Source organism: Cryptomeria japonica, chromosome 3, assembly GCF_030272615.1.
Source record: "Cryptomeria japonica chromosome 3, Sugi_1.0, whole genome shotgun sequence".
Lineage (NCBI taxonomy): Eukaryota > Viridiplantae > Streptophyta > Pinopsida > Cupressales > Cupressaceae > Cryptomeria > Cryptomeria japonica.
The window spans coordinates 47,445,210-47,589,388 of record NC_081407.1 but is presented as its reverse complement, the minus strand read 5'-3'; the positions used below and the strand labels follow the sequence as shown (position 1 = coordinate 47,589,388).

At 36.5% G+C, this 144,179-nt stretch overlaps 1 protein-coding gene across 1 annotated transcript; it reads right to left on the bottom strand.

Annotated features, from left to right (window-relative positions):
• Positions 1-37,234: 37,234 nt before the first annotated feature.
• On the bottom strand, positions 37,235-91,505 carry LOC131033116 (choline-phosphate cytidylyltransferase 2). The gene is made up of 8 exons (XM_057964251.2): positions 90,999-91,505; positions 80,365-80,478; positions 56,558-56,653; positions 53,424-53,466; positions 53,158-53,313; positions 43,115-43,195; positions 42,877-42,987; positions 37,235-37,663 (listed from the first exon to the last, which is right to left on the bottom strand). The coding sequence occupies exons 1-8, from the start codon at positions 91,310-91,312 to the stop codon at positions 37,559-37,561; spliced, it is 1,020 nt and encodes a 339-aa protein (XP_057820234.1). The 5' UTR covers positions 91,313-91,505; the 3' UTR covers positions 37,235-37,558.
• Between the last annotated feature and the right edge of the window lie 52,674 nt (positions 91,506-144,179).

Genomic DNA, 144,179 nt, shown 5'->3' with positions numbered 1-144,179 from the left:
GGTAAAATTTTAGATTTATAATTAGTTTTAGAAAATTTATAAATTGTAAATTAAATTATACCTTCTTAAATCCACTTAGCAATTTATTCACGTCAATATGATTTGAAGCTAAATTCTATTTTTGGGACTAGTGACTTTATAGGCGATATTCTTGCATGTAACTTACACTACCTTTGCCTTATGCAAATTCCTGACATTGATTACATTTATTGGCGTCTCCATCTCCATGCAAGTTACGCGTTTAAATATTATTATGCAAGTTTCCTAATTGTTATTATTATGCAAAGTTATATTTCAAGTTTTGAATAATAAATAATGTTAGTTATGGTTTCTATTCCATGTAATTCATCAAGTAGTCATTTCAATTAATTGAGCTTGCAATGTCTAATTATACGCATTCAATTCATAATTATTTTCCAAGCATGATGTTTATCATAAGTTAAAAAATTAAATAAAGGAAGTTGGAAAACCAAAACCTAGTAGCGTTCGGTATATACAGTGCCTCTGGGTCACACTTACGGGTAATGTCGTTGTGTTGAACTACTACACTTAATGCCTAATAAAGCTACATCAACGACGTATGTGGCATCGTCCCTATAAATCGTCGGGGAGTAATAAGGGACACTTGGAAGTTAAAATCCAAGGGGCAGGTAATCCCCCTTGGATCGATAATTTAATAAGATAATTCTAAAACGATCTTTCATTCGCTGAGTTAAACTATAGTAAACCCCTATAGGGATGATGAGTGAAATGCTTTTATAAAATTGATTTAATCTCGAAGAATTGTTGTCGATTGACAATTGGTCAAGGGTGACGCTTATGATAAGAATTAGGATCTAATTGTTTTAGGCCACAAGCAATAGGCCATCTTGAGCCTTTGCTTAAGCGCTACCATCGTGGGTAGCAACCGCAGAGAAACTGTCTGGGACATTGACCCTAGAAAGGGTTGTGTACCCACTAATCAGTTTACATCAAACCATAGAGTAGAAAATAGAACTACATACTTTACGCCTTGATCCTGTGCCGAAGCGGGTATGTAAGCAGTCTTGGGACAGAGTTGTCCCTCGTACTCAGGCGTTTGTGGGTGGGGTCTAGGCTTGGTATAGAAGGATTGAATAGGATCATAATTTGAAAGGTATTTAAAATGGAAAAAGTAATTCAATGCATACTCGGAAGGAATCCTGTATGGATTCAATTGACTTCCCGAGGCTTTAAGCCAAATCCTGAGGCGGAATTCGAGCTTGTATTATGTTATTTAATTACTCCTAAGGACGGCAACCTCGGTGCACTTCTATTAGAAGAGTGTAGTACTTAGTGAGTGGCTCAGGCCCCGAATGGTCCTGATGAGTCTAAGTCTCTGGCCAGAGCACCTCCTATCCCGATTGGATAGATGCCTACCCCGTATGGGTAGATGCCTATCCCGTATTGGATAGATGAAATCTTATGTCCCGTATGGACAAATGCCTAACCCGTATGGTTAGATGCTCATCCCGGATGGATGAATGCCTAATCCAAATGGATGGATGCCCAGAGTATGCGATTGAATCAAACACAATGATTAAATTAAACAAAAAAAAAGAATGGTCAATTTTGTTGAGTTAATTATGGTGGGTTATTACATGTGGTATCAGAGCAAAGGTTCAAATCTAGGCCTTGTGCTCACTTCAATTTATACAACTAAGGGAATGTTTTGCAATGGTAGAAATTAAATTTTAAAATCCTAAACCAAGAAACTAACTACATAATTTAACTTTCAGGTAAAAACCTAGAATGGCTAGAGGAAGAGGAAGAGGAAGAGGAAGAGGAAGGGGTAATGGAAGACGTACTACCACTAGGAGTCAAAGGGAAGAAAACCATGAGGAAAAACATGAAGAAAACCATGAGGAAGACCATGAAGGGGATCAACATAACCTAGGAAATAATGAAGATGGGGTCGAGGCTATAATCAACCTTCTAACCGAGTAAAGAGATAAAATCAACTTCTTGGAACAATCAATGCAAGACCTTAGGGCAAGGCAGAATGAATTTGAAAATCGAAGTGGTACTGAAAATGGAAACCCTGGTAGCAATCAAGGGAATATGATGAGTAATAGAAAAGAAAATAACATATTGGAACTCTCCAAGGATCTAAAGAAAATCACCCCTCCTAAGTTCGATGGGAGACAAATTGGTGAAGGAGCTGAGAATTGGTTAAATGAAGTGGAAAAGTATTTTGAACTAAGAGATTTTAGCGAAACAACCAAAGCCTTATGGGGTTCCTATCAACTCACAGGGGAGGCAGCTAGTTGGTGGACCAACACCAAGGAACAAAATGGGTATAGCAGAGAAAAGGTCACATGGGATCAATTTGTTCACCACTTCCGAGAGAGGTGGCTCCCTCAATTGTTCTTTGATGAGAAGGTGACAGAATTCCATAATCTATGTCAAGGGCCCCTATCCGTTCAACAATATTGGGATAAGTTCGCCAAGTTGCTTAAATATGTACCTATGTACCATAAAGATGAAGAAGGCCAAGCAAGGAAGTTCATTTTGGGGCTAAATACCAACATAGGGGCAGAGGTTGACATGCATGGACAAAAAAACATGAACGAAGTACTTGAAAAGTCCCTAAGGCAAGAGAGGAAGATTCAAACAATAGCAGGGCGGAACTATAATGGGAACCACTCATTTAAAAGGAAGCAGGAATTCAATGGGAACACTAACTTCAACAAAGGTCAAAGGACTAATTCTTCTGAAAGAAGGCCACCTCCTAATCAATATCAGAGGAATGGAAATAATAATAATAACCGGGGCAATAATAACAGAGGCAATTATAATAGGAATGACTAGCAAAATAGGATAACTTATCCACCCAGGGCCAATGAAACAAGGAATGATCCCCCTAGGAATCAAAGTAGGAGGGATCCTCCAGATGGATGCTTCATGTGTGGGGGAAACCATTTTGCTAGAGAGTGTCCCAGGATGCAAGGACAGATTAGGGCCAATCAACCCCAACAAGGGCCCCAGCAAAGGATTCGTGCAGCAGTTAGGAACCGAAGAGGAAGATACCAGAATGTTCCTATGGAAACTACAGGTACACTATTTGAACAACCAATTTCAATTCTAATTGACACTGGATCATCTGAATGTTTCATCTCACCTGAATTAGTAAGCAAATATACATTAAAATTTAATCAAATGGAGTCATCATGGACGGTTCAATACGGGGATAAGGCAACTAGGGAAGTAACTAAGTGTTTGCCGAGGGCAAGGGTACAATTTCCTGAGTTTGAAACAAGGGTGGATCTCTATGTGGCACCCCTAGGATTATATGATGTAATTATTGGAATGAGTTGGTTAACAGACCATCAAGCTAATGTAGATTGCTATAATAAAGTTGTTGAATGTTTGGATGATGGGGGGAAAAGGGTCAAAATCCAAGGAAAGTTTAAACCCATTAATATAGAAACCATATCAGCCATGCAATTAAAGAAGGAAAGAAGAAGAGGAGGCCTAATCTATATGGTTGAAATTGATGAAGGAAAAGAGGAAAATACCCCAACCTTTGAAAATACCCCCTTCTTAAAGGAATTCAAGGATGTATTTCCAGAAGAGTTACCCGGCTTACCTCCTAAAAGGAAGTTTGACTTTTCTATCGAAGTACTACCAGGAGCTGAACTAGTATCAAGGGCACCTTACCGAATGAACACAACTGAATTACAAGAGCTCAAAATGCAATTAGATGAACTCTTAGCTAAGGGATTAATAAGGCCAAGTGTATCACCATGGGGAGCGCCAATCTTATTTGTTAAGAAGAAGGATGGAACCTTAAGACTATGCATCGACTATAGGATGTTGAACAAGGTCATAATAAAGAATAGGTATCCCTTACCTCGCATAGAAGATCTTTTTGACCAAATGAAAGGAGCAGCAGTTTTCTCAAAGATAGACCTCCAGTCAGGGTACCATCAACTCAGAATTAAGGAGGAGGACATTCCGAAGACAGCTTTCAGGACTAGATATGGGCATTATGAGTTCACAGTAGTTCCTTTTGGTGTAACCAACGCCCCAGCTGCATTTATGAACCTAATGAATAGTGTACTCCATGACTACTTGGATAAATTTGTTTTGGTATTTCTGGATGACATATTGATTTACTCTAGGAATGAGGAGGAACATTTACTACACCTACAAATTGTTTTGCAAAGGTTGAGAGAACATAAGTTATATGGGAAATTTTCAAAATGTGCCTTCTTCGAGGAAAAGATTCACTACCTTGGGCATATAATATCAAAGGAAGGAATAGCAGTTGATCCAGATAAGACAAAGGCAATAGTAGAATGGTCGATCCCTAAAAACGTTTCAGAGGTAAGAAGCTTTGTGGGGCTAGCAGGTTACTATAGGAGGTTTGTGGAAGGATTCTCTAAAATAGCAAACCCCATCACCTCATTACAAAGGAAGGGTAAAAGGTTTGTGTGGATAGAACAAAGTGATAAGGCATTTCAAATCTTGAAGGGAAAACTAACTTCAGCACCCATTCTAAAAGTACCATATCCGAATGGACACTTCACAGTCGTAACTGATGCTTCTATTGAAGGTTTAGGAGGAGTACTTGTCCAAGATGAAGGGGTAGTGGCTTACAAATCCAGAAAGCTAAAGACTCATGAAATTAATTATGCACCCCACGACTTAGAGTTAGCAGCGATTGTGCATGCCCTACAAAAATGGAGACACTTCTTGCTAGGGAAGCCCTTTGAGTTAAAGTCAAATAACCAAGGACTAAAGTACATCTTTACCCAACCCCACTTAAATGCCAGACAAAGAAGGTGGTTAGAGTTTCTAAGTGAATATGATTTTGAAATTGAATATATTAAGGGGAAGGAAAATAGAGTGGCAGATGCCTTAAGTAGGAGGAGACACTTGATGACTATAGCAACATTCAAAACTTCTTTCAAAAGGCAAGTAATGGATGAGCAGGAGCATGACCCATGGTATGAGCAAGTCAAATTGACATTAGAACACGATCCAACTGATCCTAAGATTGAAGGGTATATGTTAGACGAAGATGAGTTGCTCTGATACAATAATAGAATCTATATTCCTAATTCAGGAGACTTAAGGGAAGTAGTCTTATCTGAGACTCACAATGCCCCTTATTCAATGCACCCAGGAGTTAACAAACTTTATGCAAATCTAAAGAAGTTATACTTTTGTCAAGGGATGAAGAAAGACATAGTCAAGTATGTGGCTAAATGTTTAGAGTGTCAAAGAGTAAGGGCAAAACATAGACATCCAGCTGGATTGTTACAATTACATGATGTACCTCAACACAAGTGGCAAGTTATTAGCATGGATTTTGTACAAGGGTTACCCACATCACCTTCTAGACATGATACAATAATGGTGGTAATTGACAAACTCACTAAGGTGGCACACTTTATACCAGGGAACCTGACGGATGATGCACCTACCTTGGCTAGGCGTTTTGTTAAGGAAATATTTAGGTTGCATGGAATACCAGAGAAAATCATATCAAATAGAGATGCTAGATTCACTTCAAGGTTTTGGACAACTCTCTAGTCAGCTCTGGGAACTCAACTAAATTTTAGCACTGCATACCATCCTGAAACCGATGGTCAGAGAGAAAGGACAAATCAGATTATGGAAGACCTACTTCGCATGTACTGCATGGACCAACAGAAGAAATGGGAAGAGTACCTACCTCTGGTAGAGTTTGCTTACAATAATACATATCAAACATCTTTGGGAATGGCACCTTTCGAAGCATTGTATGGTAGACCATGTCGAACACCTTTGAGTTGGGATAGTCTTGAAGATAGGGTAATTATTGGACCAGATATGTTGAAGGAGATGGAAAGAAAAACTAAGGAAATTAGACAGAGATTGAAAGAAGTCTCAGATAGGGAGAAAAGTTATGCCGACAACAACAGGACACCAAGGGAGTTTGAGGTGGGAGAGAAAGTCTTCCTAAGGGTTAGGCCACACAAGAGTTCCATAAGGTTTGGAAAAAAGACCAAGCTTGCACCTCGTTATGTTGGGCCTTTTGAAATATTGGGAAGGATTAATCCAGTTGCATACCGGTTGGCCTTACCTCCCCAGTTGAGCCGAATCCATGATGTCTTCCATGTATCTCTTCTTAAAAAGTATATACCTGATGAGAAACACATTTTGAATTGGGATGCTTTACAGGTCCAAGAAATGGGAGGAAAAATGATAGAGCCATTCAAAATCTTGGAGAGGCGCCAGTGCCAATTGCGCAATAGAGAGGTTGATCAATACAAAGTACAATGGAATCAATATGATGAAAGAAATGCCACATGGGAGGATACGAAAGAAATGCAACAGTTGTTTCTTTTTTTGTTTTAAGCTAATCATGAACTATAGACACTTTTGGATGCGTTCAATAAGTGCATCCAGACGATGCACAAGTTAAAGGGGGGAGGATGTCACAATCCTCCTCTATCACTTCTGATTTAAATACAATTCTATTATATTTTTGGTTAAATTACTTAAAATGATTGAATAAATATTATAAAAGAATAAAATGAATACACACACACACTTGGAGAATAAAATTCAAAAGGCATTATTTTTATTTTTCCACTCCCAATTATGGCACATGTTGTAAGAAGAATAAGAAGCTTCTAGATGAATCTTCACCACCTTGCATGTAACTCCCCCCACTAAGTTTAATCAATTTGCATGAGTCCAATATTGGAAAAGAATCTCTTTTTTTTAATTAAATTTTCTAGATAGTGGAATTAAGGGATTTTTCTTATAGATGATATGCAAGTTTTCAAAAATGGGAGTTGGTTATTCCTTGAAGAAATTATTTTCTCAAGTAATTGTTTTGGTAGTCATATTTCACATTTGAGAATAGCTAAGGTTGCTTTGGAGAAATTTTTCTAAGCTTGAAGGATCAAGGGAGGCTAATTGAAGGATTCATAAGGGATTCTACATCAAGTTGCAAGTATCCAGGTTCTTTTAATTTAGTTTATTTTATTTTACTTGAGTCATGCATCTTATTCTTGCTGTGAATTAGATTAGATCAATCTTGGTTCAATTCATTGCTGAAAATTAGATTAGATCAATCTTGGTTCGATTCATTGCTGAAAATTAGATTAGATCAATCTTGTTTCAACTCCTTGCTGTAAATTGGATCAATTTAATAAATCTTGTTTTAGATACATACTGTGAATTAGTTTTGATGAATAAAATCTCATTTTCAACTCCTTGTTGTGAATTCGATTAATTTATTAAAATCTTGTTTTCAACTCCTTGCTGTGAATTAGATTAATTTAATAAAACCTTGTTTGAAATGCACGTTGTGAAATAAATTCGAGGAATAAAATCTTGTTCATTTTTTTGCTGTGAATGAATCAAATTCTCCTGTATGAATAAGTTAACTTCTCTGTAAACAGAAGACGTCTGATAACAAAATATAAATCTCAGTATATCCATTATTCTTTGAGAAAGCGAAATATAAGTCTGTCTCTGTGAATTTTAGATTGAAAAAATAGAATATAAATCCCCCTGTGTGAGCTTTGTATTTCTTAGTATAATCATTTATCTTTCAATTATCTGTACATTGCTGGGAACGAATTAATCTCCCTGGGTTGTTTTATCTCTGTGATTAAATTCATATTCACATAAAATATTCCTTTTGTTATATTTATATCTCTCTTATATTGTAAATAGACAGGAAATAAAACAAAAATATTTAACCACACACACACACACACACACAGATATATATATATATATATATATAATTAAATTTATATCAATGAAAATGAACATATTAAACATTGCAAGCAATTTTAAATTTTGAAATCACGCCATTTATGAGTGTCGAGCGACGTGTAGACTAGTGGGGGCGGTTTAGTAACCGCCAGGGAAGTGGTACCCTCCACTTCCCCTGCGGTCACTGTCACGACAGTGGCCGCAGGGTAGTGGAGGGGACCACAGGGTCCCCTCACCACTGCGGGCCTGCTTCCGCAGTACCCGCAGTAGTGATGGGACCCGTGGGTCCCACTCCCACTCCCTCCATTTCATCCTTTTTTTTTAATGCCATTTCAATTAAATTCGTGGCAATTTGTATAATGTTAATATTTTATTTATATAAATTTTGGTTTAATAAAAAAATTTAAACTTAGGTAAATTTTTAGATTTATAATTAGTTTTAGAAAATTTATAAATTGTAAATTAAATTATACCTTCTTAAATCCACTTAGCAACTTATCCACATCAATATGATTTGAAGCTAAATTCTATTTTTGGTACTAGTGACTTTATAGGCGATATTCTTGCATGTAACTTACACTACCTTCACCTCATGCAAATTCATTACATTGATTACATTTATTGGCATCTCCATCTCCATGCAAGTTACGCGTTTAAATATTATTATGCAAGTTTCCTAATTGTTATTATTATGCAAAGTTATATTTCAAGTTTTGAATAATAAATAATGTTAGTTATGGTTTTTATTCCATGTAATTCATCAAGTAGTTATTTCAATTAATTGAGCTTGCAATGTCTAATTATACACGTTCAATTCATAATTATTTTCCAAGCATGATGTTTATCATAAGTTAGAAAATTAAATAAAGGAAATTGGAAAACCAAAACCTAGTAGCGTTCGGTATATACAGTGCCTCTGGGTCACGCTTACGGGTAATGTTGTCGTGTTGAACTACTGCACTTAACGCCTAATAAAGCTACATCAACGACGTATGTGGCATCGTCCCTATAAATCGTCGGGGAGTAATAAGGGACACTTGGAAGTTAAAATCCAAGGGGCGGGTAATCCCCCTTGGATCGATAATTTAATAAGATAATTCTAAAACGATATTTCATTCGCTGAGTTAAACTATAGTAAAACCCCTATAGGGATGATGAGTGAAATGCTTTTATAAAATTGATTTAATCTCGAAGAATTGTTGTCGATTGACAATTGGTCAAGGGTGACGCTTATGATAAGAATTAGGATCTAGTTGTTTTAGGCCACAAGCAATAGGCCATCTTGAGCCTTTGCTTAAGCGCTACCATCGTGGGTAGCAACCGCAGAGAAACTGTCTGGGACATTGACCCTAGAAAGGGTTGCGTACCCACTAATCAGTTTACATCAGACCATAGAGTAGAAAATAGAACTACATACTTTACGCCTTGATCTCGTGCCGAAGCGGGTATGTAGACAGTCTTGGGACGGAGTTGTCCCTCGTACTCAGGCGTTCGTAGGTGGGGTCTAGGCTTAGTATAGAAGGATTGAATAGGATCATAATTTGAAAGATAATTAAAATGGAAAAAGTAATTCAATGCATACTCGAAAGGAATCCCATATGGATTCGCTTGACTTCCCGAGGATTTAAGCCAAATCCCGAGGCAGAATTCGAGCTTGTATTATGTTATTTAATTACTCCTAAAGATGGCGACCTCGGTGCACTTCTATTAGAAGAGTGTAGTACTTAGTGAGTGGCTCAGGGCCCGAATGGTCTCGATGAGTCTAAGTCTCAGGCCAGAGCACCTCCTATCCCGATTGGATAGATTCCTACCCTGTATGGGTAGATGCCTATCCCGTATTGGATAGATGAAATCTTATGTCCCGTATGGACAAATGCCTAACCCGTATGGTTAGATGCTCATCCCGGATGGATGAGTGCCTAATCCAAATGGATGGATGTCCAGAGTATGTGATTGAATCAAACACAATGATTAAATTAAACAAAAAAAAAAAGAATGGTCAATTTTGTTGAGTTAATTATGGTGGGTTATTACATCTTGAATTGTGTAGGAGAGATTGATGAATAGTCCATAGATTTAGCATTACTTTATGTAGGAGAGTTTGATGAATAATCCATTTAAATTCATTACTATTTTTGTGTTATTTTTCATTAATTTCAACTTGAAAACCTATTGTAAACCAAAATATCAATTTAGCATAGTTGTCCAAAGAGTGCCAGAACGCAAACCTAGCTATAGGAGGAGGTTTCCCAACCATGGTTTCATGATTGTTTAGGCCTAAATAATGTCTTCATGTTTATGAAATAACAAATGTTCCTAAGAGTTAAGGATTAATCCCATGTAAAATGATATATGAGCTATTGCCTAATAGTAATGAGGGAATAATCCAAGGAATAACAAATCCTCTCAATATTTTAATGGTTAATTCTTCCATCGAGTTCAATGAAAAGGATTGGAGCATAGCAAGAGTCTAGTATGTATTTCACAACTAGATTACCGAAGGATAACATTGTTTTAACAATAGTTGGTGCTCCTCTAGGGAGAGACTACGTGCAATTGGAAGATTATGTTTTTTTTCTAGAACAAACAATGTTAAGATAGAAAGAAATTTCTCAAGCTATGGCGAGGACATTTCTCCCTCTGAAGTAGAATGGCTATCATTTGTTTTTATATGCCTATTTTTCATTTTCCACCATCTCCCTACTCTCCAAGGAGCATATCCAACAACCCAAGAGTTGCTCACCATTTTACTATTTTCAAAATAACAGTGCTAACTAGTATAACAAATTTTAGATTGTAACAAAGAGTGACAAGCATCAATCATCTAAGTGAGATGAACATCATCACTTTCCTATAAGTACAATGTGCATCCTTTGTGCAAAGGAATTAGAATATCTTTGAGGTGTAAGAGACATTTTTGAAGAAATAAAAAAGTATTATCAAAGTTAATTAAATATATTTACTATAAGATTTTCATATTTTCCTTTCGAGAAGTCAAATTAAGAAATTCTTGATTGGGGAATTTCAAATTATCTCGTGTTTTTCATTAATTACTTTAGAAAATGTGCATTTATAAGAATACATCTGCTATGCCATCGTTAATATTATATTAGCTGGTATTTTAGTAATACTGACAATTTTAAGTTATATAGATTTTATCTAAATGAGAAATATTACATATTAGTATATAGAGCAACTAATGTCACAAATGATGACTAAGTAGAGTTTGAATTATTCTAATCAAATAGCATTTGATAAACCTAACTCTTCCAAGATAAAACAAATTTTAGAATGCTCAAATATAATGGATGATGTCAAACTGTGGTATTTTGTTTATGTCTTAACATTTGACTATGTGCATAAGATAAGAACACATCTAAGGATTTGTCAATCACATGTCCCACCTTTTTAAATGAATATTATAATGGGAGGAAGTTATGTAAGTTATTCAATATATATATATATATATATATATATATATATATATATATATATATATATATATATATATATATATATATATATATATATATATATATATATATATATATATATATATATATATATACATAATGGTAAAGAAGTTTGTCATAGTTTGTCACATATATTTTATATTCTACCTCTAAACATGTGGATCTAATCTACATGTCTTCATTTGGAAATCCATCCATTTGTCATGCTAGTTGTCCACATGATTAAGATCAATAAGAACCGAATTTGGGCATGTAATCAAGATAAATGACCTTAGTTCAACTTATAGATAGTTTGAAAAGTATTGTGTCAAACTAGTTCCAAGCATCTTATTCTTTTGAAGAGAATTCGCAATTATTTTATCTTGTGGGGATCTAATAGGCTCAAGTCTAATTGAGCTCAAAGGAGAGATGATCCTCTTCTCATGGATTGGCCTTTTTTTAATTTTGTTTAATCATAGATTCTTGTGTTTGTTGCATTGAAATTTAGCATACCCTAGAGATTGCATTTGCAAGGAGTTTCCTATAGCAAATGAAAAAACTCCAACAATACTTTTGATGTGTTGTTCTAATTGTTTTTTATATTAAAGCAGCAAAACAAGGGTGTTTCTCCTAAATACAGCAATTCGGAGGGTGTAAACTCAATCAAATTACCAGTAGCAGCAAATCAACAGCACGTTAATCGCAAACTACGAAAATCAAAAACTAGTCAAAACGGTACTTCCACAACAAACTAACAAAGCTGACAGGTAAAAAGAAAAAACCTATCAAGCCAGCAACCCAAACCCAACTCAAAGAGGGGTAGAGGGACCCAAGCCTTGACAAGGAGGAGTTTGGGGTAGGGGAGAAGACTTCCCCGTCCGCCTGCGACAAACCACAGTCCAGGCAACAAACTTCCCTTGTTCTAATTGTTTTTTATTAGTAAAGAAGCATTGACCCTTAACATAGTCAAAAACTATCAACCGCATACAATCAACACCAAAAATCATGATGTTGGCAAAAAAAACAACCACCCGAAGGAAGTACGAAAAAAAACATAGTCGGATAGGCCAAAGAGAACCTTGTCAAACCGAAAAACACCCAAAACCCCAATCAAGGAATGGGAGAGACCCCCAAATCCGGACAAGGGGGGTTTGGGGGAGGGGAGAAGACTTCCCCTTCCGCCTGCGAGAAACCATAGTCCAGGCGACCATAGTCCAGGCGATGTTGTAATTGTTAACTAGATGTTCTCATGCATATTTAATGTATTAAAAGTTATCTCAATTAGGGTAATGTCTATTTGACATTTTTGTCACATTGTTTAGCTAATAATGATCATATTTTGTTAATAAGGAAATTGTTAAATTTGAATTTGCAAAATAGAAGGACAAGGCCAAGGCCACAATTCAATCCAGCGACAAAAATGGCATTGTCCAATCATTGTCCTGGATAGAATGGGTAATGCTCTAGGAACTAAATTAGGAACACTCTAAACTAATTGATGTGACCTAACAGAGAGCTAAATATAAGTGTTGCATTAGGCAGTGAATCAAAGGAGAGTAATAAGTGCGAAAACCATACATTAGTGATAATTGTAATGTATGCATTTTTCTACTTGCAAATGTGTACGAGTGATCAAAAAAATCAATGTGTTGTTTACCATAAATGCAAGTTTCACAAAAATATAATGAAATTTTAGTAACATTGGGTTCTTCAACAATCCTTTTGGTGTCCATATCTAGGATTATTATGTATTTAGATGTATAGTATACATCAACATGAGAGCAACATATTTTTATCTTGTTTTCCACCGCCATGAAGTATCAATGAATTTCTACTATTGCGGATTTGATTAACTTCTTAAATCTATATATGAATTTTATTCACATTCCTTTTGCTAAGTATCACTCCAAGGATCTAAATTAAAATGGGGAACCTATTGATTCTTTCATAACTATCAAAACCTTCATAATTTCATGAATTGAACCATATGGTATATCCTATCGAATCCAAAAACTATTAAACTCCTTTTCATTCTTATATTGATGAGGATTCATTGCTAACCAAGTTCCGTAGTCTATTATACACTTCTCATTATAATCATAGAAGCATGAAATTGTCAAGTCCATAATGCCTTCCTTTTCATGTGAGACAAATATAGCTACTAGTATATCTATATTTAAGAAATATAGGTAAATTATGCAGAGAGATGTCTTATGATAGAAGGGAATATGATGATTGCAACAATATTAGTAGTATACAAGGGTTTCAAAAATATGGATAATAATAGAGTTGCTTAAGTATGACACTCTTCCACTATCATTTTAATGTAACGGTTTCATATAGTTGGAGACAAGTGGCGAGGGTTCTATTTTATTTGGAGTAATAAAATAACACCTCCACAAAAACCCTAAAGCTGACATATTTCATGCATCTACCTGTCATTTGCATGTCAAATTGTTTCAAAATTGATTTTTTGTTTACGAACATTTTGATGTCATTGTAGATGCCTCTCGGCATAATAATTAGTTTCTAGTCGCTGGAAAAATGATTGGTATTGGAAATGAGGAAATGAAAGACAATACCTAAAGAAAAATCAAAAAATCAATTAAAAATAGAAAATCAAGCCTTCAACATCAAATAAAGCACAGGACCTTAACTTCAAAGCCTCCTACAAGAGGACATTGTTGTCAAAGAATGAAAGCATTGAACTCGACCCCTACAAATAAAGTTAAAAATAGATCATTAATGGATATAGATCAACAATGCTTCTTTTGCAACAGACTTTGATCATTAGGGAAGGATATGAAGCTTAATCCATGGCATTGATAGCCCTTTCAGAGAATATTGATATGTAGGCTCTATTTTACTCAACACTTTGCAACTGTCTTTGAATTTTTTGCCACTGATGTCAATCTTGTAGATCCCTAAAACCTTTGCATCATTTGAACCCCAGCTCTATTTTCCCTCCATCCACTGTCCACTCATCTAAGAGCCTTTCTTTGGAGTGTGATTATTGGAGCCCACAAGTTTCCTTTGTCCTTCAATGGGCAAATGGTTTTGCAGACCTCCACTCTCTGGCTTTTTAATATTCATATCCAGTCTTCTCTTTAGCTACAACTTCTCTTGATTTATGGGTTGGATGTTATTGGGTACCGTTGACGTTGAGTTGTTTATTCTGTATGAGTTCCAACTTAGCTTTTCCTCGTAGATTATTTCTTGTTTGAGGTTATTTCTAGCCACCAGCTTTGTCTACCTCTTCCTCCTTTACAAGTGTAGGGTCATAACAAGCTTGCGAAGTACTTCAGAAGAACCAAGGTTTACCATTAAGAGAGAGGCATACTAGTTTAATGGAGTGGATATGATTCGTAAAGCTAATCCTCGATGCAGAGTCGCCTATAGCCTATGACCACTGCAAACGTTCTTCAGGATAATAATTCCACCATAGAATATAGCACAATTTTAATTCAACTGTTCCCTCTATTCAATTACTATTTGATGTACTTTTGCCTCTCCTTTGAAATGGAACTTTCCAGAATCCAAAAGAGTTCAAACGTTTTAACAAAAAAATCATCATACATAGTAGAAGAGAAATAAGTTTATATAAGATTGACTTGTATTACATCCCAGAAAAAGGAAAAAAAATTGCTTGGAATGGTACCAGTTGGATAAGCCTCTTGCCATGAAAACTCTAAAAAGATACTTTATTACAGAGTCACAGATCAATTCCTCTATGTAGTTTCAGTAGTGGGATCCAAAAATATGTACCTGCACTTGGCCTATTTTAGGACTCAAAGCGTCAACAGATTCATATGATGTTCCACTTGAATTGAAAATGTGGAAGAATCATCAGAACTTATGAAAGAATGTTAACTGGCTCACAGAAAAAGAAAAAAAAACAAGATAGAATGTGCAAAAAAATGTTTTGGAAGGCTTAAAGCATTGTCAATTGCAGACATGAGATATCGAGATTCAGACATCAGAAAAGGTTTCATCTATTTATATATACACACACAGTGTATGGATTTGGTAGAGGTTATGAGCTTCAAGACAGAGATGTGACCCCCACACCTTGAACACAAGTTTCATGGTAAAAGTAATGTTTGAAAATGTCTATGAACAAAATGGAGGTCTAAAAATGACAAAGAACCATATTAGTTATGGTCAATTAAGGCAAATTTGACTACCCTATAAAAGGAGAATGAACAAACTGAAAGAAAACGAAATTGGTTGAAGGGTAAAATATTCATCAATAAACAAGAAAAACCCAAAGGGAGCTCATGTGTTTCATTTCCTCCTCGAAATTAGAAGGATATACTACAAACTTGAACAAAATAGCAACTTCGGATGTAATTAAATATTTATATTTCCACAGATGTACAATATGATACATTTATGATTTATCTGAAAATGCATCGCACCTGGAAATATCAAAGACTATAATAAAGATGTATCAAAAAAAATTATGTTGCAATACAATCTCCTATCTTAACAGAGCAGCTAGCAAGACATGTTTAATTTTTTACCCATTTTTTTCAAGTTGTTTGAACAGGGGTGAGAGCAAAGGATGCTCATAATGTCTGCCACCTTTTAGCCTTAAATTAAGGCCTTGATATGGGATAAAAATTCATTGAGAAGACCTGGCTAACATACCCATCATAATTCTTTCGATTTTGTCATCTAATTGGGAATATTTATTGAATAAAAATAAACATTGACAGCATTGTCAGCACTTAAGAGACCATAATCAAGCAGGCCATCCAATGTTTTATTTAAGGTAGATATGTGCAAAAAACATGACAAAGTGAACAGGAAACTCTAATCAATTTTAGAAACAAAAAAGGGTCTTGTGACCAATGGCAGATCTGGAAAAACGAATGACTCTTAGACTGATGAATGTGAATGCTCAAAATGATGAAGATGGATGTGACATCCATTCTCATAAAGCAGGGAAAGAGAGAAAAACCCAATGGGAAAAAAACCCTCTCCCAAAAAGAGAGATGAAAACTATATACAAAGAAACTCTCATAGAAGCATGTGAAGGACAAAACCCCACGTGAGGAAAAAGTCCCGCCATATGAGAGAAAAAGAAGAGAGACTAGGTAGCTCAGCCTCAATGTAGAATCTGCACCAATGGTAGAAGCTCGAAGCTAAATGAAGAAACTGCTCCTTGAACGTCGAACAGCGTTCCTCCCCTTAGGAAGAAACAAAACCAAAGGTGTATCCAAGAAGTCTCTTCAATCATGAAGGGAAGATGCAAGAAAAAAACTCATGATGAATGAAGTCTCTGAAAACTGCTCAAGTGTCCCCATGTCAATGCTAAAAGTTACGCCCTCCCAAAGGTGGTGAACTGCTCCACACTGCTGAAAAAAGCACTCCTAGATCTAGTGGAGATGAATGTGGAACAATATCCAAAGACTCGCATGTCTCCTCTAAAGATAAAGAGGCCTCCTCCAACTGTTGTACAAAAGAATCCACAATCATGTCAACCTCGAAAGAATGATCAAGTAGAGAATGCACAAGAGGGTCAGAGTGGTCCCTCGCAACAATCGAAGAAGGATCATCTCCATCAAGGAGAAAATGAATATCATCAATGATGTCTCCCAAATCTACAATGTAGGACACCACAAACAAACCTGCAATGTCTGTCAAGTAGTCATCCCAATCAACTGAAGCAGCAAGACAATGAATAAACTCTTACATTGAATCACAAGAAGGCAAAACCGTCACACTAGTTGCATCATCAGGTGCAATAGGTGATGTGATATCAATAGGAGGAGATGAAATGGAAAGCTCAAGAACGGGGTCACATGTGAGAATCCCCAAGGTCAAATACCCAAATTTCTCCTCAAAATCTGAATCATCAACATAGGAAGAATCAGCCTCATCAATAGGACCAAAATGTGAAAAGGAGTACAACCGAGATGCATGATCAACCACCCCAGTCGCAATGATAGCTCTAGTCTCCAAGTTTCTAATGATAACTGAATCAGGTGTGAACTCCACAGTTTTCCTAGTTGCCCCATGTGTGATTTAATAGATGGAAAGAAGATTGTTTGTCAAGTGGGGTACACACAACACATCATTGAAGGAGTTATCCACAATAGCAATAGATCCTTTCCCAATCACATCCATGTATGTATGATTGTCCATCAAAATTTGCGACATGTGGCAAGGCTCAAATGAAGAGAACATAGACTGTGAAGATGTCATATGAAGAGAGAAGCCCCTGAATCTTGAAGCCATCTCCCTGAATCATGACTTGTAGTAGCACAAAGAACTTGTCCCTTTCCTTTATTTGTCCCAAAAGACTGATCCTTTCCTTTATCTTTTTCCTTGGAAGAAGTCAATGTAGACATTCTAGAAGGCAAATTGATTTTGTTCTTCTCAAGAAGATATTTCAATTCATCAATATCCTTCTTGCAACAATGATGTTCATCACGTCCTGACTTCTTGAAATATGCACAAAAAAAATTGTCCTTAGATTTCATCTTGGATGAGGATGTAGAATCACCTTGTTGTGGAGAGGATGATTGTGCTCCATATTGTTGTGGTTTAGACTTAGGTTGCTTTTGGTTCTTGCCTTTTCCTTGATTGCTTTGATTCCCTTTATTAGCCACCAATGCTTGTGACTTTGAAGATTTGAGAATCCCCATCTTGGTCAACTTAAATTGCTCAAGTATCAACATCTCCGTGAATGCATCAAATGAGGGAGAAGCGTATGAGGAACCTTGAACTAACCTAAGGGTGTGAAAGCTAGATACAAAGGTTGCATGCTCTGAAAAAAGCCTGTCCAAAAAGTTATAAACCAATTGAGCATCTTTTTTGTCAATTCCACAATCTTTTAGTTTTGCTCTTAGCTCATTTGCTTTTGTGACATAATCTTGGATTGTATTAAAATCCTTGGAATCCAATGTTCTGAGTTCACTATCAAGCTTGGCCCTTAATCTCATCAACTTGGCCATACAATTTGTCATTAATATCCCAAGCCTCTTTAATTGTTGTACACTTCTCAATGTGAAAAATGAGGTCATCTGATACATACTTTCTAAGAGTTCCAAGTGTCATAGAGTTTTTACTGAGCCATTCAACTTGAGCATTAGGATCAACCTTAGGATCAGATGGTGTTGTTATAGTTCCATTTACATAATGAATGAGTCATTTTTCCATTAGTTCACTCCAAGCCTTAATCTTCCATGAAGCATAATTATGAGGAGTTAAAAGTGGAAATTTAGGAAAACCCATAGCACCAAAATGAAAAAACACAAGATAGAGAGAGGCACAATCACACCAAGCACCCCCCAAGATTACTCAATCAAAAAACCTCCTCCCCCCCCCCCCAAAAAAAAAAATGATGATGATGATTTGGCACTTTATACTTAGTGCGTGTACAATGTGCCACTTGCAAAACAAGGCAAGGTGAACTTCTCATTTCAACTTTACAACTTCTCAAAATGAGATATAAGAAACTTCAACAAATACTGCAAGTGATCTAACTGAGATCCAAGCAAAAATACAAGAAGCAATGTTAAGATATAGCCCTCATGAATCTAACTGATGGCAAATCGACTGTTGTGTGTGTGTGTGTGTGTGTGTGTGTGTGTGTGTGTGTGTGTGTGTGTGTGTGTGTGTGTGTGTGGTTATTAATTTGATGCCTGAAAGTCATTCTGGAGAGTGATATATTAACACAGTCCCGATATGCAGATGGACAGTAACATTGTATAGACTGCGATGATTATCACAGTGAGCACGATAACTATCGTGCCACTGTGATTACATTACAGCACTGTAATGTAATCACAATGGGCACAATACCATGTGATTATCGATCGCATTATACTAAACTAACGGAGCATGTAGTTCAGCAAATTAAACATTAACAAACATATTGTTATGAACGGTTGCCTCACGTGGCAACTGCCACGTATGGACATATCCCTACGTAGGCAACCTTTCCTCTTGTATATTTAAAAAAACCGGATTCAATGGTGAGGACGATCAATTACTTACAGCAATCCGTCTTCCAGAATCACTGTCATTATTCTTCGATCCACATTTTACAACATGGTATCAGAGCCAGGTTATTAGAGAATTAAATTAGACAGCCATATTACTCATAAGCAATTATCGGAAGTAAATAACATATAGACGCAAAGGCTATATACGCAGAGGCTATATCAGACTAAGAAAATATTCAAAATGTCAAGTAATATGAGAGTGGAAGATAGACTCGAAGGAGCCTCAAACTTCGTTTCCTGGAAGATACGAATCATTGCCATTCTTGAAGAACTAGAATTAGAGTATTCCATAGAAGAAAATCCAGACATGCCAAATGATGAACCAGAGAAATCTACCTGGAAAAGGCGTAATAATAAAGCAAAGAAAATAATTATTGACTCAATCAAAGATCATACTCTTCCATCTATAGCCAGACTGCCTAAAGCATATGAAGTATTTAAAACCATTAAAGATACATATGAAGTTAACAATGCAAGCAGAATGTTAACCTTGAAACAACAACTTTTAAACATAAAGATGAACAAAGATGACACAATATCTACATACTTTTCAAGGATATCTGAAGTAAAAGACCAATTACAAACTATTGGAAATGAGGTAGATGATCAAGAAATCTCTCTCATAGCCCTAAGAGGATTACCAATTTCATGGGAATCCTACATTCAATGTATTAGCAAAACACCTCCCTTACCCAAATTTGAACAACTTAAGAATGAGTGCATTCAAGAGGAATCTCGACTAATCTCAAGGGGATTAGGGCCAAATAAAGGAGGAGAAATCCAAGCACTCAATACATATTACCTTCAACAAAAAGAAAAAGTTCTCCAAACGGAAGAAAGGAAATAAAAACTATCAGAAAAGAGATATATCTAAAATTCAGTGTTACAAATGTGACAAGTAAGGGGCACACTCATAGGAATTGTCCAAAAAGGAAGAAAACACAAGCTACTCTAGCCGAAGTCAAAGGAGAAAACTCACTTTTCTTCTTAGCCCTATCATAGACAGTGGAGCATCAAGACATATAACTAGATTTAGAAATCAGTTTGAAACACTTAACAGGCATTCAAGTGAAGAAGTCACTATTGGAGATAACTCCACATATCCTGTGAAAGGAATTGGGACCTGTACTATCAAACTAAGAAATGGAGTATCTCTACAATTAAAAGATGTTTTGTTTGTACCTGGAATAAAAAGAAATCTAGTCTCAATCTCAGGCCTAGCTGATCAAGGATATCGAGTTACCTTCAATGAAGATAAAGTTCTACTCTGGCATAAAAACACAAATATCAAAAATGCCATAACAGTAGGTTCAAGAGATGGTAGCCTGTACAAACTATGCAGTGATCAAAAGGAAGCACGAAATCTTGAAGTTTCAAATAATAATGAATTATGGCACAAAAGATTAGGACACCTAAGATATAGTGCTCTATCCAACATAAAAAAGATTACTTCAGGACTACACCAACTAAAATCTGAACACACGGGCATTTGCAAAGGATGTGCCTTGGGAAAGAATGTGAAAGTTTCTTTTCCCTCAAGCGAGTACAAATCAAAAGTTATTTTAGAATTAATTCACTCAGACCTATGCGGTCCCATGTCAACACCATCCCTAACTGGATCTTTATACTACATAATCTTTGTTGATGACTACTCTCGAAAAACATGGATATATTTTCTAAAGTGCAAAGACTCAAATGAAGTACTATCTAAGTTCAAAGAATTCAAGGCACTAGTAGAAAACCAGACAAGGAAGAAAATTAAGGTGTTAAGATCCGACAATGGAAGAGAATATACATCTGACAGCTTCAAAGACTTTTGTAATTTTGTTGGGATTAAGAGGGAGTATATTGTACCATATAATCCACAACAGAATGGAGTAGCAGAAAGAAAGAACATAACCATAATTGAAGCAACAAAAGCCATGATGCATGACCAAAATTTACACACTTCATTCTGGGCAGAAGCTTCAAATACAGCAGTCTACATTCAAAACAGATGTCCACACTCAGTTCTAGAAAACATAACTCCAGAAGAAGCTTTTACAGGGAACAAACCAGACTTAAGTCATTTAAGGATATTTGGTTGTCCAGTATATATACATGTTCCTAAAGAAAAGAGGACGAAACTAGAATCATCCGGAAAAAGAGGTATCTTCATTGGCTATAGTGAAAATACTAAAGGATATCGCATTTACATTCCAGGGAAAAAATCTGTTGAGATAAGTAGAGATGTAAAGTTTGAAGAAAACACTACACTCAAAGAACCTGAGGATGATAACATTATTGAAAAAGAAGATCACATAACTAAGATTGAGAGGGAGAATATCATAGAAAATTCTGAACCTTCAGTCACTGAGAGGAATGACATCATAAGAGCTTCTGAACCTCTAGTTGATGAAAATATTGAAACACTCAATAACAAGAAAAAACCTCTATGGGCAAGGAAAATGATTGAAGAGAATAATGTAGAACCAAATGAATTTTCCAAAGAAAATAAGAGAACAAGAACTCTAAAATGTTATGTTGCACTTCTAACCGAACTTACAAATTCTGAACCAACAAATGTTAGAGAAGCTCTATCAAAACAGGCTTGGAAAGATGCTATGGTTGAAGAATATCAATCCATACTAAAGAATGATGTTTGGGATATAGTGCCTAGACCAAAAGACAAATCAGTTGTCTCATCCAAGTGGTTATTCAAGATCAAATATGCATCTGATGGCAGCATTGAAAAACATAAAGCTCGCTTTGTGGCCAGGGGTTTCTCTCATAAAGCAGGAGATGATTGTGAAGAGACATTTGCCCCAGTTGCCAGGTATACGTCAGTAAGAACAATCATTGCAATTGCAGCATCCAAAGGATGGAAAATTCACCAAATGGACGTAAAGACTACTTTCCTAAATGGTTCAATTGAAGAAGAAGTATATATAGAACAACCAGAAGGATTCACCATACGTGATAAAAATTTCTATGTTTGTAAACTGAAGAAAGCTCTCTATGGGCTAAAACAAGCACCTAGGGCTTGGTATGCAAGGATAGACAACTATCTCTCCAAACTAGGGTACTCCAAGAACCTAGCAGATCCCAACATCTACTTCAAGGTTTCAAATGGCAATATGATTATATTGGTCATTTATGTGGATGATCTTTTGATAATCTCATTATGAAATGTAAACAAAATCTGGTAGCAGAATTCGATATGAAGGATCTAGGGCATTAGAAGTATGGCAAAAGAAAAACTATATCTTCCTAAATCAAGAAAAGTACACCATAGATATCCTAACTAGATTTGGGATGATGGAATGTAAGCCATTACCTACACCAATGGAAACTAATTTGCACAAGCTAAAAATTGAGGCAGAAGATTCAGAACCTACAAATCCCACACTCTATAGACAAATTGTCGGTTCACTCATGTATTTGGTAAATACTCGTCTGGATATCTGCTATGCTACAAATGTATTAAGTCACTTCATGTGTGAACCTAAGAAGATATATCTAATGGCTACTAAACACATTCTAAGATATTTACGAGGCACAATCGGACTTGGCTTAAAGTATGAAAATGTTGAGATTCAACTTGAAGGATATTCTGATTCTGATTGGGTCGGAAGTACCACAGACCGTAAAAGTACTACAAGGTGTTGCTTCAGTCTTGGTTCTGCTATGATATCTTGGTTCAGCAGAAAACAGTCAGTAGTTGCACAAAGTTCCACTGAAGCAGAATATATGGCAGCCTCCATGGGAGCTCGTGAAGCAGTATGGCTAAGAAAGTTATTATTTGGATTATTTGAAAAAACTTTGAATTCTACCATAATTCATTGTGATAATCAGAATTGTATCAAGCTCTCAGTAAATCCAGTTTTTCACTATCGATCCAAACATATTGAGATCCCTTATCACTACATAAGAGACATGGTAGATCGAAACGTCATAAAACTAGTGTACATCAGTACTGAAGAACAAAATGCTGACATTTTCACCAAGCCACTTACAAGATTGAAGATAGAATACTTCAGAAGTAAACTTGGTATGACTAGATTATAATTAAGATTATTAGGATGAAATTCCTACCATGTGTAATTTGTTCATGAATAAATAAATAAAATGTATATTGCAATATTCTAACTGTGTTCAAAGAAGATGGTGATCTTCTTATGGTTGAGGTTACTATTTCAAGGTGACAATCTTGACAATAGTTGAACGAGTGTCAAGATTGACTACATTAAGTCGTTGTCCCAAACTGTGTTGGATATCTTGATCCTAAAGTATGTGATCATCTCATGATTGACTTCTTAAGTGATTGTCTCGGACTGAGCCGGATATCATGATATTGAGTTTATTGTCATGACAAGACTACATTAATTGTTGTCCCGAATTGTGTCGGAAGTCATGACAGAATATGCTCCCAAAAAAATTACTTAGATCCACTCTTGCTAAGAGGGAGTGTTAAGATATAGCCCTCGTGAATCTAACTGATGGCAAATCGACTGTTATATATATCTGTGTGTGTGTGTGTGTGGTTATTAATTCGATGCCTGAAAGTCATTCTGGAGAGTGATGTATTAACACACAGTCCGATATGCAGATGGACAGTAACATCGTATAAACTGCAATGATTATCACAGTGAGCACGATATCTATCGTGCCACTGTGATTACATTGCAGTATGCACTGTAATGTAATCATAGTGGGCACGATACCCATGTGATTATCGATCGCATTATACTAAACTAACGGAGCATGTAGTTCGGCAAATTAAACATTAACAAACATATTGTTATGAACGGTTGCCTCATGTGGCAACTGCTACGTATGGACATATCCCTACGTAGGCAGCCTTTCCTCTTGTATATAAAAAAAAAACCGAATTCAATGGTGAGGACGATCAATTACTTATGGCAATCAATCTTCCAGAATCGGTCATTATTCTTCGATCAACATTTTACAACAAGCAAATAGGCCAAAAATGACCAAATACTAAAAGTACAATTTCAACACAAAATCTAATGGCCGATTATGAAAGTAGACGAAATTATGCACTTTAAAAAAAAACCACACCTAAAAAGGAGACTGTATGACCCCAAACGAAGCCTCTGAAGTTGCAAAACCTGGGATTAGAAAGGTACAGTCATGAAAATCTGCAAATTTTGAAAAATTCGTCCATCAAAACTAGAAAAATTCCTCTACCACTGCGAAGAGCACAATAATTAGCCCATTTCAAAAAAAATTGCACCAAAAAAAGAGCAAAAATGAGCAAGATACGGCCTTCTGAAGTTGGACTGTGAAATCCAAAAAACCAAATGAAGGGGGTAAAAAAATTTCAAAATACTGATGATGTCAACAAATGACAGGCTTAAATTTGACGTCCGTCTGGCTGTCGTGAGAACTTCACACCCCCTGCGTGGTTGTTCGTACCATACGAACATGATGACATGGCACAAATCAAAATGTAACATGTGTATACAATCGTACGGTCTGGTGACGTGGCACCGTACAGAATGTTGAATATGCAGGTGACGTGGCACCGTACAAACGATGAATGGTGCTGACTGGACCTATGAGGTGGCAATGCACGAGGCAAGTGACGGAGGCAGGTCTGTAGGCTAACTGGGTTGCCAGTGGCGTTCCAGGTGTCACGCTAAAGTGGCTTCATTGTCAAGTTTGAGTGGCGGCCCGCGTGGAGACCGAAGCTCGCGTGGCGAGCCACGTGGGTGGCCGGAGTGAGTGCAACGAGGGACACATGGGTGGCCGTAGAGATGTGATTCGCAAGCGGGACACTGGAGTCGAAGGTGCGGAGACCGAACGGCAGGCAGGTACACAGCAGGAGGTGGCTGGGGCAGCAAAGAGAAAGTTCTCGATCGTTGGGGAGCAGGGCAACAACAGTTACGATAGCCAAAAAAACAACTGTCGACAGTGGAAGGCCAGTACGAAGGACGATTGTGGCATGAGGGTCGAAGCAACAACGGTGGCTGCCCTCAATCAAAGGGACAGAGTACAGTGGTCTGGGGGGGAATCCCCCAAAAAAATATAAAATATATTTTTGGTTTTAAAACAAAAAATTTACAAATCCCCCAACTTAAAAAAAAATTGCGATTAAAATAAAATTCACAGATTAAATATATATATATATATATATAATAAAATCCGTACCGTTAGCCTAATAGGCTAAATTTTTCCTCCAAATCTAATTTTCTCCAAAATAGGTTGAGTTTATACTGAATTTATGAAAACGGCATCCCGAACACAATGATGATGTCCAAATCGTAATGACGCCCCCAAAAATAGCAACACCCCAGATCAGAAAATGCAAACCTTCAACAACACTTCTCAAAGACAAATCAATGACGCTCTAATGGCACTGATACCATGTGACATTTGGTCAAGATCAAAAACTCAATGAAAAGTGTACAAAATAGAGAGAAAATTTAGGACAGGAATAAATTGTATTCTCATCAATAGATAGATCATCAAAAGTTACATACAATGAATATGAGCCTACTTATATAGGCAAGGCTATATGGATATGTGAGCACACAAACATGACGTGGCTCAATGAGAAACAAGGGTAGGTAGGAAATAAGTGGGGTAACTAGGAGAAACAATAGAATATTCCACATAAGGTGGATCACCCACCGAAGGTGGAATTATCATCCCACAAGAAGTGGATATGATAAAGTAATAACAAGATCACACCATAAAAGGTGGAAATCTCTCACAACACACTATCTCAATGTGACACAAACACCCAAGTGTCTCATATGCAAACTACTATGATTTGCATGTACCTAAGTAAAGTGTAATAATATCCAACAGTTATAAATAATTACACCAACACATTTATATGTCATAGCTTACCAATCACAATTTTTAAAAAAATTGGAGAAGCATATGAAAAGCTTCCTTAAGCCCAAAGATACAGTTTAGAATAAGATGACCCTACTAGAACGAATGAGAATAGTGCTAGACCAATCATATTCTTCATGAAAACCAAAGTTGTTGAATCGGGTACGGGCACAAGTTCGGGTAAATGGGTATGAAATGTTAGTACGGCAGAAATTTTTTGGGGGGTTGGTGCATTTCGGTATGTTCATACAAAAATAAAATAAAATATATATGTATTAATATATAGACATATATATGCATGTATGTATGTATGTATGTATGTATGTATACACACATATATGCATGTATGTATATACTGATACATATGCTAAACAAAACCATTACAAATTTCAAATTTTGAAACATAACATACTAATTTAAATTCTGTTTTCAATATCAAAAAGGTCAAACTAGAATCTCATTTAAGAATACGAAAAAGATCACTGTAGGTCTTAAGAATATCAAAAAGATCAAAACTAGAATCACTAAACATTTCAGCATCCAAAAACACAAACCCCAGATGAACCCAGAGGAGACAAATTTCAGAATCCGATTCTGGTAGATTTCATATACCCGGAATAGTCCAATAAATCCCTCGATTCAGCAACTTAGATGAAAACACTAAATGCGAAGCTTGTACCGTGAATGCACAATGAGCAAAATACCTCAACGTTAACTTAGTTTCAGTATTGTAGGGGAATGCTTCTCCAGACGAGCTTTAAAAAAAACAATTATTAAAACCTCAAGGAATCACATTTGGAAGAAAAGACATTTTGATTAAGATTTGAATGCAAATCTCCTGAAATCCGTTGTCAATGATCAGAGCCCAGAGGACATCTGAATAGAATTCTATAATGCTTTCCCTGTCATTCTAATACAAATCATCAAGGATTCAAGAAAAGATAAATTATAGAAAATCTCCAAATTTGGGATCATTTTCAGCAAACAGGTAGAAGAGAAGGATCTCCGGTTCTGGGATACAGGATGCTATAGGAATTACAAGAGGGGTGTATAAAATAAATCTCTTGAAGGAGAAGGGTCAACTAGTGGGGAGTATATTTGTAGGAGGACCTGCACCCAAAGTACTTTGCCCAAACTTTTTTACATTTATGATGTTTACTGGTAGAAAAGGAAACACAAACCAAAGAAAATCACTCAAACAGAAGATGGCACAAGCCCAAATAGATGCTACATGTGCAATGTCAAGGAAATAACAATATATCCCAACTGTTTCATTGGATATTGCTTTGCAAAACAAATGGAGACAATATATTGTGGACAAAAGGTAAACTATCAATCATACTGGTCATAACAGTGATTACTAAGGAGATGAAAGTGTAATGGAATGCAAAAATAGATATCATTTACGCTTTTAAGGCCATGGTCTTGTTGTGACCATTTCACACATCGCCCCATTTGAAATGGGGACCCCCTCTTTTTGCTCGTTTTTCGCTTGCCTTTCGCTTCGTTTTTTAGGGTTTTGTTAGTCAGTCAATTGTCTGGATTTAGGGTCAAGCCTTAGGGTTTTAATTGCCGTCTTTTCAGGCCAGAATCCAGTTAGTTTTGAGAGCTTTTTGAGCCTCCTTTCGTAGGATGCAATTTTGAATGCAATGAATTCGCCAAAATGGTCTATTTTCAATTGGAAATTTTGAGTGCAGAGCTTAAATTTGTCTAAGTGTTATATGAATTTTGTCCAATTGACTAATTTTGACCTTTTTGATTTTTGATCCTAGGCATTTGGAATGATTTGTTTTTGCCTTGTGAAGTGATTAAATGTGTGAAATCTTGATATTTTGGCTTGTAGGAGCAAGTTCGCTCCTGTCCCTCAGTGAAGGATCGGAGCTCGTTTTCAAATATCTTACTGTCTCTGCAGGATCAAGATGAAATTCGAATTGGAAGTAATAAAGAAAGGCGTGACCTTTCCGTTGAATATAAATTGAAGAATTTCATGAACATGGAAATGCCTCAAGGAGCAAAATCGCTCCTGTCCCTCAGTGAAGGACCGGAGCTACAAATCAAATATTGCTTTGTCCTTGCAAGACTTTTACGACTTGATGATTTGAAGAGGTCCAAGGAGATGTGTTTTGCCAAATGAATATAATTTGAAATGCCGTCGTGAAGGAGAATGACCCAAGATGCCAAAATCGCTCCTGTCCCTCAGTCAGGGACCAGGGCGAAATTCTTTGTAGCTCCCGTCCCTCTCCCAGGGACCAGAGCGAAATTCTTCATAAGGCAAAATTCGGGCAAAAATCAAGCAAGTTATAAGTTTGAAGGCAAGAAAGGAGGTGAGTTGAACCCGTTGAAGATAAATTGAAGATTATGAAACGTCAACAAGGGACTTAAATGCCCAAGTTCGCTCTTGTCCCTCAGGCAGGGACCAGAGCGATTTTTGTTTTAGACAAATTTCTTGCTAAGTTACAATCAATCCCAAGGCATGGATGAATGAAAGGAGGTACAACGGATCCGTTGAAGATAATTTTCGAAGATGATAAAGTGAGATGAAGCCCACAAGAGCAAGATCGCTCTTGTCCCTCTCCAAGGGACCAGGGCGATATGATGATTATATTGCCGTTCCTCCAAATTTAAGACACTCCAAGGCGAAGAACAAGGTGGCAAGGACGTTTCAAAGCATCTTCATCAAGCACAAAACATCAAAGGTCGCCAACATTGAAAGATTTGCACTATAATATCCCAGTTCGCTCCTGTCCCTCAGGAAGGGACCAGAGCGAAATTTGCATAAAGGCTCTAAATTTTGAAAATTGATCACGTTCCAAATGTCCAAGGGAATCAAAAGGACTTTATTTTATGCGATGAAGGCGATGGCAAGTTGAACAAAGTAAACACGAGCTCAAAATACCTAAGTTCGCTCCTGTCCCTCAGGAAGGGACCAGAGCGATATTAGTCATATTGGCTAAATCTCTCAAAAATCACGTGAGGTCAAGGTTTTTGCAGATCACACAAGGTCTAAGGCATCATAACAAGGTGATATGCAAAAGGGTTAAACGTTAAATGATCATCAAATTGAACAAAGAGGCTATATCGCTCCTGTCCCTCTCCAAGGGACCAGAGCGATTTGCATAGGATCCTTCATTTTCCTTCAAATGCATGTCAAGGCAAGTTTATACAAGATCAAGGACGTCCTTTAAGAGGCAATGAACGAGGAACCAAGGATGAAAGATGACGCATTTTGGCTAGAACACATGGATCGCTCCTGTCCCTCTCCAAGGGACAAGGGCGATGATCCTTCCAAACTCCTAAATGCCTTATAGAATTCAAGAAAAACAAGCGTGGGGTAAAGAAACAATGTTGTTTTTCGCCTTACAATGAAGAATAAAGATCAAAAGTTTGCAAATTTGAGCCAGGACACAGGGATCGCTCCTGTCCCTCTCCAAGGGACCAGGGCGATATTTGCTCAAGCACTCGTTATCCTTCGAAGATCATGACAAAATAAGTTGCAAAAGGTTTGAAACGTCTTTTGAAAGGTAATGAACAAGGAATCAAAACCAAGAACGAAGAATCTCACGTAAAGAATAGGGATCGCTCCTGTCCCTCTCTAAGGGACCAGGGCGATAATGGTCATGAGATGCATTCATTCGCACAAGCAAGACATTCAAGTTCGAAGGACCTAGCGAAAATGACAAAATCAACGTGGAGATCAAGACTTTGAACGTTAAAAGTGCAAGTATCGAGACAAGGTTGATGGATCACTCCTGTCCCTCAGTCAGGGACCAGGGCGATGAGGTACGTAATTTTCATCTTCAAAATTTGGCGCTCAAACACATTTCTTTAAATTTATTTTAAATGCTAAAATCAATGGATTGAAAATTTAATTTAAAATGGCATTTAATATTTGCGCTTGGTATTAATTAATTGTTTTGCCTTGTAAAAATCGAAATTGTTATATTAAAAAATGAAGGCATTTAATAATTAATTATTAATTTAATAAAAAATCAAAAGGAGCGCTTGGGTTGTGAGAGTCGGCCTTGTTATTTATTAAAAATCATTTAAATTGCCTTATTTAATTACCAAGTCGGCCTCAAGGAGAATATGAGGTGAGCGCTATAAAAGGGAGGTGAGAATCGTCATTTTCACATTATCATTTTCATCTCTTACATGCGATTTGAGGAAGACAAAGGGAGAAGTGCGAAATTGTGTTCAAGTGCGAATTTCATTTCAAGTTAGGAGGTGCGAATTTATATCCAAAGGAAGGCGCAAATATTATCCAAGGTGGTGCGAATCTAAAGTTTCATATTGTGCGAACTTGAAGAAGATATTAGAGACTACGTCAAGGACATATCAAAGGTGGCGATATTGATAAGAAAGACATTTATTTGAAGATCACGTTGAAACGTCAATTTTGCCTAGGCGATTTTCATTTGCGTTCTAGAGTTAGATCTCTCGTGAGGTATGGCGATTTGGTTTTATTGTTTTAAGTTTTAGATCGTCATAGCTTAAATTTTGAATTTTGAATTTTGAATTCCTAGCTCAATCGTTTTTTAGGAAATGATAACTCAAAGACTTATCATGAAGTTTCCTAAAATATTCTCTAATCTATGATTACATATTGTAAGATCTAGTTTTTCATTATGAAATGTTGTGTAGGTATGGCAACCCCAAAGGCGGGAGCATCCACCAGTCGTTCAGCTCTCATGAAAGAAGATCAGAGGACCGAAGAAGTGGAGACCAAGATCGTGTCTAAGTGGAGCAACATTGGAGATACCAACTTGGGTAACTTTAGCACGAAAAAATTTCGAGAGGTCCCTTACATTGGCAAGCCATCACCTGTCGCCCGGAGAATAATCGAGAGTGGCATCATTAAGGCGGCCGGCTTTCCTCCAGCTATTCAGTGCCATGAGTTGATGATCGAGTGTGCTCGTCACTATGATCCACAGTTCAGAACGATCGTGTCCAATGAGGGAAACACTTTGGCGTACCTTTCAGAGGAAGCTATAAGTGAAGCTTTCCATCTTCCAGAGCACAGGGACATGATATACAAGAGCATAGAAGGAGCCAGGTCAATGTACAAAGATGATCCAGATGCTTGTCTAAGCATAATTAATAAGAACTGGTTACTCAAGAGCCGTCCCCGTCTAAGCAAGATCCCGAACACACCGCACAGGATTGATTTCCAGGAGGAGTACAGAGATTTGATCACAATGCTCAACCGAGTTACAGGAGCCCCTCACGCCTTCTACTTTGAGAAGTGGATGTTTTACTTCATCCAGGTGATTGTTCAGGGAAAAGGTACGATACATTGGGCTAGGATGATTAGCCATTGCTTGGACGTACAGTTGAGGAGACTCAAGGCTACTAAGTCCTTCCACATGAGTTCATACGTCATCTATGCCTTGATCAGGAGTTTTGAGTACGCAGGACTACCTCACAGAGGAGTGATTGGAAGAGGACCCGGCGAGGTCAGAGCTTGTGATTCCTATGCCTACTTGCATCATCCGCCAGGAAGCAACTACAAGTTAGTTAATGATACCTTCACGATGAACATCACAAGGACGTTGCAAGGTGGAATTCACAACAGATTATCTCAAGATGCACAGGAATTGGTGAAGAGGTACGGTGCTTGGTTTATTCAGTTTCCGAAGTTCACTTATATTAGAGTGCATGGATGTCCTTTACCTCCATTCATGTTGCCAAGATATCCGACAGACAGAATTGTGTTACTTGAAGTAACAAGGCAGTTGGCAGAATATGCGAAGGCATTCAGACACAGACATGGGAATGGAATTCCAGTACCTATCATTTTGGGCAATTCAGTTGAGGTATGTCCTAATGCTTTAGCCATGGATGACGCAGAGAAGGAGTTAGCCTTGTATTCTTTTTCATCTTTTGCTTTAAGAGAAAGCTTTGATCCACATGGACATTTAGAGGAGACAGTCGGTAGGAAGTTTAAGCATAAGTGCCAAATCGAAGATTTTATGATGAATCTCTTAGATGATCTTGAAGTGAAACGAAAAATGCATTCTAGATTGCCTTTGGATTTCATCAGGAGATGCAGGATTTACAGAGTGGCCGACCAAGCACAGGACAGTGGCAGACATATCCAGTCATCCTATGATCGAGAAAGTAAAACAATAAGGTTGGATTGGAATGAGCCCGAGGTCGTGGATTTAGATGCTTTAATGGCTCCAGTTTTGTCTTGTACTCGCAGATGGGTTGACGTACAACATCAGAAGTTGAGAGAGCAAGGCATAGCTATGACTTTCACTTTGGAAGAGAGACCAGCCGAAGGTGGAGCTAGTGTGAGTGAAGGCAATCCTAATCCTAGAAATTCAGGTGAAGGTAACCTTCATGTGCTAGTGAGGGCAATCTCCATCCAAGAGGTTCGAAGAGGAAAGAGAGACCTGGACAGAGAGAATCTTCCAAGAAGAAACAAGAGGCCAACCGAGATCGTTCATCCGGTACATCTTCTAGACCAGAGAAGAGGACACTTCAAGTGGAAGAATCCCTGGAGTCGATGGTACAGAATGACGGGCAGGAAGAAGGACAGGCACAGCAAGGGTCACCAGATGGATCTCTCCAAGATTATGAGTTAGATGAAGATAAAGAAGACAATGAAATAACATCTCCTCCCAGACAAGAAGAAATAGTGCATAAAGAAATACAAGTTCAAGAGACAAGATCAGCTATCCCAGATTGGTTGAAGGAAAGATTAACCAAGGTGATCGTAGTGGAGGACGAGGACAATGCAATTGATTTAGAGAGCCTTGTTGGACGTTCACACGAAGTAACAGAAAAGAGGAAGGCTACCAAGATGTCCAAGATGATTCGAGATGAGACTGGATCCAGAAAACTGCAGATAGCTACACCGGCAGTAAACAAATATGAAGGTGAGATCTTAGCAGAGGAATATGATATACAGACATTTGAGCTAGGACCATCCACAGCAGAGCAGACATTGGATGATGCCACCGATTCATTTGAAGCATTGAAAGACAAGCTTAGAGAAGAAATGGAGAAGAATAGAAAGCTTGAGAGAGAGGTCGGTGCATGGAGGACATATTTCAGTCACATCAATGAACCTTTGGGACGTCAGGATCCAGCTAGATCACCAGTGCAGGCACTTCCACTTCAATCAATCAATGAGGCAGAAAGATTCAGGAATATGGTCCAGCGTACAAGTACTTGGATGGATAAATCTCATACAGTGGCCATAGAGTTTGTAACAACGATGATGAAGATTATTCATCAAGCTATCCAGGTTCTTGAGATAATCCACAATTTGATGATAACAGTAGCCGCATTTGCCCATACCAAAGATGTCATCATTCATGTCTTGAAAGTAATTAGACACACATCAAGGAAGGTCTTAGCGCAAGAAAAGATCATGGATGGAGGACCTCACAGTTTGCTTCAGTGGTCAACCTTACTCCATATGAAGAGTGTTCTCTTCGAGGACATCAATACTAAATGTAGCCAAGTTGAGGAGGTGATCAATCCTATCCAGGACAGAGTATTTGAGGTACTTCGTACCATTCTTGGCAGAAGGATCGAGGTCGAGACAGATGTGGATATGCAGGAATTAGAGGATAGAATCAAGGTCATCTTTTGCAAGGACGCTAATGTTACAGATGAGCAATATGATCAAATGTTTGCCACCATGCTCCTGATTGAAAGAACGAAGGAACTTGAACCTACTTGGGACACAGCTCTTCTAGATGCATTCGATCAGGTCATCCACTTGGAAGAGAGTATGAAGAATCTTCCCGAGATTCCAATTGCAGAAATCGAAGGAATCGTATCCAGATTCATTGCATATGCTAAAAAAGAACATTGGAAAGGGAATAAGATTCTAGATGAGAGGTTGTTATAGATGACATGGCATCTTATTTGTCATTGGTTTATGTCTCCTAGGTTTTTGTGCCAAATTTAATATTTGGCTATGCATTTAATATTGTTCAGTAAAAAGGAGGCCATTTGTAACAAACCCTAATTAGAGTTTAGGTGTCATGATCTTGACCGTTGATCTACTTTCAATCTAGACCTTTCATTGTACTTGAGGATGCTATTTATACCCTCATTTTTCATTTCATTTGTAATAGTTAGATATCAAAGAGTTTGTTGTATTAGAGAGATTAGAGCTAGAAGCAATTTTATTTTGTAGCAAGATTGAGTTTTGAGGAAAGGAATTCAAGCAATTGTTGTATATGATGACTTGAAAATCAATGAAATATTGAAGTTATGGTGTTTTGTTGCAACTTTCTTGGTTATCTTCATGGTTGTTCAATTCAATTGAATCATACTCAATCAAAGTAGTGTGTTAGTTTGAAGGACATAGTGTGAAACTTGATCTTTGGTAGGATTCGTAATCCAAACCACTAGCTTCTTGCTAATTGTAGGAACGCCTTGCGTGGTCGACTGGAGAATACCTTGAGTCCCTTAATCTTCAATCATTATGGTACCTTAGATATGTACCTTTGTGGTAGTATCTTTGATCTTTGATGTATTGAATATCATCTTGTTACCTTAGAAGATCGCATCAATTTCAATTGAGTTGTTATCTTATGGCAAAATTGAAGTTGGTTAAATCTTGCCAAGTCATGTCTACACGAAGTCATTCTTAGGGTTAGACTAGATTATACCCCTTGAAAACCTTACTCTTTTGTTATTTTTTGAAAGTTTCTTTAGTTTAGTAAAATCTTGAACTTTCGGAAGCGTAAGACCCCTTGAAGGATACAGCAAATCACATCATACCGCTGGAAGCTTGTCCACACGTAGAGACCCTACTAACCAAAACCTTGGAGTCTTCCTAACTGATCCTTTATGCGAATCTTCAGCAGTTAGAGACTTTATTCAAGAGAGGATAAGATGCCTAATGGTATTTTATTCTGTGTATGATGGTGTATAAAATACACGTCAACAGGTCTCAAGTTACATATTTTTGCCACTTTAGCTGTTAGGTCACTACCAAGTTAAAGACTATGTACTGTATGAGAGCACAAGCAGACTTTTCAATTTACCTTGAGGCATGCATACCCTACCCTCCTCCAATTTGGAACCTGTGCATCCTGTATGAAGCTCACAAGTCTTCACAGGCCTCCTCTATGAATAGCTTGGTTACCACATATGAAAGTGTCAATTTGTTCAAATGATCAAAAAAAAAAACTGGAAATCAAGAATGTTCAAAAAGGATTTAAAAGTATTCCTCTAGTGAGTGAAAAAAACAGACCAAAACAGGCAATTCTGTTTGGTGCAAAAAATCCAGGCCAAACACAATTTGAACCAGATTAAACCAGAGTTGGTAACTAAGATAAGTAAAGACTTCAACAGGGTTTATGTTGCAGTGAAAGAGCCATTACAGATATGAATCATAAGCTATCTCCACTCACGAGTAGGAAAAAATTAAGAGTGGGATTTTATTGAAAACTGTAAAAAATCAGAGAGATATGCCAGATGGACAACAAATAAGTTGAATTTTATCATTTGCAAGGAGATTAGAGATTGATGGTTTCTTATAAATTTTGGAATAGTAAAGAAAGTCAAGGAGTTAAAATCTTACCTACATTCCTCCTTATAATATTGAATTTCATATGCTTATTTATGGATTGACAATGAGTGAGTTATTCAAAATTTCTCTCTTGCAAAAATATTATAATTGGAAACTTGGATGGTTTCAAAAAGTTTTCAAAAGATATGTTAGTAAAGCAAAAACCCTTAGCCTTTCCTCCACACCTCCAAAGAATCTAAAAGGTTGAGCCCTTATTTGGGGCTAGTCTACAAGTAGGTCAAAGGTTCACTTGCAAAGGGGGCATATATGGATGTTTTCTTCTACATTTTGACAAGCTTTGAAAAAAAGTGATAAATCAAAAGCTAAGAAACTAATCTTTCCTGGAGCTTCCAAATAATGGTGAAGTTCAAACCCTTTTCTGTGACTGGACAATGAATAAGACAGTTTCTGGCTTCTAAAAGGATTATCAATGGATGGTTTCTTTGAAAGTTAGATGAGGTTTCAAATTGAAGACATGTAAGGCAAGCCAAATGATGTTAAATTTCAAGCCCTACAGCCCCGAAATATGCCAATCTCCAGATGTCAGTAAGCCTTTGTAGAAAGGCAGTTGGCTTCTAATTGTCGATAATGTTTCTAATAAGTAGATCAACAAGTATTGATTCTTATCAGACTGCATTAAGGAGCCCCAATCTTTTTTGAGGGATTATATATATATTCAAACAGCCATGTTACTGGTGGAACAATAAGGTGGCTAACACCAACAAGGGACGGAGATAAGTATTTAAGGAGTTTTATCTTAAGGAACATAAAGATGGTACTTAAGAGAAAAAAAAAAATTAAATGATGAGATCATGAGAACATGAAAGTCCTTTAGACTGTTGGGATATCCTTAAAGGGTGCCCTTCCATCTATTTTGTATCTACTGTGGATTTAATAAAATAGTCTTGTTTCAAGTTATTCTCGAAGAATTAGGGGGAGTTATTAAACTCTTATTAGGCACTACATTTGTTTCTCTCAATCTGTGGTTAACTCCCTCCCAAGCATTTGTTTCTTCTCTTTGCAGGATCTGGGGTGTTCGAGCCCCCTATGTGCCAGTAGTCACTACTCTCATTACCTTCTCCACTACTCTCTTTTGGTAGATTTCTGGTCATAATGAACACTTGTCAGCATTTAAGTATGAGTGGCAGAGACTAACCTACCCTTCTAAACTGCTTCATTTTCTTTATCTAAACTGTAATCGTTCCCTTCTACCCATAAAACAATTGCATGCACCCCATAAGCCAGATCCATCATATAGTGATACTGTATTAAGATGTGAAGAAGCTTTTGAAGCAAAACAATGACCCTATGCTTTCTTGACTATCACAAATTAATAAAGTGTGTTATTCCCATTACTGAAATGCACATAAATTTTGGTATTCTGTAAACTTAAACAAAGAGGAGATTCCAGACACTCCTGCAAATTTTTGTAAATTTAGAAACCAAAAATGATATTTCTCAATCTTATCAATCAATGAAATGTTTTTCTTTCCCTTAACAAGAAAGAATACAAAGCTGGTTCTTATATAGTTGATTCCGGTTCAACTTTCTAGACTTAAGAAACCAAAGTTTATCCAGTGCATAGGGCAATTTAACTACAGAAAATAATAAAATATCAATAAATTCAATGTTCAATGCAATGCAAGCAAATGATTTTGACAAATATATTATACATTGCCTTTGTACACTGAAATTCACTACAGCATTTTGTGTTCAACAGGAGAAAGCTTTGATATAAGGGAAGAGTAACTAAATAAATCAGGTTGGAAACCTTCAAAAGCCGCAAGGATAAAACAAATACACAAAAACTAAATTGCATCTATTGGACTGACCTATGGAAATTTAAAAATTTTCATAGATCCATATTTCAGCCCATCATACTGAGAGTTATGCTATATAAACTTTCAAGCCTGAATAAAGTGTCCATAGTTACAAGTGTTATAGTCCCTTAACAACAAGTTAATTTACGATACTTGTTGCAATGAGCTAGCAAGCATTTTTGAAGATGCTCGTTTTTTCAACTGCTCCGTCATCAAACCCCTTTTAATCCGAGACTTGATTGCTGTTTCCTGAACAAGATATACAAATGGATCAAGTATTGCCAGCCTTCCAATTTAGTACAAAAAATTTAATAAACACTTGGGAAAGCATTAGTCACCATGGTGTTCACACAGTTGAGAACTGGACTGAATAAAATAGTTGTTTGCAATAAATTAAAACAAAAAGATTTACGCTCAACTAAGATTTTCACTGAACTTGTCACACTTAAATTATCACAACTGGAGCTCACAACCATGTGTTAGTAAAATAAAAGTTGAGACGTTCATCTCATGTCCTATTAAGATGGGGTTAATAAAATTGTGTAACAAGATAACTCAAAACTTTGTTCCATCATCTATGATATAAGATAAATGTAATTTCTAAGAGTAAAAGCACAAAAACATTTATCATGTGTTTAAGTTCCACATAACTAATCAAAGGAGACTTTAAGTTTACAACATTGTTAAAAATAATGATCGTTTAATATGAAAGAGAAGAAATCTTATTTTGTGTAAACGTGCTGTGAGGTACACCGTACAGCCCAGATTGTTTTGGGAAAGTGGTAGGGGATTATAAGTTTCAAATTGTAATCCCAGGTTTTATACCTATTGGCTATAGGGTACCCTTAGTAGTCATGGGAACACTGGGAGATAGGGTTAGACACTGGCTATGCGGTACCCTTAATAGTCATGGATATAACTAATTTTGCCCAAAAAATAGCAATTCCAACAAATGAAATTTATTTACAAATAGAATTCTATAATAAAATTGCATAATTGCAATTCAATTGAGAGAAAATCTTAATTAATCAACATCAAAACATTAATATCAAGGGTCTATGATCATATGCAAATAATCTTTGTTGAAATAAAAATATCCTAAATTCATCTTTATATGTTTCATAGCTTATTTCCAATAGCCAAACCATATAAGGAATCCGATGGAAAAGTTCGATAGGATGCCAGGAGAGTGTCCTCAACCAAGCCCAAGGGCACGGAATGAGCCTCCAAGCCATTTGGCCCCTTGGCTCACAAGTATGGCAGGACCTCCAGTCTATCCATCTTGGGGTTGACATACTTGAGGGAACCGGTACTGCTGCATCTTCCTATCAAACATTTCACACTGATTCCAAAGATGATTGCTGATCGAAATCAAGTAAAAAATTACTAATCCTATATTTCTTGATGGATTGGCAATTTAATTAAATAAGTAAACTTAAAGCTTCCTAACAGATTTATGTTGAGATAAATAAATACAATAATATTGCAACAATCACTTTCCTTGATATTATAGATTGCTGTAGTTTTTTGAGTGACTTTTTCTGAATTCTATTCCAAATCAGACTTGATCATTCGATGACTCTTGCCAATGAATACATCCACCTTATCTAATCCCATGAAAGGATGAAGAATCACAACTTTCACAAGGTACACAACTCATAAATGAAGTGTCCCTCCCTTGCTAATCGCTGCCCTTTCAAAACCAATAAATGCTTTCTTAATATTGTTTGATAAGAAATGTATGCCTTGGAGGAATCGCTGCCCATGACTGTCGCTCCTCTGTGTTTCCTTTGCTGGACTTAATGATTTGTTAAATGCTGTGATCTGAGTTTCTATGGTGGAGGCATGACATTAAAATGCTAAACCTACCTCAAAATGAGTTACTGTATCTAATGTAAATTGGCCGACAAAGAAAATCAATGATGAGTGCAGTGTCTAATGGAATCTATGGTTGAGAATATAAGTTAGAATCTCAACACCATGGACAAACTGACCCAACTTATAATGAAGACATTAAATGAGCTTGGCAAACACGGAGGAAAACATGGGCAGACGACAGCTTAGCATTAGCTGGCATAATGACCTGGTTAAGTTACTGACAAATGCCTTGCTGAAAAATCTCCAGATAAACCAAATGGGGTTGTCATACCTAATTGAAGCATGCACAACAAATCATCCAAAGATGGGTCCCTTCGTCTCTATGTCCTGGATTTAATATATGTAGTTAGAATTCATGCAAACAGGAGACACCCAACACTACTACCAGTTGCACGGCAGAGGAGTAACCAATTTGTTACACAAGGTGGTGCAGACAGAAAGGAAAAGCTCCGAAGCAATTAGATAGACCAGAAGTTCAATGACAATGCTGAACTAATAAGATCATGATTAGAAAAAAAAAATCAACAAAAGCCTCAATAAATTTCAGTTGAAAGGCTTGGCAAAACTTAGAAAATTATTAAGTATATAAAATAAATTATTAAGTACATAAAATTGATAAAATAATTTTGTAATTTAAGATGCAGTGGGCATGGCTGACAAAGTTGATTCTATCATGCTGGTACATAGTACCCTACTCTCTAGTGGAAATATACAGTGGTTACTGCTCTAAGAGCAACCTGGGTATAGCAGGTGCTAGAAGTATAAATCACAATTATGGAAGTAAACCAACATTATGGTTGGGTGTTGAATTGCACAGATGAACCAGGTGCTGGAGGTATGAATCACAACTATGTAAGTAAATCAACATTCTGGTTCAGAGTTGAGATGCACAACCGAAGCGTCTGCAATCAGGAAAGGTTCACGATTGGCCAATTCAAGTGCAATTGATTCTATTATAGTTGAAAGTTTGAAACCAACTCCAAAATCATGAAGTCCCATTTGGCAAAATACAATCAAACACTTGATATTATTGAAAGTCAGGCACCCTTCTCAAAAAAATTGGGAGAATGCCTGGAGAATCAAGTTAACCATATCCTTAGTATCACAAAAGTGTGGCAAATTTCATCCCACCAAGCACAAAACAACCTCTCCAGCCAGATCCTATGAAATGTCAATTGATTTAGAGGCATCAAATGAAGAGATCATCAACCACCTTGCCCATGCTGACCTCCAATAAGATAGCCATCTAAAAATCGATTCTTGCCCCTTTGATTCCTTGAAACAATTTCATCTGGAGAATGCAAGGCTAGATTCAAGCATTCGACAATGCAATGCTGGTAATTATAACCCCTAGAACCTCTTATATACTGGGGATCTTAAGCATGCACCTTTCTCCTTGCAATATCACTTTTCATCATCCCCTTACCACATTACTATTACTAATGACAATTATTAATTTCAATTCTTTTATATATCTGTGACATCGCTGAGTCAGTTCCTTCCTTAATCACTTGCCTCTTGCTTCCACATTTCATCACCATTGTCTGAAAGACTTGCACATGTGGAACTGGGGTGGGGCTTTCCAGGGCAAGCACTGGAACAATGAGACATTTCTTGTATCTGCTGAGGATTTTATTACCACCTTCCTATCATACTTCATTCTATCTCCATTATGGAGTGCATTCCAACAAGAATTCAAAGATCTGGATGGGAGAAATAACCATAAATACCTTATCAAAGATTAGCCAAAACTCAACGCTATGGTCATCCCCATTTGTAATGAAATTACCAAAGAAGATCACATTAGGGACAATTCAATCAATCAACTGAAAACTCTCCTTTCTAATTCAAAAATACATTGAGTCTTAAGACCTCAACCACTGGATGGATTTCACCATCCTGGATATCTTCAATACTTGACAAATTTTGGAAGAGCAGCAAGGCAATGGAGAGAATAAGCTGAAGAAGAGAAATATGAAAGCCAGATGATGGCTTTCAATGGAAGATTGAATAATGATACAGCCAGTTACACAAAAACTCAGACTGTTCAGGCCAACTTATGCTTTTTGGTGGGCTTATGAAAAAATCGGCTATAAATCGCTTAGATCGCGATTTATCGGGAGTGAAATGCCCAGCCGATTTAATCGGCAAAAAAATCGCCTACGATTTTCCCTTAAAAATCGCATTTTTCGAGAGGAAAAAATCGCGCAAAAAATACAGAATATCGCGTGTTTTGATTTGACAGGAATCGGAACCCTAAAATAAGAAAATGCAGGAAGTTTTAACGGACGCGAAATCAAAAAATGTGTTTTCGGCTTCTTCATTCCACGCGACTGAGCTCCCTGATGCCCGAAGCCTCCGACCAATTTCTTCTCGTGGATTCATCTGTTTTTAGTTATTGTGTTTTTTAATGTTTATGTTATAAATTTAATATGTTATTAAGTGTGTTTTTTTATGTTAATAAATTTAATGTTAATGTTATAAATTATGTTAAATTGTTAATAACTTAATATTATAATTTAATGTTAATGTTATAAATTATGTTAATATGTTATCATGTTCTATAAATTTAATGTATATGTGTGTTTTTTTAGAATATTTTAAGAAATTATATATTTTCAAATGTTCGATAAATTTGCCGATTTTTTCCCCCGATTTTTTCCCGATTTTTCGCCAATTCCCGATTTTTTTTAAAATTTCAGTCAAAAGATTTATTGCCGATTAAGATATTTACATCTTTGAGAAGAACCAATATCTTGTGTGTTCCAACCTCTTTGACATTAAATCCTTACTTTGGTTTATGTTAATGAAAACTCCATTATGTATTTAGAAATTTTAGAGCTTGAGGATATTTATTATTAAGCATATCCAGAAGCAAACACTTTTAAAGGAAAAATCATAAAGATGTTGTCATTTGGCATGTATGCTTTCTTGCAGTTCTAGAGTAATTTTAAAATGTGGCCAATTTATACTCTGGCAAGAAATCTTATGTAGTTAGTGTTGTGAAAAATTTTGCAACTTATGCACTTTCACCCACATTTAAAATCTTCACCGAACACACTGGGAACTTTGTTAGTAAATCAGTTGGATATATTTTCATTTGTAAACATTACAAGATCAAAGACTGAAACCAAACTAGCTAATAACTTTAAAAAGAACCATTAACATTTTTATATGCATAAGGGTACAGCTATAGTACATTCAAGTATAGTCATCAAGGATTCAGGACAATTTGGTCAATCAAAAAGGCAGACATTTCCTTCCAAAGCCCTTTGTAAAACACAAAAATTTGATTTTAGATCCCTCAACGAAGCAGACCAAGGGCAAAAGTATGGTAAGTTATTAATCAACTTGTTGAATGAGATTGTCAAACCTTGTGCAAGGATGCTCAGACTTACCGACATCTCTTCTGTTTTGATAGAAATGTCAATTTACTCTAGACAATATAATGATATATTGTAAAAATGGCTATTCACCTAAAAGAAATATGAAAACTAGAGAAGCAAAGCACTCAAACAAATTAATTTTATAATTTATGACAAAAAAGATACATAAAAATACCAGTTAATATTGGTCATACTAACCATTAAATAACAGCCCTCCTCGAACTTTTCTAAAAATCCAGCAACCCATCGATCTGCATTTTCAACCCACTCACTATGATGCATTCCAGCTGTTTTGGCAACAGTGTGTAACTGCACAGCAAATTTATTTGTATCCTAAACAGGCTGACTGGCAAAATATGGAATTCAACCAAAAAAAAAATGTACTTGAAGTTACATGCAAACTTCAAAAGGAAATATAATCAATTGAACAACATACCTTTTGCCCTACCCGTTCTTGGTGCTCCTTAACTTTTTGGCGTAATTTAGTTATGCCCATGTTGACCCTCAATTGCTTTTCCTGAACAAAACATTAACGAACAATTTAAACAACCCATCCTTTCAAATAAGAGTATGAAGTAGATTATGGTTTACCAGTAAGCTCCATATTTATTATCTACTGAATAATATCCCATCCTTTGGGATAATCAAGCCACTAATTCTTGCACTTATTTGAAATAATAATAGCCTATGAGAACTCTAGAGATGATATCCATAGACTCAAAATATCAATGTTATTCGAAATGTTAAACACTTAATATCAGAGCATGCAGCTGGGATTGATTAATGGTCAATAATAAACAAATTGCAGTGGCATCAAACTTATTCATTAATCAGCATGAATAACATTGTTATATTAACATGATTATCATGTAAATTTTGTAAATCTTGCAATTAATATTTTTGCATTACATCTTCAAAAGAAAGCCTTACAGGATAGCTTTTGATTTGCAAGACAAAAAACTGCGCAAAAAAGACTCGAGCAAAAAAAATTATCTAAAGCATAAACAGAAACAACGGAAATGGATCAATCAGTAACAAGAAAGTGAAAGAAATCCACTAACAGATCTTTCATTGCAAATGCATTTGAGTATCAAAAATTGGCTGGAAAGTCCACTAGATGAACATGAAGAGTGCAATTCTAAAGAAAGATTTCTAGAAGACATCTGTATGGCAGCCAAAAATGGTTGAAGTTAGAAGTAATTAAGATCTTATGTACAAGTTTCTCAAGGCTCTTTACTGTTTAAAACAGGATCCCTGAACCTGGTATATCAAAATTGATTTCCATTTCACTAGATAGTAAATATTGATTCAAATAAAGTCTTTGTCAAAAGGTATATGTCAAGAGTTCTGATGATGACATAATTATTCGTTATCTATGTGGATGACTTAATCATCAAAATAAACACAACCAGTAGAATTCAACGAGTGTCTGCTTCTATGTAGGCTGGTTTGAAGTTAGCAGCCAATAGTTACTCACAAAATGGCATTCACTTTTTAAGATGGTCAGGGGCACCTTGATTTTTCCTAGTCAGCCATATTTCAATTTCATGAGTTTACACAAAGATGGATTATTGAAAAAAAACAAAATGAATTCTGAAATACGGACAAGATGCTAGTAGATCTTATAGCCAGGATACGGTTTTGCCCTACAAAAAAGAGTTGTTATTGGGCTACCCAGAAACGGCAGGGAAGAGCTCTTTCCTCAACTAATGTGAAGTATTAAAATGCTGCCGTTCAAACTTGTGAAGCCTTGGTTGATAAGGTTCCTTGCCGATCCGTAAGATATTCAAAGGAAGCAACAATCTAGTTTATTATGCATGCACAAAGCATGCTTTGGTATATTTTCATTATATTCAAAAATGATAAGACACAATCAAGATAGATTTTGCAATATTGTGTGACACAAGAGCAGACAGCAGACACATTAACAAAACCAATTGCACCAGAAAAGTTTGATAACGTTAGAAATAAGCTTTATGCCATACCATCTGTGATTATTAAAAGAGAGTCCTAGATGTAATGTCTCACCCATTTGCTCTTCTGTTTTGCATATTCTTGAGCTGAATTTGGCATTGTGGCTATAATTGTACCTTTCTGCATTTTGGGTGATGTGGATATTTTGTGATCTTATGACCATATTTATGGATGCTTTATTGCTACATGTTGATATTGGGTTCTTATTTGATGCCTTGCTTTTAAATATGTTATGTTCTCGTGTGGCCAAGTGATGTGTTAGACTGCTTCATGATGATCATGATTATGTTGATTGCATTGAGATGTGTGTTTATCTTCTTGTGCCTGGGTGTGAGAACTTATGTGCTGTGTCTGATTATGCTCTGAGAGTGATGTGAGGTGACAACTGTCCTGATTTGGATACTAGACATGTTGAGGTTGTTGCTATGGGTTAACATGGACTAATTGTGCTTTCGGTACCAAATGATTGTTGAGTTAGATTGATGTCATTATTCATAATTAGCATTTGAAGATGTTGATATGAATGTTAGAATGAAAAGTTGATTTTATCAGTTATTAAAATGTGGCAAGTGATACCTTATGTTGTTTTATTCAGTTAAGATATTAAATGCTCATTGTTGCAATTGATAGGATACATGTTAGATTTTGCAGTTTCTCATATTCAGTTTGACATGATTATATGATGATGTACTAACCACATTATTATGTTGACCTCGATTGGAGAATACTTATCTATTTGTTACATGTGCTTCAGCTATGATGTACACGGCATCGACTCCACCTATCTCCACAGGTTTGAGCATGCCCATTTCCCCAACAGTGATTAATAGGAGATAGCACACTGGCCAAAATAACCCCAAGCCAAAACCTGTCATTTCTTGATAAGGACAATTTTTTTGTATTTTTATATTTTTTAATATTATGTGGCAATTTAATATTTAAACATTTTATTATGCCTTGTATATATTAAAAATGAAGGCAATTGCCTAATTTGAGTATTTGGATTATTTGGGGATTTTAATATTGGTTTTAAGTAATGGTTTAAATTATTATTACTTTATTTCTTTTAAAAACTGGGCCTTTATATTGTGGAAAGAGAGTATTTTGACACTTAAATCATTTTACTGTAATTTTCCTCTTCAAGCCACACTACACTTGGATTTTGAATTGCTTGTTGGGTGAGATTGGATGGGGAAGAATTTTTTAGGGGATGGCTTGTTGGATTTGTCTTGAGAAGATCTTCCTGCTGTCCAAAGGACTCAATCAACCATTGAATATGTGCCCTTTGATTCAAGTCTCAAATTTGCTCATGTTGAGGTAGGATTTTATTGATTTCTCCAAGTTTACTCCTCTTTTTTATTCAAATCAGTTTTGTTTGATTAATAATTAATTTTAGAACAATTTCCATGTTTATACCAAATGGATTCATGCCTAGTATCATTTGCATTGATTGAAAACCCAAAATGATGCCCTGGGGGTTATGCCATCAAATTTGTGTAAAATGTTGGGAATGGTAATTTTATGATTAGAACATGTTGTTCATGTTTGAACCAATGGGTATTAATTAGATTTTGGATTCTTGAACTTTGATTTTTGAAGCTTTCTTGAGGCCTTCAATGGTGGCAAGGCCATGGGCCTGGTTTTATGCCAATTTTGTGATAAGATTTAATAGAGAAATTTGATGGTTTTTATGTGTTATTATAATGTGGAACAATGGTTTATATTTATGGAATTTCATTTGTGGATCAATTCAGATCCGTCATCATAAGATTTTTGGACAATTATTAGTATATGTGAATAGTGATGAGATAATGAGCTATTATGCCTTGGTTTGGCAATAGTAATCCATGTGAAAATCATTGTGGATTGGATTGATTTGTTTCCTCATTCGTTGGAATGGGATGAGCCCTAGGATTACGTATCAAAGTGGGTTCATAAGTGGCACACGGGCAATCACCTTGAGGAGTCTCTTAATCAAGTGAAATGGGGTGGGATAAAACATTAATTAAGATAATTGGTGCCCTAAACATGCCTTGAGCACTAGTATGAGGCCAAGGATGTATTGGGAAGGCATGCACGCACATGCAACATTGAAACTTGCCAGCCCATGTAGCACTGGGACTTGCATGATCCTCATTCTCGTTCATATGAGAGTATGCTCGCTTCTGTGTGGGGCATCTTCAGAAGCACACACGATGACACTCCCTACACTTGCACTCTAGTATCTTAAGTCCTAGTAGATTAAGTAGCACACGAAAGATTTACTGTTGTTACTCATTTTGGTTATTGCATTTTAATATTGTGCCTTATGAAAAATTTGGTGTTGCTCCTTAATGGTGCCCTGCCTCCTAATCTTTAGTGTTTATTGAGGATGCATCCTCTTTTCTTGATTTTGGCTTATTGGTGATTTGGCACCTTTCTTAATTGATGTTGCTCCATGATGATGGAAATGTATTGTTGTCGGCATCTCTTATTCAATGTTGCATCATGATTCATGTTTGCTATGTGTTGTTCATGTTTAGTTTTTACTCCATGTTGGCATTTGTGTATACCTTATCCCTTGCGCCTTCTTTTGCTTGAGTGTTTGGGTTTCGTAACTATCTTCACAAGCAAGGGGGGTCGACCTCAGGGTTCCACATGGTTGGGTGGTGTTGCAAACTGTCGTTGGGGACTAGAGGACTTGGCTTAGAGGATCAGCATCGAGAGTCAATCATCTCTCCCTATCATTCCCCTTCTTTTTCTTCAATTCTTGCTATTGTAAACTATGTATTGGATTCGAGCATTGTAATTATGTAACTGAACACTCCTCATGGAGTTGGATGTAATCTATTGATGCTGAATATGAATTCGAGAAGTTTACATGTGTCGGTGTTCGTATCAGGCATGATTGATAATTTGATATGCTATCTTTATCTTGTGCTCGTTGTTTCATTTTAACTATCTGTTTAGGAAAATTTCAATTTGGTGTTTAATATGAACCTAGAATGTGTCATGTGGTGTCTTGAGGGTGCCCTAGCCCCCTCCCATTATTGTCTTGCAAATTCGGTTGAATTTGAGTGAATCCATGTAGGATTCAAGTAGTGCGTCAGTGACATTTTATGTTCGTTTTAGACAATCTGAATGACCTTGTAACGTGTCCCATGTGGTTTTTAGGTATTTGGGACTTGTTTGAGAGTGTTGGCAGTGAATTAGGAAAGTTTAGGGTGAATCGAATGCATTAAGGGTCCACTTGATTCTCGTCTAGCCTTGTAGGTGCCACCTAGTGACCCGGAGACACTTTCCATGCCTTGTCTTCGCGCCTTTTCATCCAATACTCAATTCGAGTGTTATATTGGTACTTTCTCTTCATCTAGGGGTTTATGTTGTCTAAGGGTCCCATCTATCTGGTCGAGAAGCTCATAGGTCAAGACGAATGCACATCCAAGAGGTCGTCAGCGCAGATCTACCAATCCAGAGGACAATAGCAAGAGTTTGGGACACTAACGCGAGTTGAGGACATTGGCACGACGCACTAGTGTCCTCCATGCACTCAAGTGTCTTTTTTGGTCACCTATGTCCAGTTTAGGCGCCTATGTCCTTCAGTTGAGTCGGTTAGGGTTCTGAGGTCCCCAAGTGCTCAGTTTAATTCCCTTTAAATTGTGTTGCGAAGGCAATGACGTCTGAGAACTCTTAGAGGTGTCTTGAGTTGGTTTAGGTTGAGTTCAAATGGTGTCGAGGACATCTAAGTGTGAGTAGGCACTTGTTAGAGCCCATCGATGACACTTAAGACTTAGCAAAAGGTCTCATTCTCCAAATCAAGTCTTGTAGCCTTGGGAAGGGTCTTGTATGACTCTAATCACCTCATTAACCTTGTCCTAGGGTTTTGAAGACCTTTCCCACATTCAGTTGGTGTTTCATGGAGTTAAGTCTAACGCTTGTGTAGTGTCGTGTTGACCAGTTGACCTAGTCTTGAGGTTGGATTTTAAGAACTTGTGTATGATGCGCGTGTTGCACTTAATTACTTCAAAAATAATAATTCCATGTATTCTTATGTGTATTAGCTCTTACCCTTGAGGGTTCCTTGGCAAGGCATTAAACTAGAACTATGAATATAATTAATGTCCATATGAGAACTCAACATAAATTTGCCTATGCTTTTGTTCAAGATGAGTTATTCCTTCATGAGAAGGATACTAAGGACTTTGGTCCGCGATGAGTATCCATAGACAAGAATACTAAAGTCATGGCCTATGAGAGACACCTCCAATTGGGGGAATCTCAAAGACTCTAAATTCTCATCAAGCTCCCTCGCTTCCGCTACTCTAGTAGGTTCACCTATCTTCACCATGGTGGTGTGTGTTGTAGACTACCTTCTCACAAGTAGACCCCTCATCCAACCATATCTGTGATTTTCTTATTTCCCCTCACCTCCCACTTGTTGACCATTCTACCTTGATGTTCACACTCCTTGCTAATCTTAACACACACCCCATTACTAGACACAGCACAATCCACTTTTATGTTAATTACACCATTGAATATGTTCTCGTTCTTCCTTCCTTTTATCTAAGTTCCACTCCATCCCTCTTCCCACCATCAACTGCTTGTATAAGTTCTTACATCAAACCCTTTAGGATGCCACTTTGGACTCATGTTCCCACACTATACATCACTTCAACTAACCTAACCCCCATGGATCCTACCCAATTAACAAGTGTAACAATGAGAGAGGAAATCCCTTCATTATAGTCAATAGTTTTCCAAACCATGACCCTCCCTCCATACCATCCATTTGGGGGAGAATCATTGTTTGTTCCAATGCAAGAAACGGGGGTTTCTTGCATCTATATAGCCTTCCTAGTCTCCAACACTACCCTAAGATCTTTCACTGCACTCTTCTATCAATAAAAAATCACCACCTTAAAAATCAATTTTGAGGCATGGATTTCCTATGCTAGCTCTCTATGATGCACTTGACCAACCTATTGTCGTCATCCACACTCCACTCCCATCCTCTATTGTTTTTTCCACTTGTACCACAAGAGGGTTATTTTGAAGTTGTGTACCAACAAAGCATCATATTGCAAATGTCTCCAAGTTGAGTTCATTAAATTTAGTGTGGATTCCCTTTGGAAAAACTTTTTAGTGAGGTCATTTATCTAGGTTTTGACTTAATTCTTCTTATTCATAAATCTAGAGCTCTTCAACCTTGGTAACTACATGACCATTATGAGTTGGACATGCAGTACATGCAACTATCAAAGCGCTTTGAGATAAATAATCTCAAAGGTAGGGAGCAAACCAACTTCAAGAGAGAATAACAGAATATTGAACACATCTCTACACTCTAGGCTATTATTGAGGGCACTCGTCACCTATCTTCCAAAGTCTATTGTTGGCTTATGGGCACAAGATGGCCTTTGAATCAATTTTCAGACACATACTTTTCCAAAAGCTATGCAGTTTGGCTTTCTAGATCCTCTCATCACCACAACTTGTAGGCTTTATGAGAGTTGTCAGGCAATTATGTACTTCTAACAATCTGCCCATCTTTGTGAAGAGTATCATTAGTGTCAAGCAAGGATGTCCTCTCTCATTGGCCCTCTTCAACAATTACATTGATGAGTTCAAGGAATGTTTCCATCAACATACCCACGTTGATGATGGTTGTCTTTTGAATGGAGTGGTTATAGCCATACTACTTTTTTGCCAATGGCGTTGTTCTCCTCTCTTATTCTACCAAGGGAATACAATGATAATTTGATGTTCTTGCTTGTTTATGTGAGCTTTGCCCACTTTTAGTCAACCTTAGTAAACCTAAGGTCGTAATTTTCAAATTCTCCAAACTTTTTCTTTCCAAATTCCAATTCTTCTACTAAGGGAAACCTTTGGAGATCACATTGGCGTACACTTAGGGATCCCATTTATAAGCCCATCCTTTAGCATAAAGCTTGCCTCTCAATAACACCTTTGCGAGAGATATGCCTCTCTTTCAATTTGGAAGTGTCAATATCCCTAGATCCACTTCCAAGATATCCCATCAAAGTCACTTTTTTGTTGCGATCACCAAACCTACAATTTTATATGATCTAAGGTTTAGGGACCTAGTTTGGAGCCCATCAATTAGGCCCGTATTGAGAGGGTCCACACTCATGTTGTAGCACATGATCCTTGAGACTATCTCAAGCTTATTTTCTACATCAACGGTAAATTAAGTTTTAAGTTGCGAGAGGTATCCATACTTTGCTCTATGTTCTTTAGAGAGGATTCAATCGTTGACTCCACTTGAAGCTAACATTATTGATATTTAAGACAAGCTTTCTCCTATCTACCAACATCTCTATATTCCTTTAGTGTGCTCCTTGGATGCTTCTCATCGACTCCTCCCTTGAAGGAGATCATGACTAGAGTTGCTAGAGGACATCTTGGACTCTCTTCTTGAGCCACTCAGCTTCAAAGCATTTCTTAGAAGTGGTGGATGGTATCGTTTGTTGTCCTCACTATCTCCAATTCCATTGATCCCATGGGTTGAGGTTTTGCATTGACCAACTAAGGGTGTGCTCTCACCAACTACAAGTTGAGACTAATCATCATATTCTCCACCAAGACCAATATGTCATCTTTTCTCCTTCCAAGAGATAAAGACTAAGGAACACTTCATTTCCAAATGCCCCATTTACAATGAGATCCAAGGGAGATAACTTTGGACCTATAGACACACTTAAACAACACTTTATCTACTTTCTTTAGATATCTAGACCAACAATACCTAGCCATTTATCTTTGGGATTTGCACAAATCCTTATAGTGAGTGGATACCTACATGCCTATTGACGTGTATTTTGTACACTATCAAACATAGAATAAAATACCTTTGTGTGAAATGGTCACAACAATGCCCTAGAGCCCCCATGTTGATCACCTTTTTCTTCTAGCCCATTCAAGAGATCAACGACACTAAACACCTTTTGGATACTACTACTTCTTATGTAGAGGTAGATAGACCTATATGGCAATGTGTCTCCCAACGTACCACTACCACTCAGATGCCCATGCACGTACTCCCTTGACAAATTGTTTTGCTTGTTGGTGTTGGAAATAAGCCATTCCCAGACCGACGATGAACTGATCCAAGAGGGGCCAGTAGCTCAGTGATAGAGCACTCCAACAGCGTATGGAAGGTCCTAGGGTTTGAGTCCTAGCTGGTCTTTCTCAACATGGTATCAGAGCTAGGTCCAGGCTAGGAGCCCCAAGCACACGAGAGGTGTGGCTTAAGGGGGGGTGTTGGTGTTGGAATAAGCCACACCCGGACCGACGATGGACTGGTCCAAGAGGGGCCAATCGCTCAGTGGTAGAGCACTCCAGCAGCATATGGAAGGTCCTAGGTTCGAGTCCTAGCTGGTCCATGTCTCAACATTGCTGCTACACGAAAACATGGATCTACTTCAACCTGACCCCCATAGGCTACAAGAGAAAACACCCATTACAAGTTTATTCACCATGAATGGAGTTACATCAGCCTTGGACATTAGGAGATATTTCTAAATAGAGAGATTTGTTTTCTCCTTGCATCATCATGCTTGCCCTCTACACTCCATAATGAGCATTATCAAGTCATGTATCAATCCTTTCACAACAACCGACAATGGCACTAATTATTCCTCCCTTCTAGGCCCTCATAGAGGTATTTGCTGAAATTTCTTTTAATCTTCATCGGCCCTTGCTCTTTGTAGATTTTGCTCTCCCAACATGACTATTTGTATTGGTATTTTAACCACTCAGTGTTGCATTGCTTCATTTTATTTTTAATGCTTTTGTTCCTTTATTTTGCTTGCCTAGGATGCTCTCTTCTTATGACTTGCGATTGTACACTAAAGTATTTGTAAGTGTGAAAATTAATATTATTATGTTTTTTTTGCTATAGGAGGAATTGGCAGCCCAATGACCCGGACCAGCCTATCCACAGCCAAAAATCTCACAGGCTGATCTGATAACAAGGCCCCCTATAAACTGCTGGCTGCACCTATGAGGACCCCACTCCCAACATGGCTTTTAAGTCAAGTCAAACCTGGGTGGGCAGCCAACCACTGCACAGAGGATGAACATCACCACTCTAGCTAACTCAAGGATCTATTAATATATTATTATTCTTCATATTGTTCTTGCATTTTATTTTGTTCTTCCTTTACCACTCCAAACAAGACATATAAAAATTTGGTTCAGATTCTCATTCATCTTTCCAAACAAGCAACAACTACAACTATTTCTATTGGTTAACTAAAAACTAAACTAAATTCTTTTGTTTTGAAGACTAGAAGAGAACTGGCTTTGAAGAAATGGCAATACCTAGAAGTTCTTGAACTAAGCTGTGACTGCATAAATGAAGTAACTATTCAGACTTCTAAATTGTTATCAGGTGTGAAAGCTTGTTGGTAAATGTGCATGCAAATAATCATGACAGCTTGATAGAAAATTGTCCCAACTTATAAATTCCAATAAGAATAGCTTACAGAAAACCTTTCTGACCTTTACGTAGCTAACTCCAAGCTCCTTCCGTGTGTACCCACGAGCCAAGTTCCGCATCACATATTCATTGTAATCTTTTAGCATGCGCATTATGATGTCGGATGTTGAGATACCCTCAGTGCGCTTTGTTTCTTTGAACTTTCCAATTGATTTTATCTGACCAAGCAATGTTTCATGTTTTCCTTTTAGATAGATATAACTAACATGACAAACCAGTACAAGAAACATAAAATAGAAGTTAAACCAAAATGGCAATTACTACTAACGTATTCATAAACATCCTTGCCAGCACCACTTGCGTCAGCATATCTGCAGAATGTTAGCAAATAAACCATATCAAAAGCATGTCCTGCTTTCAATATGAGAAACAGTGGAGCATCGGTTCTCTATATTGCAAGGAATATAAGGCAGAAATCAAGACACAAAAATAATTTACGAACAGGTTAGCCAGTTCAAACTCTATCTCCAGTAATCTGAAAGATTTAAAAAGCCTGCACTTCAGTCAGATCAAACTAAGCACCCTAATATACTGCTCTAATCTAGGCAGTTCATAAATAGCAAAAATCAAATAGTCTATCCACTCTATGTAAATGTCATGGAAAAATAATGGAATCCATCATTAATGAAATGAAATCTTACAGGATATAGCTTAATATGTTCTTATGTTGTATATACCAAATCCCCCAGTTTGAACTTTCGCAAAATAGCTAAAATTACCATTTTGGGCATTAACCAAAATTCAACAAACTTTAGAAGGATTACTAACTTGTACACCAAAGACTATTGGTCCAACCAAGAATTCATATAAATAGAGCAGAATATTTTCTTCAACTTATCATAGCAGGCATTAAAATTGAGATCAAAATTCACTTAGTACTTCATAAACCAGCAGTTCTTTCATTCAGCTCTCTGAAAGAGACTAATACTTGAATCGAGAGTAGTATTCTTATTTTGTAAGCATTTGATATTGGACCTTACTCTTTCATCCATAGGCATATTTTTACAGGAGAGAATTTGAAAACCCTAATGCACTATCAACAGAATGACATGAGGAAAATACACAAATCCTTCAACACAGAACCACAAACTCTTTAGTTCACAAAGTGATACAACTTATAATTTATCCTGGGATGAATATTAAAAAAAGAAGATGCTATGGCCCAGTAAATTAATAAATTTGTAAGTAATGCAAATCCTTCTGATGGAGGACTCATGGAAGATCTTCATAACCAAAGTCAAGCCTAAAACACAATAAAAGATTGTCCAACAGTCAAATAAATTTTGGAAAATATAGGCAGCCCAGGAAAGCAATTAAAGCTAGTTAGAGAGGAATTCGTAGAAGAAGCCATTCAGATGCAAGATCAACAAAGGAATTGAGAAAATAGTGATTGGATGTTCAGAAAACCTCCCCTTCTTGACTCAGGAAAAGGAGAGTTTGCAACTCAACAGAGGATAAAAACAAGGAACCAGCACTCAGAAGGAAATCTCAAAGGAATTTAGTCAAAATTATCACAGCTGCTGCCAAGTCACAACCTGATACTGGTACTTGTAACACCAGGTGAAGGAAACTAGGAGATCCAAAGCTGCAGAAAGAAGAAAAATAATCCCTTGGGAATGTGCAGCAGAGTCCCATCTGGTCATCCAACATGTCAAATAGCTGGAGTGAAGTTGTTATTTACTAAGATGACCTTGCAAAATCCATCCAAACAATAAGCCACTTTAAGAAGGTTAACTCACTCGTCAAAACCTAATCTTAGAAGTATTTTCTGGATTTGTCCATGTGTATTATTTTTTTTTGCTAGCAACATTTCCGATCAAACTCCATGATCCATAATCAGGGTAAGATAGCAAGAGAAGAAAGAAAATCCGACCCTGATGTGATCCATCATCAGGGTAGGATACACGCAGTCAAATCCAGAAAATACTTGCAACAATCAATATGGACTATGGAAATTTCATGTTTTTAACTAATCTTAGTAGTTCAAAAGAATAAATATTCAAATGGTAAATGTGAAAAGATATCAAAACCAGATAAAAAATTAGCAACCAATAACATAGGGAAAAATTGAAAAATTGACCTTCAACTCAGTTAGCTAGTTGCAAATGGTATAAAGGCTTGTTGAAAAAACGGTTTAAATGATCATATAAAAATATCAGTAAATATCACTTCTAAGATGAAAACAAAGCAAACCCAATTCATGCATTGCAACGCAAAATAGTTCTAGCTCTTGAATACTAGCTATGTTACCTAAACTTGCCAAAGATAATTAAAAATTGATGAAACATTCATTTTTTTGATATATCCAACTAGCCTTAATGTAGTCCTTGCTTTATTGAAATGGCATAAGTCAATTACTGATTTTATAAGCATTAAATCTAAGATTTTAGGCTTCATGATATCTCATCACTGAGTCAACATGACTTTATGTCATAAGTAAACTACTAGTTGTAAGTTACAATCCTCTGATTTTTTTATAATGGTTAGAAATGATTCAGTTTTTCAGTTTTATAACCTTTAGCTGCCATACAAGTTCCTAGTCCAACCTTTTTATTTCTCATTACAACTACTATCAGTGGGAATTGCTATAGCAAAAACATCGATATTGAGAAGCTGTTATAAGGTCCCCTCTAAACACAATGTCTTCAAGGGTAATAAACATGGAACTAAAAAGAGATAAATGTGAAATGAATAGATATTACATGGCATGTTGGAAAGCAAAGGCATTCATATCATAGTTGAGCGATCATTCTCAAGTACATTGGGAAAGTAACACTAAAAGCCTAAATTGCTCCCAATAAGCCCTCATTGGGATCACATCCTTCACAAAAAATAGCATTCGACAGATCCTATAGGTCATCTCAAAAACAATTGGCAGAGCTTTAGCAGTTTAGCAAGCATGTCATTGATTCCATCAAGGAAGAGAAAACAAATTTCTGGTGAAAGAACAAATAAAACCAACAAAAAGCGATGAAACAAAGCTCAACTGCAACCTTTCTTTTCTGCACTGCTATCACTGGCCCATCATGAACTCCCTGCATGGTTTGTGGTTCAATTTCTTTGTAATGGTCATAACACTGACAAGCTCAGAAGAATGTTGATAAAGAACAAAGTTAATATTTCACCCAAGTCCAAAGTAATCCCTAGCAAAGCACTAATTTCTAATTATACATTATGTGCATGTAGAATTTAAGAAATTCTTTTCAGAACCTCAAATGTGAGGGTAATCAAGGTCAACCAATAACTAATTATGATAATAAGATTTTAATCAGAACACCAATCATATGCAGTTGTAAAAATTATTAGATGATGAGTGACAACAATAAAATGTTTTCATTTCTGCATTTCATATTTTCAAGATAGATGTAAGCTTTCTCAAGTTCCAAGGGTGAAATCTCATACGGAAGAGCATCATGAGCAACATAATCAATTTGGTACTTGTCCAAGAACTCATTTGTAATCACCCAGGGAGCATCTGGCACAACTTCATCAACCCATCTACACATATAAAAGAGGAGACACTTTAGTAATAACCAACAAAGCATTTAACAAAGTTCAACATATTATTGGCATACATCATGCACTTTCTAAAAAGAAGGTAAACACTAACTTTTCTTTCATAGTAGCATAATAAAAGCTTATTAAACAAAACAACTACAAAGGTAACTACGATACAAAATGGTTATTAACAAATTGCTCTCTGTGTTCACATGGACACGTGGTGTGATGGTTTGTCTCATGGATATTTCATTGAAGATCCCATGTTCAAGTTCCATTGTAGACCAGCAACCAAGTAAAGCAGAGTGTAAAACTAATAAACTCCATGTAAACAAAACAATAATGAGCACAAACAGTTTATGAATGACTACAACTAGCAACACCTGTCTTGTGGTTTTGAAAAGGCTCTGCATTGTTCACTTGATTAAGTTGCTCTCTAGTTTTATTGAATTAATGATCAATGACATTTAATGTATGCACAAAATCCATACACATGATCAAACATCACTGTGTAAAGTTGTAAACCATGGACATAACTGCAATTCAGACACACAAGAAAACATGAACTGAATTTCATTATTCCAGTAAAAAAACAGCAGAAATGGAAAACTCAAGCAGAAACCCAGAAAACACTATGTAACCTGTCAAAAGATAAAATCCCCATAATGGAAGCGGCAACGTATGAAGGTGTGGCATGCACAAGCAGCTCTCTGATGGAATCGTGTTCAACAATAAAATGGGAATAGTGTAGGACAATGAATATGGGGTTCTCATTATAAGGCATGAAGATCTACCTTCTAAAAAACTGAATAAGAAAAGGGGATTCAATGTTCATAGTTAGCTTGACTAAAAGCTTTTATAAGAACACCAATCCGGTTATTGAAGTGTTACAGCTTACCTAGGAAAAGTTCATAAGTGGATAGAACTAAACCAATATATCTTTACACATGTTCCTATGCATCTTTTAACTATTTGATATTTTTATTCTTATCAAGGGCCCATTGATCTGCATGACCAAACGGTAGAGGCTTAAATGACCCAATTTGTCAATGCATTGTTCAAGTATGTTATTAGCATAGTTACCAGACTAGAACTCAGCACCTAGACTTGGCTCAGACTTGGCAGATTGAAAAATCCAAGAAACAGAGATAGTTTTTAAGGAATTAAAGGTTTTTCTAGGAACTTTTCTCATAATCAACTTTAAAGAAATAAAAAACTAAGAAATTACAAGCTACTTCAATCATATAATCAAGAATAAATCAAATAATTGACTAGAAAAGTGATTTGAGCTTAAGGAGACGATTTTTAAATATATAAATATTCTCAAAGATTATTGGTGTACAAAATTCATGGATTATGATATTCATCACATCAAAGAACAAAAATAACAGGCAATTGTGAACTAGGGTAGAGAGACGCCTGTATAACTCGTGCAGCATCACTTGATCTATGATGGACAGTCCTGCACTCATGTCTTAGATAGGTCATCAATGCTGCTGCAGCTAGAGTAGCATCATTAAACGAGATGAAGATTGACTTAGCAAACATAATATATAACTGGAATTCAATTAATCAGGATCAAATTGGGAATATTTTGGTAAGTAAAAAATATTTCTTTGCTTTCCATCCAGCACAGCCCAAAATTATTTTTATCATTTGCTTTTTAAAAATATAGTAGGTGTCTAGGGGCCACCAAGCCTAAATTAAAGACTTTAAGACCATAAGGATCCTCATAGTGCATGCCATTTTTCATAATTTTAAAGCTATTGATCAAAGCTCCAAACAGCCAAAGTTACGAGGAGATGCAATGGTACTGATAGTAGTACAATTACAGAGACAGGATACCGATCAAATTATGATACAAGAGTAAATGAGCAAGGAGATGGCCATGTTCTATATAAATGGAGTCGCTAGCAATTGTGAATATTGGGACAGGTACACAATCCACATTCCTGGAATGGAGTTTCCTAGCAACTACGGGTCACCAAACCCTTCAAACAAAACGGGCATTATATCCATCATGTAAAATCCTAATTAAATGAGAATGAAATGGATGTCCATTTGAGTATAAGTGCCCTGGAGTGCTCCCTAATCAATCCAAAGTTTAGTAACTTCATTTAAATCCAAATCTGCTCTAGTATAATTCAAATCCAGTCACCTTTTTTTGCAATTTCATTTTTTAGTGTTATTCACTGTCTGACCCACAAGACCTGCATGTCTTGGCAAGTCTGAAGGCCTCATATGGCCTACCTGTTGACATGTATTTTGTACACAACCAAACACAGAATAAAATACCCAAATGGTACCCTTATCCTCTCTTGAGTAAAGTCTCTGAATGCTGAAGATATCGCAAAAAGGATCAATCAGGGTGACTTCAAGGTTCTTCGTTGTAGGATCTCTACGTGTGGATAAGCACCAGTGGTCGTTGTAAATGTTGTTTCTTCAAGGGGTCTTACGCACTTTCTAAGAAAGTTTGTCCATGTCACGCTCTTTAGATCTGCAGGAACAGGTTTTCCTAATACTCACAGATTCTCAAAAAAAGATCAAAAGATAAGGGTTTCAAGAGATGAATACTAATCTAATCCTAAGAATGACTTAATATAAGCTAGACTTGGTAAGATTCTACCAATTTCAGTATTGCCAAGGAATTACAACTCTACTGGAATTGATGCGATCTTCTAAGGTGATTAATGATTTTCAAATCATCAAGAATATAGATACTATCATAAAGATACATATCAATATTTCAACAATGATCGAATGTTCAAGCAATCTCAATATCTCCAGTTGACCACACAAGGCGTCCTTAGAATCAGTAAGAAGCTAGTGGTTTGGACATGAATCTCACCAAAGATCAAGCACAACACTTAGTCCTTCCAACTTAAATACTACTTCGACTGAGAATGATTCAAGAAGATAAACAACCATGAAGATAGCCACAAGTATTGCAATAAAACACCAAAACTTCAATATTTTATTGATCTCAAAGCCAAATGGACAACAATTGCTCAAAATTCTTTCTTCACCACTCGATCTTGCTACACAATAACTTTCTCTCTAAGCTCTTCTAATCTTTCTCTCTATCTTCTAATTTCTAATGATCTAATGACAAAATGAAAATGAGTGATGGTATTGTTGTGACCATTTCACACATCGCCCCATTGCAAATGGGGACCCCTACTTTTTGCTTTTTAGGGTTTGTTTTCTAGGTCTTTTAGGGTTTTGTCTGTTAGCCTTTGCATTTTGAGTGTCGCCAAGGGGATCACCTGGATAGCAGGTTCTGCTTGAGTTAGGTCAAGTTGATAAGTGATGAAGTCTGAATGTCCTGATCCTGAAATTTGGCTAAGTCTGAAAGTCCTGATCCTGAAATTTGGCTAAGTCTAAAAGTCCTGATCCTGAAATTTGACTAAGTCTGGAAACTGAAAAACCTTCAAAAACTAGATTTTGCAATATAACTCCTGGAGGTCTAAAACCACTCTCAAACATCCTGAAAGTATATATGGAATATAACTTAAAGTATAAGAAAGAAGAAGGATAGAAGGAAATGTCACTTATACTTTAATGTTATATTCCATAAAATTATCCTGACAGAGAGTTCAAAAAGTCAAATTTCGCTCCTGACCCTCTCAGGAGGTCCAAAGCGAACCTCGCCCTTGACCCTTCCAGAGGGTCCAAGGCGAAAATCAACCTAGGACTCATTCCTGGCCTTATTTGACCAAATTTTGATTTGCAAAGCATTTTGTTTGGACTTTGGAATTGATTGAACACCTTGAAGAAAATGATGAATTTTGGCCAAAAGTGGGAATTTCGCTCCTGACCCTTGCTAAGGGTCCAGAGCGAAATTCATCGTAGATTTCGTTTGCCAACTCGCTTGAATTTGAAACCTTGTTCCTGGCCTTGAAAATGATCTTACCTTGCCCTGTGAAGTGATTTGAAACTAAAAGATTGGGCAATTTAGCCTAGATTGTAAATTTCGCTCCTGACCCTTGCTGAAGGTCCAAGGCGAAAATGTGGTTCAAGTTTATTTCTCGCTAATTTTGGCTAACTTGTTTTGTGCAGGGTTTCCCGGAGAGAAGATTGGACGTTACTGGATGCATTTGAAAGTTTGAAAGTTTGAAAATTGTTGAATTTTGGGGCAACAAAGATTTTTTGGGGCAACAAAGATAATTTTGCCCCTGACCCTTACTGAAGGCCCAGGGCGAAATTCTCCATGAAGGTCATTTTTAGCATTGTTGTGGTCAAGATGAGGTATTAAAGGCAAGAAGAGCGGTGGAATGAGCATGATGAAGCCCCAAAACCGTTTGAAGACCAAAGGATGAAGGAGTTTTGCCTAGAGAAGGCAAATTCACTCCTAACCCTCTCTGAGGGTCCAGGGCGAATTTCTTGTGGACACACTATTTTGTCCCTTGTTGGATATAAAAACCTATTCATAGCATGAAACAAGATAACATCTTCCTTAGCCAAGGAATTTCGAGATGAAAAGTGAAACAATTTGATCATGATGGCAAAAAGCACTCCTGACCCTCACTGAAGGTCCGGAGCTTGATTTTCAAATTTGCACTATTCTTGCAGGATCAAAGTGATTTTATGATTGGAAGAGATCAAGGAAAGCATGTTCTATCCGTTGAATATAATTTGAGTGGTCAATAAAGGAGGAAATCAACCCAAAAAACAAAGGGCGCTCCTGACCCTTACTGAAGGCCCACGGCAATTTTTCAAGATTCTCCTCTTTGTTTGAAATTTTGAGGCAAAACCTGACTTGGATAGGAGGAAGAGATGATGTTTTATACCTTAGAAGCGATTGGGAGTCTAAAGAATAAGGAAATATACCAAGAAGCAAAAAAGGCGCTTCTGACCCTCACTGAAGGTCCAGAGCGATTTTTCTGAAAGACACATTATTTTATCACTTGTTGGGCTTAAAGATTTATTCATAGCATGAAAAAGGAAAGTTCTTCCTTATCAAGGTGATTTCAAAGGGAAAGGTGAGAGAAAATAGCTTAAATTTGCAAAAGCGCTCCTAACCCTCACTGAAGGCCCAGAGCGATTTTTGCAAAAAACTACAACTTTTCTTCAAAATTGTGCTAAGGCAAGGATGAAATAAGGCAAAAGGACCCCAAGAAACTTGATGAATATTATATTGCCTTTGAAAATTGAGGATTTTAGTCACAAAATAGAAAATCGCTTCTGGCCTTCACCAAGGGCCCAGGGCGAAATTTGTGGTATCCTTCATTTTCTACATTGCTTGAGCGTTGAAATTCTTAATGAATTCACCAAATTTGCTAATTTTGAGCCCTTTGGAGATTTTGAATCAAATTCACATTAAATTAAGGCATTTTGAATTTAATAAATTAATTTTTTAAGCCTTGAAATTAATAAAAATTCCCTTGGAGGCATCTAAAATTAATTTTGGATTTAAAAAAAATTAAAAGTTGAGCGCACAAGGCATTATTTTGCCTTTATTTGACAAGTCGGCCTACTCCTTTTGAGGTTTTATTTATTATTTCACCTTTTATTTGCTAGGTCGGCCTCATGGGTAAGTGGAAGGTGAGCGCTCTATATATTGGAGGTGTTTTTTCACAATTCAAATCATTCAATCATCCTTTCAAGTGCGAATTTGGAGAGCTAATTGAAGGTGCGAAATCTAGCTGGAGTGGAGCGAATTTCTACTAAGTGTGGAGACTAAGGAGGGCGAAATTCATCTTGAAGGCTATTGGAGAGGCGAATTTCTTGCTAGATTGGAGGATAATTTCCAGATTTTTTGAAGGTATTTGAAGGCGAATTTCCAGATTTTTGAAGAGGCTAGTGGAGTTTAATCTTTTCCAAGCTAGAGGAGGCGCAATTTGTTCAAGAGAAGGCTTTGATCTACACTTTGCCTAGCGAAATCTATTTTTTTTACATCGTTTCTTAGAGTTTAAAACTCAAGAGGACGTATGGCGAAATCATCTTGACACCCTTGTTTAAGGTTTGATTTTGGGACATTTGTTTTGGAAAATCTAAGTATTGCATGGTTAATTAGGAAATGATAACTCAAGATTTATCATGAAGTTTCCTAATTAAAATCTTAAATCTTCCTTTTAAGTTTAATTTCTACACTTCAAGATATATTACTAATTGTGAAATGTTGTGTAGGTATCAAGATGGCGATTCCAAAGCCCGGAGGATCTACAAGTCGGCAGGTTCCCATCAAAGACGATCAAGCAAGGATAAGGGCGACCTCCTCCAGTCTAGCATTGACAAAGACGGCCTTCTTCGGACTAACATCATCAGGAATGACTTCTTCCAATCCAGCATTCCAAGGCGAGGTACATCAATCATCCTCCACATCAAAGACAAGAGAAGTCAAAGCAAGGGTTCGTTGAAGAAGCAGATAGTTCCAGAAGAGTTAATTAAAGCTAGCTTCTCAGCAACATCAAATTGGCATCAACCAAGTGTCAGATGAGTTGGCATCCCAATCATCACTCCTCCATTCGGATTGATCCACCTCAGCATGTCCAGATTCAATGTACCTAACTCATGGGAGATGGCACAAACTTCGATGTACCTACCCCGGCTATTCATTGGTGGAATTTTCCAGAGAGGACATGTGTCCAAGCAATACAATTTTATCATTGGTCAAGCATTAAATGTTATGTAATGGTTGTAACAAACCCTAATTAGGGTTTTCATTGTAAAATCTTGGCCATTGATCTCAAATTGATCTAAGCCATCGAATTGTATTGAGGGCACTATATAAGCCCTGGCATTTCATTTGTAAAGAGCAATAGAATAGAGTTAGTGAATAGAGAGTAGTTAGAAGGTGATTAGCAGTTGATAGAATAGCAATTAGAGTAGAGTAGAGAGAGAAGGCAAAGATTGTTGCCAAGATGTTGTTGTAAGAGACTTGTAAAACTTCATTGAAGAAATGGTGAAATTTATGGGTCGATTCGACAATTTGCATGGTCTCTATACTTCTCATACTTGATTTCATGTTATTAGATGAGTGGACGAAATGTGCTTGATTGATGGTGAAATTCGCATATCCATACTACTAGCAGTTTGTTGATTGCAGACTTGCCTTGTGTAGTCAACTGGAATCATTCAGCTTAAGCTTAACTTCAATTGTCGCTTCTTCATTGATATGCATCAGCCTGATGGTGTCTATGCCTGCAGTGATGATTTGAACATCATAAAGCTTTCCTTCGAAGATCGCACTAACCTTGTGGAGATGGTCCTGGGATGTCAAAACAAGACTTAGTTAGAATTTCATCAAAGCTCAATCATTGCTCCTACATTCCTTAGTATTAGGATTAGATTCTTTCTTCACCCTCATCTTTTTTCCTTTTTTTCAAATCTAAGGCAGTAAAATCTTGTGTTCCAGCAATATTCAAAGCAAATCAGAAGTTCAGTCATCAAGTGTAAGTCCCCTTGTGATTCCAGCAAATCAAATCATACCACAGAGAGCTTATCCACACGTAGAGATCCTACATACAGAACCTTGAAGTCACCCAGATTGATCCTTTTCGCGATATCTTCAGCATTCAGAGGCTTTACTCTAGAGAGGATAAGGTACCCTTAGGTATTTTATTTTGTGTTTGATAGTGTACAAAATACACGTCAACAGGTATATATAGCATCCTCAATTACAATGAATGGCCCAGATCGAAAGAAGATCAATGGCTGAGATTCTGACACCTAAACCCTAATTAGGGTTTGTTACAAAAAGTTCCCCTTTTAGATGAACATTATTAAATGCATAGCCAAATATTTAATTGGCACAAAAGTCGAGGAAACATAGACCAATGATAATTAAGATGCCACATCATCCTATAACAACCTTTTTTCTAGAACCTTGTTCCCTTTCCTATGCTCTTTCTTAGCATATCCAACGAATCTGGACACAATTCCTTCAATCTCCGCAATCGGAATCTCAGGAAGATTCTTCATTCGTTCCTCCAAGTGAATGACCTGATCAAAAGCAATGAGAAGAGCCGTTTCCCATCCAGGTTCGAGTTCTTTGATCTTCTCAATCAGGAGCATGGTAGTGAACATCAGGTCTCGTTGCTCATCTGTGATGACATTTTCCTCTTTGCAAAAGATGACCTTGACTCTATCCTCCAACTCTTGGATGTCCACATCTGTCTCAATCTCGATCCGTCGGCCAAGGATGGTACACAATACTTCAAACACTTTATCCTGAATTGGATGGATGACACCTTCAACTTGACTGCATTTGGTGCTGATGTCTTCAAAAAGGACCTCTTTCATCTAGAGTAGAGCTGACCACTGTAGGAGGTTATGAGTTCCTCCATCCATTATCTTTTCTTGTGTCAGGATCCATCTTGGTGTTTGCCTTATTACTTGCAGGACAGGAATGATAACATCTCTAGTATGAGCAAAAGCGGCTACAATTATCAATAGATTATGGATAATCTCAAGGACCTGGATAGCTCGATGAATTGTCTTCATCATTCTTGTTGCAAACTCAACAGCTACCGTGTGGGATTTATCAATCCAAGAGCTCATAAGCTAAACCAAGCTTTTGACCCTTTCTGCTTCGCCAACTGATTCAAGAGGAAGTGCTTGTAAAGGAGATACTGCTGGATCCTGTCGTCTCAAGGGCTGATTGAGATGACTAAAGTAGCCTCTCCAAGCACCGACCTCTCTCTCAAGCTTCCTATTCTTTTCCACCTCTTCCTTGAGTTTGTCCTTAAGTGCTTCAAAAGAATCAGTTGCCTCATCCATTGCCTGTTCAGTAGTGAGTGGACCAAGCTCAAATGTTTCTACATCATACTCATCTGCAAGAATTTCACCTTCATACTTGTCCACCACTGGTGTAGCTATTTGCAATTTCCTGGATCCTGCTTCATCTCTTATCACCTTGGACATCTTGGTGGCCTTCTTCTTTTCCGTTATCTCTTGAGAATTTCCTATAAGGCTCTCCAAGTCAATTACATCTTCCTCTTCTTCAATCACAATCACCCTTGTCAGTCTCTCTTTCAACCAATCCGGGATGGCGGATCTTGTTTCTCTAACTTGTATTTCCTGAGGCAGTGGTTCATCTTCTCGGAAAGGAGATGTCGCTTCATCATCATTTCTCTGATCTTCCTGTAGCTCATCAATTCGGGGAGATTGACTTGATGAATGCTGAGGTGTTTGTCCCTTGTTTGGCTTATCATTTTGCACCATGGATTCCATAGATTCATCAACCTCAAGTACCATCTTCTCTTGACCTTCAGCTTGACTTGCCTTCTTTCCATGTCGGGAAGATGTGCTTGATGGGCGATCTCGATTGGCCTCTTGCTTCTTCTTGGAGGATTCTCTTTTCTCAGGTCTTTCTTTCCTCTTTGCGCCTCTAGGATGAGAAGTGTCTTCACTTACGCTTGCTTCTCCTTCTTCTGGTCTTGCCTCCAAAGTAAAAGTCATTGGTACGTTCTGCTCTCTCAACTTCTGATGCTGTACATAAACCCATCTACGAGTACATGATAAAACCGGAGCCATCAAAGCTCTCAAGTCAAAAATCTCAAGCTCGCTCCAATCTATCTTCACTCTTTTATCTTCTTTGTCATAGGACGACTGGAGGTATCTGCCATTGTCTTGGGCTTGATCAGCTACTCTGTAAACTTTGCATTTCCTGATGAAATCTAAAGGTAATCTGGAATGCATCTTTCTTTTAACTTCTAAATCACTTGAGAGATTCATCCAAAAGTCTTCTACCTAAAACTCATGTCCGTACTTCTTACCAACTGTCTCCTCCATATAGCCATAAGGATCAAAATTCTCCCGCGGGGCAAAGAAGGTGAATGAATACAAGGCTAATTCCTTCTCTGCATCCTCCGAAGCTTGAGTATTAGGACATACCTCAACTGAATTCCCCAATATGATAGGTACGGGAACTCCATTTCCATGCTTGTGTCTGGATACCTTTGCACAAGCTGCCAACTGTCTGGGTACCTCAAGTAGCACTATCCTGTCTGTCGGATATCTCGGCAACATGTAGGGAGGTGAAGGACACCCATGAACTCTAATGTATGTAAACTTTTGAAACTGGATGAACCATGCACCATACCTCTTCACAAGCTCTTGTGCATCCAGAGATAGTCAATTGTGAATCCCGCCTTGCAATATCCTAGTGATGTTCATCATGAAGGTATCATTGACTAACTTGTAGTCACTTCTAGGCGGATGATGTAGATGAACATAAGAGTCACAAACTCTCACTTCTCTGAGTCCTCTTCCGATCACTCCTCTGTGAGGTAGCCCTACATACTCGAAACTCCTGATCAAGGCATATATAACATATGAGCTCATATGGAATGATTTGGTAGGCCTTAGTCTCCTCAACTGCACATCCAAACTATTGCTAATAATTCTGGCCCAATGAAGCGTTCCTTTTCCTTGGACTATCACTTGAATGAAGAAGAACATCCACTTTTCGAAGTAGAAGGCTTGAGGAGCCCCCGTGACTCGATTGAGTAAAGTTATCAAATCTCTGTACTCTTCCTGGAAATCGACCCTATGTGGTGTGTTGGGAATCTTGTTCAGGCGAGGACAACTTTTAAACAACCAATTCTTGTTGATGAGGTTCAGACAGGTGTCAGGATCATCTTCATACATTGACTTGGCTCCTTCTAGACTTTTGTAAATCATATCTTTATGCTCTGGAAGATGAAGAGCTTCACTTATAGCCTCCTCTGAAAGGTGAGCTAAGGTGTTCCCTTCCTTGGATACGATCGATCTTGATTGTGAGTCATAATGGCGAGCACACTCGATCATCAGCTCATGACACTTAATTGCTGGAGGGAAACCTGCCGCCTTGATGATGCCACTTTCAATTATCTTCTTCGCAACAGATGATGGCTTACCAATGTAGGGGACCTCTCGAAACTTCTTCACATTGAAGTTTCCCAAGTTGGTATCTCCGATATTACTCCATTTGGACACGATCCTGGTCTCCAATTCGTCGTTCTTCTGATCTTCCTTGATGAGAGCCGGGCGACTAGTAGATGCTCCTGCCTTTGGAGTCGCCATCTTGACACCTACACAACATTTCAAAATTAGTTCTCAAGCATTATATCTTGAAGTGTAGAAATCCAGACATAAAAGGAAGATTTAAGATTTTAATTAGGAAACTTCATGATAAGTCTAGAGTTATCATTTCCCAATTAACCATGCAATACTTAGACTTTTCTAAAACAAATGTCCAAAAATCAAACCTTGAACAAGGGTGTTAAGATGATTTCGCCATACCTCCTCTTGAGTGTTAAACTCTAAGAAATGATGTAAAAATAGATTTTGCTAGGCAAAGTGTAGATCAAAGCCTTCTCTTGGATGAATTGCGCCTCCTCTAGCTTGGAAAAGAATAAACTCCACTTCCCTCTAACCTTCAACACTTGAAAGGAATTCGCTCCAAACCAGCTCTATTTTGCACCTCCAATTAGCTCTCCAATTTCGCACTTAAGGCAATGATTGAATGATTTGAAATGTGAAAAAAAAACTCCTCCAATATATAGAGCGCTCACCCCTTTGCTTCCTCTAGGCCGACTTGGCAAAAAGGAGGTAAAAAATAAATAAAATCCCAAAAAAGGGGGCCGACTTGGCTAATAAAAACAAAATAAGGCCTTGAGCGCTTTATTTTTAATTTTAATTTAATAAAAATTAATTTTAAATGCCTCCAAAATAAATTTCGATTTTCTAAGGCTTAAAATCAATTTATTAAATGCCAAAATGCTTTGAATTTAATGTGAATTTAATTTTAATTTTCCAAATGCCTCAAAATTAGCAATTTTGGCAATCAAATGCAAATTGGAGAATATCAATTTTTAGAACAAGGCTTAATAAACCTTCATGATGATTTCGCCCTGGACCCTCTCTGAGGGTCAGGAGCGATTTTGCAATTTTAGCCTTGAATACTTCACATCTTGACTTGAAAATCTCTTGGAGGGTAAATTGATATCCAATTAAGGCGTTGCACTTCAAATTTTGGCATTTTTCATGAGGAAAATAGGTGGAAATGTCAATTTCGCCCTGGACCCTCTCTGAGGGTCAGGAGCGATTTTTCAATTTTAAGTTAGAATCCACCTTGGCTCGATTGTTGACCCTTCAATGTCACTTCTAAGATCCATTTCCTTGCACTATAGAGTTAATTCATAAACAATTTTGAAGGAAATGATGTCCTAAAAGGAAATTTCGCCCTGGACCCTCTCTGAGGGTCAGGAGCGATTTTCTATTTTTTGCTCAAAATTAGCATTTTTCAACATTCAAAATCTCTTCAAGACATTTCAAATAGGCTTCCTCACTGACTTCCAGACTTTGCTCCATCCAATTTGAGAGAAAAAGTGCAAGTTTGATGTTTTTCGCCCTGGACCCTCAGCAAGGGTCAGGAGCGATTTTTTAATTTTGACTACAAATCTTCACTTCCTCATCAAAACACCTTCTCACCAAGCTAGATCACGTTCAGGCCTCCAAAATAAGCAAGAAAATCACCCTTCCAAATTTTTCGCCCTGGACCCTCTCTGAGGGTCAAGAGCGATTTTTGCAAATTGGGCTTAATTCTCCATCATTTTTCATTAAAACTTTATTCGCCACTAAGCAATGACCTTGTTTTGACCACTCCATCCAAATTTGCTTCGTTGTTGTAAGGCAAAATGAGAATTTTCAACATTTTCGCTCTGGACCTTCAGCAAGGGTCAGGAGCGATTTTTCATTTTGTGACCAAAATCATCAAGTTTCAAAGGCAAAACATCATTCATCATGCTTTTGGATGTCTCTTCGCTTTAACCTAACCTTGCCTTAGCACAATTTTGAAGAAAACATGCAGTTTCTGTGATTTTCGCCCTGGACCCCCAACAAGGGTCAGAAGCGACTTCTTGGTTTTAGGCATATTTCTTCATCTTTTGGACTCCAAATTGCCTCTAAGGCCTAGAACATCACATCCTCTTCCTATCCACACAAGATTTTGTCTCAATTCCACAAACAAAGGAGAGAATCTTGAAAATTCGCTCTGGACCCTCTCTGAGGGTCAGGAGCGACTTTTGCAATTGCCTTCAAAATCTCCACTCTCAACGATCCTTTTTCACTTCAAGGCAATTTAAACATTATTTCAAACTCGTGCCTTGGCTTAGATTTGTCCAAACTTGGAGAGAAAGGCTCAATATTAGGTTTTTCACCCTGGGCCCTCTCTGAGGGTCAGGAGCGATTTTCCAATTTTGGCTTGATTGCCTCTTTTGTTGATCATCCAAATTATATTCAACGGGTAAAACATGCTTTCCTTCATCCATTCCAATCATAAAAATTACTTTGACCTTGCAAAAAAAAAAATGCACATTTGAAAATTTCGCTCTAGACCTTCAGCAAGGGTCGGGAGCGATTTTTGCTATCTGGACCAAAATGCCTCACTTTTCATCTCAAAATCTCTTTGCTAAGGAAGATGTCATCTTGCTCCATGCTATGAATAAGTTTTTATGTCCAAGAAAAGTCAAAACATATGTTTGCAAAGAATTTCGCTCTGGACCCTCTCTGAGGGTCAGGAGCGATTTTACCTTTCTTGGGCAAAATTCCTTCATCTCATCATCTTCAATCAAGTCTGGACACTTCATCATGCTCATTTCATCCTCCACCATGCCTTTGACATCTCAAATCGACCAAACAAGGCTAGAAATGATCTCCATAAGATTTTTCGCCCTGGACCCTCAGCAAGGGTTAGGAGCGATTTTCCTGTTTTCAACAAGGTCTTCCATCATTTCAAGTCAAAACTCCTTTTGGTGGGTGGAGAAAGTCATTCATTTCCCTTTCATGCTCAAAGCTTGGTTTCTTTTCACTACAAAATGAGGGAAATCAAAATTTCGCCCTGGACCCTCAGCCAGGGTCAGGAGCGATTTTCCCTTTAGTCTCCAAAATTCATTTCTTTTCTTGTCTTCACAACTTCAATCGCCTTAAGTAACGTCCAATCATCCTTCTGGGAGACCTTGCACAAAACAGTTTAGAAAAGTCAGTGACAAATATGACTTAAACAATATTTTCACCCTGGGCCCTCAGTAAGGGTCAGGAGCGAAATCCTCTTTTCATGCTAGATTGCTCAAACTTTAAGTCTCAAACCACTTCACAAGGCAAAGTTAGGTCATTTTCAAGGCCAGGAACCAGTTAGCAAGTCCATCGAAAACAAGAAATTGCACTTAGGATAAAGTTCGTCCTGGACCCTCAGCAAGGGTCAGGAGCGAATTCTCTGTTTCAGACATCATCTTACTTTCCAAAAATTGATCAAAACTTACCCAGGCAAGAACACACAATTTCTCCTTCAAAATGCTAACACTTAGTCAAAATTGGACTTTACCCCAAAAACCTTTATTAGACCTAACCTAAGACCTATTTGACTACTCTGAAAGGCTTACCTTATATTAACAATCTCAATTCTTCAGGAGGGCATTTAACACTTCTCCAAAATTTGACTAGACTTAGCTTGAATGATGCCAAAAAGGAACCCCTAAGGTTTAGCCCTAGCCCAGACATACCACTCACTTACTCAAAACCCTAACAGAGAGAAGAACAAGCAGAGAGAAAGCAAAAACAAAAGCGAAAAGAGGGGGTCCCCATTCTAATGGGGCGATGTGTGAAATGGTCACAACACTACCTCAACCCAAGGTTCTGCAAATCTACTGGGTATCCAGCAAGTTTTGTAACATTAGTTATTAGATGTTCTCAGCTTCATGAATTGTGGTATGCTTAGGATCTTGAATGAATGAAGGAATTTTAATGACGTCCACAAGACCAACAGTCTAAGGGACCCAGCACCAAACTTAAGTCATCTTACTGTTCTTTTCAATATCAGCTCTTCGGTTATGGATCTTTATAAAGAAACCAGCAGTTTTGTGTAACCTTTCCTCTCCAAAAAGTAGGTCAACACACCCCTCTTTCAAGCTGTTCTAATACTGCCCACGGATATCTTAGTAAGCAGGGCACTCATAAATGAAGTGCCATTCAGTTTCAACAACTCCTTTATTGCAGAAAACACACATTCTTTCTTCCCAAGTCTCTTTGGGAACCGTCCATCTACCTGTTTTGCACCTTAGAAGGTGAGACCCGGTCTTGAGTTGCGCCACTAACAATCTAGCCTTACTCTTAATTGCCACTCGTAAGTAGTCTTTCTCATCGTGTTCACAAGTGGGGTTGAAGTCTTTCACATAATGGGCTTTTTTCCGCCCCATTTGTTTTGTCCACATGGCAGCCCTGAATTTTTCTAACACAAATCTTTTTATCTCTTCCTTAGTATTGGGACACGTTTGCAAGTCGATGTCCCATTTACTCAACCATTTCTTCCTTAGAAGCCTCAATTTTAACATCTAATGCCACTAGTGTCTTCTAACATTTTCTTATGCTAGAGACAGATCTGGTGCTCTTTCACTGTAGTTGGTACACAATTTTTCCTTGACATATGCTATATTGCAGGACTATAACTTATGAAATGTAAAAATTTCAACTTCATCAAATGAGATTAGCTCAAATGATAAAAAAATTAGGATATCTATCATAGAGCCCAATGTTCAAGTTCCTAGAGACATGATAAAGTGTTGAAATTAAATATAATGGCACATCCAAATATCTTCGATAATAGTTTTTGGATGCCTAAAACTATTGCACAATTTCAGCAGCCAGAATCGCTATGAAACACTATCATGGACTTAAGAAAATATCATGTCTTTTACCTTTGATAAGCATATAGCCCAACTGCCACATTGTATGCAAGTCCTGAGTAACTTTGCAGAAAGAAAGGACCCTCTGTCATGGGCACTAAGCCAAAGGTTTCCTCGCTACCAGAATTTGCCAAATTGAAATATTAAACAGAAAAAACAAATGATTTCTGCAATAGTCACCTAGCACACTTCATCAGTTCCGTGAACTGACAACTCATAAGATTTTATGAAAATGCCTCAAAATCTGTGATGAATGCCTTCATTGCAAAATAGTTGCCTAAACATGGTTATAATAACTTGATCTATCATCCACAATCAGGAGAATATTCCACTCCTTACCTTCTCAACATAAAAGTACTTGAATCAATAAATTGTTGACAAAGTTGTTGTTCTAGAAATAAAACTTGCATTTGGCAGTTCTTTAAGTCTTAGAAATGAAGTTGTCATAACAAAACAGCATTAAGAAATATTAAATAAGAGTAAAAGAAAGCATGGCATGAAAATGAAGTACAACACCAAGATTGACTTGGGAAAAACCAATGTAGGTGAAAATTCTTAAAGAGTGGGGTCAAATCCCCTTAGGCCACTATTTCTAAATGCCAATTACAAGGCCCACTTCCTCTTTGAGGCCTTTGTGACATCTAAACACGTAACAGCAATAAGCCACTACTCTGAAACCTTCAAATTACACTAATGCATAAACAAAGCTCTTAGGCTGCCCTCAAATTGATGCAAGAGAATCCCTAAGTCAAAAAAACTCTTGCACCTCCCAAAAATAGATGATTTCGCATGCCAGCTTAACTTGTGTGTGCCTTGCGATTTGGTATTTTATCACATGTTGGCTTGGCTGCATGCACGTCATGTTGTGTTAGGTGGCTTATGTCCCACGCACATTGCTATTGATTCACACACCCTCATAGGGTTTCCAAAAGTCGATTGTATGTTGTATCAAATCTTTGCGTAATTCTCTTGACATTGGGTAGCATAGCACACAAAATTTTCAAATATTGGCAGCCTTTTGTAACCTTTCATTATTCCTACCATTCCACTTGGCTTCATTTCCTTTATTTTCTTCCTCGTTGCTTATGTTGTGTGTTCCATTCACCCTATTTGTTAGTTGTTCAATTGCCTCATAATGATAGTTGCACCATGAATGCACAATTATAGTCCAATAACCTGAAAGGAACCCCTCCCACAAGTTAAAAGAGAATTGTTATAGCTTGTTCTTAGATTACCAATGAAATTTGACAAAACACAATGTCCCTAGAAGCTCTAAATAATCCTTGCTTCTCTGTTCTTGAGTCGATATAACTCTTCAAACTACATATAATATAAGTTCGTCTACAATCAAAACACATCACCCACAAATAGTTTGATACTAGAAGATTCAACTAAGATTGAACCTATAAGCCCCACTAGCTGGCCAAATCGCCCAAGTTACTTCCCTTCAACTATGCACCTTTTGTGTTCAACAAACCAAATTTGTCTTATTGCTCCTAATGTGAGTCGTCTTTCATACACTACGAAGGGTTTAGAAAATGACTTAAACAAGAGATTGTTAATCCTCTAAATCAACATGACTAGTCCATTTTGGATCACACCTTTGAAATAACAAATTTTGAACCCCAAATGCCTAAGGACTCAATAACTAGGGAAACATTTTCTTTACCTTCTCCTTTGATGACACCTTGCTTTGACCAATATTGGACCTTCAAAACAAACTGCCCCATCTCTTGCAACCCCCTCCTTCTCACCCTCCCTTTAACCTACAACACAATTGTAAGGTCAAAAATTTCATACCTTGCAACTTCCACCTTAGATTTCTAAACTCATTTGATGTCCATTCCACCAGTATATTTTTAGGTCCATTTCCACCTAATTTTGACATTCCTTGTGATCATTGAAGGATTCAAAAAGTGACCACAACCTTGGAAAACTGTTACTAGCCACCCCCAAAGACCTAAAAATCTTACTACGCAAAGACAACACCAATGGTCGCTAGTATATGTGTCATTTGTGCACCCTAGAACAAGTGTCCAAATAGTCATTTGTGCCCCCTAGTGCAAGCATCCAAATTCGAATTGTAAAATGTGAAATCTCTCGCCCCTTTATGGCCTAAAACTTAATACATTTTCAATGGCCATTTGCCCAAAAACTTAGTATAGGTTCACTTATAAGATCATTTGTTTCCTTCAATTACTCATAACATGCACAATAGAACTTAGTACTCTCATTCCTCCAACACAAGCAAATTGCATAATCTTCACTAAAGCAACAAAGTAACAAGTGAAGATTAAAGCTCTAAACTTTGTTAAGTCCTCTTGAGCAAGAAAGCCATGGATCCTTTGAAGTTTCCTTTCCTATCTTCCATTTGGTATATCTATTCCTTTACTTCCACCATTTGTGAGCCAATAGGGAGCCATTTACCTATCCATAGCCCAACCCTTGATTTGAAAACTCCCTTTATTACCATCATAGCCAAATCTGAAACCTTTTTCGTCTCTTGCACATTCTTTTGTGATAATTTACACATCTCATTGTCTCCATCACATCAACACACACCACTTGTGATACATTTGCCCCAAGGTTTAATATTGTGACCACCATTATTGCACACACTAACATCACAATAACACTATAGATTGGCATACACTTAAAATTTCAAATAGTGCTTTATGAAGATTGGAATACACTTCACAAAGGAATGATTGAGGTAGTTTCCTATATAACACACCCCTTTCCCCTTGTCCCCCAACTCGACTTAGAATCTCATTATCGAGAGTCAGCATCAACATTCTACAAAGTAGGAAAAGGGCAAGGAGATGAAGGTTAAAAATCTGCCTAATCAAAAGACACCTGCACCAAAAGGGGTAGCAACCCCAAGTGTCATTGTAGTTGTTTGTTAGTGCCAGATTTGTACCGAACCTGCATCTCTACCTCTTCAACCATTTATACCATTAGATTAACTATTTTATAGGTGCACATTATCTATTTTTCAGTTTCCTTTACATAAGTATTGCAATCTGCACTATTCCAATTCCCAAATCCTATAATTGCTATTATAATTATCAAATTGATTTGTTTTATTATAATTATATATTTGATTTGATTTGTTCAGTTATGTTATTAATTAGATTTATTTCATACTTAGTACAATAGAAAGAAAGTGCTATATTTTCAAGGAAATATACTCAGGAGGTAGTCCAATATTGTTCTTTCAAATTCTCAACTCATTTTGGTGTCTACCTTCCATACTCATGTTTAGGATACATTCAGCCTTTTTCTCTACCTTAATTGTATCACTAGCATGCCATGCAAACAATCCTAGACTTGTCTTTCAATATCAAGCATCCCCCTATAGTTTGGAGAACTAATTTTAAAAGACACCAACACCTATAAACACTAATGCCCAAACTTGAAATTCAAATTTAGGCCCTTGCCAACAGCTAGAACCCCAACCAAGATCTGTTACAATATTTTATAATGCCAATAGATACCCAATCTACATTCTATAAAACTGTTATTCTCGCCCATTTTGAAAGTTACACTCTTGATCTACGCTAGTTTGACTTGATTGTGCTCTCTTGACTCTCTCTCTCTTTCTAATTATTCTATGCATTGGCTCCTTGCACTCCTTACATTTGCAAACCCTCTCTTTTTTTAAATTTTTGTGAGTTCAATCACTTTCCTCACTGCCCTTACTAGTTTTTCTCCATTATTCCTTAAACCCTAACCTCTGAAATCCCCTGCCTTCTTCCTCCATTGTTTCAATCTAATAGCTTCTAAATCCCCTTCTAGAAATCATCACGGCACACCTATGATTCCTTCCACCTCCCTATTCTCATCTCCATTGCACTACACACACCACTTTAGGGTTTGAAAGCCTCTAAGGTTTTGTAGTGACAGCTACTGCACACACCATAAACATCATCAATTATAGACACACACTACAAGAATTTCCAATAATATGAAGGCTGAAATATACCATCTAAGGGATTGACTAATGTAGTATATTGATCTTAACTAACCACTTTTCTTCCCATTCCAACTTTAAATATATGCTTTTTGGTTTGGGCACACATCATGGGCATCAAACATTTTTGACAAGCAACCCCAAAATTTTCAAAGCATTATAAGGTTCAAACACAAGCATCTACAGACAACACAAGCAATCACACCCTAGACACCATCTAACGAAATTCAAAAACCTCCTACAAAGCCCCAAGGACCTCCTTCCATCTCCTATGAGCCTTATGCAATACCATAACTACATGAGACATCAAAACAAATACATTTTCTCACCCACTTTTCTAGTTACTTTTTCAATTCCCAACTCTTGTATTCAGTTGTACTTAAGATAGATATAATAATTTCAATTGTTAATTCCACTCTGAAATGAGGTTGAGCTTAAGAGTAATAAGATTGCTCATTTTCAAGTTCATGAGCATTCATATCTTCAATTTTTCGCATATATACAGTTACCACAAGCTTCTCCATGAGCAGCTCCCTAATTTTCTCTATTTTATCAAGCTTTCCCATAGCTTAGGAATTTTAGCAACATTCTCTTTCAACTTGTGGAGTCTCTCCTCACCCATTGGAAGACTCTAGACTTTCTTCTCCAAAGTCCATGCTTCCACTTTCTTATAACAAAGAACCTTGTCCTTTTGCAGTAGTTGATCTAGTGATGGGCATATAACTGCAAAACTGAGAACTCCAAAGGCACCAAATAAAACAATAAACTTAGTTCTAATAATAGTCTTCTCCACGATTAGGTAGGAAACCTCATCTTTGATTTATCATCACTAATCTAACGTGCCCCAATTAAAAAAGACTGATATAATCTTAGAAATGAAGTTGTCTTAACAAAAATAGCAAAATAGCATGAAAATGAAGTGCAACACCAAGATTGACCTGGAGAAACCCAATGCAGATGAAACTCCAAAATGGTGGGTTCAAATCCCCTCAAGCCACTATCTCCAAAATGTTACAAGGCTTGTTGACTTCTTCAGGCCTTAATGTGCATCTTACAATGTAAATTGACACCCAAACACATATGACAGCAACAAGCCACTACCATCAGACATTCCAACAGCACTAAAAAAAATCAAGCTTCTAGAACATCTGAACACCCTCAAATGCATATTTATAGTCTAATAACAAGAAAGAAAACCCTTCTACAAGTTACAAGGGGATTGTTATAGCTTGTCTTTCAACTAAAAGAGAAGTTGGACAAAGCAAGACATTCCCAAAAGCTCCAAGTAAACCTTACTTTTATATCATTGGCTACACCTAAACCTTTTGACTGTAGGCAACAGTACTAGCACAAACTATTGGTGATGTCATTTTTAGTTGCTAGGAAGTCTCGCCAGGCATCCTTATCACTCAATTGGCTTCTCTTCAACTATCCACCTCTCTATTAACCTCATCCTGCAATCTAGGTTTTTATTTTATTCTCAGATCACTCAAATGGCTTCCTTCAACCATCCACCTTTGATTGATCTTTTCTTGGTGATTTAAGTCCTTGTTATTAGCTCCTAGGACCATATAATAGATTTATTTATTTTTCATGAAAAATTCCTATTTGAGCATTTTTGTTGTGTTCGGACTTTTTGTACATTTAAGAGGACATTGTCATCAGTAAAGGCACTCTTCAAGGTTGAAGGCACACTCAAATTACCATTCATATTTAACATAAAATAACTTCTAACTGATGGTATGATGAAAGAATAAGTATCCGGTCAACTACTAGGTGGGGGGGGGTGTGAATCAGTAGATAGAAAAACTGATATAAACTTCACCAATCAATCTCTCAAAGTGAACTTAGAACAATAATTCTGTCAAGATAAACTCATAAGATAAGCCAGTTGTCTATTACAACAACTTCTTCATATCTCAATGCTTCCGGTTATCATGAATTATCAAAAATAGTTAAGTAGTTAAGTAAATCAACCATGAAAACATAACCACAAAAGCATTCACCACTTGACACATATTTTTGACGTGGAAACCCAAATAGGTAAAAACCACGATGAGATGAGACTCACAAGATAACTATCTGAACTCTTCTGAAGTTCGCCCTGTTAGGAGCCTAGCCTGTTAAAGCTTTACAAAAAGTTCTGTTAAGAACTGATCCTGTTAGGAATCACCCGATTAAGGGATTGACTACAAATGCCTTGTTAGAAGCAATACCCTGTAAGGAGTAACCTCGGTAGAGGATTTGAAAATCCAATCTAATGGACCACCTTGTTAGAGGATTTGAATAGCACCAAGCTTGTTAGAGCTTACCCGGTTAGGGGATTTCAATTCTGCTGTAATTGTTAGAAAACAACAGGAGTTTGCTGATCTGTCTGAATAGCACTACACTTGATTGATCAGATCCATTTCATGCTCCTATCTGCCTTTACTCAAACTGCAAATACATCATTCAGTTCTGCAACCACACACTCAACTGAACTGTGTCTATCTCTTTGCCAACTCTCTCAAACTAAACAACTTCATCGACATTAAATACAAATCAATCAGGTCGATAACACAACAAAAACCTAACTCTCATCGAGATTACAAACAAATTTGGTTCAAGTATGACCGTTGGATTACATAGCAATCTTTGTACATCAATCAAGAAAACCTTGATCACTCCTTGATCACCGCTTCATTGAACTTAGTAACTCATCATGCGCTTTGCATTAGATGCAATACATTTGCTCATTCCCTAGACAAAAACCGTTACAACAGCTCGCCAAAATCTCTTGGAACTGTCTTCATACAATAATCATGTGTGTCATCATCATTACCGCTCATCATCAGATCATAAACCAATTCACCAAACTTAATCGGTCAAGGTTTGTCAAAAAACAACAGGTAGGGTTTACCGGTTACAACAATAGATAAGGTTTACACCGGTTACCAATTCACTCTATAAATTTTTCCTATCGGTTACAGTAACAATATTACAACAATATCAACAATATCATTACCGGTTTAATTGACATCAATGACAACATAACATATCATTAATGCAATCTTCATGCAAATGCCAACACTAACATCATTTCAAGAAAAAACAATCGGCAAAGGAGTGAAACTCAAAGACAGAAGTGATATTTGAAAAGATCTGCACTGGTGAAATGCAGGACTTTTATTTCAAAGGAGAAAGAGATAACATCATCTTCACCAATGGAAAGTCAGAATCAAGAAGGTTGGTGAGAAGCTAGGAAGATAAAATACATGGCCTTTGTCCCCTTCAAAAAGGATTCCTTAAACATAAAGATAGAGAAAGAACTCAACAATCAAATGTCTTCTTGAACAAGATACGACACATTAATCATGGCAGAAGATATGGAGGAGAAAATGAGAAACATGTTTGTTACTTCTCATGCACTTCCATTTAATTTGCAGTTTCAAATAAATAGTACGGACTGGAAATATGGCCAAACTATAGAGCACCCTGCATTACCAAACCCACTAACCAAAAGCAAGGTCTCTAAAGCCCCTTAATAGAGCTAGCCAACCAGCCCATGGGAATGCATCTAAATGGCTTCCTACTGAGACTGTTACAAGGCATCAAAAAGATAGCATCAAGAAATAAACTTTTACCAACTCCTTCAGCAAATCACAAGATCAATATGAATCATCTGCTCAAATTACAGATCAACATGAACCTTTCATCTATCCGAAGTCTTAGAACCACTGAATCTCAGATTCAACCATTAATATAATTATATATCCAATAATCCACCTAATCAAACAATATACAAATATCACCAAAGGCACCACAAAATGCGATTCGCCCACATTTAGCCAAAAGTAAAGTAAAACGATTAAAAAAATCCAATAAAATATTACAAACATAAATGCAATGTTCCAATTATTTAACCAGAATCTAGCATAAAAGGCTACAAGACAAAATTTCACCCTTCAGAGCATTATAAATGCAAGATCCTAACAACTAATCCCAAATTTACTTTAATGGCCAAGAATACAATGTCAAGGTAATTTACCACTATTTTAACAATTTTTACATAGCATTATACAATCTAAAACTACCTGCAATGCCGGAGAGATTCATAGCGTTCGGCCTCAGTCATCACAGTCTTCCCTTTATATTTATGTGTGACTGCATCACTACAGCATCCTACTAGCAGATACACGTTTGGAAACCTGTTATAACAGATATGGACACAATTTAACACCAATGAGAGTAAAAACAAAAGATAGAGCAGCCAAGTACCTGCAATTCAGCAAAAGTGTAACAAACTCCAGGTGAATTATCTAATTAAAAGTCAGTATAGTTATGACATACTTCTGCCTTCCTGGTGATAAGCTTTGAAATCCATTCAATTTCAGAGACAGAAAAGGCAGAAATGCTTACAAATTGAGCAAAAGAAAAATAAGCTTTAAATTCCTTAGGGTTCCAAATGAAAAAATACTTAAACTTTAAGAAAATAAAATGAGACGAAACATTTGCTAATTCACTTTCAATGCCAGAATAGAGAGAAATGCTTTATTTTTAACACAAAGAAAATAAGATTTAAACTTAATATAATTTAGAAGTGTTAAAGGCACAAATAAGAAATTTAGGGCTACCATAATTCAAAAGTAGCTAAGGCAGAAATAAAATATATTGGGCCAAAATTCTTAATTTTAAAAAGAGTAAAATAGGGTCTATATTACTTACGATTACAAATCCAGAAAAGAGTGAAATGTTTTACAAATTTAACAAATGGAAACAAGCTTTTAAGTTCACATAATTCTAAAAGATGAAATACTTTAAATTTTCAGAATTTCAAGTCTGTACAATTTATTAGTCTATAAATGCATATACCTTTAATAGATTTCAGTCTTTGGATTTTATGTTCGGCCAATTTCAAAGCTAGTAAAGCCATAAGCACTTAAATTATTGACAAAAGCAAAATAAGTTTTTAAGTCTTGTTGTGGAGTATTCACACATTGCCCCATTGCAAATAGGGACCCCTAATTTTTTGCTTTCTGGGGTTTACTTTCTAGGTTTTTAGGGTTTGTCTATTAGCCTTTGCATGCTGAGAGTTGCCAGAGGGATCACTAGGATGGCAGGCTCTGCTTGAGACAGGGTGAGTCCACGGGGCCCCAGAATTAGGGTTTCTTTGAGAGTTTTCCTTAGGGCCTGGTTTTGCTCTTGTTGCTAATTGTGTCTTGCTTGGTGAGTGAGTATCATCCTTGAAGGTCTGAGCTAGGTCAAGTTGGTGAGTGATGAAGTCTGGAATGTCATCCTGATCTTCAAATGCCTTGAAATTTGGCTAAGTTTGGAATGTCTTCTTGATCCTGAAATTTGACTAAGTCTAGAAAACTGAAGAATCCTCCAAAAACTAGATTTTGCATTATAACTCCTGGAGGTCCGAAACCACTCTCAAACATCCTGACAATATATATGGAATATAACTCACTTATACTTAAATGTTATATTCCATACATGAATCCTGACGGAGAGACCAAAATGTCAAATTTCGCTCCTGACCCTTTGGCCCTTCCAAAGGGTCCAAAGCGAATTTCGCTCCTGACCCTTCCAAAGGGTCCAGAGCGAAATTCTCCATAAGACATTCTACATTGCCCAAAATCATGAACTAGCTCATTCCCAGGCATTTGTGAAGGCAAAACACTTATTTGGAGTGAAGAAATGTGAAAATGAAGTCAGGATTTGAGCCCAAGGATGATTTTCGCTCCTGACCCTTCCAAAGGGTCCACAGCGAAAATCCTTATAAACCTCATTTTCTCGCTTGTTTAGACCAACATTCTAGTTTTGAAGTGATGGTATGTGAAAATGTGAAGGATTTTGGCCTAAAACATGATTTTCGCTCCTGACCCTTCCAAAGGGTCCAGGGCGAAAAATCCTTGTAAACCTCATTTTCTTCCTTGGTTTGGTTAACTTTTGGTGTTCTTGCCTTGAAAGGTGGTTGGACGCATGAAAATGAAGATTTTTTGCCTAAAGGATGAATTTCACTCCTGACCCTTCCAAAGGGTCCAGAGCGAAATTCCTAGATGGCACCCATTTCTTCCTTGTTTAGACCAAGATCTTAGTTTCTAAGGCATATTGTGAAAGTTTGGACATGTTCTTGACTAAGGAAGTGATTGAAAGCATTGAAATGTGAGGGTTTTTTTTGTCCACGAATGAAATTTCGCTCCTGACCCTTCCAAAGGGTCCAGAGCGAAATTCTTTATTAACCTTATTTATTTACCTTGTTTGGGCTTAAAACCTTGTTCCTTGGTCTTGGAGGTGAATTGAAGTTGAAAGAATGAAGGAATATGCTAAAAACAAGAATTTCGCTCCAGACCCTTCCAGAGGGTCTAGAGCGAAATTACTAAAATCCACCTTTTCCTTTCATTTTGTGTCAAGCTAAGCATGGATAAAGATGAATAGAGCTTAGAAGGATCCCTAGGCATGCCTTGGAGTTGATTTTTTGCCATCAACAATGATGATTTTGAGCTAGGACATGAAATTTGCTCCTGACCCTTCCAAAGGGTCCACAGCGAAATCCATTAAATGGGTCCTGTCCTTGGCCATGGTCTTGAGCGAATTTCTCCTTTCGGGCCTTCTTGGGGGTCAAACAAGTGTTGTCTTCATGAGGAAGGAGTCCAAAGGTGAGAATCATGGCATAGCAAGGGAAGAAGGAGATGGAATTGTGTCCTAATCTTGAATTTCGCTCCTAACCCTTCCAGAAGGTCCAGAGCGAAATTCCCCAAAACTACCCTTTTTTCTCAATTTTATGCTAAGTCAAGTGTGGGTCAGGATGGGGTAAGATTGGAGAAGTCCTTGAGCAAAACTTTGAGTTGCTAGTGATCCGTGAACATGAAGGAATTGAGCCAAATCAAGAATTTCGCTCATGACCCTTCCAAAGGGTCCAGAGCGAAATTCCTAGGATCACCTATTTTCCTTGCAAATCAAGTTAAGTTTTTGGTTTTTATGGCCTAGATAAGAGTGAGGCGATGTATCCTTGGTCTTGGAGGTGGATTGGAGTTGAGAGAATGAGAAAATAAGCTCAAATCATGGATTTCACTCCTGACCCTTCCAAAGGGTCCAGAGCGAAATTCCTAAAAACCACCTTTTCCTTTCACATTTGTGCCAAGCCAGGCCTAGACCAAGGTGATAGAAGCCCTTGAGATTGCCCTTGAATGGATTGTTGTCTCCAAAAATGATGATTTTGGGCTAGAGGAAGAAATTCGCTCCTGACCCTTCCAAAGGGTCCAAGGCGAAATCCATTATAGGTCCTGTCCCTGACCATGATTTCTAGCAAACTTTATTTTAAAGTCTTCTTGTTGATGATTTAAGGTGGAAAATGCTTTGTTGATATGAACATGTCATATGTACTTAATCACCTTTTGGTTTATTTTGCAGATGGAGAAAACCAGGCCAGGGCAAGGACGACCTCTTCTAGTCCAGCATCATCAAGGACGTTCCACAAGCAAAAGGGAAGACTCAAGGTGTTCAAGGAATTGCCAGCTACCTCCAGAACCTTCACTTTGCCACACTAAGGAACCACAAGATGACAATAAAAGGCGTTGCCAGCATTTCAAGGAAAGGTACACCACCCATCCATCACGTCAAAGACAGAGGAGAATCAAATAAGGTCAGTGCAAGGGTTCGTTGAAGAAGCAGATATTCTCAGAAGAGTTAATCAAAGTTAGCTTCTCAGCATCATCAAATTCAACATCAACCAAGTTACAAGTGTCAGACAATGTGGCATCCCAGTCATCACTCCTCCAGTCGGATTGGTCCACCTCAGCATGACCAGATTCAATGTACCTAATTTATCGGAGGCGGCACAAACTTCGATGTACCTACCCCTGCTTCCTATTGGTCCTCACCCTTGGAATGTAATTTTCTAATTGACTAAGTAAGTTTGTTGTAACAAACCCTAATTAGGGTTTCTATCTTGTAATCCTAGCCATTGATCCTAAATCAATCAGAGCCAACTATTTGTAAAGGGTTTCTCTATATAAGCCTTGGCTCCTCATTTGTAAAGGTTAATGGTGGGTTAATAGAGAATAGATGGTAGTGAATAGTCAAAGAGTAGGAAATAGTTAGAGTAGAATAGAAGAGAAGGCAAAGATTGTTGTCGAGATGTTGTTGTAAAGGACTTGTAAACTTCATTGAAGCAATGGTGAATTCTATGGGTCGATTCAACAATTTGCATGGTCTCTATACCTCTCAAATTTGATTTCATGTTATTAGATGAGTGGAAGAAATGCGTATGATCGATGGTGAAATTTGTATATCCATACTACTAGCAGTTTGTTAATTGCAGACTTGCCTTGTGTAGTCAATTGGAATCATTCAGCTTAAGCTTAACTTCAATTGTCGCTTCTTCATTGATATGCATCAGCCTGATGGTGTCCATGCCTGTAGCGGTGATCTGAACATCATAAAGCTTTCCTCAAAAGATCGCACTAACCTTGTGGAGATGGTCCTGGGATGTCAAAGCAAGACTTAGTTAGAATTTCATCAAAAGTCATTCATTGCTCTTACATTCTTAGTATTAGAAATAGATCCCGTTTCAACCCTTCTCCTTTTTTCCTTTTTTTTTCAAAATCTAGGACCAGTAAAATCTCACGTTCCAGCAATATCCAAAGCAAATTAGACATTCAGGCAGTCAAACGTAAGTCCCCTTGTGATTCCAGCAAAATCACATCATAACACGAGAAGCTTATCCACACGTAGAGAACCTACATACAAGAACCTTGGAGTTGCCTCGATTGATCCTTCAGCGAAATCTTCAGCAATCAGGAAACTTTGTTCAAGAGAGCATAAGGTACCTTTAGGTATTTTATTCTGTGTTTGGTCGTGTACAAAGGACACATCAACAAGTCTGCACAGTATAAACTGTAAAATCAACCACAGACAAAACACTTAAAATTAGGTAACGTCAGTAAAGGCAAATACTCTTAATAAATTAAGGTTGGCAATTGCACAATTTCAAAGCTGGCAAAGACAGGGATACCTAAATACTCAACGAATAAAAAATTAAGGTTTTGAAGTCCACGTGATTTGCAATCAACCAAAAACACAGATTCATAAAATTAGGCAAAATCCCATTATTTTAAAAGATAGAAGTAGGATCTAAAGTCCACATAAATTCAAAACTAGTAAAGTAGCAGAATCACTTGAAATTATAACAAAAGAAAATATTTGAAGTCTGTTGATTTTCAACATCTAACCTAGTGAAAGATCAACTGTTTAAAATTCTAACAAAATCCAATTTCATTTCCATTTCCATCTAGTAAAGGGAGATATGTTTGCAATTCCAACTCTACTCATCTAATATTTAATAAAATTTTAACACACCATGCCATCCATTTCCGCAACACCAGTAAATTCATCCTTCATAACCCCACATTAGCATCATCACTTAGATTTCAAAATCAAGACTACACAACTGTTAGAGTTTTCAATTGGTCATGAAATCCCTACTTGACCCACAATTTCATCAAATCAATTATTTTTTTAACATCGTTCATTGCAAACTTTCTTCTACATCAGCACCTATATCTACCACTCACCATATGTTTGGTGCTAAGAAAGTTGTCGCTCAGGGAAACCGTCTGCAATTCCTCCTTGCCCCAATTCCCCAAATTAATTTTAGATTTAGATTACTTCTCTTTTTCCCTATGTTTGCATTTTTATTTTTATGCAAACAAAACGCAATTGTAAATAATTCTATGAATATCTACAACCTTAATATATGTTATAGGGTATGCCATACACCCAATTGCACTTCTCCCAAGTACACCCAATACCTAGGTCATACTTCTACGGTTCTACCAAGGCATACTGTAAGGTCAGAAATTGCCTATATTGCAATCTCCAACTTACATATTTGCACTTACTTTGGTTCCCATCCCCCCCTAGTATTTTTGGATCATTTCACCTATTGGTGATCTTTTCCTTGATCACAAAAGGATAACACAATTAATCCAAACATGGACCCTAAAAATATGAGATCTTAACTCCTCAAGGGCATCCTTGTGTATCAAATACTAATTTCCTTGTTCAAATTGAAAATAGCACCTTATTCACACCTTTGTTGCCTAGTCCTTCCTACATTTTCAATAGTAACTTATCTTGAAACCTGGTATAAACCTATTTTTGACCCCTTTTTTTCAAAGAATGCACAAGTAATGGGCAACTGAGAAAACTTAGCATGCAATTCTCTCTCTCTATGCAGAGGTGATTCAAAAAGACTCCACTATAGAGTAGAAAAACTAGAGAAGACTTAAGTCTGAAGATTTGAAGTCCACTGTGCCATCCAGTCCTTTCTCCCATCTTTCAGTCTAATCCCTCATTCTCCCCATGAGAAGCCGTTAGAGACCATTTTCCCTCTACCCAACCTAAGCCAAAATTTGAAGACCCTAACCATAACCATCCCAACCAAATCTGAATCATTTCCCTACCCCCTTCCTCTGCTTGCATCCACCATAATGATCCTCATCACCTTCTTGACCCTTGGTCACACCACATACCAATTGTGCTTAATTTACCCCCACTGGAGTTTTGTTTTGTGAACACCAAATCTTGTACACACTGCTCACACTTTGAACACAGGCCTGCATGCACCCCATATCTGCATTTGTGATCTATTGAAGTTGAAACATACCACCCAAGGGACAAGCTGAAGCAGTACCCTTTACAGCACACATTTTCCACTTGTCCCAATTTATAGCTCAAGTTTTCTAATGCTCGAAGACAAACATGCACATTCTGCAAGTAAGAGATGAACGAAGATTTTGGTGAAAAAGTCCTGCAAGTTTCAAAGCCTTTATAGGCCCCAACACCTACACCCTTGACCTACAACAACACCCCTAATCTATAGCAATGCACTTTATACATTGCAGCAACACCCAATTTTTGAAAGTTTCTAACAGAGCTGAAAGTTTAACTAAAGCATCTTTCCAGCCTTCTAAAGTCCATTTCCAATGTCAAATCTCCCATATTCCAGCTGCACTTGTTTCGTTTCCACATTTTCTTTCAATTTACCAATATTCCCTTTGGATGCATTCCTAGGGTTTTCAAAATTTTCCTAAAAGAGGAACATTTCGGAGACGAGGAGAAGGGGATAAAAAATCCCCACCCATCCCCATTTCTTCTGCAAATTTGGGGATGTCCCAAGCACACCCCTCACAACAGGGGACATCTCCTAGGAAAGTCTCTTAAACGGGGATACCAGGGAGTACCAAGGACTTCATAATGTCCCATTCAAAAAATAAAAAGTAAATAAAAGCGATAAACATGAAGAAAAAAACTCTGATCTGACTGTTAAGGTGCTTGTCTCTGGCATTCCATCAATTATAATTCTGCTCCTAACCGTTCAGGTGGAGAAGATGCCTTTCTATGGATTCAGATGACTGAAACAACTGCTTTGTTTTTGCTATTTAATGCTGTAACTGTCTTTACTCTGCTGTAACCTGCTGTAAAGGGCAAAAGAATGTGATTTTACCTTTTATGTATAACATTTTTAATTTTTTCTCATAATTTGATCAGGTTGGCCCTAACTCTGCTCTTATACAGCCAGGTCAGCCCTCTAATACAATCTTGTTTTTTGTCCTTATGAAAATTGGCAGTGGTGTAACAAGTTTATATGTATTGAACTTGTTTTTAAATCTATGATGTGTCTGAACTCTAATTTTGATTTATATATGAAAGAATCAGTAATGTTTTCCCTAAATTCAGTAATATGTATGTTTAAAAATGAAAAAAATTACAAATATAATATGTCCCAAGGCTCCTTGTTCCGGAAACTCATAGAAATACTGCAATTTACACCTAGAATATGCCAGTTTCTGTACTTCCTGTAATAGAGCAGATTTATTTATGTTCTGTTATTTCTGTATTCTGATTTATTAAGTAAAAGGTACAATAGAAAGAAAGTGGGCTATGATTCCTACTCGTCTAGAATCCCAGATATGGCTTGGGTATGTCCTGGGTACAGTCTCAAACTATGGGTCTAGCCCAGGCACATCAGGAACATACCCAAGCCGGACTCATCGACAGGTAGGGACTCATTACCAGTTTTTAAAACAAGAAGCCCAGTTGAAACTTGCAACATAAATATCAGTACCTATATGAAAATGTGTCATTGTTTTGAAGCAAAAATGATGAAAAAGGAGCTCCAAATCAAGTTTCTCTTATGTCCTTTGCTCAATGCTAATCGTGGTTTCTAAAATGCAAGTTTAGAATATCCATCTGATCTACAGCAGCCTACTGTATGATACATATAATAAAGGGAGAAAAGTAATATTAACCCCCGACTGAAGTTTTTTGTGCAGAGATTCTGGTTCTGACATTGTGCATTATTCATTAAGGTTAAAAACAATTATTGGCATAGCGATAATACTGTCATGTGTATTTCTTTCCAATCTCTGTCAACATTGTAGATGCCTAGTCTCTGTCAACAGTCTGTCCAATCTTTATTGTAGAAGGGTTGTGGCAAGCTCTTGAATCTGACGATCATGCATTCAATTTCAACAATCTGTACATTTTTGAACGAGAACAAAAATAAAGAAATAAAATTCAATACAAAGGAAAATAAGATCTGAAGTCCATGCAATTTTGAAGCCAAGAAGGGGAAGCAACAAAAAAATATCTGAAAGAAAAATATCCTTTAAAGTCCCTACAATTTCAAAGCTTGTAAAGGCCGAAAAAATTGAAATAATAATATAAAAAATTAAAATCTAGAGACAAGATGATCTAAAATCCAATTAAAATAGATACATTAACAAAAGAATACTAAAATGTAAATAAAATCAAGTTTCTTTCAAATATAAAAGTGCAAAGTTTTCACAATTTTAATGTTCATACAGTTTCAAAGTCAACAAAAGAAAAAACCTGAAATTTTACAAATTCAAAACTTCATTTTCAAAGCCAGTAAAAGCCCTAAATTTGACAAATAACCAAGAAAACAAAGATCTACAATCTGTAAGATTTCAAAGGTGGTATAAACGCTTGAAATCCTGCTAGTATAGATATCTTAAATACATCCATCTAAAAAACACCCAGACATATCAGTTTGGAGCTCTTTTATTTACTTATTTTATTTTAGAACTTTTTATTTACAGACATAAATATTATGTGCTACTAGTTTTGGAAATATCGTGTTTATTTTATTAATGTTTTGATGTGTAAATGGCTGTGAAATTTAAGGTGAAGATAAGAGTTTTTGCAAACACACTCACGCTTTTACGCTCCACCCTCACTACCATTGTTGAATGCCTATTGGCATTAATAAAAAGAAAAATAAAGGCAAAAACACTTAAAGTTCAACAAGAAGAAAAATAACAATTTGAATGAATGAATGAAAGATTTTTGATAACGTCCACAAGGCCAGAGCAGCCTATGGGACCTAGGGCCAGCACACAACTTACCCACACCAAAGCCTTATGAAGTTTGTAATCCCTTCTTGAGATCAGATCTTCTGCAGTGAATTTTGATCAAAAGGTTTGCAGTTTTGTCCAGCCTTGCCTCCTCAAACAAGATGTTTGAATTGTCAATTTTCAAGGCAATTAAATTTGCACAATACAAATGGAGAGAGAGACGCATAAAATTCTAGAAGGAAATCACAATTTAAACCACATCTATATTCAAAGCAATAACTGTATAGAAACGCTTGAAATTTAAGCGATGGAATATAATGTGTAAATTCTTACACTTTTGAAGCCAGCAAAACCAAAAGAACACTTTTTTCAATTTTTACCAAGGAAAACAAGATTTCTAAATGAACAATTTCGAAGCCATTGCTGCATGACACCTTAAAACTTTAAAGCTTGAAATAATGCAAATAATATTTACATTGTGTATTACTTCAAGTAAAGGCATAAAAGCTTGATATGGTAAAAGAGAAAAATTAATTTAATCTCCGCACACAACGTGAAAGGCGGAAATGCCTCTAATTTTCACAAATCTGAATCGCTAGGATTTCACTGCCAGAAGCCAGCGAAACCAAGAAACGCCTTAAAAATTCCACAAAGGATATTAAGATTTATAGATTGTACAATTTGAAAGCCATGACAGCAAAACCCCTCTAAATTTTAACCAAATGAAAACGAAAAATTAAAATCTGTATGATTTCAAGTAAAGGCATAAAAGCTTGCTATTATAACAGGAGATTAAATTTTATGTCCGTGCAATATCACGGATACAAAATGGCTACAATTTTCACAAGCTAAAATCAGTAGGATTTCAATATCAGTAAATTAAAAATTCCTTGAAACTTTCAGCCATAATATTAACACTATTCCAATGCCACAAAAGGCAGAAACTCTTGAAGTGTTAAGACATGAAATATATTTAACGTACGGAGAATTTCACAGGCAGACGCTTAAAATAGTAACAAAAGAATGCATATTTAAAATTCATGCATAAGAAGTCAAAGCCAGAGAGGCGAAAACCTCGAAAATTTAACTAAAGATTTTAGAGATTCCGCATGACTTTAAAGCCAGAGTCACTTAATTTATAAAAATAATCATGAAATTTGAAGTCAAGTTAAATTCGAATCCATCTAAGAGGAAATCTTTGTAGATAATAATGAATATGTAGGATTTCAAACTCCAGACTATCGTCCAATCACTACACAATTTCGCAGAAAATTATCTCTTTAAAAGAGCAATAAAATTCAACAAATAAAAAACTGCAAAAGAGTAGGCTTTAACGTTCGTACGATTTCTTGGCCTGTTCGAGAGATCGTGCGTGGCCGAAATGGAACAGATCGTAGATCCCATCGGCATAGACGCGAACAGGCTTGTCAAACTCCTCGGCCTTTACCGGATCAGGAGAGGGATGCGGCTCGAACACGCGCGGGGGAGCGACAGCCTCCTCCTCCTCACTGTCATTCAACAAATTCTCTTCAAATTCTTCGAACTCCTCAAACTCGTCCAGCTCTCCATTTTCTTCGATTTCTCCGTCAAACTCATCGTCTTCGGGATCCGAAGGCGAGTCGAACCTCTGACTTACCAATCGCTTGCGAGATCCCATGCTTCCTTCTCTTCTTCCTCTTCCTTTCGCAGACGAAACCAACCGGTTTTGCGCCTGCTCGTTTTTTAATGCATTTGCGACCTACAGAGATTAAAGGGCATGCATGTTCGGTAACGCGCCTTTTAATGCACCGGCGCCTTCCAACGCTTAAACCGTGTGCATGTTTGGGTTCTCGACCTTTACGGCGCCTGGTTAAACCGTGCGCAGCCTTAGTAACGCGTCTTTTGTTGTTGACGTGGTAAACCACCTCTTTTCTGGGGTTTAAACTGTGAGCTGGTTTTGGACCATCTTTTAGCCTTATAATTATTTATTTAGTTATATAAAGCAAAATATGTTTAAAAAAAAAGGTCACGTGTTGGAAGATTTTATATGGCAATCAATATTCTTGTAGGTAGCTGTCTTGCCTTTTCACATAAATATGGATGTATTATTATGATATTTAATTTATCTATTTTTGCAAAAGCAAATATTTACGAGATTCTTTTAAATAAATCACATTCATTATCACATTTTCTACACGTATCTAATTTTATCTTTCAATAAAAACAAATTCTTTTCAAGGGTGAATTGTTGGTCATCAAATTATGTGTGAAAGTATTTGACTTTAGTGTTAGGATCATAAATTCAAAGTCTATTTATGGGATATTAGAATATCATTGTGAGAGATCATTGGAACATCTTTTAGTCTTTGAATTGAGAGCATATTCAAATCATATAGAAAAACCTACATTTGCATCTAGGTATTGTACTAGGCATCTTCTATTTTCTTGTGTCTCTAATAATTTCAACTTTTGAGAAAAATAACAAAAAGGTTTAACTAAAGATTAAGTTCAACACTTTAATTGTAGTATAGTAGATCTCAAAGGTGTTCACTAATAACACATTGATGCACAAAAACATCAAGTTTCAAAGGCATGATAGTGAAGAAAAAAAGCATGTTAGAATAGAATGCAACAAATTAACTATGGATATCACAGTCAAAGTCTAATGTCTAGATTATATAATCAATCATTGAACACCTCTACACAATCCAATCAACCACATTAAATCCTTCATCCTTAAAGAAATAAATTACCCAAACCCTCTTATTTGTACATTTATAATACTCAACTCCCTGAATATTTAAGTGAATTTTTTATAACTGATTTAAATCATTATTTAGGTCTACATGTGTGTGTGTGTCCTCACAATTAAGTGAACCCTAATGATTTTGAACCCTCTTTAGACTTACCTCAAGGTTTAGACCTTCTTGGTTATGGTTTTTTTGTTTCCTTTGTCTTGGTTCGTATCTGAAACTTACTTGTGTTTGTATTGCTTCCTTTATTTTTCCCCCATTTTTGGTATTGTCATAATATCAATCAAGTTCTCATCTTTCACTTAGGAGAAGTCCTGGTCCAAATCTAACAAAAACTATGAATTAAATTGAGGTTGTAATCATTGAAAATATGAATATATTAAATTACCTGATAGAAATGATTATTTTGGCCACAGGGTCCATCATGCTACTACAAATAGAAGGGGTATTATACATTAGCAAAAGAGATTTTATTTATCAAGAAGTTCTTAAAGGCATATATCAAAATTTTAATGCCCTAATCTCTCTCCATAATACTTCCTTGTTTTCCCATTTAGAAGCATCATCTTTCATTGTCCCCTCCTAGATTTAATCCACCACCTTTTCCCTTCCAAATTCCACTTGCTACTCCTTTCCCATTATGCCACCAACCTCACCCATCTTGGATTGCTCCCATTACCACCTTTTCACTCCTTGTCCCTTATTATGTCGTGCATACACACCCCATCATTTTTTGCCCACAAATTATGGGGACCATGTTTTTTTATTATTTTGTGCCTTCAATTTAATTGTGTAATCAACGTGTTTTGACCCCCTAGTCTTGTCCTTAATGTCTTCTTTTTACTTTCCTAAAGGTTTTGGCATTTCATAGGTTCTCAAAACCCTTTTGGTTCCTATTGAACCGCAGTTCCAAATGAGAACTTGGAACTTGGAACTTGGCTCCCCACAACCTGATCCTCACTCCTCTAAGTTTTTTCCTCATAAGTTTCTAGTTGAGTGGACCTTGATGTGGACTTAGAACTAAGTTCCAGATCCCATCTTCCTCCCACGGCCCATGACTTGAAACCTTCCAACCTACCTCCTCTAAACATTTGTGGTCCATATGTAAAAACCCTCCATTGATTTATAAGTTTGCCTCTACTTTATTTTCACTTGATCTTGCATTTTTTATCCCTCTACTTCTTTCTCATACTGGTGTGATTTTGTGTATGCATTGGTATCATGATTCCTTACTTCTCACTGTGGATCTGGAGATTATGCTTATGGTCTAGCTTTCACTTATTTCCTAAGATTGGCTCCTTCTAATTATCAGATGTTTGATTGTGAGGTAGTTTTTTATATTTTCATGTTTTCTCCTAAAGTTGTCCTACTTTATCCCTTTCTTTCATATGTTTGTTTGGTTTGGATGTAGATTTAGGGTTATGTTGTAGATCTTCTTTTCCTTGGAAACCCTAGACCCAGCACATGCCCTAAAAATTGGCCCGTCTTTGGTTTTGAGTCCTTGTTTAGATTAAAAGTTAGTAGATTAGTTTAATCTAGTTTCTTAATATTTTAGTTATGTTTTATTTTATTTTTCTGAAAATTTTAGAATTCTAGGCTCTACTTTGGTCATATCCCCCTTTATTGTATTTGCAAGGTTTCAACTTCATGATTTATCTGTGTTCATTATGCATTGTTGAAATTAGGTGGGACCTAGATTTGGGACCAACATTCTAAATCGATGTCCTTATCTAATTCTCACATCCACCTATTATTTTCACTTATTGCCTTGCCTTCTCCAAACTCTATTCTGGCCATGGGTCCCAATTCCAAGTCCCTTTCCCTTTTTTATTCTTATTCTTTCCCACTCTATTTTGTTACTTAGACTTCAAGTCTTGTGACCCACTTTTAATAAACTCTTTTTTTTTTTGCATTTTCTCTTCATTGTTTCCAATTGAGTCTCAGGACTTGATTGGAACTTGGAACCTAATTCCAAGTCTTAGGTCCCCTTCCCATGCCTGTTCTACATAAATAGGTCTTCTTCTTATATTTCAAGTTGAATGTTGGTACCTGGTTCTTGGTTACTATTTTCCATTGATCCCTACCTTCCATGTCTTGTTATTTTGGTCTTGCACTATTTCCCATTGAATTATGAGGCCTAATAGGAACCTAGAACCTAGTTCCGAGTTCCATATTCAACCCATGATCCAAAACCTACCTACTTTACAATTCTAGGTTCCAATTCCAACCCCGCTGCTAAATCTAACTTATATAGCAAAATACCAAAAAAAAATTGGCAAAAGATAATGTTTGGAAAAATTTGTTAAGCTTTTAATAGGTTTTATAGGATTAATAGATCGTCTCTTTTAAATATATATCATACCTGGAAGTCTAGATAGAACAGAATAATACTTAATGATGTGATTTATTAAATTTCATTAATTTCTATTTAAAAATGATTGATAAAGTAGTTGAGATGTTAGAGAAAGTCATGTAACCATGAAATATGAGTTTCAAGTAGTCTTAAAGGTCTCCAAGATCACCTCTTTCATACAATACATATATGATATAGATCTAAGACATAATGACCTAGAAGACTCTAAGAAGGTGACCTTTGGAGATGGACCTTTGTTAGGTGGCAAATCATTAAAAACTTGGGGTTAACACGCATAGCTAGATTCCCAACCACCATTCACTTCCTAAAAGTATTCTACATTGTACAATGTGCACTATGATCCTAATACCTTGATACTTCTAATGACTAAGATGGTAGCAATATGTTGAACATAAGCCTAGACTACACATTTTTTGTTTACCCTTTAGGGTTGTGTTGGAGAATTTAATAGAGTAGCAATCCTAGAAGGCATTTGTTGAAAATGAGGAGCATAATATGAGACACTGCATAATTATTCACTAAGTGAGCCAAGAAAGACAATCACTACAATCCTATAGAATATTACTACGGTTGACTTAAAAATGAGATTGGTGATATCATCATATTGTTAATCAAGGTGATGGGAAATCTAGAATCCAAAGCATATCACACCTAGATGCATTGGTCTATATTTGAGGTTCACAAAGATGTTGAATATTCAATTGGACCCAATTAGTCAATGACAACCTTTACCATTAGCTAATTGATGTACATGGAATAAAGAAGTTTCACATGAATTCTTATATTGTTGGCGTGAATGAGGTTTTGGACCTAGTAAAGGTCTTGTACCTAGTATTTTCATTGGTTACTAGTGAGGGATTTATTCACATGACTCAAATTTACTCAGGTCCTAGGTGTCCTTGTAGAAGATTGATTAATTGTCACATGATATTATGTTATATCGTGACAACTACTTTTAGTAACCTAGGTCAACACTTTAGTAGTATCATTGTATAATCATGTCACAATCTTGTCTAATCCTATTTCTTACCTTACCTTTATAAGAAAGGCCTCTCATGTACATTTTCATGTCCATTTTTTAATATTCATCCATTATTCAATCTTACATTATTGAAGCAAGATATTCTTTCCATTATCTCTTGTGGAAGTCATTTTGGTCTTGCAAGATTTTTGGGTGTGTTGAGGAGTCACCAATCTTCTTCCACGTGGTATCAAAAGTGTAGATCTAAAGACTCCTTCACAAATATAAGGGATGTGTCCTAGCTTGAATAATTTGATAGGCACACAGATTGGGGTTTCAAAACCCTCGAGATTGAATTTAAGGCATCAAAGAAAGTTAGGCTTGCCTTTCATTTTGTCAGATTTTATTATATTTTTATCATATATGTGGAGGTTTAAAGTAGGGTTTGCAATTGCCTATTTATGAGGGTAGCTAAAATTTTAGGGCACTTTAGACCAAATCTAACCCTTCCATCGCATTTGAAAGGCCCAAATCTACAAATCAACTATCAAATCATCAAAATCAGAGACTTTTTTCCAAGGTGCAAAGAGATGTTTTGGCCTTGTTGTGGAAATCTATGGTCATACGTGTACCTGACTGCACCATACAGACTAGTCTATACTATCAGAAAAATTACCTCCTACTATGCACAAAATATTCTTAAAAAAAAATCAATATCTTTGGCATCATCATGGTGTGATAGATTTTCAAATCATATGATTTTTGTGATTTGTGGCATCGAATTGTATAGTGAGATTGACATTCAATCAATGGTTTCATCAAGTTTTTATCACATGGTTCACATTTAATGCACAATGTGAAAGCATTTTAAAAACATTTTTTTATATGAAAATTTTTAATTTGCAATTTTTTGTTGACATGGTTCGGGCATAGCACTAAGTACTTAAAGATCTACCCTTGATCACCTTATCGACCACAAGCCTATGAGAAAGAGGCTTAAAATATTGGTGGCACGGTTTACCATCCACCACCCACTAAACACCTTAATCATGCCACCCCACCTGGGTGGTGCACTTCTTTTTTGCACCCGCTTGGAACACGATCACACGGTGTGAGATGGAGCCAACTATTTTAGCCCCCCATGCCCTTTGTTACCCCCTAGTGCCTTTAAAGGGTGCGGGGGAGAGTGGCGGGGAGGGGGGGTCACTCATAACTTGGGCAAACAAAGGTTAAATTTTTCAAGTGAGATATTTCCAAAAAGTAGGTTCCATCTATTTTCTAGTGATGCAAGTGAGTTTCCAAAATTTTGTTGTTTAATGGCATTTATTACTATTTGAAGTAAAAATTTCAAATTTGGCTATAACTTTTTACCACGATCCCTAATTTTTATTATTATTGTGGCATCGGTAAGGTATTGAAGACAAGCTCTTCATGTACTTTTTCCAGATTATGTCTCATGTATATGTTTATCCAACTTTGTTATTTTGGCATCATAGTGGATTAGTTGGACATTTTGACAGTTGAGGTGTTTTTTTAATTTGATCACATCATTGTAGCTATATTTTTGTTGGGAATTAAGGTGTCTTAACCTCAGCCATTTCTAACATTGCATTTGTTTATTTAATGCCTAAATTGTAATTTATTACTCGTCATATTTTTTCATCTGATGTGACATGTCATGGTGAATTTTCTTCATACTTGGAGGTGACATGGAAGATGACAATTATGTATTTTTTCCTTATATGGGAAAGTAGGCTTCCCACTTTGGTAGAGATACTTTGTCACATTTCAACATCTTGGAAACCAAAGTAAGTTATTATTATATGACAAGTTATGGCGGATTCTTATGATAGGTTAGACAAGTATTAGAAGGCATCTTACATGGAGAATATGGGTGCCTAAGTTGGGTTATGGCAGGTTGTAAGAGAATCGGTTGATTATAGTCATTTATGGTGGATTCTCTTACAAATATAAGTGTTGCTATATGTGGCAAATTCCATGATAGTTGCAAGGTAAACAAGAGAATTTGTCATACCTATTTTTAGCAAAAATGAAGTGCCCAAGTTTGGAAGCGTGTGGAAGCAGTTAAAGAATCTTGGACAAGTATCTATTGCATGCTTTGAGTGTTGGAAAAATGTGCCACATGGATTTGGATGTCGACCTATTTTGGCTTGGTCTAGGTGCTACTTCAAACTTGTATTTCTCTATATATTGTATGTCTTTTATGTGGGTTTAAGAGAGGAGCGAGGAAAATTGTTCTTTGCAAGGTTATGTTGTCATAGACTTCCTCTAGAAGAGCAATATGTAGACTCCATGTTAAGACTACGAGCTTGCATATGTATTGTAACAATTTGTTGCAAATTAATACATTGGTTTGATGCTTAGAGTATGAGATTTTTTATTTAAAATATTTTTCCCACATATATCAGTGTTTCTTCTCTTATGTCTATCTTTCTTCCATTATTCTTCTTTTGTATTCTTGAAATATTGATTGACATGTTATTATGCTGCCAAAAATTTATTAGATTTGAAAACTTCATTATCTTTCTTATAAGGGTTAATGGATGGGAAATTAATTATGCTTGTTTCCACTTGAATGAATTAGTAGTATGTGCTTGTATAAAGTAATTTAAATCTAAATAAGAGAAAAACGTAGGATACTAAAGGTGCATACTGGATCCTAGAGGTCTTGTTGGGTTCATCTAACCCTTTCATTTGATATCAAAGCAAATATCCATGGTTTGTACGTTCTTGCATGTGCATGTATGTGAGCTACGTGTACTTTCATGTGTGTTGCATATACTTGTGTGAACTTGCATGTTACTTGCACATGATTGCATATGATTTCATGTGAAGGTCCATGGTGTTTAAGGTTTTGGGTGTTTCTTCTATTGTTATTTCATAGCTATGAACCTAGAGGGAATCTATTTTAAAGGAATTGGTTGACTAGATTAATCCTTGTTTGAGTGGAATTTTTACAATTGATCTTGTTTTTGGGATACAACAGGCATTTTGAAGGATGAAGAAGACTGATTTTTATGGAGTTGATCATGTGGCTACATTCATTTTGGTATTGATCTAGAGCTCCTATTTGATTGTATATTATAACCCTCATGCATGGTGGTTTTCATTCATCTTGTAGTTGTGTGCAACAAAGTATTCATTTTGGGTGTTTTTTGGCTACATGATAATATGGAGAAACTTGGGTTGACATGACTATGTTTCTATGTGCTTACATTGGGTGCTTGGATTTAGTCCCTAGCATTGGAATGCACTATTTCATTAGTTTGAATGCATGCATGTTATGGGGTTGGTCATTAGATGATCCAAAATTGTATAGAATGGCTCAACTCTATATGCATTTACTTGATGGTGGTTGTGGAGTTGGCCTACAAGTGAGCCTAAAGTTCTTGAACCTCTTATTCCTTTTGGTTGGTTTTACTTACATGTTTCAATTTCATGACAGTTGGATCTAAGGGATTTGTAGATTTTTGTTCAAAATCTATGGTGATTTTCAAACTTGTGGGTCTTCAAGGTGATAAGTGGATGTGGATTCACATGTGTGTCACATGACACAATGGTTTTGAAGGTTTTCCGCAATTCATCAAAACTTGTGGTTTTATAGATCTGCATAAAAGCTATTTTTCAAATTATGATTCTTGAGTTATTTATGGATGCAAGATAGTTGTATTTTTGCATGTATGCTTCATGCATGGTATAAGGAGGTTTGTAGGTTTCTCGCTGAGGAAATGTTGGTATATGTTTTACCATTGGTTATTTATGGGTTGTAAATTTGGTATGTTATTATGCATTTTAAAAGCTTTTGGACAACTTATTTCCTTCAAAAGTTTTGTTGTTTTCTTGTTCTATTAAAATTTGTGGGTTTGTGTGGGTTTGGAGTAATTTTGGTGGATTCAAATGTGCAATTTTACAGTTTTGTATGTTAACAAAAAATTATGGTTTTGTAAATATAGGAGAAAGACTATGTTCAAACTTTTAGAGCTTTCTAAATGGAGACATTTTTTAGATTTGCAAGAATGCTAATTTACTTCATTGATTATGGTTCTTGGTTTGTATATTTGTTTGGAAAATTAGATATAGATAGTGATTTGGTGTTTCGGTCTTGAAATATACACGTTATCTTCTTTAATATCATAGTTTTATATGTTAGTGACATGATGGTGAGTTTGCATGTTTTACTATTTGGGATCTATGAATTGTGCAATTTGGTGGGCTATATTTACCCATTAGTTGCATTGAAGACTCGTATGTAGATTATCTATATCTCTTTCAGTATTTATGTATATTTTTTCAAGGATCATTTGAACACATTAGTACGGTATCTTGAGATGAGAGGATAGATTCTTTGAGTACTTGGATAGTCAATTGTTGGGATTTGTAGTATGTTGTTTATATTCTTGGCTTGAAGATCTTGTTTCTACTTATTATTGCCAATATTGCAAGTAAAGTATTGGATTTTGTTATATCCATGGATGATCTTCATTTAGGAGATGAATTGTCATGATTCCATGTGTAGCTTGGTATCATGGTTCAGTGGGAGTTACTAGCAATGACATGGATTCATCATTTGCGAAGAATGATCTTCCTTAATATCTATGGATGTCTTGGAGAAACTCTCAAATCCAATTGCTACAGAAGAATACCTTCACATTCATAGTTTCATTGTCAATAGATGGTTATCTTCATGTGATTGAAGATTTTGACATCTTGGTTAGCCACGGAGGAATCTTGGAGTCTTTGTTTGAGGTGTTATTTTATGACTTGTGATCCTTTATTACATGATGGAACTTTAGTATTATGTCATGATGTACTCTTGATACTAGTTGGAGTGTTGACATGATACAAATACTCTCAGAAGCATGATATGTTCATTAGATTATATGTTTTTTTTATGAGGATGTGTGAGATCATATTGTAATTATTGGTTCCTAATTCTGCAATTGGAGATTTGACATTGTTTTTGTCGGTTCTCTTGGTATTGGGTACGTTAGTCATTTTCTTTGGTGCTTAGCATGGATTGGTCAATTGTTATTGTTCATCATTTAGTGTGGTCGAATGGGTTCACTAGGCTAAACACGCAAACTAGCAATCAAACCCATTCACATCAACTTGCATTAAAGAATGATTAGTAGGCCCAATTACAAATCCTTGGGAGAGTTGGGTACAATTGTTGATTATTCTTTTTTGTGCTATTGACATGGTTGGATAAGAAAAAATGATAAAATGCAAGAACTAGGTATAAAGATGTGTATTTTACAATAATCAACATAAACATTAAGCTACAAAACATATATGTAAACTCTAAGAACAAATTTGGAAATAGGAATTAGAGAGGAGCTTGTGTCTACAATTTGAGTCCTAAAGTGTTAGTTTGTGTGGTTAGGCACCACTAACCTGAAGGTGTCTGATGAAAGTATCATATTTAGTTTTTGGATCAAGATATCATACAAATCACTTTCCCAAAATTTTATTGGAAAAGTGTCGATCACTAGCAACAATTGCCAGGGACAATGTTTTTTTGCTTCTTCAAATTCTGGATTTATTTCTCTCAGTTTGCACTTTATGCATCTATAATCCTTCTCAATCAAATATGAATCCTACACACAAAAAAGAGATAAAATGATGTTGGGTTGTATATATAGATTTTCCTAAGTCAAACCCCAAGTTGAAATTAACCCTACACCAATGATAATGAAAAAGAGAGAGCCCACCCTTGTAGGCTAGAGGTTGAAAACCTTAAGGAAATACAAAATTGAAATATTATACCTTTTCTATGAATATCCTTGCGTTGAAGTCTCGTGAAGGGTTGATTTTGCTAGGTGGAAGATCATGCATGCCTTTACATAAAACTTGATCATGGATGACATCTCGAATGCTTGAATATCTAAATACATGACATCTCCTCCACACCTTGAGAATGTCTAATTGCTTTCTCAACTTGCTTGATGTGAATTGAATTACTTGATGAGAGATATTTCAAATGAGGACGTAAGACTTTCTTTTATACTCAACCTCATGAAATATGTTAATTTTTTTGAAGAATCTTGACATTAGGAGCACTTTCTCGCTCAACATTTTTTGACCATTCTTCAAATTTGGGCCTATTTTGGCTGGACATTTGTGCTAGGCACCATAATCTATGGGGAATAAGGTGCTAGGGACCCTAGTCTAGGGGGTCTAAGGTGTCAGGTGCCCTAGTCTAGGAAGACTAGGCGTTATGCACCCTTATCTAGTCCTCTCGGGTTGGGAACAAGGTCAAAGAGATAAAAAAAATTTAGAGACCTTATATTTGGCATTTGTTTGAGCATAATTAGACAATCTTGGGGGCAAGGAAGGAGAAGCACCAAAGTGAGCCCCAAATGGGTATGAAATTATATGAGGATACAATTTTGAGACTACATTTAGCCTCCACTTTAGTGAGAGTATGAACTTAAACTCACACTCTTAGTAAAGTACAAGATAGTCATCAAAATAATTTCACCAAGACATTAAAGATATTGTAGCGTCCTAAAATTGTGACACTTGCAATTTCGACTGCATTTGGGTCTTCACGATGGCGGCGCAACGTTGAACCTGAATGGAGACCCCAAAACCTGTTTACAACATCAAAAACTGCATTTTTCCGCACCCTGGCCTGATCCCTCCTTGCACCCTGTTGTCCCGGGAGGTGGGACCATGGCGCCCAGCGCCCTGGTCCCTGGCCCTATTTTGGGCCCGATCTCTTGTGGGCATTGGGTCTTTAAGTTTGCAAATTGGAAAATAATGTTTCCTGGTCGGCCTAAGGTCGGGAAAATCAGTCTATCAGCCTTAATTGACAAGTATATAAACTACATTTCCTCTCCCATTTGAGGAGGGTGGAAAAAAGGAAATAAGCAAGAGCAAGACGCGGAAGCAATATTCAAACATTCAAGCATTCAAGCATTCCTTCAAGCAATTGAGTATTCTAAGTCTCCATTCAAGGCTAAGTGTTGCATTCAAGACAAGGATTCAACCATTGAAGAGGAGAACACATACAACATACAACATACTACATACATTACACCTTCGCATGTAAGAATACAAACATTCTTACAACAAGGTATCAGTACTTGTTTACATTACAAACATTTACATTTACAGCATTCTCATTTCTTGGTTAATTCCAAAACTGGGGTTTGACCTAAAGGCAAACCCCTCATCCCTAACCCCCCAATCGTCCTCTCTTTTCTGTGTGTAGGTTGCAGGTACGTGGCTGTAATTGAAGATCTGGAATCCTTGTGCAGAGACGAAAAGATCCCCCTTCGTTTTGCGGATTTTTTGGAGGACCGTGTGCACGCCGGGCGCCATCGTCCCGTCAACTTTCGCTCAAATTTGTAGAACAGCACCGTCTCGACATTTTACTGCTAATTCCAGGTCCGCAGCTTCATCCCATATCCCTATCTCTGTTTATAAGTGAATCTTTCCTACTTTACATGCATTCCTAGTTCAATCTTTCTACCTACATTCTTTACAAAAGAGGGTATCCTTGATGTCTCAACCCTTGAAACTCATATAGAATCCAATCTTGCATTGCGTGGGATTGGATCTTGTGGGTTTCAACCCCTCTTTTGAATGTAAAGTCTCTCCTAAGTGAAAACCATCAACCCTAGTGACTCTCCCTTCTCTCTCCTTGGAGTTGAGGGTTCAATTTTTCTGCTTTACAGATATTAAAAAACCCAAGCCCCCAAGGACGTAGGATATCATTGATCTAAAACATTGAGATAAAAGGGAAAACATTATCAACACATGGAGCATACAACAATGAAGAAGAGATATGGTTTATAGGTGTAGTAAGGACTGCTTACTACAAGCCATATGAGAGAAGAGAAGAGAAGATGCATTACATCTAGGTCTAGTAATGACGTTAATATGAGTCATATTAACAAAAGGGGAATCAAACCTATCTAGCAAGGTGTGTTATGCTAGTTGACTCTACAGATTACAAAGAAACACCTTAGTTTACTAGATAATTCAACAAAAAGTGACTACAAAATGGATGTTGCAACATGCACCAAACATAAATATTACAAAAAAAACCCTCAACTTGCAAAGCAATCTAAAAAAACGTGACCACAAAATGGGTGATACAATGTGCACCAAAAATATCATGGTGTGCGATCAAATTGTACAAACCAAACTTTATGTTGTGTGCACAAACTATAACATATAGCAAAGTGTATACCCTCATGTTAAATCAATTGAGTATGCCCTACCAAGTGCAATTTCTTTAAGGTAGCATACATACATATAAAAGACAATTATGGCGTAATAATGAAATACCCCCAAGGATAGGTAAATAAAAGGTGATGTTCACAATACATGAAAGAGCACATAAGGGATCCACTATTTGGGGTTAGTATGTGCACCAGATAAATTGCATATATCAAGTATGATTGTAAGGAATTGACATCATCCCCCAAAGGTAGTGGAAGAAGAGCACATAAGATGAACAACAAAATTCTTTTTGGGTCAACACTAAAGAGATAAAAAAATATATCAATGCTTTGCATAATCCCCAAGTAGACATCACAGAAGCACATTTACAATACAACATGTATACAACACATAGAAGAAGTGAGATACAAATAGAGGAATGTTACAACAGAGTCATTCCCTTTTTTGACTTGTGCCAAAAAATAAACAAGGATCATCTAAAGAGAGATTAACAAAACACAAAGACATATCAAGCATCACTTTACGAGGAACGCATTACATGCAAAAAACACACAAAATAATCTAGTACCCAAGTGAGCTAGTCTAGAAAATTGTCTACCTCCCAATCTTGCTCAACATAATTTAGAGATGGTGGAAAAGATGCTAAAGGAGCCACAACTAATACAATATATGGAGCTATTGATAGTGCCAAACAAGGACCATTCTCTAATGATGAATCGTTATGTTCACTAGGAGACAAAGTTAAAGCTTTTGAAAACCTTGAAGATAATTCATGATTAATCTCAACAACTTCATATATATCATCAACATCATTAGTACTCCACACTATTATAAACATAATCATATAAGTTAATCACAATAAGAGATCTCATGCAAAGAGACGAAGAAGAAGAAGAATTTTCTATAGACAATTTCAATATTTGGCGAGGATGATCAACATAAAGCTCCTCTCTAGGATTAGGCATAGGTTGGAAAAACAAGACCAATGCAACATTCGACTACTTGGGAGAGTAACCATTTTGGGAAGAAATCTCTCAATCCTTTGCACAAGATCTTTATTTACATTCTCTCATGCTACTATTTTGCTTATTACGACTCAAAGACCATGAGGAAGAAGGTTGGGGATCACTCAATACTAGTTCCTTTTCTTCATTTTCTCCGGGAACAAAAGTAGGAACAAAAGGAACCACACTTGGCTCAGAGATAGAAGATATTTGACACTTCTTTCTTTGTCCTTTATAGGATTTTGGATGTGGAACCACAACACATATAGGAGGAATAAAAGGATTAGGAAAAAGTCCCAGTTGAGGATGTGGAGCAAGAATAGTTATTTCCATATCCATAGATGAAGAATCATTAGGAAGATTAGTTGAAGGAAACCCTAAAGGTTTGCTTAAGATTTATATTTTATCGGCTTTGTACCTTTTATAGGATAGGAAGAAGACATCTTAAGAAGGTTTCAAAGGTTGAGGTTTTTGAGGCCAAAAGTAGTCAAGGGTGAAGTTTCCATAATTGACTAAGGGCTGATAAAGACTATGATTGATCATTATAAGTTGCCCAATGTGAGGGAACTTCAAACACATGAATGGTAGAAGGGATAAATTTCATGGAATTGAGTCAAGGATGTCCCAACTTAACATGAATTCGGTCCAAGTTATGTACAATAGCAAAGGTAACATCTAAGAACTTAGTACCAACTTCGACGAGAAGGGTGATGGAACCTATAGTGGGACAAGTGAAACCATCATGCACCTTAATCACAACATCAAATTTATCATATGTATCTTGATCAAATTTTTATGTACTATAGATGTTCTTTCATGATAACATTCACCATACATACTATATCAATAAGCACTCCACATGATAATATACACCATACATACTATATCAATAAGCACTCCATGTGAAAGTGTGTCATTAGTCTTGTAGTAATGTATAATGGTCCATCACATGCTTTTATAATATCTCTTGAGTAAAAGGTGATGCAAGGATCACACTTAGGCTTAGGTTGCTCGATTAAGTTCACAACATTATTGGCTCCATTAAATATATCACAATAGCTATAAATCCTCTACCATTGTGCTCAACAACATTGGTAGAATGGGAAGGCAAAGGATTGGTAAATATTTGCAAATTTTGATTAGGAGATGCCATAAATTTATTTTCTTTATCATTCACACCATCCACCACTATAGAATCAAAATTAATAAGATCTTAAATTTCATGTTTCAAATGAATGTACTTCTTTGTATCATGCCCGGTTTAACAAAGGTATTGGAAAAAGGCTTTGAAGTATCTATAGGATGGATAGGAAGAAGCTTCATAATATCATTATTATTCAATTTAAGAGTGGTTTTATGCAAAGTTTTGAAAAGAGAGATGAAGTTGCGATGCTTGAATTTGGAAGAAAAATGAGCTACAATAAGAGTTGTGGCTGCCACTCGAGAACCAATATGATTAGAAGAATTATTGGTGTTGATCTTGATGAAGTTCTTATTTTTTTTTCTAAAGTTTTGAAATGTTTGATGAGAATATTCATTCCTATCAGTTGGACTCAAAGATGAAGAGTGTTCATAGTGACTCACTTGAAGCTGATAATTATGAAGTGTTGTGCACACTTGTGTGAAATATGCACAAATTTAGAAAATAACAACTTATCTCTAATATCTTTTTGCAAATTATTAATGAAAATCCTTTTAACATTGCCATCAAGCACAGGACATGCAAATATTTATATCTACTAATGAAATCAGATACTTTTTCTATAATATACACCTCTCATTGGGATATTGAGAAGTTCAATAGTACTGGTTACAAGACATGCAAGTTGAAAGTTGAAGATCTCCTTTAAGAGAGAGATTAGCGGTTGCCAGTTTCAATAGATAATAAACTAGAGGATTCTACTTTGATGGATGATGCTTGGAAAAAGTTAGACAAGAATACACAAGGAACCATTTGGTTATGTCTCACTAATTTCATCCTCCTAAATGTCTCTATAGAAGACACCACATACAAGGTGTGGAGGAAAATAGGTGAAGTCTATCAAACTAAGAGTTTTTCTAATAAGTTATATTTGAAAAGATGTTTGTATTCTTCGAAAAAGAGGGATGGTTATTCTATTGTTGAACATTTGAATGCTTTTAATATGATTTTAAGTCAAATTTCATCAATATATGTTAGTATTGAAGATGAAGATAATCTTATTTAACTACTTTTCTCTTTTCTTGATTCTTGGGAAAATATAATCATTTTTGTAAGTAGTGGTGGTACATAATTGAATATGGACAACATCATTCCTATGCTTATTTTAGAAGAGATGAGGAGAAAGACCATGAATGTTGGCTCCCAGGATGTCTTGCATGTTCTAAAAATGCCTAAGGAGAAAGGGATAAACATAAGGATAAGTCAAAAGGTCGTTCTAAGACCCCTAGAAAGAGTAAAGCATTAGAACCGTGGAAAAAGAGGACATGTGAATAAGGAGTGTAGGAATAATAAGAAGAGAACCGATTCTTCCATGAATAAGTCCTACGATAACAATTATTATGATGCTTTTTTAATTTCAGCTAACTCTATTAGCAATGATGCTTGGCTCGTTGATTCAGGTGCCTCCTACCATATGACTCCTTAGAAGGAGTGGTTTTCTTCATACAAGGAATATGATGGAGGATAAATTTTTCCTATTGAAAGCACCTAGGTGAAGATTGTGGATAAAGGAAAGGTAAAGTTATGTTTCAATGATGGCGGTATTTTTTTTATTGATAATGTTTTACATATTCCAAATCTTGTGAGGATTTTACTTTCAGTTTCCAAATCAAATGATTCTAGAATACATGTGACATTCGATAAGTCTAGTAATAGGTTGGTAAAGAGGAGTTTGGTGATTTCTAAGGGATCTCGAATAGGGAATTTTCTTAAGCGACATGCCTTCACTCTTTTTAACTCTAGTTTTGTAACTAGGACTAAAAATGCATGTATGTTGTGGCACCATAGATTGGGTGACATTAGTGAAATAGGTTTGAAGATCATTCTAGATAAGAAACTAGCTAAGGGTATTTATGATTATTTTGTTAGTAAGAGTGATTTATGTGATCATTTCTTGTTTGGTGAATAAAATAAATCTTCATTTCCTAAAGGAGTTAATAAGGCTAAGAGACCTTTAGAGCCTATTCATTAGATGCATGTGGTCTAGTGGATGTTGACTCTTTGAATAGATCTCAATATTATGTTTCATTCATTGATGATGTCTCAAGATATACTCAGATTTATTTTATGCATTCAAAATATGAAGTTTTCACTAAGTTTAAGGAATTTAAGGCATTGGTTGAAAAACAATCAAATTATAAGATAAAAGTATTGAGATATGACAATGGTGATAAATATTGCCCTAAGGAATTTGATTAATTTTGTAAACATGCAAGAATTGTTAGGCAAAAGCCTACACTTTACACCCCCCAACAAATTGGGGTAGCAGAAAGAGTGAACCGTACATTAATGGAAAGAGTTGTGAGAATGTTAAGTAGTGCTAAGCTAGATAAATGCTATTAGGCAGAAATTGTTGGTACTACTTGTTATTTAATTAATAGATCTCCTTGTCAAGCTCTTGCTGATTAAACACCTTATGAAACATGGTCAGATAAAACACCTTCCATTTCACATTTAAGGGTATTTGGTTATGAGGATTTTGTTCATGTGCCTCTATAGAACTCATCTAAATTGGATCCAAAAGCTCAAAATATATCTTTGTAAGATATGGAGAGAATGTAAAAGGTTATAAGTTTTGAAATCCTTTAACGCATAATTTTTCTAGAGATGTGATTTTTAGGGAATTCAAAGTTGACTTAGGGGAAGAATGACCAAAGGAAAAGTCAGAGATAGTGCATTTTGAACTAATAAGGAAGATTCACATGTGGAAGAATAAAGACACGGAAAAGAAAATGGAGAAGAAGAAGAGATTTGAAGTAAAAGTTCTGAAGATTCAGTTGTAACAGAAGAAGTTGATCATAATGAAGAAAATGAGGAAGAACTCCTTACTCCACCTTTAAGAATGTCCACAAGAAAATGAAATATAGTTGATAGGTATAGCCCACTAGATTTATGTTGTATGTTTTCTTTATTAAGCATTGACGATGAACCTAGATCTTTTAGAGAGGCTCTCTCTTTCGAGGAAAGTGATTCTTGGATGCAGGATATGCAATAGAAGATTACAAATTTGGACAATTGTGACAACTAAGATCTTGTTAGTTTTCCCAAAGGGAGAAAGGCCATTGGATGTAAGTGGCTATTTAAGAAGAATTTTGGTGCAAATGATTAGTTAGAGCAATACAAGGCCAGACTAGTGGCCAAGGGCTACTCCTAGAGAGAGAGTTGATTTCGGTAAAATATTCTATAATGTTGCTAAGGTAACCTCTATTAGATTCCTATTATATATGGATACTACTTGTGATTTTGAAATTGATAAAATGGATGTTAAAACTGATTTCTTACATGGATATCTTGAAGAAAATATTTATATGCAACAACCTAACTGTTTTGTTGGGAAGGAAAACAAAAACTTGGTTTGCATGTTAAAATGGTCATTTTATGGTTTGAAATAGTCACCTAGGATGTAGTACTAGAAGTTTGATGCATTTGCATTAAAGTTGGGTTATGTTAGAAGTGAAGAGGATCATTGTGTTTATATTAAGGTTATTGGTGATCATTTACTAATTAGTGTCTTGTATGTTAATGACATGTTTATTGGAAATAGAAAGGCGACAATTAGAGAGATTAAAACTCAACTTTCTGGCACATTTTATGGACTTGGGAGCTTCTAGATATATTCTTGGAATGGAAATCAGTAGATATTAGGCTCACATAATGCTTTGGTAAAGTCTGAGTAAGTATGTTGATACCATTTTGTAGAGATTTAAAATGTGTGACTGTAAACTAGTAAGCATTCTATTTTTTATTGGTACTAAGTTGAGTTTATACATGTGTCCTGATTCTAATGATGATACTGAAGAGATGTTTAATGGTCCTTATGCTAGTGTCATTGGTAATTTAATGTATGCACAATGGTTTGTACTAGACCATATTTAGCTCGAGTAGGTTTATGTCTAACATAGGTAAAGATAATTGAAATTTTGTTAAAAGGGTTTTCATGGTACTTTTTATTATTGTTTGGTTTATCATGATACTGATGATGTGGATAATTCATTAGATAAATGGGGTTTTGTTGATGAAGATTGGGCAGGTGACTTAGATATTCAAAGGTCCACTAGTGGTTGGGTTTACTTTGTCTGGAGGTGTAGGGAGTAGGATGGGTAAAAGACAACCTATAGTTTTTTTGTCCACCGTTGAAGTAGAGTATATGACTACTACACATGACTCCAAGGAGGTGGTTTGGTTACAAAGGCTTGGTAATGGTATTTATTTTGATTCAAAGAGTCAACATCCACTAGACCACATACATCCAAATGAATAATCTCTAAAAGTCTCTTAGTTTTATTAACCCCTTTAGGAAATGGAGATCTAATTTGTTTACCAAATACACAATGCTCACATAAATCACTCTCACCAATGGAATAATAAAAAATCCCATTAACTATTTTCTTATCTAGAATGGTCTTAAGACCTTTTTCACCAATGTGACCCAATCTAAGGTGCCACAACATACATTCATTTTTAATCCTAGTTACAAAAGTTGAATTACAAAGAGTAGATGCATGCAAATGAAATAAAGTCACTATGAGACCCTTTAGCAATTACCAAAATTTCCCTTGCCAACCTAGAACTAGACTTATCAAATGCCACATGCATTCAAAAACATTTAACTTGGAAATTGAAAGTAAACTTCTTATAAGATTTGGAATATGTAAAACATTATCAATGAAAACAATCCTCCCATCACTAAAACAAAAATTCAATTTTCCTTGGCCAACAATATTCATTGGCATGTTATTAGATAGAAAAAATTCTCCTTTGTTATATCCTTTATACTAAAAAATCCACTCCTTGTGAGGAATCATGTGGTAGGAAGCACCTGAATCAACAAGCCAAGCATCATTACTAATAGAGTTAGCTGAAATTAAAAAAAAAGCATCAAAATCATCATCATCTGAGGACTTATATGTGGAAGCTTCAATACTCTTTTTCTTGTTTCTACACTCCTTCACGTGTCCTCTTTTACCACAGTTCCAACACTTAACTCTACTCTTTCTAGGGTCTTAGAATGTCCTTTTTACTTATCCTTCTTTTTATCGACTTTAGGCCCTATTTCTTTAGGCCTTCCTTGAACATGAAAGGCATCTTGGGAGCCAACATTCATTGTCTTTCCCCCCATCTCTTTTGAAAGAAGTATGTGAATCACACTATCCATCATAGGCTCTACACCATCACTACTTATGGCAACAATTAGATTTTCCCAAGACTCGGGCAAAGAGAAAAGTAGAAAATACATTTATCTTCATCTTCAATACTAACATCTATTAATGCAAGATAACTTAAAATCAAATTAAAAGCATTCAAATGTTCAGTAATAGAATCCCCTTCCCTCATTTTCAAAATATAAATGTCTTTTTATGTGTAGCTTGTTAAAAAAACTCAATTTGATAGATATCGCTTATTTTTCTCCATAACTTCTATGTAGTATCTTCTATAGAGACATTCACGAGGACAAATTGAGTGAGACACAACATAATGGTTCCTCGTGCGTTCTTCTCTAACTTTTTATACTCATCATCTATCGAGGTAGAATCCTCTAATTTCTTTTCTTTTGAAACTAGCAACCACTAGTCTCTCTCTTGAAGGAGATATTTAACTTTCAACTTCCACATCTCATAGCCAATAATTGAAATTATTAATATCTTGATAAGAGGTGGAGGCCATGGTATACAATATTTATTGAATCTATAAAAAATACAAAAAATAAAAGCTCCCATTGTAGCAAAAAACCTTCAACACTTATAGAGAAATGCATTCCTCCCTTAACAAAATCATTAGTTTTGATACCAAACGTTTTGAAACATGGTGAAGAAAGCTTGAAATATGATCTTACACTTAAAGTTATTATAAATCTGAAACTAAAGATTAACCATTAACATGATGATTGTAGAATCAAAACAGGGATAAGAAAACCATTGCACATGAAACACCAAATTTACATGGAGAAACTCTTTTGAGAAAAAAATCCACCACATAAAGAGAGGCAAGTATATTAATAATCCAATGAAGATTACAACAACAATACACTTGTTTGTAGACCTCTGTAAAACCTGGCAACACTCCATAACCCTACAAATCGAAAAAGACTGAATGAAGAACACTAGCTCAAGTTACCAATTTATAGGAGTTTGTGGAGATGAATACCACCATGGTATCACCAAAAAATAGGTGGAAAAACTACCTATAAAAACTCACACCCACCTCCCAAAATAGCCTCTTACAAATGCTCTTACAACTATCATAAGGCATCTCTCATGCATATGCACCTGTGTAAGGATTTTATCATAAATATTGTCATAGATATTATCGTAGCAATAATGATTGTCACAACCATCATATATTATCTTACAACCCTTGACAAGTGTCCAAGCGCCTCAAAATAGAATATTCCAAGAGGGGTCACCTAGCTATTTTGTCCTTTTCCTAAAGGACAAATGGTAAAAGTAACTTTGTCTTTACATGGTCTCTTTCACCACCGTTGGTTAAATGATTTAGCCTCTTATGGGTAAATTACAAATGACATTAGGAAAACAATAAATTAAAGGATATACAAGGTTCATGACACCTAATCCTAACAATATTGAATAAACATGTTTAGTACGAGTATGATACATGGGATTTTTTGTCAAACCACTACCATTACCAAATCTTTGTAACCAAAGCACCTCCTTGGAGACATGTTTAGAGCCAAATAATGCCACCCACAAAATCAATCCATTGAAGTCCTTTCAAATTTTTAGTTTGACAGTCAAGACTAGATACAGTATGCTTGAAACATGTTGGGAGGCCACATTCAGTATTTCCTTGATTTAATTCATCATAAAGCTAAGTGGGTTGTGTAAATTTCCATAACTCGCATGTGCTTTGTGCATATCATCCCTAAATCCATTTAATTCCCACTCATATTTATTATTCCATTTCAATCAAGGAGAAGTATCTCTGCATGATAGATCAAACATATCACCTCCACCCCAATCTTCAAGGGCAAATTGACAATCATGTCAGCAAGATCATTAGCTATCATTTGGAATTTGATGTGACAGACATTATGGTCCATTTAGATCTAGGTTCCACTTTTTATGGCTAGGTTGGCCAAGTAATCTACTGAACCATTCCCTTCCTATTATATATGTGATATTTTAAAATTTAGGAAGGAATTAGAAAGTTCTCTAATTGGTTCTAGCCATCTGTCCAACTTCCAATTTGGGGTAGAATTTTGTCTATGGCATTAATTGTTATAAGAGAATCTCTTTCCAAATGGATCTGATCAACCTTCAGTTCTTTGCCCATTTCTAACCCTAGTAGTGCTTCTCTAAGCTCAACTACATTATTTGTAGTCCTTCCTAGGAAAACTACTATATCTCAGCCAAGATATTTTCATTGTGGTCTCTACCAATGCATCATATGGTGCTAGGGCCAGGGTTACCTTTTGACACCCCATCAAAATTTATCTTAACCCATCCTACCTCATGGGCACACCAGCGGACGCCATCATGAGAATTTCCAAGAAGATCAACCTTCCTAACCCCATTATCGAGGATTTTTCTTGAGTATTTCTTATTTGTTATGTGCTAATTTATATTAATTTTGTATAAGATTTTGGAGTGATAATGAAGCCCATAAGGCTATCATACTTTGTATTTTTTTTAGTTTTAAGGTCAAACTATTAGTGGTTTGCATGTGTGGTTTTGGTTGGGATTTGTATGTTTGGAACTAGACATAACCCCATCTACCATACTAGCCATACCTCCTTAAGCGTCTTGTCCAACATCTCTATACAATGATGAGAAAGATTGGGAGGCAAATGATTTGCTAGACTAACTTGTTCATGCAATATACTCTTTGTTTAATATGTTTGTTTTCATGTAATGTGATCTCTCATATTGTGCTACTTGGATGCATGCATTTTTGTTTGTTAAGCTCTCTTTAGATGATCCTTTTTTCTTTGTTGGCACAATGATACAAAGGGATAAATCCAGTCGTAACATTCCTCTATTTGTATCATCATTCTTCTATATGTTATATACATGTTATGTCATAAATGTAATTTTGTTGTAATTGTGATTTTGTGTTGTCTTTTAGGGATGATGCAAAGCATTGAGATCTTTTTGGTTTCTTCCATATTGACCCAAAAAGATCCTTTGTTCATCTTATTTGCTATACTTCCATTGTGCTTGTAGTTCCATTGCATTTGGGTGATGAGTTCAATTTAAAATAATCATAGTTGAGATACATAATTTATTTTATGCACATACTAACCCCAAATTATGGATCCCTATGTTCTCTTTTATATCTTATGACCATTGCCTTTGAGTTGCCTATGTTTTGGGGTATTTCACTGTTGCGATGTGCTTTCTTTTGGATGTATGTATGGTACCTTAAAGCAAGTTAATATACACAATCTCCTTAATGTGGGGACATACATTTTTCTATATGTTATGCTTTATGCACACACCATGAGATTGGTTTGTACACTTTGACCATACACTGTGATGTGCTTAGTGCCATTTTAGTACCCATTTTGTAGTTTCATATCAAATTTTTCCTAGTGCACATTGTAGTACCCATCTTGCAATCACATTTTTAGATTAACTAACAAACACAGGTTCTATTTTGTAATCTCTATTAGCATGAAACTCACCTGACATAATGCACCTTGCTAGACCTACGTGAGACCTTCACCTTACCATGAGCTAAAGAGAATAACACACCCTGCTAGATCTATTTGAATCCCTTCTCTAACATGACTCCTAGTAAATACCCTATAGTCCGTACTAGCCCTATGATGACATACCCTTCTTTGTTTGTGCATTCTCCATGGGCATGTGTTACCTATACTGATCATTTTGATCCTTTTATCTTGATATTTTGGATTGGTAAGATCCTAAGTCCTAGGGGCTTGGTGTTATCTTGTCTCTTTAATGTCTTGATGCTATCTTATACTTTATTGAGAGTATGAACGTAAGGTCATACTCTTGCTAAATTGAGGGGGAAATGCAGCGTCATAAATTATATATCCCTCTATAATTTCACTCATATTGGGCTCACTTTTGGTGGTTGTGCCTCATGCTCCTAATTCCTACCTGATTGTGTTCCGCCCATGACCCTTTCTAGAAGCTCTTCATAGTTCTCTTCTCATTGACCTTGATTATATCCCAAAATACTAGGACTACGGTGTCCAACGCCTTGGTCTAACTAGTTTGGCCTCAATTTTGAAATTTAAAGTGTCAACATTTTAAGTAGTTGGAAAGTGATCATTGATGTTAGAATTATTTGAAAATTAAACATGAAAAGGTGTAATATGTGTATAAATACAACTCCCTCTCTCATTTGAATAACTATCTCTTCAAGTTATCATTCCTCTTAAGACCAATTGAGCATTTAATCAAGCATATTCAAGGAGATTGAGAAGTCTACAATCAAGTATTCAAGCATTTAACTTCAACAACCATGATCAGGTTATGTTGTCCTTCATGATGAAGGCATGCATTAGCATCCATCAAGCAAAAAGGCAAGGATTTTTACACCAAAGTAATCATTTGTCAATTCAAGCACTTCCTTTAAGGTTTTCAGCCTCTACCCTACTAGGGGTAAGCTCTCTTTCATCCAACATTGTTGTAGTAGAGGTGGAAAAACTAACACAAAGACAAACCCCTATGCAATACACTATTTTCCCCTCTTTCATGTGTACAGGTTAAAGATCCGACAATTAAAAGTTGTGAAATCACAAAAAGTAGATTGAGCCATATAGTTGCAGATTTTGAACAAGTAAAAATCCTAGGTCTATGCCAATTTGCACACCTAACCGACACTTTTTGGCTAAATTTTGGGGGGAATGATCTATAGAAAATCCTAATTTAGAATGTGAAGTTTTAGTCGATGGAAGCACCTCCAAGTCTAAGGTGCCTAGCACACTTGATTAACACTTTCAACTCTAATTTTAGTAATAAGTTATTCTCTGCATCCCATTTCCAGATTTGTGCTTTTGTGTTAGCTTTATGTTCTATATTTTCTTGTTTATGATTAATCTTATCAATTTTGCATCATTTTACCTAGTTCTTGTATCCTCATGTCAAATCAATCGAAAGTGAATAATTAATTACAATGCTCAGCTCTCCTTGAGGATTGAAGTCAAGCCTAATTGATTGTTCTCCTAAGAAAATAATGTTAAAGATAGGAAATAGTGAATTTATAGGCTAAAGACCCCATTTTCCATCATTTTAGGAGCATATGTTCTTCTTTTTAGGATATGAGAGATCATGATGTCATGACATGTTCCCAATTTTATGATTGTAACTTTAACATTGATTTTTTTTGTTCTCCTGATATTGAGTACATTGGTGATTTGATTTGAAGATTCATTAAAGTATGATATTTTATTTGGAGTTAGCATTGATTGATTGGTTATAAGTACTCATGGATACTTGGAGATTTGGGTGGGCCTAGGAAATATCTTATTTATTAAGATCATGTGTTGAGATGATCACTCTTTGACGAGGTTTCAGTAGGAAGACCAAGGAGCCTACATCTAGGTTGGACATGAGTTCAATATGGATCTATATAGGATATTTTTATTTGAGAGAATAATGACAACTTGGTTCTCTTAGACGAGTACTCACATTCTGTACTCTTGGCCTACTCATCGGTGGATAACCATCTTAGAGGCGTTGTCCTTTATATTTTCAAAAGTGTTATGTTTTATGCTTTGTCTTCTCATGGATTTGGATATTCCACTATGGTTATTTAGTTTAGGAGGTTTCAATTGAGGAGTGTATGACATGTTTATCTCCTTGTGCATATGAGTTCATATGTGATGTAATTCATTGAAGAAGAGTTTAGGATATGTTATTGGGTTTATTCCCTTTATTATTTAGTTTGATAATCCTTTGGTTATTGGGTTGAAGAGGAAGTTGTTTATAGTTGGTTACTTTGACTAAGGCTAGTTAGGAGTTGACTTGTGCCGACATCTCTTGCAAGTTACACCTGTGAGGGTTTGAATCATGGATTAGGATGTGTGACCTTACATGATTCTCATTTTCTTTTTCACATTGAGTGCATGAAAAAATCTTGACGCTTTATAAGTTTTCATGGAGACTCTGTAAATGCATTGCAATCTTTATTGTTGAATAATACACACATAATGGAGGTCCTTGGAGGCTAGGATTTTTCCTAGTGAGGGTTTTTCGAAGGTATATGTTGTATCATATTTGATGATATCTTTCTTATTATTTTGTATGTGGATTTTGAATATTTGTTGCATGAAACTCTTTCTTTGGGTTATGTGGAAATAGTCCTATATGGTTGTAAATTTTATTTCATTAGCATCTAGTGGTGTGTGTAAGATCGTCATTATGGGAGTTACATATAGAAAATTATACGATGCAATTGATCATGTAGGAGACAGGTTACATTAGAATCTTGATCAACATTATTATAGGTTAGTACACTTGTTACATAACATGTACTAATTGTTTGAATAAGGACAAACTAGGGCACCCAAGTTTGGGTGGTCAAATATGATAAGTTGTGGCATTGTAAGTTATGTAAAGAATAAGTTAAAATATTAAAGAGGACCAACACCAAATAGGGTTAGTGGAATTTTAACCCATACATTTGGATGTCATACCTCTCATGGGTTTGCAAATGGTTTTACCAAACCATTTATGGTTTCCAATTTGTACTTTATCTATTTATCGGTGCTTGGAGTTTTCATTTATTTGATTGATTTGTAGGTACCATTATGCTATTGAATTTACTATAGTTTTACATGTTGGTGATTCTACTGGAGTATCTTTCTCTACAAGTGCATTATATTTTATTGTTTTACTTAATAATAAATTTGGCTACTTTGGATTTTTCTCTTGAAAGGGCTTTTCCCACATACATCTTGTGTTATAGATATTGTATATTTTGCGTCCATATGTGTTTATACTTTTTGTATTTGAAAATATTAAAACTTGCACAATACTCTACTCATTAGATTGGTGTAGGAAGTGTTTCTATATACCTTTTTTCTTTTCATCCCTAGTGGTTTGGACCCAATCTAATTCCTATATATATGCCTTATGTTGTATTGAAAGTGAAATTATTCTTCCTAGATAAAACTATACAAAAGTGATTCTATGGGATTTTCATCTAAACTCACCTTTTCCTTAGCTTGAGTTAAATACTTCCCAAAAAATGGACCCTCACTTATTATCTTACAACACACACAAAAGTATTTAAACTTAGCACATAAGATATCATATTAAAAGAAAAACCCTAGGAGTCCACCCTAGGGAATTAGTAGATCATCTTGGAATCTCTAAATCAAAAGCATGTAGAATTATGTGGAGTAGTCTATATTTACATCAACAAATACTACACTAGGCATCTTTAATTTTGTGCATTTTTCATAATTATGAATAATAATTAAAGACCTTTTAAACTCTTTAATCCTAATACAATAATCCCAAATGTGTTCATTAACATCACATAAGCATGAAATTAGAGATCAAAATAAAAACCATAACTTTTAAAGGTGTACAAAGTAACAACAAACAAAACAATGAGAGTACAGACAAAAAATATACCAAAGTAGAGATAACTATGTTTGATCACATCTAATGGTAAAGTAGGCATCAAGGATAAAATCAACTATATATATCATAGTCTCAATCCAATATCTAGATTCTAGATCAATCATCAAACACATCAAAATAATTGAATAAGTCACATTGATATTTGACATCAGTAAAGAGTTAGGTGATCATATCCTCTTATTTATATTTATTAGACAAATCATATGATTTTTCAAATTTAGTTATGAAATTTTTATTTGTATCTCAGTATATCCTAAAATATATATCACATTTTCATAAAGTTTATTTTCTTTTGCTTCTTTTTTGTTATGTTTTAAAATTTTTAAGTAGGTTACTTCATAATTTGTGTTCGAATATTCAATGAAATTTATTGCCGCTCATCACAGTATAGCCACCACCATCCTCTATCTCTCTTTACTATTGTTGATTGATCTTAGGGTCCTAACTAAGAGTTAAGGAAGTTGAACACTTCAACAATTAAAAAATGGGTTCATACTGATTCTTTTTAGCACCACACTATTTTCCTTAAAAATATATACATCAACCAATAACTTTCTACATGTATTGAATATCTATCTTACAAAATCATTTCATAAAAATAGAACTATGCTAATTGCACCATATTGTATCCATATTCATGTCTCAATGCATCACATTCTCAAGTATTAGTCATCATAGGTTCTAAATTTCTTATTGAGTTACAAAGTATTAGTTTTTCTCTCACAATGTTAATTTTAGTTAAAGACCACATTGTGTTGCCTTTAGGGTAAGCTCTAGAATCCGTTTACTGATTTCATCTAGGCATATGTATAATTTCTATATTAGTTAATCCATCAAGTAATTATTCCATACTTATCTTGATAATTTATCCAAGGTTTGAATTTTATTTATTTACTTGTTGGATATTTTTAGGTAGTTTTATTTCCCTAGTTTTATTTACCTACAATTATTGTAATGAAGATGTAAACACCAATAGTTGGTCAAGGTCCCTATGAGTATAAATCTAGGTCTAACAAATGATTTTTCATTTAGTATATATCAAAACTAAATGAATGCATGGAGTTGAGTGATGATGTAAAATAAAACAGATATTTGAAAGAGGGAGAGAAGATGTTGCTTTTCTATTTCATGTATCATGTTGACTAATGCACTTTGTTTAATTCTATCTAAGTTCTTGATTAGAATTTAAATGAATTCCATATATTGTAATAAACCAAAATCTAGAGTACCATGATCCTTGATAGACTTTTAGTAATAGTTTTGACTAGCATTTTCAATCTTATCCCTTTTAAACGATCATGTCCTTCACACTTAAAGAATTGATCAATTTGTTCCCTTCAATTGATGTATGAATATGTACAATGTGGTGTTGAGGAACAAATCTAGAAAAATTTTATGCAAGGATTGGATTTTGAAGCATACATATATTGTTTATTCAAGCCTCTTATTATTTTTTATAATGTTGAAGATAATGATGTAGTTTATGTCCTTTATAAGTGTTCATACAATCTTATGATTTCCTAATACTTTTTATGTGTTCACAATGCTCTAGATTCTTTTATTAATTTATGATAATCCAACTAATGACATAAGGCGTCTCTTTAAATATTACAACCTAGAACCTATTTTGGATACTTTGGTATTGAAACTCATGAAAATATACATATTTTTAATTAATTCATCTTGGAATATTTAGGAGGTGAATTTCAATTTAGGAAAACAAGATCATGCTACCAATTCCATCCAAGAGATAAAACATTGTCTAGCACATGTAAATGGACAATCAATGAAATATATGGATTAAAAACTAATTCAAGTAGAAGTATATGTGGTTTTAATACATAGAATTTAGCAATCATGTTTTAAACATGATAATTTGGAAATGTTCCCTTACTTTTCTCCATGCTTGTAGAGTTGTACCTTCAAACCTAGACATATAGTTATGCATGCTAAAGTAAATAAAGCAATGTTCATATTTCAAATGATATAGTTTGGTAGATGTTTCCTTTCTTCTCTTCATGCTAGTATAGTTTTATCTTCAAAACTACATATGATTGCACAACAAATCAGCAATACACTTGCTTCAAGCATAGACATAAATGAAAAATATTGTAATAATCTAAAATTTCATGCATCTTTGTGTAAATTTTTTAAATAAAAATATCCACATGGGAGTAAGGATGTATCTGTGGAGTAATAACTAATTTTTCCCCAATGAATTTTGTAAAGAAGTGTAAAAAGAAAGAGGCGTCATGTTGTTAGGGTTGTTTATAATATAAGTTAGGCATAGCCCAATTGAGACTTAATATGAGGTTCACTTGAAATAAAATTTATCTATATGCAATAAACAAGTAATTTAAAATTGTCATAGACAAGAGACTTAGATCTAGAAACATAAACTTGATCAATTTGAAATATAAATATAATAAAAAAAAGAAGTAGATGTGTACCTTTATGTCAGAGAAGAAGAGATTGGAAAGATTGTGACTAATGACTATTACTTGATTTCTAAAATTGGATTTAATATGAATAGGTTGAGTTATCCATGTTTTGTAAAATCTAGATTTGTGCATGAACTTGGGTCAATCCTACAACTGTGACCTTGATTCCTACATTTGTAGTTTCACTCAAATGGTGCTCAATTTAGAACTTTCCGTTCAATTTTTTTTTATATAGATTCAAATATTGCAATAATAGAAATATAGTAATCCTTAGAACTTTGGTACTTGTAACAAAATATTACATGTATCTACACCTACACTAGAAAACTTGGTGGCATCAAGGGACACCATTAGAACTTGCTATGTTAAAAATGATAAATCAACTTATTTCCTTGGTGCACCTTGGTCAAGGGCCATTGGTTGACTCACTGATCTTGATAAAGTTGGAACACGACAAACTACACATAAACTTAATATTGATGTAACTAGGATGATGTTGAGTTCTTGAGACTTGTTACTGTTAGCAACAACAATAAAGGAAAACTGAGAGGGGGGGGGGGTGAATCAATTTTCACTAGATTAAGCAAATTGAGCACAATCTCAGATTTCAATCAACCGCAACAAGATTAAAGATAAAGACAATAACAACAACACATATAACACCAATATTTTGACATGGAAAACCTAGTTAAGGTAAAAACCATGGTGGGAACCTACCCACAATAAGATGATACACCCTAGAGCTCAATGCTCAAAATATAATAACCCAGAAGGCTCCAACCCTCGGGGAAGGTTCACTACCTTACAATAATGATCGAACTACAATCCAGATTACATAAATTGCAAAAATAACATCTGCTAATGCTTGATGACAGTTCCGGTTAAGCTCATTTGTCTGCCCTTCAACAATATTTGCTCAATACACCATACTGAAGGAGAAATTTTCTTATGCACACATACACCACTCTCTGATAATGTAGACACCACATCTACACACAAATTACATGACTTGAACACCTAATTATACAATTCATCAACCTTGACTACAAGGTCGGCCAAACCCTCAACCCTTAATTACAAAATTACATCTCATGATACATAAATATACCACCGGACAAAGACAATTCCATAGATGACATAGCATGGACCTAAATCAAATCTCCAAACTCGCATCACCACCGAAAATCTCACCAAGATCAACTGCAACACGCTACACCACCAAAAATACCACATAACATGAAGAATATCACCAGATCAACATAATCACCAATACCGCACACAAGGATCAATGCAGACCACCAAAATAAATAGGACATGATCAAGAAACACCAAAAAGTATGTTAGAATCATCCGCAATAGCTGCACCAACACCACTTATTCAAATCTTCATCAATCAACACACTAACTCTCAAGAACACTCAACAACTCAGCAATTCGGAATAGAAAGATGACTTGCAGAGCATCAAATCATGAACCATATGAAATGAAGATACACATGAACATCCAAAACATTATCCCAAATCCATGACCAAATATATGATCATACCGAAGCACAATGGATCAAATACCAAAACACTACAACACTAAACACAAAAGAACAATCTTCAAACTGGAATCCACAACTCAACCAAATCACCAAATCACCACATAGCATCATGGAATCAATAATGAATAAGATATCTCTAGTTGATTCATCATCCCAAATAGATAAAGCAACCAGATCAACTCAATGTAATCACTGAAACACCAAACATAGGAATATGTTGACATCAATGACAACAACATATCCTATCAGCAACAATATCCAACAATCTCCCCCTTTGGCATTGATGGCAAAATATGAATGTGAAAAACAATCAATGCAAAGGAATAGATCAACACCATCAATCTCCAACAAACTCCTCCTAATATCATGCATACAAATCTCCAAAGATAAAGTAGATTTTCACATGCTTCTCTCCCTCTTTGACAACAATGTCAAAGATAGAATAATGATCATGCTTCTCTCCCCCAATAACTCACCTTCTAAGAAGGACAATCTCCCCCTTAGGATAAACTCATAACTAAACATCTGAATCACACACTGACTACTCCAGCTGAGTAGCAACACCAACTCAAATAAAAAGATAAGACTCTAAAGTCCACTGAATTGATGCAACACCATGCTTCTAGTTCTCATTAGGAGGGGCAAACACCCCTAACTTGTCTCTCAAATAGGCAAATGTATCTGTAGGCAAAGGTTTAGTGAAAATATATGCAATCTGATCCTTTGTAGGTACATATTCCAATCTGACTTCCTCATCACTAACTTTATCCCTCAAGAAATGATACTTAATTGATACATGCTTTGTTTTAGAATGCAGTACCAGATTCTTGAAAATATTGATAGCACTTGAATTGTCACAATATATAACAGTAGGCTCATCATACACAACTATGATATCCTTCAACATCTACTTCATCCAAACTACCCGAGTATAGTTGTTAGTAGTAGCAATGTATTCAACTTCAACAGTAGATAGAGATTCAACATCTTGCTTCTTACTAGACCATGAAACCTACTGCTTTCCCAAAAATAATGCTCCACCGGTAGTGCTCTCCCGGTCATCAACATCACCTGCCCAATTAGCATCAGCATAGGCACATAATAGGAAATCATCATTCTTCAGATACCACAAACCATAGTCAACAGTTCCCTTCAGATATCTAAAAATCCTCTTCACAACAGTAACATGAGTCTCTTTAGGATCAGCTTGAAATATAGCCCAAAGACAAACAACATGCATAATATTAGGTCTAGTCTGAGTTAAGTACAATAATCCACCAACCATATATCTATAGAAAGTTTGATTAACTTTATGAGATTCATCATTCTTAGACAACTTGCATCCAGTCACCATAGGAGTTCCAATAGGTTTAGAATTAGCTAACCCAAACTTTTTCAACAATTCCTTCACATAGTTAGATTGAGAAATGAAAATACCTTTACCGATGTGAATAATCTACAATCCTAAGAAGAATTTCATTTCACCAATTATAGACATCTCAAATCATCAGCAAACTTCATACTCAAATCATCATCTCCTCCAAAAATGATATCATCAACAAAGACTTCAACAATCAAAATGTTATCATTCTCGACTTTAAAGTATGTTACTATCAACAATACCTTTACATAATCTCAACTTCAACAAATACTTATCCAATCTGGTATACCAGGCTCTAGGTGCTTGCTTAAGTCTATACAGTGCTTTCTTCAATTTGCATACCATATCTCCTTCATCTGATAAATAAAATCCATTTGATTGCTCAATGTAGACTTACTCTTCCAAATCACCATTCAAAAAGGCTGACTTGACATCCATCTGATATACCTTGAAATTCTTGTAAGAAAAATATGCATGCAACGGTCTAACAACTTCAGTTCTAGCTACTAGAGAAAAAGTCTCCTCATAGTCAATTCCTTCCATCTAAGAACACCCTTTACATACCAATCTTGCTTTGTTTCTGACAACTTCATCAGCTTCATTCAGTTTATTCTGGAAAACCCATTTAGTACCAATTACATTCTTGTCTTTAGGTCTCGAAACAAGCTCCCATGTATTGTTCTTCTCAATTTGATTTAGCTCTTCTTCCATTTCTTTTATCCAATTTTCATCTTTTCATGCTTCTGCAACATCTTTAGGCTCAATCTTTGAAATCAAACATATATCTTCAACAACAATCCTTCTCCTAGTCATCACACCTTTATTCTTATCACCAATAATCTGATTTTCTGAATGATTCAGTCGTACATACCTTGGAGTCTTTTGATTATTTTGATTCTCAGGCTCTTGCACTTCTTCACTGGTAGCAGCAATATACAGATTGATTGTCTCCACCAAATCATTCTGCTTAAGGATCTCCGTCTGCACAGGCTTGGAAACAACATCAAAATCATCAAAATCATATCCACATGCTCTGATTTATTTTCCAAGACATTCATCCACCTTCACATTCGCACTTTCCACCATCTTCTTCAATATCTTGTTGTAACAGTGGTATGCCTTTCTCTTAGTAGAACATCTCAAGAAGATCCCTTCATCACATCTTGCATCAAACTTTCCTATATCCTTATCTCTCTTGATACAATATTTACTTCCAAAAACTTAGAAATATCTAACTGTAGGAACATGACCAAACCATAACTCATAAGGAGTCTTATCGAAATCACCTTTTATATGCACCCGGTTTAATGTGTAAAATACAGTGCTAACAACTTCTCTCCAAAAGGTCTGTGCAACATTTCCTTCAATCAACATATTCCTGGCAGCATCCAAAATGGTTCTATTCTTTCTTTCAACTACTCCATTCTACTAAGGAGTTCTAGGAGCAAATAACTATCTTCTAATTCCATTTCTCTCACAAAATGTATCAAACTCTCCTAATGTAAATTCTCCTCCTCTGTCAGATCTCAGGCACTTCAGCTTCAATCATGTCTCAGTCTCCACTCTAGCTTTGAATATCTTGAATTTCTCCAATGCTTTTTGTATATGGTGAAAATGGATACAACAACATTGAAAGACTAAATGAATTCAACCACAAAACCCTAGCCTAACAACAACAAAGATCCACCATAACATATGAAGATTACCTAAGACAATGCAAATCAAATAAAATCACAAAGATTATACCATCACATGTCCAATAGGGTTTGGATCTCCATTCTTCCTATCTCCATTGATCTTACTTGATATATTTGCTCTCAGATTTTATGTGCACAAGAGCTCAACAAAGAACGGAAATGTGGTTGCAAGTAGGATCGCATATGAAAGTGCAAAAGGCGTAGTGTAGTCGAGTAATCAAGTAGTTAGTCAGTTAGGGTTTGATAATGAAGGAAGTATCTCCTTATATAGAAGACACCATAAGAAATGGAGGGATAAGATTGAGAGGTGTAAAAGATAAATGGTCGGCTATGATTAAAGGGTAGGTAGAGAAAATAAGAAAATAATGAGAGGGTAGGTAGTGTATGAATTAAGAGATGAATGACATGTGTCATAGGTAGAAAAGGTTAATTAATTAATTAAATAAATAAATATTTATTTAATTAATAGAAGAAGTGGGATCAATTAAATAAATAAGATATTTATTTAATTTAGGAAAAGGGATAATTTAAATAAATAAATGTATTTATTTAAATGAGAAATAAGGCTAGAAGAGGATAAATGAATTAATTAAATAAATAAAGATTTATTTAATTAACAGAAGAATTAGGCTTAAGATAATTAAATAAATAAAGATATTTATTTAATTAGACATGACAATTTTAGGTGTCTACATTTTGCCCCTCTTTGAGACAATGCAACTTGTCGCGTTGTTTCAAAGAAGATAAGATGAACTGATACAAAGTTGCCCCAAGATGGGAATGATATGCCCCCTCGAGAGATTGGATGAAAATGTCTGGAAAGATCGTAGACAATCTCTCGATAAGAAAGAAAGGCTAGAATGGACTGACCAGATAGGATAGAGTGACAGAGTCACGGGATAAAGAAGACTGACTCGGGAAACGAGGGCTAGGGCTAGGGCTAGGGCTAGGGCAGTCTATAAGATAGACCACGAGGGGAATACATCCTCATTGTCATCCACACATCCAAGAGATCAGAGTGCAGAGAGAGAATAGAGCAGCAACAGTCAACAGCGATGGCATTGGTTCACAGATTCGATCGCGTTCACCGATATCAGAGGCCAGCAGATGCAGGAGAGCCAGTAAGTACCTCAAAAACCTCCTTGTACTTTGTTGCATTAATTATTGTCATAAATGCATGCTAGGTAGTGCAATAAATGCGCTTTAGGATATGTCAAAAAATGTCAAAAACGTGTAGGCGCGTCTGTGTTGGTGCTAGGCGTGTCTATGTTGGCTAGGCGCGTTTGCGTTTGTGCCAGGCGCGTCTATGTTGGGAAAAGCGTATGTGCCAGATGCGAGCGCGTTTGCATTGTGCAGGCGTGTTTGTGAAATGTGGGCACATCTATGTATTTCAGGCGTGTCTGTGCAGAGCAGGCGCATTTGTGCAGTCTGTAAGTGCGTTTATGTCATGAAGGCGCGTTTATGTCTTCAAGGGCAAATCGACAGTTCTGTGATGAACATACGTTGTCGATTGGATAAGCTACTGAGAGGATACACTCAAGCAGGTCCTCTAGGGAAGACTAGGATAACAGATAGGGCTAGGATTGACAATTCTGTGATAGGCATACGTTGCCAATTATGAAACTACTCAAGAGGATACACTCAAGAAGAGGCCCTAAGATAGGATAGATCGAGGCACTTTGTAATGAACAGGGAGTACCAAGACATAGTACTTTGTGATGAACAGGGAGTACCAATAGGAGCAACACTTTGTGATGAACATGGAATGCAAATATGAGCAGCACTTTGTGATGAACAGGGAGTGCAAATATGAGCAGCACTTAGTGATGAACAGGGAGTGCAAGAACACGTAGTACTTTGTGATGAACAGGGAGTACCACTAGGATAAATAGAAACACTTTGTGATGAATAGTGAGTGTCACTAGGATAGATAGCAACACTTTGTGATGAACATTGAGTGTCACTAGGATAAAAGCAACTCTTTGTGATGAACAGTGAGTGTCACTTTGACTGACATGATTGATTTGCTTGACTGCAGGAGTATTTGCCTATGCTGGAGTCACGGGAGAGATTCCCGTCAATGCAGAGGTTACGACCAGAGCTAACCTTCGAGGATAGGGCTGCCATTGAGGTTATGGGTCTGAGATACATTTTGTATGTGCCTGAGTTTTGGGTGAACATGAGGTTGCTGACTGCTTTGGCCGAGAGATGGCATTCTGAGACATGCACTTTTCATTTGTCGATGGGTGAGATGACAGTCACCTTGGAGGATGTATACAGGATATTGAGGATACCGATCAACATGGAGCTGATACCCTATGATCAAGATGGAGACAAAGAGGCCTTGAGATGAGTGTTCCAGGATCCGGGACTGGAGATGAGGGCTAGACATGTGGCATGGGACACGATGACAGCGACAGGACTGGCACTACCAGCAGTGCTAGGAGGAGTGATCAGTGGGTTCCTATGTCCAAATAGGGTGACACAGGGGTTGGTTGTGGGCTGGGGGAGCACCTTGGAGACACTGGTTACACAGCATACCAGATATGCCTGGGGACCGTGCGTGCTGGCACACTTATACTATGAGTTGCATCAATTTGTTTATCATGGATCTGTAGGATTGGGCTGCGGATTTACATTGTTGCAGGTTTGGGCATATGAGCATCTATCGGTTACCCGACCGATACATTTCAGGGGCAGGGGTCATGGACGCAGATTTGTTCACTTGTACGATATGATTACATCACAGCCACAGATTGGCAGGTTGGAGCATTGGTGTCGAGTCCTAGATGAGATCGACATTGTGATATGGAGGCTGTACTGACAGTGCAAGCAGTGGGAGGATGATGCAGTGGAGTTGCCATACACCTTTAGGAGTAGGTATCTGATTAGGCGGACGCCCTATGTACTGGAGAGGTAGTTGGTTGATAGGGTATGCAGGCAGTTTGGCAGGATTCAGCGGATGCCATGGGGTTCCGGGATGTATGCTCAGATAGTCAGGGATCAGGCACACTTCGGGCCGTTGCTATCATATGATCAGGCAGTGATGCAGCTGGTAGAGATGGTGCCCATGCCTTGGGATATGTGGCTAGAGATAGAGGATGCAGGGATGGATGCAGAGTATACTGCATATTGGGCTGAGCATCCATTTCCATGATTGACAGACCCAGGGGAGCAGATAGATGGAGATGGTGGGGGGGATGAGGACGATGATGGAGATGGTGGGGGGAGAGGCCGACGGAGGAGGCGGGGTGCAGTTGGAGAGAGAAGAGTGGCTCCGCAGAGAGAGGGTGGAGAGGAGAGACAGGCTCGGGTGGTGAGGGGTCACGGTGGATTGCCACTATAGGTGCCAGCAGCACAAGGTCCTAGATAGGTGCAGGGATAGGGACAGAGGCAGGTACATGCAGAGGCACATGCATAGGCACAGGAACAACCACCAGTACAGGGGGAGCCACAGGCAGAGGCATAGGGGGCCAAGGAGGAGGAGGATGAGCTATTTGAGCTGAGGGAGATCTGCCAAGGACAGGCAGATGAGATCCAGGATATGGAGAGGGAGACAACTAGGCTCAAGAGATAGCTAAGGGATACTGAGCGGGAGTGGGATTAGGCCATCCAACGTTATACTAAGGCTGAGACAACACTGAGGGCTGGGAGGCAGGCGACAGAGGACACAGGGGCTGAATATGCCTATGTTTTGCTGGCAGGGGAGGAGATAGGTTATTGGCGAGACCTATACTACGGGGCAGTGCCACCAGAGTAGCGGGCGAGGAGATTCCGCAGACCATCACGGATAGCGACGGCTACAGGGGGGAGTCAGAGGAGATAGGCATCCAGCGGTGGGGTTATGGGTCCACCACCACCAGCAGATAGAGGGGGCATGAGAGATGATCCTGGGGTGGGTCCTTCTAGGGCTTAGACTCTGTCGAGGCCAGGCGGCTCTGAGGGAGGGAGTTCATCATAGCCATAGAGGGCTCCCTATGTATCAGTTTTGTACTATTTTGTATGATGATGTAGACACCTTCGGGTGATTGTAGCCATATGATTTTGACATCATTGTATCATGACACTTTTGATTATATATATATGAGATGATTCATCTTTGCGGCAGTTATATGCATGTGTACCTATGTGATGCTTATGTTATGGATGCAAATATGATGATGAAATGCAATATTTTTGTTCTTTTATGTTTTATATGTTATGCATATGTGAATGTGAATGTATGAAATGCAGATGAATTTGATAATGCAAATGATTATTTACATGATGAAAATGTAAAATGTGCTAATATGTGTTGTGTGCAGGATGTGATGCAATTGTGATATCTATATGTATGTATGAAATGCTTATATGTGGTAATACAAGTGAAACTACATGATATGCAAATGTTTTTGGCGTGTCATTATACTCAGTCATGTGATAGCGAGCTACACGGACTCAAGAAGGATGATGGAAGTCAATCAAGAAAGGGGGATGGAAGGTAGAAGATATGAAAGTGAAAGAGCTTCTTGTGCGTTATCATCATTGAGCTTTATTATGGCAAGTAGATTATGACAATCGAGGCATATGTTCGACCCAGAAAGTCATTATACTTGTTTGCATGGAGATAAGACAGTTGCAAACAAGGAATGTCCCAGTTCATACTAGACTCTCAGTGTCCTTATATCCTTCGACAAGTCATAGCATTACTAAGAGACAATCTGCAGACAACAAAAGAAAAATAGGTGACGATACCCCATCCTTGCCTTTCTAGTCAAAGACATCCTAGAGATAGAATCTCTAGTCAGAGACATCTTGGAAAAGCTAAAAGACATGTCACCAGAAAATTAAAAATCAAAAGAAAACCAAGAATCGACACCAACATCCACTGTAGTCCTCAAGTTTAGTGTCTCTTGTCACTTGTATAAGTCTTATTTGATTGTGGTCACAATGTTTACTTTCACAAAAATGATAGATAGCATTGAACCATATGTTGTCTAAGTCTGTTGAAAGATTTGATTTGTTGAAGCCCATTGTTGCTGCTGTGTCTCATCTGAAACTGACTGAATCCATGCAACTGATACTTTATTGCGGATTTGTGATGCAATGGTTGCTTTATTGCGGATTGTGAGCGGATAGACTGAAGAAAAGTGGAAGAAACTGTACTCCTCAAAACGTGTGATGCTCTCAGTTCCACACCCATCACTAGACATAGGATTTGCCTTAGCCACATATAGGAGTTGATTTATTATGGATGGAAAGGGTGAAAAGGGGGTTATTATGAATGGCTAACCAATCTTAGGTAGATCAATAACAAGCCATGATGGGAGTGGATAAGTTTATTATGGATGGATAGGTTGTGAGTGTGTGCAAAGTGATGGGATGAAAGTGAATCCTGAAGGAGGGAGGAGCAATGTCTCTACACATGGCACCAGTGACCCGGTTTTCACCATGGTACTTGCCCAGGGCGCCACCGAAGTGGTTTTCACCATTGGACGAAATGTTTTTCTATTTTTTCAATTTTTTTGTGTTACAAGGCTCCTGTTTGCTAGGTTTTCACCAAGTAATGATTTTTTATTTTTATGATTTTTTTGTATTTTTAAATTTTAAATTTTTTTTGTATTTTTGAATTGGGATACTCTGAAGAGCTATGTGTAAAACCTGTGAAGGTGCATGCTGTTGATAGGATCCTCCAAAGGTTCACCCTCCGTGGTTGAGAGCTGATATGCCCCAGATCCATAGGCTGTTGTGATGATGTAAGGACCAAGCCAATTTGGTTTGAACTTGCCCTTCTTCTCTGTGTCTTGTTGATTTCTAGGATTTTCCTTGAAAACTAAGCCACCCACCTCAAATGTGTGAGGCTTAACCTTATGATTGTAGTTGCGTCGTTCCTTGACTGAATGATGTGTAGCTCGAGTGACTGTCTTCCTTGATGAAGGAACTGAGATAGAATTACTAGTGTGTGGACTACACAGGCTTGTATGCGTGTCACCTGAAGAAGTTTGGGCATCCCTGATAACAAAGTCCCTTGAGGAAGCTCCATTAAAGGTCCATGATGTATCACCAAAAGGGAAAAGATGTGTGGAACAAGTGGATGAGGAATGAAGGCTTATGATTGTGAAAATAAGTGAAAGTAGGATAGCATGATGGAGACTTAGGATCAACAAGTATGCTTTTTGACTTAAAATATTAGAACTTTTGCCCCCAGTTATTTTGGTATTAGGGGAGATCAACTCTTGCTCTTTTTGCTTCATAGGATTTTTATCCTTGACTTTGATTTTTGTGGAGTCCAGTAGCTTTTGATTTTGATTTAGACTAAAGGACTTTTCTTTATTATTGACTTTTAGATTTTTCTTTTCAAATCTTGATTTTTGATCCCCAATGAGTAAGGGCTTTTCTATTTCTTGTTGATCCAAGTCTAGGAGAGGAGTGCAAATGGGATGAGAGGATGATATGGTAAAGCTATGTGATTTCTCAAAAGGGCTAGCGATATGCTCAATAGATTCTTCGTTGGAACCACTCTTAGGACTATTGATATCAAGAGATGCTTGAACCACTAGAGGAGATTTGCATTCAGACTTAGTAGCCACAACACTAGGTGGTTCACACCCAAATCCTTGGCATTGCAAATTGTTTGTATATTGTTCCTGTTGACTAAATTCCTTAGGAGATAGTGGGAGTTGATCAACATGAAAGATATACTCACCACATCCCAGGTCTTTAAACTTGAACTTTTCTTTGAGCTTTGCTTGTTTTGATGTAGAAGCTTTCAATGATTCTGTATCCACATATGCTGATGAAGGAATAGCTTCTCTATTAACTGGAATTGTTATTTCTGATCTAGGTCATAGATTGTTGTAACATATGAATGGATTAGGATCACCTTTGACGGTCACTTCAACTCCATTGTGTGGAAACTTGATACATCGATGATATGTAGATGGTACTGTGTTCATCTCATGAATCCATGGACGTCCTAGCAATATGTTGTATGTGAGATCAAGGTCTAGGACTTGACAAACCACATTGTTTGTAACCGGCCCAACTTTAAGAGGCAAAGTGATTGTGCCTTTGGATGAACGATCTTCATCATCATATGCCTTGATGGTAATTTTGTTTGTAGAATTCACAGCTTTATCTGAATATCCCAATTGTTTAATAGTGCTCAATGTACAAATGTTTAGACCTTCTCCTCCATCTATCAGGACTCATTTTATTCGATGTTTGTGTATGAAGGCTTGAATGTGTAGTGGTGCATTATGTGGCTGACTTACAGAGGCGTCATCGGCTTCTGTGAATGTAAGAGAGTGTGGAATAGAAAGGTATCCCACCATGGCTTGAAACTAGTCCACGTTCAAATCAGTAGGGACAAAAGTGTCTCTCAAAATTTTGTCAAGAATGGCTTTATGTGCGGGGGATATGCGTAAGAGCTCAAGGATGGAGATGAGTGCGGGTATCTTCCCTAACTATTCTACAAGGTCATACTCAGGTTTGGTTGATGCAAAAGTGGTGTTTTTAGTTGGAGCACCTTGCAAAGTGAATTTACCTTGACGAGTTGTGACATTACATTCAGAGGTAGGTTCGGAAGAAGATCCAATGCCTTTTAGGACAATCTTGGGTCTTTGGGTAGAAGTCTCAGGCATTTTATCCTTGATGATAATGGTAGAGACATAATTGTCCATCGAAATGTGATTGATAGTTGAATCATAGTTATAAGATGCTCTGATATAGTTGGTCTGGTCATCTTTGGCTTTATCTTTTCCCTTGTCATGCTTTGGGAATGGTTCCTTAAACATCTCATGTTCTTGATTGGATGAATGTCCCTCAATCTCAATGTCACCTCTATCAATGAGATCTTGTATGATGTTCTTCAGTCGATGGCAATTTCCTGTTTTATGTCCCTTGCTTTTATGAAATTCACAATACTCATCATCATTCCACCAATTTGGTTTAACCTTTGGCTCATATGGAGGCAAATCTGGAATTGTTATTATCTTGTTTGCCACTAGCTTCTTGAAAACTGATTCTAGTGGCTCTCCCAATGGAGTGTATTTCCTTCATGACTTTGAAGTTGTTTGAGTATTCACTTGATTGTTTGTAGAGCTTGATCCAGGAAAAATGATTTTTGGTCGCACTGTATTGGCATCAACAACACCCTCATTGACTGTGTTCTTGTTTTTGTTCCAAAATCTTGGCTTATCTTTTCCTTTAAAGTCATCTTTGTTTTCCTTGAATATCTTAATGACTCCTTGCTCAATTAGGACCTTCTCTATTGCTAAGCCTTTTTCAATGACATCCTTGAAGGTGGACAAACAAGCTTTCCTTAGATCATAGCCCATGTCTTTGTTAACATTCTGGGTGAACATTTCTACCATTTGTTTTTGTGGGATTTCACAAGAGCATCTGCTGGCTATATTCCTCCATCTTTGTAAAAATGATGAAAAAGACTCTCCATCATTTTGCTTGGTGTTGCACAAAGTAGTGACTGATATGTCTGTCTCTATGTTGTAGGAGAAATGTTGGATAAATGCCTCTGCTAAGTCACCCCATGACTTAATTCCAGGTGGGAGTTGTGAGAACCATTCCATAGCTTGATCACCTAAGCTTTGTGGGAATAATCTCATCAAATATGTCTCTTCTACTGCTACCTCAATGCAAGCTGTGAAAAACTATCTTATGTGTGTTTTAGGATGCCCTTTTCCTCTATACTTATCAAACTTAGGCGTCACAAAGTGTGTAGGAAAAGGAGGCATTGGAATGCTTTTGTCAAATGGATAGGGACATATGTCTCTCATTGTGTAAGTTGGCTTCAATGTATTTATGTCCTCCATTTTCTTTTGTAAGTCCTTGATTTGCTGTTCCAAATTATTCTTAGGTGGAGACCGACTTCTTGGACCATACCCCATGCTTGAGGCACCAATTGGAGGAGAAGCATGTTGCATATATGGATGATATTTATCATACACATGTTCATATGGAGGGGGTCTATAATAATGCTGCGTATATGGACCACTTGGTATAGAGTCATGTTGAGGAATGATATATCTGTTTTGTCCATGTATACCATACTCTATAGGAATGTCATGAGTTTTTTCTAGTGTGTTGCCCCGAAATTTGATGCGAGGTTTCCTTGTGTCCAAATTTTGAGCATGCTTTTGAATATCCAATTGCTTTGGTGGTTGATCCTTAGCATTGGTATGCGATTGAGCATATTTTTCTGCATAAGACTTCCATAATGGTCTGCGAAGGTGAGTATCATATGCTTGACCATGTGTGTATGGGACCTCTAGTTTTTGAAACAAAGATGATGGTGATTCAGGCACCATATGTGGTCCTCTATTGCCTCCACTATTAGGCCTCCTTTGATCCATGTTGGAGTGAGATTGTTGCAAAGGTCGATTTTCCATTATTTGAGACATATCAAATCATGAGGGATCTTGGTTCCACTTTGTGCCATCACTTGTAGAAAGTATTGTCTATCTCTCCTCATTATTTCCTCAGCCAATCAATTGAAATGGGGATTCATAATGGTGTCTTCCACTTCCGCTGAATGTACAGAAAAGTTGTCCATATTGTCATTGTGTGTATCATTGTTGTTTTTAGTGTCCATGTGCTCAACATTTGGAATGTTTCTATAAGCATCCATGTCAGGTAATGTAGTATGATCAGAATTGAAAAAGATATCATTGTCATACTCATAAGAACTCATGTTTGCAAACTCTTGAGCCTCTTTAGTTTCTCTCCTAGATTTTTGGGAACGGGTTTCAACCATGAACTAGGTATTGACCAAGATGTGTGAGACTAGATGAAAATGGAAAGAGTATGGAAGACCAAGAGTTGGATGGAATGTAAATGAATCTGAGGTTTACTTGCAATGTCCAAAGTGTAAGACCAAGTATGTATGTAGTAGAGTAGGTGTGGCTTCCAAAGAGATGATAGTTTCTCTTGATGAGGTAAGTTGACCTTGACTCTAAGTAAGACCAAATGAGACCCAAAGGTGATATACCTTGATGAGGGATCACTTAGCAAAATGTTGTTGTATGTAGTGTGTTGACAAAGTATGAAGAGGACAAGCAAGTGACCTTTTGACTCAAGTTTAGACAAATGTGAATGTAATGTAAGGTGTAAAGCAATGATGGACTTTGTGAGACCCAAAGACAGGTTGAATGCTAGATGAAAATTCAGAGAGATACCTAGGAAGCTCAATAAGTCTGAAACTGGTTGTTCTTGTTTGCTGAATTATGAAAGTTTTCAATCCTGAACACAAACGTGCCTGTATACTTCACAGACGCGCTTAAAGGACACAAACGCTATTCTGTTAGACACAGACGCACTTAAATGACACAGACGTAGTTCTGTCAGACACAAATGCGTTTCTGAGATGCTACAATGTTGCTCAAAAGACATAAACGCATTTCTACCCTTCACAGACGCGTTCAGATGACACAGACGCAGTTCTATCAGACACAGACGTGTTTCTGCAAACTTTGTGCAATTTTTCCAATCTGTGAAGTTGTTTTGTTGTGACCAAATCTGAATGTTTGACTGTTTTTCATGACAAGAGGACGCAGTGTTGATGAGGACTCAATGTTTGCAAGTGTTTAGACTTAAAATGACTCCAAAAAAAAGTGTGTTGTTTGATGTAAAATTGTTTTGCATACACTTGAAGACACAAAAGACACAATGTTGTGATGTTTGTTCTTGAATGTTTGATTGTTCAAAATAAGTCAAGCACAATTCTTATGGCTAGCCAAGACAATAGTTGTTGATCCCACATGGAGTTTTCCCCGAGGCTACGCTATTCAGAGCGGATACTTAGATGCTTGACCCCACTGGCTCCACCCTCGACACTCACTTCTCGGGGCAGCAAAGCATCAGTCCCCATGAAAACTCCTCGTGGCAAACTTTGTATCTCTACTAAGAACCGTATGTGTGTGGGCCGCTACCAGAGGTCCGACCTCCTGCCCCAACAACTAGAAGGATTTTGGCTTCTAAAAAAAAAAGGTGCTAGTAAGGGCATCTTCTTGTGTGGCCATACATGCGGCACTTTCAGCTCTGTAAATATAGAAGGCTCCCAGCCGGTAGGGGTTACGCCTTACAACTGATCAAATAAATTTGATCAAACGGGTTTATGGAGAGACATAGTGTCGGTATGAACTAATTAGCACACGTTATCCATAGTTTTCACCATGGATACAATTATTTATAGTGGTTTGGAAGAAGATGGCTTTTTTTTTGCTACCACTTGGGTTGTTCTCTCCTCATTAGTAGTCCTAATGACCACATGGGGAGACAGGCCCTCTAAAAATTAAACAAAAAGAACCTATTGCTCAAGACACATAAAACAATGGTTCAATTTTAGTGCACCAATTGAAGTGTTTGCTAATCTATGAAAACAAGGCACACAATGAATATAAAAAACCCTTGCTAAGGTCCTGCAACAAAGATCTATTAGTAGTTTGGATTGTTTGAAATAATCACCCCTTCCTGGAAGAACACAAGTTAGGTAGATTTTAAATCCAAAAGACTTTGTGAAATAGGGGCCTTCAACAAAATGATTTTGCTTTCAAGACAAGCTGCACCAATTTCGTTAGCTAGATCTGAAAATGTTAGCTCAAAATAAACTAGATCTAAAATCCAAATGATGAAAAACTGAATCAATGAAACCAAAAAATGCAACAATCGAACACAAACGTAGTTGTCACAGACACAGACATTGCGAGAACACACAGACGCGCCTGAAGACTTCACAGATGCAACTACGGAACACAGACGCGTTTCCCAAAATCTGCAAAAAAAATAAAATATTGTCGAAGATGCAGACGCGGTTCCCGATGTCATAGACGCGACAAAAAATTAAAAACGCGATCCGAAAGTGCGCAGACGCAAAAATATCAAAATGTTGTCGGAAATGTCAGATTTGCAACTTCAATACAAAATCCGTAACAAAAGATGTTAAATGCAAAAGGGACAAGAGTCCCATTGGGCATGCCAAAATGTATATGGTGAAAATGGATACAACAACATTGAAAGACTAAATGAATTCAACCACAAAACCCTAGCCTAACAACAACAAAGATCCACCATAACATATGAAGATTACCTAAGACAATGCAAATCAAATGAAATCACAAAGATTATACCATCACATGTCCAATAGGGTTTGGATCTCCATTCTTCCTATCTCCATTGATCTTGCTTGATATATTTGCTCTTAGATTTTATGTGCACAAGAGCTCAACAAAGAACGAAAATGTGGTTGCAAGTAGGATCGCATATGAAAGTGCAAAAGGCGTAGTGTAGTCGAGTAATCAAGTAGTTAGTCAGTTAGGGTTTGATAATGAAGGAAGTATCTCCTTATATAGAAGACACCATAAGAAATGGAGGGATAAGATTGAGAGGTGTAAAAGATAAATGGTCGGCTATGATTAAAGGGTAGGTAGAGAAAATAAGAAAATAATGAGAGGGTAGGTAGTGTATGAATTAAGAGATGAATGACATGTGTCATAGGTAGAAAAGGTTAATGAATTAATTAAATAAATAAATATTTATTTAATTAATAGAAGAAGTGGGATCAATTAAATAAATAAGATATTTATTTAATTTAGGAAAAGGGATAATTTAAATAAATAAATGTATTTATTTAAATGAGAAATAAGGCTAGAAGAGGATAAATGAATTAATTAAATAAATAAAGATTTATTTAATTAACAGAAGAATTAGGCTTAAGATAATTAAATAAATAAAGATATTTATTTAGACATGACAATTTTAGGTGTCTACACTTTTGATTTCTCCCTTAAAAAGGTAACCCACATCATCCTTGAATAATCATCAATTAGCAACATGAAATATCTGTCACCCTGCATGCTTCTCACTCTAGTAGGACCACATAAGTCAGTATGTACAAGATCTAACAATCCATTAGATGAATACAACTTACTCTTAAATGAAGTTCTTGCTTGCTTTCCTATCTAACATTCTTTACATACCAGATTATCAGGCTTCACAATCTTAGGCAAATCTCTAACAACTTTAATATAACTTATCCTTATCATGTAGTCAAAATTAACATGAAACATCCTCCTATGCCATAACCAACTTTCATCAATCTGAGCAATCAAACAACTTTTCTCACCAGCATTCAAGTGAAAGATATTACCTTTAGTCTTCGTTCCTGATTCAATCTCTATATCGGAGGCATTTAGAATCTTGCATTTACCATTCTTGAATTGCACATTATATCCCTTGTCAACCATCTGTCCAACACTCAAAAGATTATGCTTCAAACCTTCAACATACATGAAATCATCAGTATTACGCTTAGCAATGAAAGATATAGAACCTCTACCATGAATCACACAAGTTTTATCATCTCCAAATCTTACTATTCCACCATCATACCTTTCCATACTCACAAATTTACTTTTATCACCTGTCATATGATGTGAAAAACCACTGTCAATTACCCATTCATCTTTCTCTTCAATCATAACAGCCAAATCTTTCTCCTCAACAGTGCAGCTTGTAGGATTCACTAGCACCGAATCATCTTCCTTGATAGCAATAAATACAAACTCATCTTTTGAATTCCCATTCTCTGATTCTTCATTTGTCACACCTTCATCAATAGCATAATAAGATCTCTTCTAATTTTTGTACTTCTGGTAGGGCTTATAGGGCTTATCATACTTTTCATGCTTCTCATATCTATCATTCTTATCAGATCTATCATGCCTTTCAAATTTATCATGCTTATCATATCTAGACATTCTCCCAGGGCACCTAGAAGAAAAATGTCCTATCTTATTACAAGAGAAACATTTCAAAGGTAGCTTTCCATCATACTTACCGGCTCCCTTAGGAAATCTATGAGAAATAAGGGCTTCAAGCTCATCCAATTCTCCTTCTTGCTCTTCCATCTCTCCCTTTCTCTTTTATATCTAGATACTCAACATGAACTTTCTCTGGGATCATACTTCTGCTTCCTAGATACATAAGCTCTGAATGTAGTCTCGGATTTTCCATGTGATTCTCCAAATTCGCTCAACTCAAATGCAACTAGCTTTCCAACCAACATGTCTCTAGTCACTGTAGTCACACTTTGGATTTCATCAATAGTAACTACTTTATGTTTGAAAGCAAGAGGCAATGATCTCAACACCTTAGCAATAATCTCATCTTCTTCAAGGGTTCCAGCGACACATATGATATTCATGACAAGCTCATTCACCTTAGCCATAAAGGATGTTATGTTTTCATCTTTTCCCATCTTTAAAGCTTTATACTTTCCTTTCAAACTCTGCAACTTAGCAACTTTAACTTGCACATCTCCTTCATACAAGGTCTCTCGCTTCTTCCAGATCTCATGTGTAGTCTTCAAACTCATCACATTAGTCATCTCTGAATCAGTCAAGGCACTCAACAAAGCTTCCTTAGCTCTTATTTTATGTTCAACATCCTTGATCTCAGCAGTAGTAACAGGTCCATTCTGAGGAATATTGTAGACATTCTTTGTAATCTTCAAATACTCATCTCCAACACACTTCAAATGAACTTCCATCCAGTCCTTCCAAACAATATAATTGCTTCCATAAAATCTCAGACTCTCCTTCTTGAACACATAAGCTTCCATCCCAGATCTCCTCAAGCGGTCAATCTTCTTCCGGAGGATCTTGCTCTAATACCAATTGTTGGCGACAACAATGAAGGAAAACTGAGAGGGGGGGGGGGGTGAATCAGTTTTCACCGGATTAAGCAAATTAAGCACAATTTTAGATTTCAATCAATTGCATCAAGAATAAAGATAAAGACAATAACAACAACACATATAGCACCAAGATTTTGACGTGGAAAAACTGGTTAAGGGAAAAACCACGGTGGGAACCTACCCATAATAAGATGATATTTTGCAGTAGTATGTGTAAATATTACAATGGAGAATGCACATGCATTTAGGCACACTGCCTAGAGCTCACTGCTCAAAATACAATGACCTAGAAGGCTCCAAGCCTCAGGGAAGGTTCACTACCTTACAATTGTTAGAATGTTCTGATATCGGAAGAAAACTGAGAAGGGGGGGTGAATAAGTTTTCCACAAGTTTATCAGTTAAAGAAAATTATAAACCTTTTACCGGAGCAAGAAAAGAACAACACAGTGAAAGATAAAACATGAAAGCATAGTACACACAACACCAATATTTTTGATGTGGAAAACCCGATAAAGGGAAAAACCATGGTGGGAAACCCTACCCACAGTCAGATAATACTTCTGCAACAATATGTGATATAATTACAATGGGGATTGAACTTGCAATCAGGCCAACCGCCTAGAGCTCACTGCTCATCACAAAAAGAAGTTTCACTGACTTACATAAACATCGGGCTACAATCTAGAGAAAATGAACTGTGAGAGTAGCATCTCCTAATGCTTGATACAGTTCCAGTTAAGCACTGATGTCTTCCTTGCAACACCAAATCCTTCACAACCTTCGCTGAAAGATCTAACCTTGTTCGCACATAAAACTTTCTCTGATAATGCAGACATAACCATACCATACCAAATTGCATGAATAAGTCACCTATAAATACATATCATCAACCTTGATAACAAGGTTGGCTAAACCCTAAACCCATAAACCTATAATTACATCACATGATACCACCAGACTAATATTATGATTTACATTACATAACATGGACCTAATTCAAATTCCTAAACAATTATATCTGTAGGAAATCACGTTAAGACCAATCTCCAACACGTTTCACCAACCGATAGAAACCCTTAGTGAAATAACACAGAATAATCAACCAGATCCAAATAGGACCACCAAATCATCATGCCAGCCAATGCGAAGCCACCAAAAAATTAAGACACGATCAAGAAGCACCTTCAGCACATTAGGAACCAATAAAGTAAGTCGGACCAAAATCACTTAACCAAATCATCAAATATCGCCAACCGGTACCGAGAACATAAACAATAGCTTCCGAAGCACCAAATCATAAACCAACTGAATATGACAAGTATGTAACCATCTTGAATAACCATCCAAAACCGAATCCAAGGATCTGATCATACCGGATCAGAATCAACCAAAACCAAGTCCAACCGGGACCAGGAACCAACTAGGAAAGCAACAACCAACTGGGAAAGAACCATATCCAACTGGAGCATGATGTTGATATCAATGACAACACATAATCAATATTTCCAACAATAATAATGATCAAACTACAATCTAGATTACATGAACTACAAAAATAGCATCTCCTAATGTCTGCTGACAGTTTTGATTAAGCTCATTTGTCTGCCCGGCAACAATCTCTACTCAATACACCATACCGAAGGATAAATTATCTTATGCACACATACACCACTCTCTGATAATGTAGACACCACATCGACACACAAATTACATGACTCAAACACCTATTTATACAATTCATCAACCTTGACTACAAGGTCGACCAAACCCTCAACCCTTAATTACAAAATTACATCTCATGATACATAAATATACCACTGGACCAATACAATGCCATAGATGACATAGCATGGACCTAAATCAAATCTCCAAACATGCATCACCACTGGAAATCTCGTCAAGATCCACTGCAACACGCTACACCACCAAAAATACCGTATAACACGAAGAATATCACTAGATCAACAAAATCACCAATATCGCGCACAAGGATCAATGCAGACCACCAAAACAAATAGGACACGATCAGGAAACACCAACAAGCACATTAGAACCATCCATAATAGCTGCACCAACACCACTTATTCAAATCTTCATCGATCAACACACTAACTCTCAAGAACACTCAACAACAACAATTCAGACTAGAAAGATGACTTGTGGAACACCAAATCACGAGCCATATGAAATGAAGATACACATGAACATCCAAAACATTCTCCCAAATCCACAACCAAAGATATGATCATATCGGAGCACAATGGATCAAATACCAGAACACTGCAACATTGAACACAGAAGAACAATCTTCAAACCGGAATCCACAACTCAACCAAATCACCACATAGCATCATGGAATCAATAAGGAATAAGGTATCTCTAGTTGATTCAACATCCCAAACAGATAAACCAACCAAATCAACTCAATGTAATCACTGGAACACCAAACACAGGAATATGTGGACATCAATGACAACAACATATCCTAGCAGCAACAATATCCAACAATTACAATGGAATGTTGTGTCATAAATGTAGCGACTAGTGAAATATCTATAGTTTTAGCATTTGTTGATGTAGAGATTGATGTAGCTAACAAGAGACAGTTGTGACTATTGCTTGGTCCTTTATGATTGATATATGTAGAGGGGTTGCCTTAATAATGAATATGTTTGATGGATTGATCAAATGACTTAGGGATTGCATCTTATCATACTTATTGTAGGTACACAATTTAAATTTTTTGACATGGGAGTCAATGATGAACGACTAATTAGAAATGAATTGGCATAAACCTATAATTAAATTTGAAATTTGAAAAATAGATAAAAAAAAATACACTTGTGATTTGAAATATAACAAGAGAAACTGCAATATAAGATTTAAATTTTGTTAATATATTCCCACTTTTGAACTTTGTTCATGTGACTTTGAAGAACAACCTTACATCCTCTTTTTCTGGATGTGTATATATTTTTAATTTAAAAAAAACTGATGCATATATTCACCCCCAAAAATTCTAAATATAAATTTGAATTGTTTTCTGCACTGCTTCTGGATTTGATTGTGTGAGAGTTTTTTCATCAACGTTTGAGATTACACTCAGTGATGCATCATCAGGAAGACTTGATGATGGATCATGAAGTGTGATCCGAAATGTTGATGAAAAGACCTAATGATGGATCACAAAATGTGATCCGAAACATTGATGAAAAAACTCTCACACAATCAAATCCAAAAGCAGCGCAGAAAACAATTTCATAGATTGTGGAAATCTATTAGCATTAATAAATTTGAATACAAAATAAATACAACAACAAAATAATTAAATTCATATAATAAAACAATATACTTAAAACACAAACCAAAAAAATTAAAAATAAAATTAAAAATAAAATAAAACACACACCTATATTATCAAGCCATACTATCAATGCATGGAGAATTAATATAAACATATGCCTTATGAAACTACTTTACTTCAAAACACTTTTCCTAACTGAATAATATATTTTTTAATATAAAATACTTTTATACCTTGTTTGAGCTTGAAAGCCCATTAAAAAACCTATTAATAATTAAAAATATCTACGTTGTAAAAAACAACAATAGTAATATTTTCTCGTGACTATAGTACCATATATTTATAAATTTATTAAAAAAACCATTCATTTGGCTTAGAACTTGGTAAATTTCAACGGA

Coding starts and splice junctions, on each gene's coding strand:
- LOC131033116 (XM_057964251.2), bottom strand. CDS start 91,312: ATGGGATCTCGCAAGCGATTGGTAAGTCAGAGGTTCGACTCGCCTTCG. Junction 56,654..80,364: donor GAATCTCTCCGGCATTGCAG/GTAGTTTTAGAT, acceptor TTATATGTGTAG/ATGGGTTGATGAAGTTGTGC. Junction 43,196..53,157: donor TTGGAGTTAGCTACGTAAAG/GTCAGAAAGGTT, acceptor TGTTTTGTTCAG/GAAAAGCAATTGAGGGTCAA.